The following is a 105,054-nucleotide window of genomic DNA, read 5'->3' as shown; positions in this document are numbered from 1 at the left end:
AAAATAGATGAGAAAAAACATATACAAAATATTTGTTACAAATTCATAGATAATTTACAGTCAATTGTTGGCAATTTATTATCCATTTTTATCAGATTTTTATTTTTCTCATTAAATCTCTGTCCCAATCCTTACATACAGTTATGTGTCTTAAATGTCATAGTGTTTAGCATAGGACTGGTCGGCACAATAGCCGAGTCGTTTCGGGCGCTAAACATCTACTCATGTTTGGTCATAATATTTCCGTTCGGTTTACTATTAATTCAGATGACTATCCGTATCAGCCGAAAGTCGTTCGACTCCATTGACCAGCTGTTGGTCGGTTCTTTGGTAATACTATTTATGCAGATAATTGTGGCCTATCTACTGGCCCGTGAAATTAGACAATTGACAATTTTGAATCGGGGTATTAACTATAAAATGTGTGAGCACTTGGAGGATGGCAGTGATGTCCAACTGTGCGATTCTGTACAGCAACAGCCCACATATGAGGAGTTCATACCAATGGAGAACACATAGACTTTTAGGGACTAACTTATTATATCTATTGGCATACGATGATGGCATCTGTGTTTGATGGGTATTTAACTGAGGGTCGGCCTATAAGTGTGAAGATAATTGGGTGGACACAACCAAAAGACATTATATGAGTGCTGAGAGATTGTGTGATAAGTGTATTGAAGTGTTGGCTAACATCACACACACATACACACAGTACTCACGTATTTGGTTAATATATACTATATCTATACTAGAGTTTATATCACGGGTATGAGTGAGGCCAATAAAAAAAACTCCCTGTCCTTATATCATACAAAAATACACACAAATTCTGTACATTCACTTACACACTCTATGTAACAATCGATAGCTCGATAAAGACATTTATCTATAAGAAACTAATGATTTATCACTAGAGAGATGAAGTGATGACAATTTTTTGATTACTTGTTTATATCTTTATTTACTATATATGTCTATATCTTTGTCTCTTTATCTATCAAACACACACATACAAATACACACACACACATATATATATATATATACACACACATAWACACATACACTTCCAACTTATATATCTTTATAACTCATATTTTTTAAGTTAATATCTGTATAAATATCTATWTCTTTATATATATATATATATATAATGACAACTAATATAAGTAGTTTTTATCTGTATTATATTATCTATGGTCTAAAATTTTTTCACCGAAACTTTTTTTTTGATAATACTTATTATTAGAAAAAATAAGTCAAAAAAAAGTATGAGAAATCTATTACATAGAATGATATGAAATGAATCGAAATTTTTTATTATGATTTTTACTATTATTATTATTTGTATTATTGGTAGGAGTAGTATCACAGTAGTAGAATTGGTAGTATACTGTATAATACAACAGTAGACGTATAGTTGATATTATCGTCTAACATATTGATTGATGATTAATGACTGGCATTTTTCTGCTAAATTGCATCAAAAAACAACTTTTACACCGAAAAGCGCTTTAAATGCCTAAACACTTTCATTTATATTTAAATTACAGCACTATTTTCATTATCTATAGTTAACAACAAAAATATTAACTTTTGCTTAACTTTTTTTCTTATTTTATTTTGTTGAGCTAAATAATATATATTTGTAGAGCCAATGATTTATTGGTTACTTTAAGCTTTATATTTCTCGCCACAATTTATTGAGATTTATATGTTTAAGGTTTTTATACAATTTATAATATTAACACAAAAAGATATAAGCATATTATAAGAAAAATAATATGTATATTTAAATAGAAACTAAAAAAATTATTTAATAAAAGCTACTTATATTTTAATATTTTTAAAAATAAATGCTCATAAATATAATATCATTTTAATTATTAGATAAAAATTTTAATTTACTTTTTTTTAATTGTTTACTTAAATATTTTTCAATTTATTTTATTATATTCTTTGTTTTTGTAATAACAAATTAAATTAATGGTTACATGGATTATATATATATATATTAGAATTAAATTTTATTACAAAAATAAAGTTTTTACTAATGTTACAATTGATTTTTAAAATTTTAACCAAAATATACATGATATTGGTTTTTATATAAAATGTACCTTATATTCAACATAATAGAAATATCTATTTATTTAATGTCGAAATGTATGTATTGACTCCAAAGTTACATTATGTACATAAATTGTGAAGTATTATATAAATATCGTACTATATAAGTGAAAAAATCCAAATTTGTATATAAGATTATAGTTAGGAATAGGAATTGAATTTACAATAAACATATACAGAATATTCTTGAGTCTAATATTACATATTTTTATGGTTCACATAAATGAGACAAAAAATATATCCATTATATACATATATAATATACAGTAAATTTATATATTGTAACATAACATTTGTTTATGCAATTGGATTTTGTATTATTATAAACATTATGTATTTATAAAAATTGTTTTAGTTGTTATTGTAAAATGTATAATATAACTTGTGTATAAATGTTTAAAACTTTTAAATTGTTTGTGACATTAATTGACAAAACTATTTATTTAAATGTTACGCACGTTTGTTAAATTTATTATTTTACACTGTGATGTATGTATATATTTATAGATATATAACTATATATTTTTATTATATTTGTATAATGCAGTATATTGTTAGATTTTGCTGTAAACATATAGTAAAAATAATTAAATTAAAATGTTATTATAATAAAATAATCTATCTGAAAAAATAAATAAAATATTAAAATTAATTTTACAAATGTATCAATTAGTATAAATTTATATAAATTAAACAAATTAACATCATTATGAGTTTAACATAAATATGAACAACTATAAAATATTTTTTATTAAAATTAATAATTGTTAAATTTAAGATAAACAGAAAATAATAATAATAATAATAAATAACAAACAATAGATATAAGAAACATATTAATTATTTTATGAATAATATAAAAATATATTATTGCAAAAAATGATAATTGTTTAAAACATTCCATAATTAATATAATCATTATTAAGCAAAATATATATACATTTTAGTATATGATATTTTACTCTATAATTCAAATAAATTTAATTAAATTGATTTGACAAAATATTTATCGACAAAAAATCTATTGATGAATTACATCCATTTTACAGTACATTTAGTTTTTAGTTTAATTATATGAAACATTTACTCAAAAGTAATACAAGAGTTATCATTTTTATTGTTTTTATATTAACATTCAATTACCAAAGTATTACTTTATAATTTTTTAATGATTACAACAGAAACGATAAAATTTAATATATTATAATAATATAATAATAATAATATATAAAATCTATATATTTACTGTATATATTAAAATGTATTATTTATACTTAAATCCAAATCTGATCTATCAATTAATGATTAATATTGCAATATTATTATCATATCTTCATGTCATGATTATAATTTATTATCGCAATAACATTTCATATATAATTTTAATTGTCATATATGTACAGTATATTCTATGTATATGAATTTCTATTTAATATTTTCTATCTTATTTTGTTTGCAGTAAATAATTATAATAATTTTAGGAATGTTGTATAAAAATTAATTTTATTATAACAGAAATATAGTGACTATTTGAACACAAAAAACAAATATAATAGATAAAACATTATTATTATTATTATATATTGTATATTAATAAATTAAACAAATAAAATATTAGTACTTAAACAGAAAAAAATAAAACATTTGTTAAAATCAATTTATATATATATWTATATTTAAAATCCGATCATTAATGCGACCATTAAAAATGCAAATAAGTTGATCAACATTTGAGAGCATATATGGACAGTTGGGGCCGAATTTTGTTTGGTAGTCGTCTCATTRGAGGCCGGACTTTCCGTCGGGATGATAGTGTCGGTAGTGCTATTGTTGGCCGATGTGGTCACGGAAGTGGCATTACTAATGTTGGTTGTGGTGCTGTTGGTAATGGCGCTGATAATGGTAGTGGTGTTGACTGTGTTGACAGTGTCCGTCTCATTAGTCATAGGATATAATGTCGTCCATTCTGGTGGTGCCGTAAATCCGTTACTTCCAAACACTAATTAATTATTTTAATTTTAAAAATTATAAACAAAAATATTTAATTACAAAATTAATATAAATTACTTACTATCAATATTTTGTGCCGAAATGCAYACAACAGTTAATGAAAAAGCAAATACAATAGAGGACAACATTTTATTCATAATATCGATGATAATAATGATATGCAAATAATGACCAGAAAAATATAATTTTTTTAATTAAAAATATTTTTGTACTCAAATTTACTATTGATAGACAATGTTTTGCTTTCAACGACTATTTTGTAACTAATTATAAAATATGTAAAATATCAATGTTGTCTAGCAAAAAAAAAAATAGAGGGACAAACCAATTGTTTAAATAATCATTATATTAATAACTTTTAACAAATATATTAGATTAGATATGACAAACAGTCCGGTATATTATAGGGATAGTTTGTATGACACACACAAACGAGATAATAAAATGTTAGTCATATATAAATAATTTAATAGATTTTATGTTTATAACACTTAAGTACAGTATAGTAAGGCACACACAAACAGTAAGATTATTATTATTATTCAACGCTAAAAGTTTGTCCTGTTTTTATTAAAGTTTATACAGTATTTAACTGCGGTATTATATTAAACTTTAAGTATACAAAATATCAATATGTTATATATACAATAGTAGATGGATATAAAATTTTGTGTATTTTTCTCACACACACTGTGCAAATGATCCGGTTTATAAGTGATATATTAATATGTTGTAACTTTTATTTTATTTAGCAATATATATATATATATATGAGCAATGAGTTTGTAGAAAAAAATAAAACTATTAAATTAAAAGCCAATAGAGTATTAGATGCCAGCATTATATTTAACACAAGAATATTCTCTGTAATAGTTTGTTTTAATTTACTTCTACATTGAATCTATCGTTGTGTTACTGTAATAGTAGTAGTAATAATAATAGGTTATTATTATTATTATTATTAGTTAATAATATGATCAATTGTTATTAATGAATCATATATTTTTTTGGTTATACACAACATTTCAATGGCATTGGCAAACTTTAATATTCAATTATTAATTACTCATTTGTTTGCTTAATCATAATTAATGCATAAACGCATTGCTTGCTCAACAACTTTACTATAAATTAACTATTAAATACAGTATATAATAAAAATATGTTTTATTTTACATACTTATACGGTAAATACATGTGAATGTAGATATTAAATTGACTATGGTGTATTAATTATGATTGATATTTTATTACTTTTAGTTTTATAAGGTATTTAGTTTCAATTATGAAAAAATATTTTACAATATTAATTTTACAGTAAATAAAAATGAATTGTATTTTCTAAAAATAAAAATAATTTATCTAAATAGCAAATAGTTTTTAATTTTTAAAATTAACAGATGAAAATTATAGATAATRATATAATTATTATTATTATWTTGTAAACTATCTAATGTTAATGTTAATTATTTTAAGTGTTAACATTAAAGTTTCTATTATAATAAATAATTTGTTTGATTACATGAATGTTAAGAAATTGATTAACTCATGATTTTTTATATACTAAGTAAAAATAGTATAACAATTAATATATTAATAATGTTTTTTATAGTAAATATTTAAATAATAGTTTTGCTTATACCTAAAATTATTTGAATATATTATGTTAAAAATACCGTATAGTATATACTCTAGTGTAGATTATTAATTTCTCAATTTTTAACATAAATTTTAAAAATATAGTATACTATACATTACAAATACCGTATAATACAAATATTATGTTTACAAATTTTATTAAAAGTTTTTAATTAAATATTTAATAATATATAATATATAAATACTATAGTTATAGTATAAATTTGAAATTGCTTAAAATTATCTCAAATTTATGTTGACAATAGATTTGATATTTTATTTTTATTAATTTCTATTAAAATAAATAATATAATATTTTTATTGTTGAATTAATCAATTTCAAAATAAATAAGTAATTTCTTATAAAATGTCAAATAAGCATAATTTTTATTTTATATAAATAAGAAACTAAAAACAAGTGATTGCATTATTCGTAGAAATTTATTAATTGAAAATATAAAATACCGTAAAGTATTTTTTTAATATTAAACAATTGATCTTATTTATGATTATAATTATTTAAAATACAGAACAAACTCTTATCTATTGATTTATATATTTACTAATTAAGATTTTATAACATATTTCTATCACCAAAATTATTATCGACACAATATATATAATAAATAGCAAATARAAAATTGATTTGAATTTTGACAAATCAATTGCTGAAATATCATATTTTTTAGCCGATATATCATCAATAAGACCTGCTTTTAGGGCATAATTGTTGGTTATTGTAGTATTGATAATCCATTTGTCCAAAATACCACTTTCGGTTAATCTAGAAATTCTATTATTATAATATAAAGTCAAATATTTATTATAATAATTAGTTAAACTAAATAGATTAAAATAAGTTAAACAAAATTAAAAATATCAATACATACACAACATTTATCATGAAATTAACAATTGGTTTGTTGTTTTTGGACAGTGGCAGAAAAAATGGCATTATAAACTCATTTGACCTGGATCGATGCAAATTAGTATAGTTGACAAGTTTAGTATTATAGTAATAGTCGATAAACGGTTGGTCACTGACCAGTGCGTAAACACCGTTATTGATGCCATCAAATGTTAGTCTTTCCCAATTTTCTTTACCTGAATTGATCCACTTTTCTGTTTGACATCTATTCTGAAACATATGATAATACTGACCACTCGGATCTTTAATATATTCCAGTGATAATTCGTCTTCAAATATACCAAACAGTATATCACTGTTGGCTAAGTCATCAATGGTGTCGATAACCGAATATTTTTGATAAAAAAACAAATAAGTCAACAGATATGTCGAATAGTTAATTGCAATTATCATTGAACCCAATGTCCAGATTAACATAAGACATGATTGTTTTGAATATTTTTTCAGATATTGTGATGACTGACCAAATACTTGACTAAAATATGTTATAAATATTTTATCGTTTGGCTTAATCTTATAAGTAATGATTGAAATGATTGCAAATAAGCTAATATAAACAAACCAACAATTATTGTCTAATATAAGAAGCAAATGTAATAATGATTCTATCGGTTGTTTAGCCGATAATATGCTTAGCAATGGAATTGAACTAATAGATTGTGATAACTGTGCAAATTGTTGACCATTTTCAAGATATCCTGTTATAGGTGTCATTGGTATTAATGCCAAATGAATTTGATTATTATTAAACAACTGATAATGTTGATCCAGATTTTCAAAATTACTTATTACATATAACAAACTAAGTTATTATACATATATAAAACTAATCAATCATTTTGTTTACATAATATTATATATTGTTTTTATATACTTAGCATTTAATTTGTTGGCCATTTCGTAGGCCATTCCCAGAAATGGACCGCAAATTTGTTGTGAACCAGAATCTTGATTAACATCAATGAATGGCTGCCAAAATTCAGCCGAAAACTTGAGATTAAAATCTCGCTTATAATTAACCAATGATTTTGGTATTTTTGGATCAAATACACTACAAAATTTGTCTATCATTTTTATAAATTTTAGAAAATAAAATTATACTTCTATTATAATAGATTTCAATAACTTAAATACTAGTATAAAATCAATAATACTGCATAATTATTAAATATTCTAATATTTATTTATTRAAAGAAATAATATAATAATTATAAAATGTTAAATATTTTWTTAATATATTTATAATAATTGAATAGAAAAAGATTTTAATTAATTTTCTTATATCAATWTATATGTATTAAGTCAGGGTTAAGCAAGGTTTTGGATTTTAATAAAATTTGCAAAATTCTCGAAAAATCTTGGGGGGGGTATTGGGTGGGGTAAGATTTTTATTGCATTTTTAAACGGCAATTTTTTCAAAAATCCAAAATCAAGGGGGGGGGGGGGGGGTCAAGAGAAAATTCCCTAAAAATTCCTTAAGTTCCCGAATATTCCCATGTAAATTCGATAAAATTCCCATAAGTTCCCGTATAAATTCCCAGGAAAATAGGTAAAATTTCCAAAAATATATAAAAAACTTAAAAATTAACAAAAACTTAAATTTTAACAAAAAAATAAATATTTTTTGAAAAAAAATTAAAAAATTAATAAAAACTAAAATTTTTACAAAAAAGTTATTTTTGATTTTAAAATATTTGATAAAAGCATTTATGATACACAATGAGTATTTTTTGTATTTTAATAATTTTTAACTTTTAACAATTAATTTTTTAAATAATACTTAATGTTTATAGTTTATTATATATTTTTATTTTTAATACAAATACTGACTGAATACTACTTATTTAACTCAATTTTCGTTAAAGTTTTAGTTATATTAAGTATAAAATTGAAAATATTTTTAAATTTAAATTTAAAAATTATTAATAAAAAACTTATAATATAAGTATTTATTGTTTTATTAACTTCTAAACTATCTTAAACTTATATTTAAATTGTAATATGATTACTCTTTTCAATAAATAGGTAATTTTTAATTTTTTAGATTATTTTAATTAAAATAATGTTATTTTTGGATGAGTTTTAACGTTATTTTAACTATTTTTAATCAATAATTAGATTCTTATAATTATTAAAAACATAAAAACACTTAATAAAATAGTATCATAAAATTAAAATTTTTATAAATCTCAAAAAAATTTTCGTACGGCGCCGAAATTTTAGGGGGGGGGGGTCATTTCTCATAAGCGACAATTTTTCCAATAAAAAGTCAATCCAAATTTCTCGAGCTTAATACCTTATAGTTAAGTATAAAGTAAATGTATCATTAAAATAAATAGTAATATAWAATTTRGTTTTTATTTTAATGTATTATATTMTACAATATTAATACATAGTTCAATATTAACTACRGTATTAAATGACATTTACACTACTATTTAATTTGAATGTTTAATATATTATATTATGTTTTCTTTAGAACATTAAATAATGTTTTTTATTTATTTATTTAGTACTAAGATATATATATATATAGTAGTTTAAATAATACATATAATAATAAGTTAGAGAAATAGAAAACTATTTTAAACAACAAAAACAATTTCGATCCCCAATTGAAGACATCCCCTATCGAGTCCAACATTACAGAGTCTACTGTAATACAGACAGTATTTTTCCACACCCTTAGGTTGTTTGTTGAATGAGATTGTTTGGGTCAGTCATATTTTATGACCGGCTCATCATATTAGGCAAGACATGGTTTAATCTCATGAAATAATACAAATAAGTTACACTTTTAGGCATTAGGAATTGAGCATGGTGTTTATAAATTATAACTTAGCAATCATTGGTGTTAAACAATAATTTACATATACTTTAGACTTAAAATACCAACAACAACAACAAAATAAATAATATTTTATATACAGTAAATCAATTGTAATTAATATACAGTATTAATAAACTAATAAAAATATATGTTTAGAAATCATTTGAATTTTATGAATAAAACTTTTCTTATGTTGTTTTTAAATAATAAAATTATATTATTTAAATACAATGCAATCTTTTTAACTATTTATATTTTGTCAGACTTTTAAATAAAATCAGATAAAAAAAATTGTCTGCAAATTAAAAAAACTTGTTTAACAACTTTCATTATGTTAGCACTCGGATAAACACATAATTACTGCGGTATTATTGCCCGCGGCTTAACAGCCTTTAAGATCATGTGCACGTGCTTTACGCGTGAAATAACATACAAAAATTGGTTAACCTAGACACTATTGTTTATTTATTTTTTATAAAATGTTTTAACATGAGAAAAATCAGCTAAAATATTAAAAAATAATGTTAATTGTTATTTAAATTGATTTTTTTAATTTTAAAGTAATAAATTAGTAAATATTATATAATATTTTTTATTCATGATATATTCATTTTTAAATTATAAATTTCTAAATCAATAGTTTTTATTATAATTTATTTATATTTGTCAAAACTTTTATTAAAAATTCCCTATAATATTAACATAATAGTTTAAAGACATAAAAAAACAATATCAATGAATTTTCATGTGATTATCTGCTGATAACCATTTGAAAGTCATGTATATTATATGATATTTATGTGATTATGTAATAAATTGAATAATATTTATGAATGTCATATATTAATAATATTATGAAAGTTTCTGATACTAATTGTGTCGACTGATCCAATAGTAGTTATTTTTATCAATGATTCATATATTGCTTGTAATGGGAATAACATTGGGTATAATACTCAAAAAGGTAAGAAATATACATAATTTGTGTAACAATTAATTTTAAATATTTAAATATTAAAAACCCTTTATAAATTTCTTGTATTTTTATATAAATGCTTTTAATTATAAGGAAAATATCATTTTGTGAAATGGTTTTATTATTAAATACTATAATTAATAAATTCAAACGTAAATTTATTTTTATGTATATTGTACTTTATAATGTATTTATAAATTTTAGTTTTTGTACTATATTTTTGATGATTGATGTGTTTTAATCATTAAAATATAGCATTTTTTAAGTCATATAATTGAAAATATAATTAAATTCATAAACTGTAATAAACATTTTTTTATTTCAATACTTTATTTAAGTATTGATTTTAAAAAATATTATATTATTTGTTATGATTAAATAATATACAGTATATGTAATGAAATATTATTATCGTAAATAATAATTTTATAAATATATGTATTCTTTTGAAGATTATAAAATTAAATAGGTTATATAAAAAATATTCTTTTAAAAGTTATTAATTATTTTTTTGCATTTAATTATTTGAAAAAATTTATTTAGATATAAATAATATTTAAAATAATTTTATTGATTGTTTAGTTATTTTTAAACATTTTTATTGTTAAACATTGAATTGATGGCATTTATTGATATATTAATATAAATATATATATATATACTTTATAAATCAATAGTTTATTATACCTGATGTGTCTTAATACAATTTTAAAATTTAATTGAACTAATCATTAAAATGACCTTCATCCATTTAAAATGTTTAATACAAGGATTGTTTGTAATAATAAAAAAAATATTATTACTAAACTTACTCTATGTTATCCAATGTCGTGAACTATATTTTTAATTTAATCAAATTTTAAGGTACATAATAATCAATGGTTAATAAATATTAATAATTATAGTAAATAATTATTAAATGGACATTTGTACAGTAACTATAAAGAATATTTTACTATTTTTGTTAATTTTGTTATTATTACAAGTAATCATTATAAATAYATTGCAGTATTTATATTATAATAATTAATATGAAAATTTAATTTTTAAAAAAAATATTTGTAAAGAATGTTTAATAAATAATTATAAATAAACTAAACTTCTTTACTTGAAAATGTATTTTATAAAAATTATATAATTTTTAAAATAAGTATTATATTTATTTCTTACAAAGAAAATATTTAATAAATAATATAAATGAATATACAGTATTTGATATAATAAAAAAATTAGTTTTTAAAAAGTTATCAGATTTTTAAAATATGTCAAATGTGTTATACTTTAGCATCCTTTGTTTGACCGATACTTTAATCTATCAATTATTTTTACATAAAATTATTGTATCAATATATTATTTTTTTTGTAATTTATTAAAATTTAATCAATAATAAACACTTATTAGTATTCAATGTCATAACAGAAAAATTGGCACTAATTTCAATTTTGATTATATAAATATCGATTATCTGAATCTCATATATATATATAAATTAAATACATTATGTATTAATATAATAATATTTATATATAAATATAATTCATTATATAATATAATATATATTATTGTTTCTTATCATAGAAATGTCGTTCACCTCATCATTGATTATAGCCTTCACTAATATATTATATTTTGAAAAATATGTTATCCATCTTATGTTTTTATATAGTTATCGTTAATGAATAATTACATATAAATGAATATCTTATATAACTGTTTGTTAACACAAAACTATTTTTTATAACAAACAAAAACAGTTTTATGGGAAAAAATATTTTAACCACAAACTTAGATAATAGTGTTTTATATGAACATTATATGAATGATATTCACTAAAATCACATAATTTATAAATTGTATACTTAAATAACATACAGATAAATAACTAAATAAATTACTGAACTTTATTAATCTAAACTTTGCTATTCATAATAGTGAACATCTTATAGTAGTATAAATTTCTTTACTGTCAAAAAATGTTTCACAAAAATTTCCTTAATTTTTACACATTTTTATTCTTATTTTTATTTTCCTCTAAAAACACTCATATAAATCATTATCTATAATGGTAAAATATTAAAATTAAATGCACCTTTTTATGCATGTTTAATTATATATAAATATATATATATATATATTTAAGTTTACAAAAACAACAATAAAAAATACATTAATATATTGAATATATAACTTACTGTAACTAACATTATTTTTAATTAACAATAATGTCTATAACAATTATTTTTGTTTACTATTTATTTGACTAATATTTGTTTACTGTTTTTTCTAATAAATACACAAATTTATCGTTTTCCTTGATATGTAAAAAATATAACTAACATTGAAATAATATATTAAAATATTATTACTGTAGGTTAAAACTTTTGTGTACTAATATTAATTATAAACAATATATGCATTGAATTATATCTATGATTGAGAAGGAGAGCTGAAAGTTGTTTTCAAGACATTGAAGAGAAAGAGAGAGAGAGAGAGAGAGAGAGAGAGAGAGAGAGAGAGAGAGAGAGAGAGAGAGAGAGAGAGAGAGAGAGAGAGAGAGAGAGAGAGAGAGAGAGAGAGAGAGAGAGAGAGAGAGAGAGAGAGAGAGAGAGAGAGARAGAGAGAGAGAGAGAAATGTTTACACATTTAAATGAATGTATAGTTTGTCTCATTGGGTGACAGGAGTGGGCATTCCGTCTCTCCCTTGTCTTTCGCTCCCCTTTTAATAGACTATTAGCTTTGGTATGTTTAACATACTATACTATGATATGTTATTAAGGGAGTCAAGTGTTGTTGTTTTGGGATATTTTTGACTTTTTAATGTATGTCTCACTCTATTTCTCACTATTACTTTCACATCCAGTGATATGCCATTCATTAAAAGATATTTTTTGTGGTCATTGTTTTTGGTGCAGACAATAGTTATTAAATTGTTGATCGCATTATTAATACAATTGAATAGTGCATCAAAAATAGTTATCAATAGTAAAAGTATTATCAGTTTATTCTCATTTAGAGCTAACTATTTGAAGCGTTCATCCAAAATGGCCCAGGTAAACTAATTTTTAATATCATATCAATGTATCAATAATTTATCATGTTAAAAATAATATTTAAAAAAAACTAAATTAAAATTACAACTTATTATATATTAAGTTAAATACGGTAGTAACCAATAATCATAATAAAATAAATAAAATTTATATACTATGATATTAATTTTTATCAATGGTGCATTATCTAATACGGTAAAATATTTTTTGTATGTTTGTGCCAACTAAATTTGTTATCATTTTTGTATTTTTATACTATTGATAATTAAGTTGTGATTTGAATTTTTCAATTACTTTGTAACAAAAATTTTATCACTAACTTGTTGTCAATACCTGTATTTTAAAATTATTTTCTAAAAGAAATATATTTTTTTATTTAATAATATTTTATATTTTATAATAATCCAGAATATGAAAGCTGTAATTATAAACAATAATTAAATAATATATATTATATGTAGTATATCTGAAATTAACTATTATTAGAAACAATAGATGGCAATTATTGTAAACAATTTATTTAAAGTTGACAAATCAACTTTGTTTAAATCATTTTCAATTTTAATGAAAATTTTAGACAATTATCCTTGATAATATAATTGAATATATTATATTTTATATTGTATTATGCAATATACTATATATAGTTATATTCTAATGAATTTAAAGTATATTACATAACTATCAGTCTAATTATGATACTAAAAATAAGTAATTTATAATAACAAAATAAATTTATAGTAACAGAATAAATTTATTTAAATCATAATAAATTATTTTGCAATATTTCATTTGTTTCCTTAAAATAATCCAAATATTTTTTTTTACAAATAACTATTAAAATATTAATAACCATTTGGCATATAATAGTAAAATTTACTCAATAATAACCCTATGTTCATATCAGTGTTGATTTGTACCGATATATACCTTATATACTGTAGTTCATCAATAGTCAGTCATCAATCATCGGTACAAATTGTAGAGATTATTGTATACATCATAACCAATTAAAATTTATAGATACAAAAATTACAATTTATAGTTGTATTAAAGGTATTTATTCAAAATTTTATATATTTTTATAACTATCATATTAAAAATTATTTTAGATATACTTTGTATTTTGATCAAAAAAATATAGTGATCTAATGTAATAATTATATCTTTAATAATTAAGTTTTTATAATTTTTTAAAGTTATTTGTAATATAATTTCGAAAAATACATTTAAAGTATAATATGATTACAAAAAAATATATTCTATTTTATAGTGTATTATACATAAAAAAATTCTAAATCTTATATATTGTATATAAATTATCGTAATATTATTAACAAAAGTTTGTATTGATTAGCTAATAGTCAATGATTAATCATATTTTATTATAATATTTTTATAAACAATATTATTAACACAATAAAAAAATTAAAAATAATAACTAAACTGTTGATAAAATTGATTGATTTCAAATATATACTTTCTAATACACTTATTATTTAAATAATTGATATTGGTAATACAGTATAAACATTATTTGATAAAAAATATTAACATAGAAAATTTCTTATTTAAAAAAATTATCCAATAAAAGTTGATATTTTTATTATGTAAATTTATAATAATAGGTGGTGTAACAAAAAATGTATTTTTAACATTTTATACCTGTATTAATATTTTTAGACCGTATTAAATAATTTTTAGTTAATTGACAATTATTTTTCTATAAATTAGCATTAATTATAAATATAATACTTTGCTTTTATAAATAATTTGTTTCATATTCATATTCAAATTTTATTTTAAATTACAACTTCAATAAAGTCTTTTTTAATGAAAATTATTTAATTATCTTAATATTTATATTTCTAACTTATAATAAATTAATTAAATAAAAAAGTGTCTGCAAAAGTGAAACTTTTTTAATTTATTTAATAATGCAAAACACATACACGGTTTCTATATGTATACAATAACATCGTTTAACCTGGACACTATTATATAAATTATGGATATGTTGTTTTTGATTGATATAAATTTTATATACACTAATAATACAGTATATTGAGTAAAAAATTAACAATGAAATAAAATGTTTTTTTTATTTTTCAAAGCAGACAAACATTACAAAGTTTAGTGATATTTAATTTGATTTTATGGACTTTACAGTTACATTAGTAAATATGATATCATTTTTATTTTTAATGATGTGACTGTCAATAGATTTTATTATACAGTATTTTATATTTATTTAATTTTGTCGCAATTTAATTAAGATTTCCCTATAAAATTAACATTATTGACGAAAACTCATACATAATATCCATGAATTTTCATGTGATTAATTGATGATATTTATCACTTTAAAGTCATGTACATTTATATGTAATGATATTAAATGATTAATTTAATATTTTAAATTTTATACTTATAAATGTAATAAGTTAATAATATTTATAATTAATATAATGAAATTTACTGATACTGTTTTTGGGGATACAACTAATAGTATTAAACAATGTTATTAGCAATGTTTCATACTTGTTGGGAATTTATGGGATTAACAATGGGATTAATATTTAAAAAGGTAAAAACAAATAATTTTTTTATTATTATAAAATTCATATACGGTAATTTTCTTCTATTAAATCTATTGATTAAGTTTAAGTTATACGTATAATTTTTTTTAAAAGTAATAATAAGTTTTATTTTACAATATATATAATTTATWTATATATATATACAGTACTTTATTATTTTTATAATATATTATAATGAAAATAGTATAATTGAAAATAATATAATTATATATTTTTATYGTTTAATTAATGAAGTATTAGTCATTTTTTAATTAATAATTTTGWTAAATAAATCATTTCTTTTTAAATAATTTAAATATAAGCTATTATTTTCAAGTGTATATGCATTTATATATAAATTAAACTTTACATAAAACATTTAACATAATTCCTAAATAATATTATAATTTTTATTGAATTTTAATATCAATCGTTTATCCATGATCAAATATTGAAATATGTTTTGAATTAATAGCAATATATAATAAGTTACAAAATATGTATATAAATTAATATGTACGTGAATTTATTTAGAAATAATCAATTAATATGACCTTCATCATCTATTTAAATGTTTAATGCAAGGATTGTTTATAATCATATAAAATATTTTTTTCCCTAATATTATTTGATTTATTCCAATGTCTTGGTCTATATTTTTATTTTATTTAATCAAATATATATATATATATATATATATAGTTACACAATAATCATTGACTAATTAAAGTTATTACTGTATGTTGTGTCTATATATATATATAGTATATTTAGAAAAATTATTATTTAAATATAATTAGAAATGTACAGGTATACTATTTTTTGTTAGTAAGCTATTTGAACATTGAACATACAGTTATAATAAACAATATTCTGTAAGACATTTGTTAATTTTAATTACTAAATGAATTACTAAATGTATAAATTAAATTTTTAAAGTACTTATCTGATAATATTATAGTTAACATGAAAATTTGTTTACAATAATAATAATAATATAATGAATCTTTTTCTACTAATTTGATAAGTGATTAGTGACTAACTCTAGAGATTTACACTTAATCTATTTGTATAAAAATAATTTTTATAATTTATATTTAATAATAAAATCATATTTGCAATGTTTTACAAATGAGAGCTTAATATACTCAAAAATAATAATTTTTATTTAATATAATTCAAAATAAACTAAAAATAATTAAAATATGTTGCACTTTGGCATCACTTTTATTTGACCGATACCTTAATCTATTAACTATTTTATATAAGCATTATTATGTTTTCTTTATATTTTTTGTTGTTTAAAAAAATTTGATCAATAATAAGCATTTATTATTAGTATTCAATGTCATCAAAGAAAAAAGTTGGCACTAATTTCAATTTTGATTATATAAATATTTTTGAATCTCTCTTAATCTTACATAATATATTTATAAATCATTTTTATTATGTATGTATATATACTGTATAATTATGTATCATAGAAATGTCGTTCAACTCATAATTAATGACAACCTTCACTATTATTTTTAAAAATATTGAACAGTAATATAAATACAGTGTATATATATATATGATATATATATACACACATTATATTATACAATCCCTCTAATGTTTTATTTAGTAATCATTGATCAATAAATTCATGGAAATAATATACGATATATTGTTTTATAATTTATAACTTTATTTTTTTGGTACTTATTATGAGTCAAACTGATTGTTAATATGAAATTATATTTTTTTCCTCACAAAAAAACAGTTTTATGGGAAATATTTTAACAGTAAATTTATATAATATATTTCATATATAAATATTATTGGAATATTAATATAAACTAATAGAGTAAATATAGGGTAAATCTATAACTAAATAAAATATTATATTTTTATTAAATATTTGTAAACTATAAACTTTGCTATTTATAGAAACATTTTTTTACAAATACACAAAAAGTAGATTTGTTTTCTATGAATAGAAATGTTTTTGATAAAAATCAAAGTTTTAGAGAAAATAAAAATTAATGTTTAATTATAAAGTGTTTGAATATGTATTGATGGGATACACATGTTTAATAGTACAGTATTATCAATATTAATAATAGCACTAATATAGTAATACTGTATTAATGACTATTAATATTACTATAGATAATGGTCTACAAAAATATATAAACTTTGAACTCTAATTATAAACACTATTAATAATTGATTATAATTTTTAAGTCGTTTATATAGTAATTTGAATGACCATAAAAGGTGCCAATATTTATATTAAAATATAGACAACAATTTAGACCCATATTTCATATGAATAAATAATTTCACGTGCTTATTTCAATTTAATTTAGTGTAATATCACGTGCAATGAAAATATATTTAATTTCTAAATTATAATCCAATGTTTGAAAATGTTATTTATTTTAAAATCACGTTTACAGTGTACCTGATTTTATTATCGATTTATATTTGATTTAGGATTTTTTTTCTTTGAAATCTAAAATTTTTATATTTTTAATAATAATTAATTAATATTTTTTTTGTCACACAAATTGAATTTCAAATTTTATATAATTATTATACAGTAATAGTTTAGTTAATCCTTTACCTACAAAACGTTACACTATTATCATATAATTTCGATCCCATTATATAAATACTAATGTAAATGTAATGTAAATGTAATGTAAATGTAATGTTTGCACTGATTTACTCTCACTTATAACAGTATATATGAATGATTGATACTTTAGATTATTATATGACTATTTTGAACATTGAAATCAAATAATCAATTACTAGTGTTGCCACATAATCTAGAGGAATAACTTTGAGATAGATTATATGTAAATTAATATACTGTAAATTTATATTGGCAGTTTTAAATGAAAATGTTTGTTTTTATAATTAACATTTTTTACATGTAAAAATATGAAAATAAATATTTTTTGTGTCAAATTATATAAAAATATTATTAAGKTGAGCAATAAATATAAATAATCAATGTATATTTTATTTMATCAATATAGAATTATAATTATTTTGTAATAAGTTTGTTTTTACGTTTATTATTACAATCTGKCAATTATATATATATATATATATATATAACATATAATTTTTATAATTAAATAAATACTATTATCAACAACAAATAACCGGTTAATATTGGTACATGTGGTAACCATTGATGTATTAAAGCAATTTGATTGGCTGTTTGTTGTGCAGACACACACACATAATGTTGTCTAATGTTGACACTGTTTGTGACCATATTTTCGGCAAATAATAAAATCATATAATTATTATTGTAATGAAACTAAATAGACATCAATTGCAGGTCAATGAACACCTGATTGGTACCCGATTGGCACCATTCAAGTCCAGTGCCAACTATTTTGACCCGAAGTTGCCACGAGAGCGGCCAGTGGTCAACACTACGTGTGCCAAATGTACGGCAATTAAGTCCAACAAATTATTATTGAATTTTAATTACCGGTAATTGAAATGTCATTTATTTATCATATGATTAATGTATAGATTGTATAATAATTGACAATAATTTAGATATTATTATACAAATAGTCATCAATTTATTTATAACTAATTGAATGTTAAAACTTTGATTGAATTGAATTAACTATTAATTGTTTTTATCAATTGTTTCATTCAGTAATCGTAATCTAATTTCCCGATCATTTTATTACGCCTCGTATGTAATGTCACGGAAAGTGGACTCTCATTATCCAGAAGTGGCCGGCAAAGTGATCCGTAGCGGTAAAGTACAGACTGCTATCAAAGAGTCGGCTATTGAAGAGTTCAATCAATTACGAGAAGATGAAGCAGGTATTGGTGTGATTAACATCTCTTAACTATTTTTATTTTKAAACGTCTAATGATTTCTATATATCATAGGTCTTGTCGAAGAAGAAGAGCTTAAAACTATTGAACGRAAACAGAGATCGCGTGCAATAGAAATACTTCAGCGAATGAAGTCATGTATYTCATCATCGCTTCTCCGTATCGCTGGTTGGGTGCTCTATAAACTACTGTCCAAAATGTTAACCACAATTCAGTTTCATGAAGGTATTAACTGATCTATTTATTTGTTATTTGATTGATTTGCCAAATGGATCAACATTTAGGTCAAATTGAACGCATCCGCCGCTGCCGTACCTCATCAGCCAATATACCCATCGTTTATCTGCCACTCCATCGGTCACATCTTGACTACATTTTAGTGTCATTTATACTATATATGAATAATATTAAGCCTCCGTTGGTCGCCGCCGGTGATAACCTACTCATACCATTTTTTGGTAATCTAATGCGCGGTTTGGGCGCATTCTTCATCAAGCGTCGACTTGACCACAGCGATGGTAAAAGRGATCACCTCTACAGAGCTGTTCTCCAGACTTATATTAATGAGAACTTGAAATCTGGTAACTCATTGGAGTTTTTCATTGAAGGCGGCCGTTCGCGCACTGGTAAAGTCTTGACTCCTAAGTCAGGCTTACTATCCGTTATCGTTGACTCTGTACTCGATGGTATGTTTGTATGGTATATGTTTGATAAAAAAAGATAATTAATGATTTGCAAATAACAGGTTCACTGCAAGATGTATTCATAGTTCCTATAGCCATATCCTATGAGAAGCTCATGGATGGCACGTTTGTTGCCGAACAACTCGGCAAACCAAAAACACCCGAAAGCTTTACGTTAGCCGCCCGATCCATTTGGTCGACACTTCATACGAAGTTCGGCTCAGTTCGGGTCGACTTTTGTAATCCTTTTTCACTTAAAGATTACTTACATAACTCCTCCTTTAATACAGTCAAAAGTAATAACATATTAAATAAACAACACAATCATCAGGGATTACATTGTGTTGCTTGTAATGGTAATTAAATGAATTTATTTTTTTTAATCAATTTAARACATTTAATGACACTTTGATTGTTGTTAATTAGGTAATACTCAGCAACTGTCGGCTTTTGAGTCTATCTATGGACTTGACGTCATTGCATCTGAAGATAAACGCCACACAATCGAGAAGTTGGCTCAACATGTAGTTTACGATGCGTTCAATGCATTAACATTGATGTCCACCCAAATGGTAGCCTTCCTATTGCTGACTAAACACCGTAAGGGAGCAACACTTCATCAATTAGCTCAAAGTCTCAATTGGTTTCGCGAAGAATGCAATAGACGAAATCGTGACGTTTGTGTTACCGGTGACTCGTTGGACGTCATCCGAAATGCTTGTCTATTATTGGGCAAAGATCTGGTGTCCATCGAAAAGGTATCAATGGCCTGGTCTTCGTCAGACRGTTTGGGAGGACCGCTGACAGAGAACAACAATGTGAAGATAGTGTTCCTCAAACCATCAGTTAAATTGCCGCACGTACTCGAGCTTCAGTATTACGCCAACTCTTGTATATCACTTTTCCAATTGGATTCAGTTATAGGTCAGCTATCAAATTGTTGTCAATACTAATATTTACTAAATTTAATTATCTAATGATTTTTTAATATTAAAATAATTATATAGTCAATGCAATGTTTGCATTAATTAACAATCAATTGGATGGACTGTCTGCATGTGGGGATAACATGGAAAGTCATCTGTGCATTGATTATAACGATTTGATAGACAAATCTATACAACTTTGCGATATACTTCATAACGACTTTCTATTAGCACCGGTATGTCGATTGGGTTTATTATGATTTTGTTTTATTTTAAAATTATTACTTTACAATAGCCCTGTGTCAACATTCGCGACAAAGTTACCGATACGGTTGAAAACATGATAATGTTTGGTATACTTACCGAAGCCCACAAAGATGTGGTGGCSGACTATCAACTCAAACAGCGATTCCGTCATTTCGAGTTTGATGATGACGGAGAAGAGGACGGCTATATTGGCGGACATAGGAATGGCTTTAATATTAAGCGTCGAGAGCTTAGAATTGTGTTGACTGATGAAAACAAAGAGTCATTATTGTTTTACCGATCAGTGTTGGCCGCTTATATTGAATCCTATTGGGTGGCCGCTTCTACATTACCCAAACTAATCGGCAGCGAAGCTATTGATGAGGAAACGTTTTTTAATCAAATGATTGATATTGCAAAAGAAAAGCAACAAAAAGGACTGTTATTTCACGGTAACTATATTTTATAATAATCTATTTGAAATAAATTGTTAATTTAATTAAACATTATTTTTGTTTTCTTTTATACAGAGGAGTGTATAGCTCTCGATCCCTTCAAAAATGCTGTCAAACTATTTGAAAGTTGGAATCTATTGATTATTGAAACGATAAACGGTGTCCGACACCTACGGCTCAGGCCTGAGTTTAATAGTGTACAGGAGCTCAATGATGTTATACTCAGGATTGAAGACTTCAAAATATAGTCATCCAAAAATGGGAACTCATATTTTCAAACAACAATCTCTATAATGAACTAAAGATTTTATCTCTCGTTACATAATTTATGATATTTGTGTTATTTAAAAATATATATTAAATATAAATGATTTTTGGTAAATATGTATTTACATAAATCATTACTTTAATAACCAATTGACACAATAAGTCATGAATTATTTTATTAAAACTTACGTTAGAATTTTAGCAAAATTTTTTTTACGAGTCAGACCATTGACTTTAAAAAATTAGTGATTGAACTGTGGTATGAGTAATATTATTGTTTTATTTTTAAAAACAAATTAATATTAATATAGTTTTTAATTTCTTCTTACAATTTTATAAAGAGAAATATTGATAGAGATTTGAATATAAAATTTTAAATACTTATTTATAATCTCATGATGTACTGTATATTCTCAACTATTTACTCTACAAACTTGTAATCGTTAATAACTTTTTTTCAATTTATAAGTTTATCAATGTTATCACAAGARAGAGAGAGAGATAGACAACTAAATTAGGTTAACTCCTATTTCTGGACTAATATCATAAACTGAGGAACGGGTAGATTTGAGAAAACGGAGTTTTATATAGACTGAATTGAAAACGGTTTTCTAGTAATACCTATATTAGTGAGTTTCATAACAATATGTGCTCAAAAAACCTTTAAAAATTAATTAAAATAATTGATTTAAAGTGGTTTTATTGTAATTAATATTATTTTGTATAGTATTTTCATTATATTATTTATAATGATACGGTTTTGTTATTTTTAATTGATGAATGCGATGAATATAGTAAAATATATATTATATAGTTTAAATATAAATATATTTTATTGAAACATAACAAATAATCTCATTTTTTATTAAAATATTGTTCAATATTTTTGTGAATAATTATATATTTTTATTTTATATATATATAATGTTATATATTAATGTATATGAATCAAGTACTGTATTTTAAATAATTTTTAAAAAAAATTATTATGGTCAATAAATTTATTTTATTGGTAATATTTTATCTAAGTTATAAATTTTAATATAGAAAGATAATTAATATATTTTATTATTGAAAAATAATAAAAATTAACTTTAATTTAATAACTGAATATATATTAATTTAATTTACTTAAAATATGATTCTATGAAAATAAATGCTTATTAATCAATATTAATTTTAATCATATTATTAAATATATTTATAATTAGTTTATTAATAGTTTTTTCAATTAATTTATCAAAAAAATGTTTAGCAATAAATTTGATAAAACAAAATAAATTATTAAACATTAGTAAATGAGACTACAAAGCAAATGTTTATTTCATAAACTTAAATTAGATCATCAAATAAATTGATTTTAATGAATTTAAAATTAGATAAATATGTAGTACATTATGGCATATGTTTATAATTATTATTTTTTAATACATTAATTATCAAAATAAACTAACCAAGGTTGTCTAGACAATTTTGGATGCACTCAAATCAGATATTTGTCATACATTAATAATATATTACTTTTATTTTAAAAATATATAGAAAAACTTAAGATAAGTAATTATTGATTTTGAGTAATAGTTAATAATTAATWAATAAAAATTATTAGTTATATGTTTAAAAAATAAATAACAAAAAATACAAAAAAGGCACCGCCGAGATTCGAACTCGGGATCTCCTGTTTACTAGACAGGCGCTTTAACCAACTAAGCCACGGCGCCTCACATTTACCCTACATATAGATTAACCTATACTAGCATTAGTATTGTTGTACTATTTAGTAGTTTTGATAATACTGTAACAATCAATGCACTGCAATATTATTGTATATTAATGKTTAACTCAATAATATAGTGTTTACCGGTAAATGTGTATATAATGTTYATTTACTGCCATCTATTATCAATTGTGAAATGTTATTACTATATTATATTTATTATTAGGAAATTCCTAATAGGAATCCTAATTTAGGATTTTCAATACAATATATTTATTTTGAAAAGTTGTATATAYACTGTATATTATACAGTATTCAATACTATACTGTAATTATTACAATATTATAAATTATTATAACTATTTTATTTATATAAAATGGTTAAAACTAACTTTAATTTCTCTAATTGATTATGATTTTTCAATTTATAATAATTTATAGACAATTCAAAATTTAGTAAAAATATAGATTTTATTTATAACATGTAATTTAAAATAGATTATAGTTTATTATAATTATCTTTTAAAAATTGTTTTTAATTATTTATTAATTAACTAATTATAAGTTATTTTATAATTATATAAAAAATAATGAGTAATTACTTAATTAAAACTTATATTTAAAAATTAAACAAAATATCATTAATATACAATTAAATCAAAAAATTACATTAAAAATCACTAATCAAATGATAATCCTTTCAATACTCAATGGTAACGGTTTTGGTCTTCAGATATTCGTTGAGCGCCTCCTGACCCAAGTCTTTRCCGAAACCCGATTGTTTGAAACCGCCGAAAGGCGCGGCMACATCGGTCTTGTTGTAACAGTTAACAAAACACGTGCCGGCATTGATCTTCTCGGTCACGTACAGTGCTTTGGAGATGTCGCGCGTGAAGACACCCGAAGCTAATCCAAATTCGGTATTATTGGCCCGACGAAGGACATCGTCGACATCGCCATTTGGGAACTTACTGATGATCATAATCGGTCCGAACGACTCTTCCCGTGCAATGTACATATTGTCGGTGACCTCCGTAAATATGGTCGGCATAAAGTAGAGACCCGGTCTGTCCACTTGTCGGCCACCGTAGACAAGTCGTGCGCCATCTTTAACTCCTATCTGTGCGTATTCAACAAGTTTTTCGAGATGCGACCTATGATTTTGAGGACCGTGCGATGTGGACCTGTCTAAAGGATTGCCAATCTTTATTTTACGGGTTTCCTCGACAACCCTTCGGACAAACTCGTCGTGAATGGACTCCTCGACAAACAATCGACCGGCAGCTATACAGTTCTCACCTAATGGACAGAAAGCCATGATATAGTCTGTATGGCAATAAAATCTTTATAGAAAACAAACCTTTATTGAAGAATACGCCAGACATGGCCTGACGTACAGCGCGTTCGAGATCTGCGTCGTTGAAGATAATAAGCGGCGATTTTCCGCCCAATTCTAGTGACACACGTTTCATGTTTGACTCGGCACAGGATCTCATAATTTGTTGTCCAATCGGTGTTGAACCAGTAAAACCCAGTTTACGTATCAATGGATGATCGGCTATGGCCTGACCGCACACCGAACCAGAACCGGGAAGTATATTAATAACACCGGGAGGAAAACCGGCGTAAACCGATAACTCAGCCAATTTGAGTGCAGTTAGTGGTGAGACCTTAAAAATTTTCAACAAACCTATTATTATTAATGCATTAAAAAGTCAGACACAGTTACGCCTACCTGTGCTGGTTTTAAAACAACAGTATTACCGGCTGCCAGACATGCGGCCATTTTCCATGAGACCATCATTAACGGGTAATTCCAAGGTGTGATTATACCGCACACCCCTATTGGCTCCTTTTTAGTAAATGACAGATTTCTATTGGGTCGGGCGTTGTTGATGGGTATGGTTGAGCCCTGAATTTTGTCGCACCAACCGGCAAAGTACCTCCACGTGTCGATCGACATTCCGATATGTGTTTTGATGGCCAACGTATAGACAGCTCCCGAATCAATGGATTCAATTGTGGCCAACTCTTCCTTGTGTTGCTCCATAAGATCGGCCAATCGGAACATTAGTTTACCGCGATCTCTGGCATTCATTTGTGCCCAATCGCCCGACTCGAATGCCATGGCGGCCGCAGCGACAGCTTTGTCTACATCCTCGCGAGTGGCGCTCTGGACCTCACAAATGATTGATTCGTCGTTTGGATTAATTGTTTTTAAAACTTTTTGCGGATTTGACGAATCGATGAACTGATTGTTTATAAAGAGTTGATTAGCAAACCTGACGGTTCGCTTATTTACGTTCAACTCGACCGGTGTAAACACTAACTGTTGGCCACTGGAGCCGCCGCGCGACTTGAGAACAACCAATTTGGAGAATTCATCAAAAGTTGTGGCCATATAGACGTCTTCATTGGCCAGTTCGACGCCGGCCATCGATTCGATCTCTTTGATCTCCTCGACCAGTCTCGTCACGTCCATAGAACCGGCGCCCGATTTGAAGAAATCTGTGGCCAATTCAATCTCTAAGTTTAATATAGACTCCCAAATGGATTTAATTTGATCTACAATTGCTTGTTCATCAGCTGATAGATCACCAATGTCTGATTGGACATCACTCTGKCCATAATTGGCCGCTGCAATCATTTTCCCGTTTTCCAGAACCAGTTTTTTTACATTAACGGGCTGTCCGTCCCGTCCGAACAGTAGTAAACCCTCGTTGTGCACCAGTGCTGGTCGTTCAGCACCTGTAATATTTTTATTATATAATATAAATTTACATTAATATTACCGGTAGTATAAAATTATTATTAATAACTGTTTGAAAAGCTAATACCTGGCACTTGAACTTCAAGTCCATCTTTGGGAATATCCTTTTTCCAGCGTTGAGAGCCATACAGTTTGACCTCTTGGCCATCAAGTGTGACCCAAGCACCGGGCACTTTGTCGCAGCCGCGGATGAAGTCGTGCAACTGTTGTCCAGTTAATTCACTAATTTTGATTATAGACGACTCTTTCTTGTTAAGCATTGGTTCATAGGAGGCGCCCTCCTCGGACTGGGTAACTCGTGGAGCCTTTCCAACGGCAATCAAGTTAACGGCTTCGGCCATCGCTTTAATACCTTCCGGGAATAGGAATCTGTTATATAACGACTCAACCGTCTCATTGTCGTCCAGTTCCACCTGACGTTGCAATAGTATGGGACCGGTATCTAACCCATCGTCGGCCCAGAAAATTGAGAAACCGCCTAAAAATTGTTGTGTAAATTGTTTTTTATTTATTTAATTAGTATTTTTGTTTTATATTTCTTATGATCAACACGTGATAGAAGGGTTGTTTGTGTGGACTATAAATAGAAATTTATAGCAAAATAAATAAACTATAAATAAATTAATTATCAATATATTTCGCAATTAAATATGTTTATAAATAAATAATTTAGAATTAAAAAAAATAAATTATTAAAATAAAAATATTTGTATCATGGATTGTTATTTCATATTACTATATACCAAACTATACCTGCTATATAGCAATTAACTTCAAAAATAGTTATATCTATTGATTATCTCATAGATAAAAAAATTTAGCACTAATATTTGTGGTTTATATTCAATGACAAAATTATAATTAAGTGTCTTTTAATACGGTAAATTAATTAAATTATTATTATTTTATTATGTTATGTTTACTACTTTACAATTTACATCATAATTAAAATATGTTTGAAAAGTTAAGAAAAATTAATATAAAGTAAATCTTATATTTTATTTATAAAGAAAATTTTATATATATTTTATATAGAATAATTACTGTATTTTAAAAATAAAAAATACAGCATTTAATTTATTATTATTATTATTATTTTTAAAACTATGATTTTAACCTAAAGATGTTTTATTTTGCTGTATGATTGCCAGTAATTTCTATACCAGTTTTGGCCATAAACTTGTTTTGGGCCATAAATTCCTTATATTTATTTTATATAAGGAATAGTTGTTATTTATTAAGAGCACAACTATTATAAGTAAACAAAATTTTCATCGATTCGACTCTCACTCCTAATCTAAGGATAAATATATATTATATTATTGTATATCCAACTAAACAAACCCCTTATCCTTAAAACTCTGGTAACAAAATAAATATTTTTCCGATATTAATATATTGTCATTCAATTTTGTTTCTATAGTTAAAAGTCAATTTAAATGAATATATTTCACAATTAGTAAACTATTTTGTTGTTGAAACAAATAGTAAGTTTTTAATATCCGTTCAAAAATGTTAAGCTATTAATATATTAGCGCCAAATAATTTTGTATATAAAAAAGTGTTTTCCCTTATTATARACGTCRATTTTTTAGTGTTAATGAAATAATATAATAATTTTTGTATTGTATTATCGACTATATTTAGTAACGTTAAAAATTAAGTGACTATTTGTTTTGTTATTTTTATATAAAAGACACATTTTATAATAATAATAATTTCTAATATAAAATTCTGTATTTAATTAAATTAAATATTGTGAAAAAATAGTTTAATGTTAGTGTTTGTGGTTATTTAAACCAAAAAAAGTGTCATTCATTGAAAAGTCATTGTTAAGTAAACCTCAAACTTGAAAATTTTGTTTAAATCTCTATAAAAAACAAGTAAACAATTTTGATGTCAAAACTATGAACAAAATTATAGTTTTGTTGCTTATCATAGCATTTATCATATTATGTATGCCATCACTATATGAATCAAAAAGTAAGTCAGTGTATATAAATTTTTTGTTATTAATAATGATTTTTGTTATTATCAAATCACCTAAATACCAATACACGTTTTGGCGATTTATGTTATTTWTATTTTCGATGAATAAATTATGTGTTATATTTAATATTAATTATTTTTATTATTATTTATAAATAGAGAGCATAAAGGAGTGCAAAGGGGGCCGAGAGTTCTGGGGCTGTGAGTCGCCCACTAAAGAGTGTCAGAGATTATGCGAAAATAAACACTTAAGAAGGTATGACTTGATTTTTGTTGTTAAATAACCCAAATATATATATAATAAATGAGTTTTAATTTTTTTTTAAGTTCATTTTAAGTTCATATTTAGTATTTAATGTGTGATATTGCAATTTTTTCTGCTCATAGTATAATATTTCACAATTGATGTTAAAATATTAGTAAAATTTTATCAACAATTCTAATATCAATTTCATCATTACACAAAATAATAAAAATTTTCCAAAATAGCCCTGATAGTTTTCTCTAATCAATTTTATCAAATTGTTTTTTTACTAATAGGTCAAAAGCCAAGGCCTGCAATAAGACATGTCATTTATCATGTATTTGTGTGCCGGGCTTTCTAAGGGAGGGCGAGAATGGCGAGTGTGTCCCGGAGTCCGAGTGCTCTAATTTCTAATAAAAATGTATTTTTTGGGACATTTATTGTTAATTAATAACATATTTTTTAGTATTTTATAATAGATAATATATACTGTTCTAAAAATATATATATTAAAAATTAAATTTCTGTAATATACAACTTTTATTTTGTAACTTAATTAATTAGCAACATAATAATTTGTCGATTTTTATTTTCAAGCAATTTTTTTTAATTAGGATTTCCTATTATAAAAAGATATCCTATTTATTATTATAAAATAATAACTATATATATATATATATATATATATACCTCGCTTAAACTTTGTTGATAAATAACTTATAAATAAAATAATACTTTTTCAAATTAATATAAGTTTTCTTGTGTTATTAAAACTAAATAAGTTATCGGATAGTAAATTTAATTTTTAAAAATTAAAATACAATATTTTTGCCAAACCTTGTTTAGTACTTAGGAACTATAAAAATGACTATATTTTAAATTGTATGTACTGTATTGTACTGTAGTATACAATTTGTATATCATTATTCAATATTTTTTTTGATAAAATAAATTATACATTTGAGTTCATATCACATATCAATAGATAAAACACATTATGATTTATCAAAAATACATATAAATTTTTGTACTCAAATTGTTTTTCTAACTCTCCATTCATGGGATGTTCACATGATTGCTTTTACTTAATAATAAATACTTATTTACAGTAATGATAATATAAATAACTGATTTTCAAATAAACACCTATTTTTGAAAATAATTTAAAAAACTATTTCCTTAGAAATATGCAATTAATATACTTCATAATAAAATTAGATAATATAAAAAGTGTACATATAAATATGAAATCAATAGATTTTTAATACTATATTTTCAATAATAATTTGTATAATAAATTCAAAAAAATATTTACCTAATTTATCGCCACTGATGAGTGTCCAGTTAATACTAGCAGCACCTCTATGTTTAGGCAACAGAGATGGGTGATAGCAAATGGATTGATGTTTGGGATAATTGATGACCTCCATGGGTATGAATTGGGAACAGTATGGTAGCACATTTAGCTCAGCACCCACCGATTTATACTGTTCCAGTACTTTGGGCAATGGTTGTCCTATGATTTACAAAAAAATATATTATTAAGTATTCTCTAATTGTTTTCAGACATACCTTTTGATCGCCAATTTTTAAACTTAAATACCGGCACTCCATCACTGGCCGCTACCGATGCCAACGGGTCTTCTCTGTTGTTGACATCGGGAATAGTAAATACACCGACAACTTGATGGCCATTCTGTTGCAATAATTGATACACAGAGCTGGCAAACACCGACTGTCCAATTATGGCAATCTTCATATTAGATTGGTTTCTGGTTGTCACAAATGATACAGTTTTTGAAATAATTTTATTTTTCAGCGATAAAAACTTTAGTAACATTCATATAGTTTGCTATTGATATTTATATACTTTTAAATTTGAAATATTTTTAAAGTAAACATTTTTTCCGTTTGGTTACTGATAAGGGACAGTAGGTATGGATTTGTATATTCAATTAATGTTTATAATATTATATATTTATATATATATATATGACACAACACCACTGATAAAATGTGTTTCATTTCAATATGAAAATTATATATAAAATATAATATATATATATATATGTTTCTAATATTGTAAATGAATTTAATTGTTAATTAATTGGTAWWTTCTGATAAATTCATAAAATAAGTGATCAAATATAGYTATATAGTTTGCAAATTATTACTGTAAATTATATGTCGATCTATTGGACACTTTTACACTCAATACTTATAATGTTATATAATATCTTAGATGTTTGTTAATAATTTTGAAATCAAAACTGTTTATAAATGTTATATAATATCTTAAAAAGTACTAAATTAGTACTGGAGTGAAATTTCTCGTTTTTTGACCAAAAATAAATTCAATAAAATAAAAAAGTAAAATCTTTTTTTATTAATTTACTTGATTTCTTGATTTTTGGTATTATTTAGTCTATCTTATAATATACTATAAGTCTGTAACTGTATGTATAAATATGATATAAGTTTATTTGGTTCAAAATACAGGTCCTTATGTGAGGTGATAGCAAATACTGTATTTGAAAAGTTAATGAACTATTTTGAGAACAGTCTATAATATCATTTAAAGTACTGACAATTTTGTACAGTATTAGTTTAAGTTTTAAACGATAAAATTGATAAAACAAGTATACCTTTATTAAAACAATTAATTAATTAATTATTTTCAATTAAMTTAATAATAACAATTAATTTAGTTAAAAACAGAAACCTAACAATAAATTKTTGTTATTATAGTTATATATAGATAATAAAATAATAAAAAGATAATATAGACATTACATATAGATAAGAATATATTGTAAGGTTTCAATTGTTTAGTAGTTAGCATATTAAACGTTTAAATAATTTAATAAATGATTTATTATTATCGAAAAAGAATATATTGATAATAATAAATATGTAATTTTACTATTAATGTACTAAAAAAATAATTTTATTAACCTGAATATTTGTAAATTTTTCAATTTTTGTCCAAAATACTTAACCACTATTTGGATAATGTCCAGCAAAACTTGAACACAATTTAATGACTGTTAATTTAAATAAAAATATTTTATATAAACATTATTAATTTAATTTATTACAATGATACTGTACTTAATATGTAAATAGTTTACTAATTAATTTTTTAAATAACCTTCTTATTATTAGACTTTATAATACAAATTCAAATTATAAATAATACATTAATTATTAAGTATCTGTATATTAATTTAATATTATTAAATCTTTAAGTGTAAATAATAAAAATTGTATTACTGTAGCACATAAAACATTGCATTGTTAATAAATTAATAATAATAATTTTCCAATAAAACATACTTATATCTATTTTTCAACTAATTGTATTGTAAAATTTTAATTACTAAAATTTATATTAAACTTTAAACTAAACTAATCTAATGTATTTAATTATATGCATAGAATTGTCAAACGAGTTTAAATAAMAACAATTATTTGTTAWGTAAATCACAACTTAACTCAAAGTAAAAAGTAATTTCCCAGAAAATAKATAAAATAATATAATTTGACCATGGATGAGTATATAAAATATCTAGAAATTTATTCAAAAAAATGTTGCTTTAAAAATAATACTAATATATTTGTAGACATTTATAGTAAGTATTGACATCTAAAAAAATAAAGCCATTCAACACTAATTAATTATAAATTTASACACTTATAGTATATGTATAAGTATTATATATGCAAGATTGAACCGGTTTATTTGGCAATAGTGATAAAAATATTATTTTTAAAAAAAAGATAATATACAGTAAATGAAAGATCTATTTAAATGATAGCAAGACATACATATACTAGTGACTGATATTTTAATATAAAAGTCATAATAATTGGAAATTTTTTTGATAAATATTGTAAAATGTGAAATCAATAAAGTAAATGATTTTATAAATAATTTTTCCAGCTATAAGTTAGCGGTAAAAAAGAGTTATCATCAGAAATGGGTAAATAGAAATTTCTAATAAATTTCCCAAAGAATATTTCTAGAAGGTTTCTCAAAAATAAATTTCTGTATTGTAGTGTAATACTGAAATATAGATAAATAATTTAAACAACACTATTATACAAATGGGATCTATATATTTAAAATTATTATACTAAAATAATTTTATTATAATTAGTTATAAAATTTATTCATAATTTTATTATTATTTATTAATTCAATAATTCTGTTATTTTGAACAGTAATTAAAATATTTCTAATAATATTTAGCTATTATTAATAATTATAATATACTTTTACAATATAACAAAAAATGATTAAAAACAAAATAAACATGGGTATCCAATTTTTTTAAAGAAAATTTCTAGTAATTTCTCAATTATTTTAGAAATTTCTCTTTTTTCAACTCTAGTTGTTATCAATAAACAAAATAAATCATTCAATTATACATATGCTCCACAAAACGTACATTAATAATAAAGATAATATTATATATTATAAAATTAATATTTTWAWAAAAAATTATTAAAAGTTAAATGTTTTATTTTTAACATATATTTTTTGATAACTTAATTTATATGTTTATCAATTGTAAATTAAATAATCTAATATTGATATATAAATATTTAATTAGATATTTCAGTAGAACATCTTAAGGCATAAATTCAATAATTTTTTTATAAATTAATATTAATAATAATTAAGATGTTTATTCATATAGTGGCCAATAAACTATATAATAATATAACAATGAATACTAAATAATGATTGCATATACTGTAGTTAAATACTGGGCGTTTGACATTTATAACATTGTATACATTATATATATGATAATATTGTATTATATGGTATATTATATTTATATTGTTGTTAGAAAGGATGGCTTTTAACGTGTCGTTGCTTTCATACAAATGTCAAATCTTAGGTTAACTAATAAAAGAAAAAAAATTGAAACAATTGTTTAATAAAAACTGCGTGTTCTTTGTCTACAAAAAATTGTATTTTATAATAAAATTATTGTCATAAAATATTTTATTATAACTAAGATATTGATATCATTTAATTTATAAAATATTAAATTAGTTAAATTATTATATAACTAATATTTCTATTTATAATWCTCTATAAACTGTTATCTAATATTATTAATTCTAAATTAAATATGAGTTTAAATACTATTTTATAGTAAAATATTATCAATAAAAAGATAATATATTYGTTTGGAAATTATTRTGAAATATTAACTTATTTCACACATAATAATMATTTTTAATGTAATATGAGTTTATCATTTATATGTCAAATATATATCAAAATCTTTGCTAAAAATAGTCTCAAAAATATAATTATAAATATATAATATCATATTTATTWTATAATTTTAAAAAATAATTTATACAATATTAATTAGACATAATTCAAACAAAAGTTAAACTTAAAAATATTTAATTATTTATATACAGTAAATAATAAGTTATATATAATAGTATAGATATATATTTAGTAAATAAATTATAGAAATATTTTTATATTTAAAAWCTTTAAAATAGTTTTGTAAATATATTAAGGATTAATAGTATAAATATGTGTGACATCAGGATTAGAGCCGKTAGTAGTAGTTGTTGTCATACGAGTCAATGTATTGGTTAGCGCCGGGTGTCCGACAAAAATCATATTGTCTTTTAACAAGTGGTGTGTGTTTGACAAGTCTAGTGATGAAACTCTAATAGTTTCCAAATGATTAGTCATTACAGGGATGTGACTGAAGCCCAATACTTCGGAATTGGTATTGTCTGTTGAAGTTTTGGATGACCGGCTATTGTGTCCACCGRACCGTTATCATTGACTACACCAGCATTGTTACTATTGTTACTATTGCTACTATTACTACTACCACTGTTACAACTATTATAAGCAATGGTATCRTTAGTCTCGGAAATAGTACTGTAGTGACCAAAGTCTTTCAGATATTTCTGTTCTCGTAACAGACGGTCCTTATGTTTTTGRATTAAATCAATTTTGGCGTAAAGTCCTATTGGTGGCTGTTTTTGCGCTGATGTGGACGGTTGGGTCAATGGACAGGTGTTTTGTTGACTTTGTTTCTTTTCATTAATAACKGCCAACTCGGCTGCAATCAGTGCCGCTCTTCGTATCTTTTCTTCTGTTTCTTCTAATAATAACAAATATTTAGAAATTATTTGTTTTATACAAATTTATCTGWCTTTTTGAAAATGACAGCAAAAAARYCATACCTGTMATAGGATTGGATGAAAAGTTGGCGATCTCTTCGTAAACGTTTTCCAATTTATTTGACATAGATTTGGCCGACGATTGAGTGGTCGCACCGACAATGRCCTGAGATTTGACTGACGAATTGGCCTGAACTCTGAAAGGCTTGCGAAACGGTATGTTTGTTGACCGAAGCGCCTCAATGGCCCACGAGGTTCGGCCGCTGCAGTTCAATGATGGCKGTCTTGTTGACCATTTTAGTTGCAATATATTTCTATACAATATATTATTATTATTTTTATTATAATTTTATTATTAAGTTATGTTTTTTATAAAAATAAATATATTTACTAATTCTACCTTTTAAATAGCAGTGTAATAAGTATTAGTAGTATCAATAGGACGACCACTATTACCGAACTTAATATAATAGATATACTAATATCCGATTTTTTGTCGACCATTTTATCGGATAGAGTAGCCGTATAAAAGTTAACTGTCAATTAAAAAATTATAATTAGATTTTCTAGTATTTTTGGTTTGAAATGTCTTTTGAATACCTCTATCATAAATACATGTAGATTCGAGTCCAGTCCACGAGCCGTCATCCGCGCACCGTATGATTAGACTCAACCGTTTGCCATTAAAGCACATRAGTTCGGCCATWGMTGTGAATCTGGTCGACCCGTTTAACAGTTTGAAACGACCGCCTAAATAATCACTGTTATCGTTAGGCAGACCACAATCAACAGCTTTAATATGAGACAATAAAATTAGTTATTTTTTAAAAATAATAATATTTTATTTCATTGAAAAACATATTTAACTAAAATAACACTTACGATGACATTCGGGTTGTTGGCCAGTCCAGGTACCGTTTTCTTCACAATATTGTGTGTCATTTCCACCCACCAAACTATATCCCGGTGCGCACGAGTAGAATATTTTGCTGCCCAGTGCCGGAATCTCATTGTTGGCCTGACCAACAATCCTAAARTGACCATTTTCAACTGCCAATGGYCGCGAACAATGTATTGGTCTACATATAGGCTGACTCTCAGTCCACTGTCCACTCTTCATACAAGTTCTTATTTTTGATCCGTCCAGTCTATAGCCAGGATGACAGTCATATGTAACTGTATGTCCAGGTGTGTCGTGAGTATACGAGTTGGCCGGCTCTTCTGGTTGTCCACATTCATAGTAATCTATTGACAAATAATTTAGTTGACAATTGTTTTATAAAAATAAAATATTATTTGTTATAATTTTTTAGATCAAACCTTTGAGAACAAASACCTCGACTTCGCAAAGACCGAAATACTCTAAATTATGTGAATTGTCTTCAATGTGTAACAATGAACCGGTTATGCCTTTGATGTTACCGCAGCCCAAAATCATGGCCTGAGATGAGAAGATTCCCCGAAATGAGGCGCACTTATGGTATTTAGTGACCGAATCTTTTACTTCAATCACATAAATAGTGAAGTGATGTTCTGAACCTTTATTTATGTGCAAATAAATCAATAAAAATCTAGTTATTATTTTTTATAGTAATAACTAACTGGCAAACGGAACAGTTATGGACACCGATAGGACAGTCTGTGTAAAACCCATATCCATTCGCCACCACCGAGGCTTACGGCGGTTACTGTAAAAACAAGTCTTTTTGTTGCCATCATTGGCCAAATCGGGCGGATATTGGGAAAGGGATTCCGATGAGGACGTGTAGTGCGATAATGAAGATAATGTTGTATCTGTTGTTTATGTAATTGATATTTAATTTTTAAATATAAGATTATTTAAAATTATTGTCAATGATATTACAAATAATATAATATTTATTAATTTTGTGCACAACTTTATAAATATGTAAATTCAGTTATTTTAGTTTTATTTATAAAATTAYATTAATATCGGTACAAATAAATGATTACAGATATAATTAACAAAAGTACTATATTTTAACTGAAAAATATTTTAAAATAAGAATAACTGTAATAATAATAAAAATAATAACTATTTTTTTATAAAATTATATTCTAAAATAAATATCTAAAATTATTTCAAGCAAATAATTTTGATAACATATCATTTAATTATAATTAACTCTTAAATGTTTACAAAATAAGTTTACGGATCAAAARCATTTGTTTGATAGTTTAATATAATAGTAGTGTTTAACAGTATTTTAAAAATGCTAATTACTTTTATAATTATATATAAAATTAAAAAAAATATTTGTAAACATTTATTTACCGCAAACTGGTATATTTCCTGTCCACGTGCCATTAGGAAGACATCTCCTAACTATTGTGCCAATCATGTAATAGCCGCTATTGCACGTGTATGTCACTGATTCGCCCTCATTATAGCTGTGACCCTCTTGTATGACACGACCGTATGCCGGCCGACCGGGAAGTCCACACTGTATGGCTAATAATAATTAAATATTTATWTATAKTTTTAAATAGTTTTATTTGTATTTTTATATAAAATATGAATAAAATCTCAATTAWTCTATTGTGTTATYATTATTTAGTATGCAAATATGCTAATAAAAAWWTATAAAAATGTTTGTTAAATAAAGTAATAAATAATATTACTAACAYTACAATAAAATGTTATATAGTTAATAAATATAACAAATAAAAGCACTGTATTTTAAAATATATGTAAAAATTAATAACTACTGGCTTACCATTGATAACACATATCGATGACAATGACACCACAAAACACAAYAACAAATACATTGCAATAACTTTTTTTTAAATGTAGAACTCGTTTRCATCAATCAKTAACTAATTTTTGGGACAATAATGTTAAAAATAAAAACTATTTTATTATTATTTATATAATAATTGACAAAAATTAGTGTTTTGCATAATAATTACAAWAGTGTTTTCACTATTTATTTTGCATAAAATTATGAAAAATATTGTAAATATTTAATTTATATATAATCAAAACAATTAATAAACATAAATATTAAATAATTTATTTAGTTTAATATAGCACTTGTATTATTTGTATTAATAAACAGTATTTTCTTAAAATCAAATAAATTAATTTTTATAAAAACTAATCGCTTTAAAGTTAGAAACAATATTAAAAGTATAWAATAATTTTGTAAGTGTTTAAAGTTATGAAAAWTATTTATAATATGATAAATAGAATCTTATATTGTATTACAAGTTTCTATTTTTAGAGTCCTATAAATGATAAATGGCATACATTTTTATATAATATTATAAATACCTGTTTTATAAGTCCTACAAACTAATGAATACAATGTTTCTTGTGATGGCATTATAGTTGAAAAAAATATGTGATATTAAATGTTATATAAAAAACACTTAATTTATTTATTAAATGAGATTATAATATGATATAAACTTTTTTTCATATCACATCACTGTAGCAAATGTGTTTAACATTAACATCAATTGATGCGTTAAATTTTAAATATAAAAATAATTTTTAGTCACATTTTGWATCATTAAACAAATATTGTATATATAGTATGCATATTATTCGCATATCATATTTCATTATCCAATGCACATCAATACTTATCAAAAATTACAAAAATTAAGACATACAGCACTAAAAATGGGTATTTTTAATTCAAAATTAATAAATTATACAATAGTTGTAACACTTTTATATGTAAATAAAATAAATAAATATAGTATACACATTATATTTCAAAATAAATATAAAGTTTAAACATTACACTAACACAAATACACTATTTTTTTGCTTAACTTTTTAGTCTATTAGACTAAAAGCACAGTTAGMTATTAATGCATTTGTTTATGAGGTTGTGAACGGATGGAGTGAACATACAGTGTATAATACAGATGTTTCTATCGGAAGCCAACCTATTGAGGGCCAGTTGTGTTGTGAATCATCTAACTTATGCGTACAATCACTGCATAGTTATGGACTAATAAGATGCCAATTCATAGGACAGGAGGAAAGGCTGTGGTCTTCAAGTAGTTGTTTAGCTTCTGTACGATTGTGAAGCAACTCATATACACCGGGAAGTGCGGTCAACCGTTTACTTTATGCTCCTTCACTCACACTCACCCACTCTATTCATAACAATTCAATAGCTGGAGAAGCACAGGTAGGAAATGCATTATGATTTCAGGCACTATTGTCAATGAGTGGCACAAACAGTTGTGTATATGTTTAGCAGCACTGGAGGTATTACTGGTGTCATGAATAGACAGAAGGTTTGACTCTAAAATCGCCACAAAATTGTTTATAATATTTGATTTTATAATATTAGAGATTTTCTTGTGTCTTATTGAGAGAAAGTAAAAACTTTTGTATATTAAAAAACACAATAATTTTTGTTTATAATTATCTACACTTTTTTACTATACTTTTTGCGCTCAAAAGATAAGTTATTATATTTGTAGTATTATTATTCAAAAAATGTTTGAAACAATTACTACCATTGAAATATTATATTAGATATAAAATATATGTCTATTGTTACACATTATATTTGAATATAAATAATGCTTTTAAATATAAACTATTAATGTTTTAACAATTTATTTGCATAACAATTATTTTAGTGACTGTGTGTCATAAATATTATCAAAAAAGATACTTTAGATTCAAATCTAAATAGCTTACTATTATTACTAGTAAATAACCACAAAAACTGCATAATTAACAATACATTAGTTACGCAATATTTTAGTTTTTATGATTTTAAAAATAATTAAGTTAATAACTGTTTTAACACCTATTTTGAACTACATATCTAATACTGTACACAAAATGATTCAATTGTTATAAATTATGATKAAGTATAATAAATAGTAAACATAGACKCATAGTATTTGTCAATAGTATTAAATCAATTAATGACTTTTTAGTTATGCYTAATTTAAATCATATATATTATCGGGATTAAAAAATRACAAAATCGGGATATAAATCGGGAAATTAAATTTTGTTTTTTCTTATAGTACTAATAATAAATAGTTTATGTCACAAAATYGGTTATATTTATAATTTATTTTAAGTTTTTAATTGATTAAATGATTATAAAATGCATTTAGTTTTTATTTATAAACTATACTTTTTAGTAAACTACAATTGTAAACAAAAAATACATTAATTAATTCAAGTATTACAGTAAATATTTTTACAATACATACAAAACTAAAGTTTTTCTTCTGATACTTATCTTCTCATTCATTGAGTTAATATTGTATTAGTTGTATCGCTAATATTGTAATCAATATATATTTAAGTGTTATATCAATCAATATTTAGCGAATTTCGGGAAAAACACACTTAAATAGTGTTTTTCGGGATTTTGTCAAAAAACACCAAAAATTGGTTTTAATTTMATTCAAAATGGTTGCCATATTTCTATAAATATTAAATTCCAGACAATTTAATAAATAATAAAGTTTCGGGAATTCCCGAAGAAACATAGMTTTAGTTATAATTYAATAGATATAAKYAAACATAAATACTAATTGCTGGTCAACTTAATGGTTAAGTTAACTTAATTATTAATAAAGAAAAAATAATCAAATATTAGGCCACAAACTATTGTTTTTTTTAAAATTGTAATTTAATTAAATAATATTTAATTATACTGTAGTAATAATGATAATAAAATGTATATTTAATAAGTCAAAAAAGCATAAATAAAGTAACAAAAATATTTTGCATTAAAAAATCCTCATTAAATTTACAATCAATTAATCAAATTTACATTTAATTAGTTTTCACAAAACGGTTCGTCTTTAGATACTTGAAGATAGTGTACTCCACGACCAGGTTTTGTAATACTATAGAAACCCATACGAGAATCACCCCTTTTATTACATTTCTTGTGAATGAATTCCTCCCAATTGGGGCACTTGTATGCCGTACACTGGTATTGATCAGCATTGCTAAGCGAGGAGTCGTAATATAGTATAGCCGAGAGATGATTACACCATATATCTGATTGATCTTTACATCGGGGCTGATGTTTACCATTATGTGGATAGAAGTCGATGTGTCCAATGGGTTGAGTGAAACCAAACTCACCCTTTTTCGTATCTTTGCCGGCACTCGTGTGAATAACATCAACAAAATCTGCGTCATCTTTGGTTAGATGAGAACCGGGAAAGCCTTCAAAAAATGGTTGTGCCGGATCGAGGCCTAWTAGACAAAAAAACACATATAATTTTTTCTATACAGACATTAATACAACTACTAACCRGAAATGCGACCATAAGTCCACTGGTATTTTGATTTTGAGTTTTTGCCGGCAAATCCCGAGATTTGTGCCCCTAAACTAAAACCAATCAAATGGACATTTTTCGGTTCAAGTCCTAGTGATTTGATTAGACTATTAACAAAGTAAGTCACTTGATGTCCGACTAGTTGAGTATTGGCTGCCGCCTGTGGGAAATTGGGCGGTTGGGCACCATTTCCCCAGTCAACTATGATTACTGTACCAATTTGTCCGTATTTGAGAAGTGAATCTTTAAGATGAACCAATTCTTTTGTTTTACCCGTATTGTTATAGCCATGAATGACAAAAACCAGAGGTTTTTCAATATTAATAATATCCTGATCTTCCGATAAATCCGGAGTTACCTCCTGTTCCTCTTCAGGTGATTCGGATGTATAGGCTATGAATTTAATGTCGATTTTGTCGCGAGATTCAGGCAATAATTTTGTTTGTTTTAAAGGACCGGTTGTAGTAAAGCATCCGATGTCATCATAACATACTTTCGTTGAATTAATTATATTAATCAATGTTATACTAAATAATATTGTTATAATAATTTTCGGTGACAACATTTTCATAGATATTTTAGTATTTGTGATGTGTATCAATACAATCACAATTATTAAGTAAAATTTTTATAATTATTATATCAAGTTTTATAGTAATTTTATTCAACAAAAACAACAAAAAAATAAGTAATATATCATTTTAATTGCTTAATTAATTTGCTAACATTTGTTTTACTAATATAAGTTAATATACTGTATAATATAATAGACAATTCGAAAATATTTCATAATTATTAATGATATTTATTTTATTTTTAAGTATTAATATAATATTGAAACGGTTGAATATTACGGATAAAGTGACAGTATTTGGTCAATGAGTGGCTAACACTTCAGAAACGATATCCTGGTGTTTATGGTTAAGGTGTCGTTGAGTAACAACTATTTGGTCAGGAGATGACAGGTGTTGTGACGGCTATTATTGACAACCGTATTGTGCAATACCAACGGTGTAGTGCCTAATGTTTTATTTATGTTTATTATATGTTTAGATACTTACGATAGTCTACTATGCATTAAAATTGTGTTAAATATTAATATAAATATATAAAGTATTAATATATAAACTCATATTTGATTATTTATTCAAGTCGTTAATGTATTTTCCTTGAAAAGTTAATTATTATTTATTTTATCAATATTTATACTATACTTAAAGCATATAAACAACAAAGAGATTTTTAATTTTATTTTTTACATATATTTAAATTACACTTTTAAATTATAAAATTATATTTTAATCATTTTATTAATTCATCAAAATTGTATTTTCTATGAAAATGTTCACTATTTATTGATAAAAAAATGTGGTTATACATACTAAGCGTAAAATGTTTAAACATGAATTTAATTAAACATTAAAAGTTTAAATAACAATAGGTTTTCCGTTTCAATATAATATAATAAAATACTATATTATGATTATTATATTGCATAAAATGATTTCTATACAATAGTAAAGCAATCAATTATTAAATGCTTGTGATTAACGTTAAACAGATTTTAAAAATTTATTTTCATTTACTTAATAATTAGTACTAAATAAAAGATAGTAAAATTGACACTGGATTTATAAAATTAATTACACTATAATAAAATTTATGCTTTAATTAAATGATTAATAATATTTTACATTAAAAAACGAGATAATGTAAACAATATTAAAATTAAATATAATATATACTAGATTGTTTTTTAATAATAACAGCAAATTCAAGTAATTTAATTTAAACAAATAATATAAAAATTAGTTTTTAATATAGTTTTTTAGTATTTAGTAAATTTTGGACAAATATTTTATATAGTTTATTAATAAAACTAAAATTTAGTTTATAATATTAAAATTACTTTTTATATATATTACTTAATTTTTTATTGTTATAAAAAATTAAGTTAATAGTTATATAAATAAATTTTGTGCTAAATATATAGTTTTTTAATTTAACTTTTTTAATTTAATTTTATATTATTGTATATTTAATCAAAAAGATTTTTTAATCAAAATAAAAAACAATTTTAAATCTAAACTGAACTAAAATTAGAAAATAATTAATTATTGTAACTCAATATATAAAAATAAAATGAATTTACTATAATCTAAAAAACAAATTTAATTTATTAATTAATTAATACTAATAAATAATTTTATTATATATTTTTTTAAACATTCAAATTAAAATAAATAAATACATACTATTACTTAAATTAAAATTTTAAATACTATAAAAATATATTTTAAATAATTATATTGTTTAATTAACTACCACTATTTTTTCTAGTATAACTTATATTATAGTCTCAAAAGTGTTTCATAATTATTAATGATGACTTATTATAATTTTTAGCAATAATAGATATAATCAATATCAAAACATGAATCATATATTTTAGTAAAAATTAAAATAAAAATCATTGATAATTATGAAACACTTAATATGTGAAACTATCCAATACAAGTATATTATTTACAATATTAACTTATATTCATAAACCAAGTATTAGCAAATTAAATAAGCAATTAAGATTACATATTACTAATTTTATAGCTTTATTAATAAAATAATTTAGATAAAACTTTTTTATAATAATTTTATAGATTTTAGTTTATAATTTGTAGTTGTAATTATGCAGATCATAAAAATTGTAATATCTATGAAAAAATCTTTAAAATTATTATAAAACCAGTTGAAAATGCTAGAAAGCATTATCGAAAACAAATTTGAATTTTATGAATTTATCCAAATACTCGATAAAAACCCCACTTATGAATTAATAACATTATAGTGGGGTAAAATTCAGAGTAGGAGCTGTGTATACCCCCTCTATTGGATTTAGTTTAACTAAAACTACACACTGTGTATGTTATACACTCTATAATATACAGTACATTATAACATATACATGTATATATAGAAAGCAAGCAATAGTAGTCAAGTAATAGTAAATTAGTGTTACCTAACGTTACCTAACCTGGTGTACGCCCCGCAACCTAACCTAAATTTTAATGGTATTACACCATAATTAATAATTTCTAAATAATTACTTATATACACAATCAATAAACTATTAAGTGCTTATTATTGACCAATTAGTGTTTTCACTTAACTGTATGCTATACTGTGGTTGTACTGTATATTTGTATCAATGTGTAGCTTTAGTAGTGCTAAAACATTAGTTACGTTGTAATCTAATAGAGGGTGCAATCACAGCTCCTACTTTAAATTATATCCTTATAGTGAATAAAAATAATATATACTGTATATATGAAATATTAATTGTTTAAACTGTATATATTTATCTCAATAACTAACTCAATATTAGCACTACTGTATTGATCTCATCTATCATCTGAAAAGTCCGCTAAAGACCTATTGTGTCATCTCTATAGTTAAATATCGGATGACTCTCTCTCTCTCTTTCTCTCTTTCTCTCTCTCTCTCTCTCTCTCTCTCTCTTTCTCTCTCTCGTTCTCTCTTTTTTTCTTTCTTTCTTTCTTTCTTTCTTTCTCTCTCTCTCTCTCTCTCTCTCTCTCTCTCTCTCTCTCTCTCTCTCTCTCTCTCTCTCTCTCTCTCTCTCTGTACACCTTATAGTTTAACTAAATCATTATTGTCTTAATTGATTCAAATTAAACCACTCAAACCATAACAACTATGTGTATTCACACAATCCCTATCTACACACTTTTTAAGAAATAAAAAATTATTATAGTTTTATATAATTTTAATTTTTAGAAATAATATATTAAAATATAAAGTATAGAATACATGACTCTTTATGAAATGATTATTTAATAAAAAATATTTGTAATATATGTAAAGTATAAGTGCTTTATACTTAAATAACTTTATTTAGTATAACTAAATTTTAACCAAAACACTAATTTAATTATTGAATTATTATAAGTCATAGCACTGACCATAAATGTCATGCCTTGATATGCCTGTGCTTAACGACTGCAACTATTAAACTAATATTGTATTAAAAAATTCAGATTAAATAAAATAATTAAATGACTAATAATTTTTACATTTTTAAAAACTAAACAAATTACAATAACCAATATTAAAGTTAAATATAATTTATCGTTTTATAATAACTGATAAATATTTTAAACATAAATAATATTAAATATTAGTTTTTATGTATTTTTTATTATTTAGTAACCATTTTGAAGGACAAATATTTTTGCAGCTTTTGAATAAAATTTTTAAAAGTTTATAAAATTTAAATGATTTAAATTAAATATCACCTAATTTTTTGTTATAGTAATAAAAATATAGTATTTGTCAATATAACAAAATTTTGTGCTTCAATATACAGTATAGTATTTTTTGTATTAATTTTCTACTAATATTATTGTATTTTTTATCAAATTAATTTCAACTTCAAATAAATAATTTTCAATTTAAACTGAACTAAAACTGGCAAATATTGTAACTAAATATAAAAAAATAAAATAACAAACACATCAAAGATTTAGATTTTAATATAATTTTATTAATTAATAAATGTTTATAAAAATATTGTTGTAAATATGCAAATAAATAAATAAATACTATTAACCAAATTAAAATTGAAACTAAACTACTATATAAAAATTATACTGTTTAATTAGCTATCACTACTGCAAATCATTATAATTTTTAATTTGCCAACACTTGTTTACATCGTATAACTTATATTTTAAAAAGTTAATATACAGTACATTATAAAGTAAAAGAGTAGTAAGTGTTTCATAATTATTAATGATGACTTTTTTTTAATTTTTAGCAATAATATATGATTATAAAATAAAGCAATAAAATATTGCATAAAATAAATGAATTTCTCAATTATTTTGTAAAAAAATATTTTTTATTATATGATATACAATATCATTGTATAATCAATTAATTATTAAATGCTTTCGATAAACTGACTTTTTCAAAAAATTTTAAAAACTCAAACTAGTATTGAATAAATGATAATCAATAAAGTTGATAAATAAATTAGAAAATTAATATTTTTTAGAAAATTAAAGCTTAAATTTTTGAACCTAGCAATGTTTATAATTTTTAAAACAAAATCACGTAAATCAAGTTGCAAACATGAAACAGTAAATACTGTAAACAATATTAAATTAAAATATATACTGGATCGTTTTTAAAATAACTGAAAATTCTAAACAATTAAATTAAAACATATAATATATTTGTATTTATTCACTTATTTATTATTCGGTAAGCAGTTTGAAGGACAAATATTTTGAAAAGTTTTTGAATAATAGTTTTAAAATAATTTTAATTAAATATAACTTAATTTTTTGTTGCAATAATACTAAAAAATCTTATCATACAGTATAACTAAATTAGAGAGAGAGAGAGAGAGAGAGAGAGAGAGAGAGAGAGAGAGAGAGAGAGAGAGAGAGAGAGAGAGAGAGAGAGAGAGAGAGAGTTTAATAATAAAAATGGCCCCAACAATTTTTTTTTATAATATTTATTTTTATAATAGAGATTTTATTATGTCTTATTAAAAGAAAGTAAAAACTTTTCTATATTAATAAACATTATAATTTTGCTTATAATTATGCAAAAATGTGCTATAATAATATGAATTTTTTAATTATTTTTTATTACATAATCAAAATGTCATAATTTAATAGTAAATTAGTTTTTACAAAACGGATAATTTTGTGATACTTGAAGATAGTATACTCCACGACCAGGTTTTGTAATGCTGTAGAAACCCATACGCGAGGCATCCTTTTTATTGCATTTATTTTTGATGAGTTCATCCCAATTGTTGCACTTGTATGCCGTACACTGGCATTGATCAACACCGCTAAGCGATGCTTCGTAATAAAATATGGATGAGTAGTGATTACACGTGGGATCTAATTGTAGGGCACAGCGTGGCTGATGTTTACCATTGTTAGGATAAAAGTCAATGTCTCCAATCGGTCCAATAAAACCCAGTTCACCCACTGCCTCAAAATGGCCGGAACTCGTGTGAATAACATCAACAAATATAGCGTCATCTTTGGTTAGATGAGAACCGGGATAGCCTTCAAATTTTGGTTGTGCCGGATCGAGGCCTAGTAGTAAAAAACATATAATTGTCTCTATACAGACATACAATACATATTAATACTAACCAGAAATGCGACCGAAAGTCCAATTGTATTGTGATTTTGAGTATTTGGCGGCATATCCTGAGACGTGTGCACCCAAACTGAAACCAATCAGATGAACAGTTTGAGGGTCAAGTCCTCGTGACTTACGTAATGTTTCAACAAAGTAAGCCACTTGGCGTCCGACCACTTGAGTATTAGTGGCCGCTTTGTCGTATGTGATCAGTTCGGCCCCTTTTTCCCAGTCAACCATTACAACTGTTTCAATTTGACCGAAAAATTGAAGCGAGTCTTTAAGCTGAACCAATTCCTTAGACCTACCGCTGTTGCCATAGCCGTGAATAACAAAAACAATTGGTTTATCAACATTGATAACATTCAGACTGTCCAATGAATACGGATCGACCTCCAGTCCAACTTGTGGTGTCTGACTCGTGTAGGCATAGAATTTAGTGTTGATATAGTTAGGAGAGGCCGGCAATAATCCCGTTTGTTTCATAGGACCGTCTTTACTAAAGCATCCGATGTTGTCATAGCATACTTGCATTGAATTATTAATTAATGTTAAACTCGACAATATTGTTATAATAATTTTCGGGGACATTAACAACATTTTCATAATTATTATATATTTTTTAGTACAACTATTATTAACTAAGATCTTTAAAATTATTATAAAAAAGTTTTATCTAATGTTAATTTGTGAACACTTGTTTCACTTATATTAAGTTAATATAAATATAATAGATAGTTATAAAGTGTTTCATAATAATTATTATTAATGATATTTCTATAAATTGTTAGCAATAATACCAGCGTTGCAAAATATTTTCGATCTCAAGGGGGTATAGGGGAAGTAAAATGGCAAAAATATCGAAAAATCTTGGAGGGGGGTAATGAAGGCAATTAGAATGAAGGAATTAAACGACAATTTTTACCATATTTTAGTAAATTCCCAATAAACTTCCTAAAAATTTCCCATAAATTTTCCAAGAGAAAATATTCCTAACTTAATATTCTCTCAAACAAATATTTATTTTTACAAAAGTTAAGAAAATAAAGATAGTTTTGCATTAAAAAACATAAAAGTTAAAAACTACTTTAATAATTATTTGTTTTTAACTTTTAAAAGTATAATAATTAATTAAATAAATTATATAAATTTAGTACTCAAAAATACAATGTTTGTAATTTAAAAATTAATTATATTGTATTAATTTTTAAGTTTTAAAAAATAATAGTAGTTATTATTATATTATATATTATATATTATTATTATCGATATTATTATAAATATATAATAACAGACTAATAACAATTGTCAAAAATAATTATTAATATAAATAAATAATTTGGGATATCTTTATGTACATTAGTATTTTATATTGAACATTAATAATCACATTTTATTATAAAGTTTGAAAAATACACAATTATTAAGTAAGACCCAAATTATTATGATCTCAGGGGTAAAATGGCTTACCCCCTACCCCATCCATTTCGAAACCCTGATTACTACATATATGATAATAAAATAAAGCTATTATATTGCATAAAATAAATGCTAGATAATTTCGCAATTATTTTATAAAATAAAATATTTTTATATTAGTTAATCAATTAATTATTAAATTCATATGATAAATGTCTAACAGCTTATATTTTTTAAAATTTAATAAAATTTAGATTTATGGCCATTAGATAAATAGTAAGAAATAATTTATACTAAATTTAATTAACAACGAATTTATCAAATTACTTATATTTTTGAAACATTTAGGWTTAAATGAAATAACTAATAATTTTGTAAACTTTTTAAACAAAAAAAAACTTTAAACAATATTGAACTTACATATATACTGAATCGTTTTATATAATAACAACAAATGCAAATATTTTAATTTTAAAATAAATAATATTGAATAAAATTTTATAATTGTATTTATTAATCATTTGAAGGCAGATATGAATCGAATATCATTTGAATAAAACATTAAAATTCAGTTTATAATATTAAAATTTTATTTACTTTATATTTATATATTTTCTACATTTATGTTATTATATAAAATTAACTTAATTAACTTGTCATATAAAAAATTTTTGTTTTCAAAAAATATATACATATATATATATTATACTATAGTTTATCACACAATATAGCTTTAAAATCTTAAATTACAAAATAATCTTGTATTATACGGCATAATATTTATATGAATTAATAAATTAAGATTTGATGAGTTTTCTATATTTATATATTTAATGTTATTGATAAAAATTTTATGATTGAATATTAATATAATGTTTTATTTTTATTTTAATGTTTGGCTATAGTTTCAAAAATCCAATCTATATGTTTAGCTACCGGTACCCAAATGGCTCCTTTAACACCAGCCAYACAATGATTGTCTCCTCCATATGARCCCAAATATATACCAATCAATACACCACGAGTTTGATATTTATCTGTGAACTGCACTAAACCTGCACCGACATCACCCTATTTATAGATAATACATAAAAATTATGACATATATTATATATATGACTGACTTGACATCCAAAAGGTCGAAGAAATGATGGTCGCGAACACAATAGGTTTTGAGGACAATCACTGTTTGGACTAATAATAAACTCATTGGTCTGTAGTGACTGAGCCAATTGAGTTGTATATGTTTTGTCACCGGTTTCCTTATTAACATGTTTTGTAGTGAAAATCTCACCCCAACCGGCCATTGTTGCTAACTCTAGCTTCTCATTAAATACTATATGATTGGATGGTAAGCATACAGTATTTATCATAATTGGATAATAAAAACCTTGTCGTGGATCAATCCATCCGTAAAAAATCTCCTCTAATTTATACAATGCTATATCATTGACATTAAAGTCGTAATGTGTCTGAAACTTCTGGTGTCGATACACATTATGCCGACTAATCTTTAGTGCCCTACCTTTCATTCGGTTCTGACTATCGCCTATAAAGACACGTATTTCTGGAAATCGGGTGTCATTTATGTCACTGTTATTTAAAATGCAATTATTAGAAATATGAAATTTATTAGAAACTAAAATATACCCAAAGTTGCACCGGGCGGCAGTCAATATCCATTGTCTATCTATCAAAACTCCTGTACAATAAATGGCAACATTTTGTGTGGAACCATAATATTTAATGAGTACAGTCCAGGGAGATTCGCCCGGTTCAACACCAGTACCTTTAAATATTCTTGGCTCAGTTAGTTTCCAATGTCTATTGCCAAACGCGTCAACATATGGATAGTGCGATATCTTATTTTTAAAACATTTTTGTTGTGGTTTTATATTAAGCCGATATAAACCGTACTGATAGCCGCAAAATTCACTAAAACTTTGATTGAAATTTATGTTTACAAATATAGCTCCTGTAGTTTCTGTCAATATTGTAATAAATAATAATTGGTATAACAATTTCATTGTATAATTTCACTATAACTCTCAAAATTCTGTATGTTTTATTAAATTAATGTTTGAAAAAATATTGTAATACAAAGTCTATGGATAAATCTCGAAATTGTATTGAAGTAATGTTTCAAAAATTATAATCAATACATTTAAATTTCATGCGATAAACAATAACATACAGTAATTTGGATTATAATTTTTTAGTCAAACATTTCAAAATTTTCATATGTATAGTGAAACACTTTATATTTTATTATACTTTAATTACAAATTTTTAAATAAAGACAATGTTTAAACTCATAGGTATTCTATCATTTCTATAATTGAATTTGAATAGTAAATAATGATTTATATTTATCGTCTTTTATATCAGTTATTATATTCACGGGATATATAAATATAATGTCAGTGTTGGCGTCCAATAAATTTTGTGATCAATTAATGTCTGCCAACCGCACCAATACATTTGGTATAAAACAGGTGTCGACCACAAATAAATCGGAAATTTTGTATATATTTGTCAATGGTTTTCGGTGGCAATTAAAATTTGATACAATTAGTAAAAGACTTTTGATGTTAGATAACTATACAACTGTTCACTTGAATGACAATTATATTATTGGGATTTCATTACAAGACTATAGTTACGCCTTTATAAATGTATGTAAAAATAAAATATTTTCTAATATAAAATTACTATTACTTTAATATTAAATGTTTTGTGAAATTTTTTATAATAGAAAAGCTTTAAATATATCGATTATTATAATGTAACAAACGATTTGTTTGATTTTGTTGAACAAAAACTTAATTATTTAGCTGACAAATGGTGGTATATATTGCAAACTAATTATTCATATTTGATTTATAATATAAAGGATCAAAATAACTTCAATAATTCAATTAATTTTGTTGTTCAACAATACAACATAAATGACAATCAATACAAACGATATGTTTATTCGTATGAAAACAAGACAGACATGATTTTGACACAAAATCCTACTTTTAATAATACAATTCAAAGCTTAACCACAGATATCTCATTGTTTGCATTGTATGTACAACAAGACAGACAACAAAATGATGGTATTTTAGCCATATTTGAAGTGAATAATCAACTAAAGTACTGTTGGACCCAATGGTTAGATATGTCAATGTCGACAACGGTATAACCTATCAAAAATATACTGTATTATCAAATGAATTAGCTTTAATCAGTTAATTTTCTCGACATTATTAACTATAGTGTAAATATAATTTGAAAACATTAATTGATTGTCAGACAACAACATCATTTACATATTTAGTGACTTTAATTGTTTTTATAATAATTGTTATTATAGCAATTATTATTATTATTATATTAATTGGCATTTGGTTATACCAAAAAACAAGTGAATCATCCGGTAATCAAATTATATTTTAGTTTATTTTGTAATTTAAAATATTATCCTTTTTTCACTTACAATAAATAGGTTTCAGTTTAAATCGTAAAGCTATTGAAAAAAAGAAATTGGATTTATATTTTGATAGAAAAGAAAACTATTTACCATTTATTAACAAAAATTAAAATATTCATTTGTAATATAGTATTAACATATTAAGTATTGTTTCACACTATTACCGGTACTATAAGTTTATATAAGTAATATTTTTGCTAACAATTTTTATTTATTTTGTAAGTATAAAAAAATAAAAATCTTTAAAAATATAATAGACTATAAAATGATTATCTAAAATATTATATTATATTTTATTATTATTCAATTTACCGGTAATTTAAATTTCTCTAACAATATCTAAAATCCAATCAATATGTTTGGCCACAATAGTCTACATCAGTGATCAAAATTAAGTGTTATCATGATAACTTTGTGATACTTAAATAACATAACTAATTTAACAAATATTTAATAGTAATTTTCATAATTTATAACAAACAATGAGTAAGTTAAACAAACACTTACTCATTTAATATGTACTAGGTTATTTGTACAATTTTGTTTTATAAAGTTTAATTTTGATCACTGGTCTACATATTGTAAAATATGAACTGTTTGTCTAAAACAATTTGCTTGTGGACTGATTGTTACGTTAGTTATACCATAATTGAAACCGCACTGAAAATCGATAATACCCGGATAAAAGATTAAGTTGACTAATAAGCAAACAATGTCTGATATCAAACAAATCAATAAAATAGACTTTAAAATCATATTTTATGATAATTTATTTTTTATAGTCTGTGTTTTAAATATCTCGAGTAATGAAAATAATTTTTTATCAATTTGCTAACATTTTAAAAATCGCTCTATTTTTTTATTATTTAACTAAAATATTATAAATTTTATATAAAATCTATTTAATATTATCGATAATTAGATAAATTTAACTAATAATTTGAAATAATTATACAAAAAATAATAATATTGAATATTTTGAATACTATGAAAATAAAAGCATTAGTTTTTTTTATTTCACAAATTGTAAGAAATAATGAGTTAAATTCTGGACCGAACTGATCGCTCAACTGATCGCTCAACTGATCGCTCAACTGATCTCTTGGGCGACAATTTATTTGACGACTGACGAGAAGGTTTGGATACACTTTCAGTTTTGATATCTGTATTATATATAAAAGTTATTATTAAATTTTAGGATTCATTATTTTTTAATAATTGATAATAATATGCAACATATCATACATCTAAAGACAATGAAAGTCAAGGCAGAGATCAGTACTAATATCAGAAGAATGACGATTAATATCCAAAGAAAACTAAGACTTGAATTGATTTTTTGTGATTTAACTCTCTTTGGAAACGGATTATCGTAAATGTCATTTGCATTGCACGGTATATATTGGTTGCATTGATCGGATTGGGTAGCATTGGGTAAGACCTGTTTATAGCACTTATCATATCCTGTATTAGACAACTTATCGCATAAACCATTGTCCAAAACACGTCTAATTTCATACTGAATGGTAGAATAAAAGTCTTTGTCGGGAATATCGCAACGAATAAGTGCCTGAAAATAATGAACAAAAGTTTTTGGTGTGAAAAACAATAAAATGGTTATCCATTGAATACCGTACCTCACGAATCAAAATGCATTTAGTTTCGACTGATTTGCAACATTCAATGGACGGGTTATTATCAATGTTAGACCATCGAAGTGATGTACAATCCAAGACATTGCCTACAAATTCATAGACATTGATATCACAGTTAATGGGTTCCAAGCGGTCGAAACCAAAGGCTGTTTTTTCATCACTCTCTGACATCACTTGTCTACTGATGATAATCGTAACAAATGTCACAATTATAAGACTCATTAGTGACAAAATAAACATATTATGACTACAAGTAATACAAATGGTTTGTTGTTTGTCTTAAATAAACCGTTAGTTTGATATAACAATACAAATTCAATTGACTTTATTCTTTGAACGTTCATTAAAATTATTGTTGTCTTGAATACAGTTTTTATACATTAGTTTATTGTATCGAAACGAGAATTTGTTTTATTTTAATTACTAGTTTAGCTATTTTTTATGTTTAAATTTGTTTGGTGTTTGATTTGTTAATATCATACCTGTAGTAAAGTTCTCTATAGTTAATTAATATTAAGTTTGGTTTTATTTATTAATATTTCTATTATTTGTTAATTTGTTTGATATAATACAATAACATAATTATTAGTTTAAATATCTAAAGTACATTATGATATATTTTATAATATACCAGATATTAATTATCAAATAACTTGTTAATCTAAAGTAAACCAATAGTGCATATGTTTTTTATGTGAAATTTTGCATTTACTTTATTATAGTTAAAAAGATTATTGCATAAACTAAAACTTAACATACAGTACAGTACAATAATATAATTATAATTTATTGTTAACAAATATTCATTGATATATTGACAAAAAATTTATCTAATTTTTTATACACTAATATTTAAAAAATAACGATTATGTAATAGATGGGAAAATATATAAAGTTTATTATCCAGTTATTTATTTAATAAACACTTGTAAACTATAAAATATATCTTGAGTTTAATTGAGATAATACAAGTACAGTAAATATAAGTGATATTATTTTGTATAAATACTTTTAACTATTTTTGTTTCCATAAGTATAAAGTTAAACACTGTTTTACTAAAGTATTAAACAGTTATACAACTGATTGAACAGAAAAAATATTACACTAAAAGTATTATTTTTGATTATTATGTTAAAATGATTTTACAAATTATATTTTATTTATTAATAACATTAACAGGTAGTCCATTGAATATCAACTTTAATAAATTGTTTTTTTTAGTTTATTATTTTTATTAAAAAATTATTATAACTACTGGTATTCAGTTTCCAGGGCTCGTCGAGAGTGTATTGTAGAGCGGGTGCCAAATGCCGATACAGTGTGTGTCTGTAACGCAACATATTGTGATGACTTCCCGTCTCTTCAGACACCGAAATCAGGATTCGTAAACGTCTTCGAGAGTAATAAAGTCGGCGATCGGTTTAAACAAACACAACTCAAATTTAATAGCAATGGTCTTAAGTTTGGATCACTAAAGGCTGTTAACATTACAATCAACAAAACTATTAAATACCAGTCCATTAATGGGTTCGGTGCGGCTTTTACTGACTCAACGGGACAAATGTTAAAGAGTGTCAACGAATCGTTAGCTAATCTATTAATCGATAGTTATTTTTCTAAAGATGGTATCGAGTATTCAATGGGACGCATACCGATAGCCGGCACTGATTTTTCTGACCGTCCGTATAGTTATGACGATAACGATGGAGATCTGGATCTCAAACATTTTGCACTTCAAAGAGAAGATCTCGAGTGGAAAGTAAAATAATATAAAATATCAATTTGTTTGCCATAATATTTCAATAAGTTTGTTGTAAATGTTTTCATATATTTCAAAGATCCCATACATTAAAAAAGCGCTTTCTGTTAGTCCACATAAAGTCAAATTGTTTGGCAGTCCATGGAGTCCGCCCTCTTGGATGAAAACTAACCATAAATTCAATGAAAGCGGTGCCATAAGGGGTGATATCGGCGGTCAATACTATCAAAGTTGGGCCAACTATTTTGTTAAGTAAGTTGTCATATGAAATGTTTGCCAATTGAGTTATAATTAAAATTATTTATTAATTAAAACATTTTTAAAAAAATAGATTTTTGAATGCATACAAATCTCACGGTATTAGTCTATGGGGTGTGACCGTTGAAAACGAGCCAATTCAGGGCCAGAATCCTCATTACACGTTCAACTGTTTGAATCTAACAGCGCCGATGGAAAGGGATTTTGTAAAACTCAATTTAGGACCAACACTTGAAAAAGCTGGTTATGGAAAGGCCAGTGGTTTTAATTTGATGGTTTACGATGACAATACTGATCGCATTAAAGACTATTTGGTGCCTATATTATCGGACAAAGAAACGGCTAAATATGTTTCGGGTATCGCCTATCACTGGTATGCAAATCATCCGATGGGAGGCTTACCTGACGGTCTTCTAACTGAATTGCATAATACTTATACAAATCATTTCTTGTTGAACACTGAGGCCTGTCATCTGGACGGACCTAATTTGGGTCGATGGGATCATGCAGAAAAATACGCCTACGATATCATCCGAGCACTTAACAACTATGTGACCGGTTGGGTTGAATGGAATATGGCATTGGACATGGATGCGGGACCAAGGTGGAATGATAAACAAGGATTTGGAGGAACTGTAAATATTGATCCGAAAAAAGGGTTGGCCTACAAACAACCATCATTTTACGCAATCGGACACTTTAGTAAATTTGTATCACCCGAATCCATACGCATTGATTATAAAATTGATAAACCTATTGATGGCTTATCTGTGGTAACTTTGGTCAGACCTGACAACCAAAAAGTACTAATAGTTCTCAATGCCGGCAATGAAGACATTGTTTTAAACATTAAAGAGTCGGCTAATGTTGTGTCACATAAAATAGTGGGTCATTCAATTCAATCATATATTTGGTAAACAAATGTAAAACAAWAATAAATATAGATATATATATAATAAATATCACAATTAAATTGCATGCAATTCATTTTACAAWATATTTATTTATAGATATATTTTATTATAAAATATATATTATTTATATATTTATAAATTATTTTGCTTAAATATAAAATTACTAATCAAATTGTTTGATTGTATTAATTATCCAATTGGTATGCTTAGCCACTGATAAAAATAATGCTCCACTAATATGTGAATTACACTGTTTATCTGAACTATTATGTAAAAGTCGTCCCAAATAAATGCCAACTAATACAGCTCGTGAACGATACGAATCGATATATTGAACTAAACCGGCACCAGAATCACCCTAAAACAGTACAAAATATTATTAACAAATCCAAGTTTAATCAATTAGTATATTAAATACTGACACCACAACCCCTGGCTCTCAGAGTCTGTGATTTAAATAATGAGCACAAAAACGGTTGACAATTATGATCCAACAAAAAGTCTCCGATTTGTAAGGTTTGTGGTGTTAATGTAATTTCGCGGGAAGTGTATGTATTGCCCCAACCAAACATTGTTGCAAACTGTTTGTTTGTATTATAGTGGGTTTCATTGGTTGGTAAACATACTGTATTAACCATTGTATCAAATGTTGTATCAGTATTTAAGATGTTATTTAATGGTAAATCTATGTCATTATTTAACTTATATAATGCAATATCGTATTGTCTGAATTTATTTTTTTGAACGATGGGTGTCTATAGATTTTATCAATTGATACTAAATGAATAGTTCTGTCCTCCCTGTGCTCACCATTGCCGACAAATACACGAATTCTCGGATAAACAGGTTTATTACCGGTTCTGAAAAGTCAATATTGCACTATTAGTTTTAACTAAAATTTATTTTGGCTTAAATCTAGTTTATAGACAGTCAGTTAAAAAAAACTATTTATACTGTTATACATATAATATGATAATTTTATTACTTAATTATTACTTAGTTAGGTTAGTTTGTTGTGAGTGAGAGGGTAGGAAGTGTTTGGGTAAGTGATTATGGGTTTGGGTAAAATAATTTTTCTACTGACTGTCTATAATCTAGATTTGTTATAATTAGTTGTAACACACACACACACACACACACACACACACACACACACACACACACACATACCCAGAATTGCAATGTGCGGCCGTTATGATCCACCGTTTGTTGATAATACTACCGGTGCAAAATGAAAAAAGATTAGTATTAAATAGATTGTCATATTTAATGAACACAGTCCAGGGTGACTCTCCCGGCTCAACATTACGACCGCCATATATCCTATAATCGGTGGATAAGTTTGGTTTAAAATACTTGACACCAAACGAGTCAACTATCTGTATGTCTTTTACGTCGTGATTAAAACATCTGAGCTGTGGTTTCAATGTTATCTGTTGTACACCATATGTATAGCCACAGTAATCAGTGGTAACACCCGGATAATCGCCTATTTTTACAAACATTGATTTTACAACATATATAGACATTGATAAACATACATAAATTGACACATAATTTATATAACATTTTAGCATTTTTTCCGTTGGTTTTATAAAATTAATTAAAATTGTTTTTGAAAATGAAAAATGAAAAATGAAAATCAAATCAGTTAACAATGTGAGTCCTTATAAAATACATTTATACCATATTTTTAGTAATATATATTATATATACACATTATTATACATGAGAGTTATCATAATAAGAAAATGCAAACTAAAATTAAAATCATTAAATTAGTTTTATTATTAATATGACAATATACAGTAAATGTATAAAATTTTGTTTGTAAATAACTAAATAGTAAAGTTTTTACTGTAATTACAAAAAAATATAATTACAATAAAATTTGATGCATTAAATGATAATAACAATGAGATGCCATCAATAGTTCAATCAATTTGATGCCTAAGCTTTGGTTAATGACAGATGAAATACCATTTAGTGTTGAGTTTTCTGGATGTACTGTCATTGATGTAACAGTGATATGATTGCCTGTAGATATTGGAGTCGAGTTGTTTGATGGTCTCTTGTTGACTGTAGTAGTGTTAGCAGTATTATCGACATTGCTTTCGGTATCCATCTGACCATCGGCGGGAAGATTGGGTGTTGTATGAGTTGGTATAATCTTAGGGGTAACTCCTTTGACAGGGATGTCATCCGGTTGACATGGCAACCATTGATCACAGACGGCATCCTTCATAGTTTTAGTTTTCAATTCGCGACAAATTTTAATTAATATGTTGTGAACAACACATTCAGTTATAAGCATATTATGAATCTTTTCCTTAATTATTGGGGCATAATCTGTAGGAATGTCCTCACACATGGCTAAAGTCTATTTAAGTGATAATAGATCTGTTAATTATCTAAAATTTTGTTTAACAAATAGTAATTAATACCACTTTGTTGTCAATACACAAGTTTTCAAGTTTCAAACAACAGTTATCCACACTAACGTCACCTGAACTACCTGTCCATCGATCAACTGAACAATTCTTTAATTTAGATTTCAAAGACATAGCATTTCCATCGCATACGGGWTTCCAGAGACTCTCATTTGTCGTTGTTGTTGTTATCGTTATTTGCGACACGACTGTCCCAATTGATGTAAATGCATACAACAACACAAGTGTGACACAAATAAATTGTGGCACTGTTTTGATTGATGTGATAATGTACCACATATTGGCCCACAACTGTCCAATATATTTGTTTAAATAATTTTGGATATTTTGTACTCTAGTTTTCATATAAAATAGATTTAATGGTATTTAAATATGGGCTTCGTTTTGATATTGTATGCGCGTGCAGTACAACAGTGTATTAWATTCATTGATTATATTAAATGCGCGTGAAATAACTTAAATTTATTTATTTATTTTAAGTTATAGACTAATATCTATCATATTTTAGTTTAGTCACCTATATATATATATATATATATAGTATATATTATTCCATCCATACCTTGACTTATCCCTCACAAACCAATCCACGCCACACACAAACCACTTCCTAACCTCACACCCCACCCCCACCACCACCTAAACTAAACCAAATAGGGATATTACAAGGCATTTAGTGCACTATAAAAACGAACCCCATATTCAGGAGATGATCCGATTTAATTTACTTTATTTTATTGACGCGCGACCTAATCTAAACTCACATCAAATATAAAGCGAGACAACAAAAGCAATATTAAAATAAAAACTTATAAAACAAAGTTATCTTCCTTTCAAACTTATAAGTTATAACTTTTAATATCTATCAATAAATCAAAAAAAGTACACAACTTTTACATTATAAAATTGTTAAAAATCATATCATATGAATTATAATAATTACAATAATTATAAATGTTTTTAAAACTTACAATATATATATATATATATATATATATATATATTTATACACAAAACTTATTGTCAAATTACATAATGTCTATTTAACTGCTGTACAATAAAATATAAATTTAATAGTTATATAAGATATAATTTATATAAAATGTATGTTTGAAAATACTATTATACAATATTAATATAAAATTGCAGATTTTAGTTATGAATTTCTTGTAAATATATTTTGTGATTAATCAATTTATTTTGAAAATTAAAATTGTTTATTCTTAAAACTTTGAAATTAATATTCATTTATAAATATTTTGAATAATATAAAAATATTGTTTTTATATACATTTCAGTAACTAATTATTAAATTGACTTTTATAAAATGTTATTGAATTATAACAAATAAATAGCACAAATTATTAACTATTATCTTCAATCGTTTCAATAATCCAATCGATATGTTTTACAACTGACACCCAAAATAAACCCACAATTGATTCATTACAATAGTGTGAACCGGAATGACCGACATATACCCCAATGAGTATAGCACGGGTTCGGTGCCAATCAGTATATTGAACTAAACCGGCACCTGAGTCACCCTATGTTAATAATAATAATATATTTAAACATTATTTTTAATTAATTTGAAATACAAACCGCACAGCCTCTGGTTTTCATAGGGTGTGGCGATTGTAAGCTAAATTGTGTACATAAAAACATGTTTCTACAGTAACGGTTTGACTCGAGTAGAAATTGGCCACTTTGTAGTATATGTGGACTATGTCCCGGTGCATCTATATGTCCCCAACCAAACATTGTTGCAAACTGTCTCTCACTATTAAACTCGGGATCCCATTCATGTGGCAAACAAACAGTATTAACCAAATTTTCAATCATTTTAAACGATTGGCGAATTGATCGATTGATGCGATCACTTATATCATAATTAAGTTTATATAATGCAATATCGTATACACTTAATCTATTTCTTAACCTATATTTTGGGTGTCGGTATATCTGATCGCTAAATACCCGAACAATAGTACCTCTACGATGACTATTGCCGACAAACACACGAATTCTTGTAAAAATATTTTGATTGTGAGAAGACTTTCTGAAAAATATACTCAATATTTATGTTTATGTTTAGTATTAATTAATTAAATAACTAAATAGTTAAAAACAAGTAATAAAACTATAGACTTACCTATAGTTACAATGTGCRGCAGTTATTATCCATTGTTTATTAATTATAGTACCGGTGCAACTCATTTGCCTCCAAGCATCAAAATCATCATAGATAATGGAAACCGTCCATGGTGATTCACCATATTCAACATCCTGTCCCATATGTATCCGATTTTCAGACAACCCAAATGGTTTATAATACTTTATATTACCGATCACATCGACAAACGGTATGACGGGAACAGTATGTTTGAAACATACCTGTTTTGGTCTAATCGATATACTTCTTATACTAAAACTATGTCCACAATTATCATCAGTAATGTTTGGATAGTGACCAATGGTTACAAATGTCGCACAAATATCTAAATTTAAATTATTTCAAAACTAAATATTAATATAAAAATAAATTATATAATTTGAAATGTTTACAATTATGTTTGTAACTTATATTGAAAAATAAATATATGGTAATTTGAATTATTAAAATAAGATACGATATCATTATAAGATTTGCCAATTAAACAATTTATTATTTAGTATCAAATCATTTAGTGTTACTTATAAATAAATTAAAATAGTTTTGTTGGTTTGTAACTTAACAATGATTTTCAATGGGTCACGAGATTTAAGTGTTTTGAAAAATACATTTAAGTTTTTTTTTAAATTATTTGTCTCGAAATTAATTTTAAAAGCTATATAATAAACAATAAAACATTGAACTAAACTAATCAATATAACCTCACATCACACCTCCCACTCTTCATATTAAAAACCCAAACAAACCACTTCTTACTTCACCCGAGACTTTAATATTTGCAAAAACAAAACAATTTATAAATAATTATTTTCTCATTTTTTCGGCCTATGTTTATATCAACATCTTTGTTATTCACTAATAATATGTTAACAAAAATATTTGAACAATTGCTTGTATTATCTGTGCTTTTATCAGTAATTACGGCAATATTTGTAAAAATGGGTGACTATCCCGGTATCACTGACACTGAATATTGTGGTATAAGTCACAGTCCGGTTGTTGTGTCAATTACACCAAAGTCTAAGTGTTATAAACATGAAGTACCGCTTATTAAGTTTGTAGATATGATCGGTAATCGACATTTTAAGCCATCACCTCTACAAACACCATCACAAAGCAGAATATACAATGGACGTAATAGTGAAATAGGTGAATCACCATGGACAGTTATGATTAAATATAACCAGTTTCCAACAAACAATTATATGCGCTGTACAGGTGTGCTAATACATCCCCAATGGATTTTAACGGCCGCTCATTGTAATTATAAGTGAGTATTATATAAGTAGAAAATTATTTAGACATGTATTATATCAACAGTTGGTTTTACCTACAAATGTATATAATTACTCAATAGAAAAGACTCGGATCATAATCACAATTCTATGTCACATATTCGAGCATTCATTGGTGATAACCAGCACCGGGAGGGCGGTCTGATTTCATCGATCAAAGAGAAAAATGTGCACAGACATCCCAATTATTTATCTAATGGTGACCCAGAGTCAGATATAGCTCTATATAAACTGGACACAGGTATGAACGCCTTAATACATGTATCGCTGAAAGAGTCAATGCAAAGGCTGAAGATTGGCACCGTTTGTTTGCCAACAAACGACACTGTTATCAATAAAGACCGACAAAATGCAACTATGTTTGGATGGGGACCTAAATACAGGAAACGAATAGTTACTAGTGATATACATACTGTTAAATTTGATATCAAAGAGTCAATGCAACTACAAAGTGGTGACTTTGTTTTGGACGCATACCCTAATTGTGACAAATTTTTGTGTACTCGATATGAATTACATCCGGAAGCTATGCGAGTCAGTGGATGTATGGTAAGGCATACATTAGTACAGTATTAGCATTATTATTGGAAAATAACTCTTTTATTATTGATATAATTAGGGCGATGAAGGGGCAGGTCTTGTCCACTACAACGACACTTACCGAACCAAAGCTGTATTGATTGGCATATTTGTTGGTTCATCTAATAGTGAATCCGATAAGTTTTTTGGTGTCAATTGTAACGAACAGGTTAAACGACTGTTTTGGGTATCAGTGCCCAAACATATTAAATGGATTATTAACACAATTAAAGACTATCCTTTAAATTGTTAAAATTTGGTTCATTTTATTTTTAAATACAATATAATTGTTTTATTTAATCTATATTCTTATTAATTTATATCAAAACCAATATTTAAAATGTTAATTAAAATAAATAACTAAATGTGTTGTTATATAAGTTTTGAGTTGTTTCTAAAACATTTTTTTTGTTATAACAGTTTGAATACAGTAATACAATTTATTATTTTTTATTTATTTAATCTTATTTTTGTTAATGTTATAAACCTTTATTTTATAATCTATAAGTATTTAAACTCTATTGATATAAATAGTAGTGATAATGTTATTTAATAAATGTCAATAATWTATAATTTTCAAGCATATATAATCTTTAATCTTATCAATTATATTTTAACTAAATCTAGCTTGTTACAATTTCATTTTAAGTTATTGAGAAAACTGGTATTCAAACATATTGTATTTTTAAATAGTTTTATAATTATTATTTGAATGTTATTAATGTAAAAAATATTAATTATAAAAGTGTGATATATTTTGCTAAAAGTTTGATTAATGAAAAAATAAATAAATAATTTTTAAAAAATTACATTATTATAAAAATGTTTGAAAATATACGACAAAAATTAAGTACAATTTTAATTATAATATTTGCAATATTAGGTTTAATTACTAACACTGTGTTTGTTGTTTTTGCATCAATTTATAAAAATGTTCACTGTTTGCCATTTGCATTATTTTCAAGTAAGTAATAATATAAATGACAAAATTAAACTAATAAACAATTATTTTATATTTAATATACAAAAATTTACAATTAATTATCAGAATAATTTTATGTAAACTAATAAACTATTTATATAAAATATATACTGTTATTAAACATTGGTTTAATTTCAATTGAAAACATTTAGTGTTATTATCCTGTTTGGTAATCTACRTATATTATTTTGAATATCGTGATACAATGTGGGATAAAATTAATAAATTATATTTAACAATAACCATAATTGTGTCAATATTTTTGTTGGTTTTTATCATATTTTTTCTAATCGCTTATTTATCTTTAGCCATCAGATATATGAATGGTTTGTTGTTATCTAAAAATATAATTACTAATTAATTTTATTAATTTTAAAAATTTATTTATCAATTATGAAATATAGTTTACGACTTTTCAGTGGTTAACACCAAGGCTTCCGATAATATGATATATGAAAGAAATAACTATTGGCCAGTTGTTACGTGTTTGCTATTTATATTTATTTGGATTATATTAATAATCGATATCTCAAGAAAACAATGTCTTAGATTACCGGTCAGTGATAAACATAATAAATCTATGGGTGCCGATAGAAATCTGTCAATTGTTAGCTATTACGAGGGATAGTTAACTAATAAATACATCAATTTAATGTAATTTTATAAATTATATTTAACAATAACTATAATTGTATAAATATTTTTCTAATTAACTTATTGCTATTTCAGATATATTGTATAAAAAGTTACTTAATAATTATTTGTTAAATATTAAAATGTTGCATTTATTGGATTATATAATTTAATTATTATTAATTATTATTATAATTAGATTATTAATTATTAAAAATATATTAAATATCTAAAAATGTTTTCTAAAAATAATATTAATGATTTCTACTTAATTATTATGATTTATTTTAAAACATCATATATTAATAAAATACATCTTATTTTTAAATGCTAAAAATATTTATTTGAAAACACATTTAAAATACATTTAATTATACAATAATATTGATAAGTGTTTTATATTTAGAAAAGAGTTGGTATTTTAGATGCGCCCACCAATGAACCCAATTTTCCCAATCGACGCAATTCAAGGGTAAACATCTTAAGATTACGGCAGTGTTGGTCATCCGGCAGATCCTGACTTTGGGAACACTGTTTGCCAGAAGAATATAACTCTCCGTAAAGATTCTTCATCTACAAAAAAAAAAATACATTTTAAAAAATAATTAGTCTATTTTAAATACATGATATATACTGTATAATACCTGTGTAATAACCGATGCCATGGGTGGTGAAGCACCCTTCAATAGGCAGCCACCGGCACCCATAACGGTTTCAATGATGGGAAGGCTGACACTGAACTCGGTCAGAGCTAACCCGTTTTTTTCAAGCAAATTGCATTCAACCTCATCATTGATATGCTTTGCCCGATAAGCCTCGTCACACATTATATACTCAGTCATTGTTGCGATCTCTTTAATTGCCGACGTTTTTACCTTTTGGTTTTGAGTAGTGTTTAATACCTTTAGTTCACCAGTTGGTCCCATAATAGCCATAACTCCCTTTCCGTAATCATTATTAAAAGTGTCGTAACAAACTAATCCCTGTGCTTTGGCAGCTGAGGCTCGTTTTGCTACCATTTCTGAGGCATCGACAAGATTTTGTTGAGTTCGTGCAAACAGTTGATCTTCAGACAAATTCGTCAGTTCTTTAACTCTTTGTTTAGCGCATTGTATGAACTCTTTGTCTTCCGACAGATTGGCTGTGACTGACAATCAAATAAAAAATATTAAATTAATGTTAAAATTATTTTGTATATAATTTTATCAAATAAAAAATAATTACCCAAACATATGAATAGACTTAATACAAGAATTTGAATCATTTTCAGTAAAATATTGTTTTTATAAACACTTTTAATTGTTTTAAACAATATATTAAACAAAATTATTCTATACTATCTGAAAAATAGTCAGTATTTATATAAAAAAATAATTTTATTATTGAACATATTTATTACAAAATTTGCTGTCAAAGAAACATATTTTCTAGATTTATTACTTTAAATTTTTATATAAATTATGCAATATTTAAATATACTTACTATAGTAAACTTCACAATATTTATTTATAATTAATAATAATAAATGTTGTATTATTATACTACATACTGTATTTATATAATTAATTGTTTTGACCAAATAAATCAATGAAAGTATTCTTTACCGGTAATTAAATATTACACATATTTGTACAATTAATTGATTATTTCTTTAACCATATTAAACATGTGTTATTCAACGAAATTTTTTATTTCTTGTATTTTGTATTTGTTTAAATCAYTATATTATTACTTTGGCTTAATTTWTAAATAATAATAATTTTAAAACTTCTAATAWATRTTTTATTAATTTTTTAATTAGATTAAGATATAATTAGATAAATAATTAATGCTAGAAAMATTTTGTGGRAACATATAATCAATACTCTAATCGAAAATTCAAATAAATTTTATTTAAATAAATTTTTAATATATTAATTATATGACAAAAATTTATAATTAGAATTATTAAAWGTAAATATTATTATTTATAATTTTAAACTAATATATAAAATAATAAACTGTAATTTATAATTATTTATAATATACTTCAAATTATTTAATATATTTAATATTAYATATCATTATCAACATCAATATTATATTGAGATCTATTATTACTTTTCAATAGTTGTAAAATATTTTCATATAAATGATTATTTTCTAACTGTGCTTTAAGCACCTGATTCAACATAATTGACATATCATTTAACTTATTGTCTACTTTAGACATCCTATAGTTCAAAGCCAATCTGGACTCGTTGTATGTCTTTAACGACTTTTGTGTAATGGACTCAACGGYCGTGATTTTTGTGGTAATTTGTTTGACTTTGATTAGCATCTCGTGGTGACCATTGGTGTACTGTTCCAACACATCCTTCACATCGTATGGCTTTAAGGCCTGTGAGAAGTGCTTCTGTGCGACAAAATATTTGCACCGAAGTATAAATCGGAAACAAATCTTTTCAATTTCATTCAACTCCTTCTGAYGYTTCTTTGTCGGCAAATTTGCGCCGATATGTATGGCTCCAACATTTGTCGSATTTTTGTAAAAATAATATAACCGCCAACAAGATTGTATGAGCTCAGCCCAGTATTAATAYWGTAKTAATAWTGATAAACATTATTGTATAATAAAATTATATTTTTATGTTTCATACGCTGGTATTTTACGTTTGCATTGCTGTCTCACTCGTTGCTGTTCCTGAACCTAATGTACAGTAATAATATAGTTAACAAATTAATAAAAAAAAATTAATTATACATATAAATAATATTATTATCTTTTTATTATCTAATAARAAATAAATTACTAATTTAGTATTAAACAAAAAACAGTARTAAATTTTAAATAAAATAGTAATACTTTAAAAATATATAATTAATAAATTAATTATTATTTATATATTTACATATTAGCTATTAAAATAGTTTAATTATAAGTTTAATATAAAAATAAATAGTTTTAAATYAATAAATTWATRTTATTTAGCTTATGAAAATTAATCARTTGAAATAGTTAGTAGCATTTAAATTGAAAAATAATRTTTACATATTATTACTTTTAAAGTAATTTATGAAAATACCTTTAATGCCAATCCCGTACCTAATATACCGGCGGGTAATGCAAAWACTGCTACACCGATAATGGAGCAAATGCTGGCCAATACCTTTCCCTGAGCTGTAATCGGATATATATCTCCATAACCTATGATAATATTRAAAAARTAGTCAGATTTTATTTTTTTTTTAAATTTGAAATTAAATAAWTTTGTTACCAATAGTGCAAAGTGTTACAACTGAATACCACAATCCTTGGCCTAAATTATTAAACAATGGATTGTAATCTTTTTCCACAAAATATATGAGAAATGATGTGATAAATAATGCTAAAAATGAACAATAAGTAGCTGTAAACAAATTAATTKATTAWTTAATTAATTAATTTTAATATTTAGTCAATTTTTGAATGCAATGTATTTACTAATATAAAGGTGCTCTCTTTGTGACCAAATAACTGATGCCATTACACGCCATGGTCTGAACTGATGCTCCAGACGTATCAATTTGAATGACTGAAAAAACCGAATCCCTTTAAGGGATGGCGTCATATAACCTTCTTTTACATTGAAGCCAACGATAAGAGCCGATGATATGATTACCAAWAGGTCGAGTATACGGAAAGGGTTGATTAGAAARCGTATCTTTCCTCKGAGTCCTCTATAATGAGATATACAATCTGATGCCCAAAAGTGAAGCAARTATTCAATAGATAATATAATCAACAATAGGATGTCCACACCAAACAATATTTGATTTAATATAAATGGTAACTCTAAATTTTAATCATTCAMTTTAGTTATACAGTAAAAAAAAGTTTATATWATGTTTGACTTACCATCAAATGTACAAAGTATTGTTAACAATAAACATAACATAACCAACAATGAAATAATTATATGATATCCTCKACTGACATGTCCTTTAGGGTCGTGAATAAATCTATAGACTTTTGTCTTATATTTCAACCATTTATATGATGTGTGCGATACAGATATTGTCCGTTTTTGGTCSGATTTKATTTGTTTAKTAAGTATCAGTCCTTTTCGTTTGAATGATAAATAATTATTTAAAGCTTCAATCATTGTCTGGTAATACGATAAGGAATGTTGTTTATTAATAGACTCACCATTATTTTTGGTACCATCACCACCACTACTACTACTACTGAGTGAACTTTGAGCACCGGACGATTCTACATCGGCATCAATATGACAATAATGTTTATTTTGTATATTCATTAGTAAATACTTTTGTATAATTTATTATCARTTGACATATAATCAATGTTAATAAAATATTWATTTTTTAATTTATTTCATMTTTTTYAGTTTAATATAGAAATTCAATTTTATTGTTATTTCTTAACATTAAAAACACATTAATTCCTTTTAAAAACAATAAATAAAAATAAATAATTTAAATKTAATTTTAAATTATAATTARATGATGACATTAACACAKCTTTTCACAAATTTTATAAAAATAGTATATTACTAAAAATCTTAATCAAATTAATATAACATTAGTTTATAATTTTAAGGGTAAAAATGTAATTTAAGTATACCTGTATACTGTATACATAATTATATATTTATATATAATTTTCTTAATTATTTATTAGTTTAATTAGATTTTTAAATAAAATAGTCTKTTTTCTTGATAATTTAAATATAAGTTTAAATAAGTAATACATGTACAAACTGTTAATAATCACAAAAAAGTTAYTTTAATTATATTTTTTATTATTGTTATTTACAAATTATACATTAAATTATAATTATAATCTGTATAATTTCTTAAATGTCTGTTTGCAAACATTGAATTAGTTATTTGTTAAAAAATTAAATCATTATCTTTATAATGTTGTCAAAAACTGCCAAAACTAATCTTTAATTTATACTTTATTTTTTACATAATGGGAAATGATGTGCAAATATTTTGTTAGTTTTATTATWGTTGAATATATGATACAGTATAATTATAATTTAATACAATAGTAAACTAATATAGTATTTAACAACTAYTTGCAGTTAGTATTATTTATAGCTATCATAAATGATTAAAATTATTAGAAAATAATTTATCTTTTTATTATAGTATACCAATAAAATTATTATTAGTATACTTTACTAAATAAATACAATTAATTCAGTGAATGATTAAAATATTAGTATTTATATATTTAGRGATTTGGAAAAGTCTTGATTTAAATATATTTATTGCAAGGATTTTCAGATATTATTATTAATACAGTATTTACTGTATTATATAATGTATGTATTGTATTAAAAAAACATAGGAAAAGCCGCTATTATAAATTGTTGCCAATTCATTATGACTAATGAATGATAATATTTTTAAGTATAAAAGACAAATTAATAAATTAATAAATTAAYTATTAATATATAAAATACTGTAATAGTTTAGGCGTTGATTTGCATTTTAAAAAAGTGGTGAAAAGTATTAAWTATTAGAATTTACTGTATTTCTAACAAATAATTGTTTTTATTTTGTTATTTAATATAATATAATTAATATTTAGTCACAAAATAATATTTTTTTTTAAATTTTAATGTTTGAATACATTAACCTAAACTAACGCTAATTCTGAATGATATACTCAAAGTGTTGTTCCCACTCCTCGTTAGTGGTAATGATAAAGAGTAYCCACAAGACAATAGTAGCCACCAGTGTTTCCAAAGCAATGGCCCACTTATACACCATAAAGTCGGTACGCGTCAGAAATGTACGCATCTTTTGCACGTGAAGTTGATTGTAGCGCACGAGATATCTATTGTAGTGATTGATGTCTAATCGATACAACATAAACAGCAACGACATGAGTAGCAGTGACACGACTACAGTACATATAAACTGTGGCAACACTTTGTCTGAGGCCCGGCTGACAAACTGCCAAAAGAAAACCTTTTTCTTAATTATAGTGTTTTTGTAGTATGCCTTACATACGGGACACAATAAATTGTCRCTTGACTCTAGCCATTGCAATAGACACTGTCGGTGAACATACTTTAGACTACCTGAGCAATTGCATGGACTGATTAACTCGTTTTGATCAGTCGACTCCTCTTTACARATACGACATTCTTTAGTTATATTCATTGATAATTTGGAAAWTTTAATCTCTTTYTCTCTTAATTTTTAAGTTTTTATTTTTGTCTGTAAATATATTGTTGTATTTCACGGAATATTATTTTTTTAATCAAAAGAAATAAGAAAATAGTTTTTTTTTTACTAATTATGGTTACAATATTACCAAAGTATTACCAAATATTTGTATTTAATTAATAGTTTTTTAGCTAATTATATATTTTTTATGAATTAATTTAATCGATTTGTTTATTTATTATTTATCATTAAATACATAACAATTTTAATAAATCGTTTAAAATAGTCATAAATTTATTTATAATTGTTATCAGTATTTRTGATAYMATAAATTTATATATGAATAAAGTTTTGTGTATTAAAATAATTAAAAATTACCACAAGTTTGAAACAAATGTAACTTTTAATGTATTTATTTATTTTAAAMCGGTAATGTTTATTTAAATTGGMAAAATATTTTTATATTTAATATTAATRAATTGWTTTTAATCTTAAACAAAAAATATAWACAGTAAGCTCAGTGATACCAATAATAAACAAAATATGTTTTTGTGAAACTTCATATTTTCAAGGTTTCTATTGACAATTAATTAACGATACGTATAGTATTTAATTTTAAATATCTTTTTTAAAATTAAGACTTTCTATTTTATTATAATTGTTTTATTTAAATAATTATATTTATTTTAACTTTATTAGAAATTATTCTATTTTCAGATACTATTAATAATTTAATAAATTAATAAAAGTTATTTTTAAATGCTAAAAATATTTATTTGAAAACACAATTAAACTATATTTAATTATATTACAATAATATTGATAAGTGTTTTATATTTAGAAAAGAGTTGGTATTTTAGATGCGCCCACCAATGAACCCAATTTTCCCAATCGACGCAATTCAAGGGTAAACATCTTAAGATTACGGCAGTGTTGGTCAGCCGGAAGATCCTGACTTTGGGAACACTGTTTGCCAGCAGAATATAATTCTCCGTAAAGATTCTTCATCTACAAAAAAATACATTTTAAAAAATAATTAGTCTATTTTAAATTACATGATATATACTGTATAATACCTGTGTAATAACCGATGCCATGGGTGGTGAAGCACCCTTCAATAGGCAGCCACCGGCACCCATAACGGTTTCAATGATCGGAAGGCTGACACTGAACTCAGTCAGAGCTAACCCCCTTTTTTCAAGCAAATTGCATTCAACCTCATCGTTGATATGTTTTGCCCGATAAGCCTCGTCACACATTATATACTCAGTCATTGTTGCGATCTCTTTAATTGCCGACGATTTTACCTTTTGGTTTTGAGTAGTGTTCAACACCTTTAGTTCACCAGTTGGTCCCATAATAGCCATAACTCCCTTTCCGTAATCATTGTTAAAAATGTCGTAACAAACTAATCCCTGTGCTTTGGCAGCTGAGGCTCGTTTTGCTACCATTTCTGAGGCATCGACAAGATTTTGTTGAGTTCGTGCAAACAGTTGATCTTCAGACAAATTCGTCAGTTCTTTAACTCTTTGTTTAGCGCATTGTATGAACTCTTTGTCTTCCGACAGATTGGCTGTGACTGACAATCAAATAAAAAAATATTAAATTAATGTTAAAATTATTTTGTATATAATTTTGCAAATAAAAWATAATTACCCAAACATATGAATARACTTAATACAAGAATTTGAATCATTTTYAGTAAAATATTGTTTTTATAAACAGTTTTATTTGTTTTAAACAATATATTAAACTAAATTATTGTATTCTATCTGAAAAAATATTCAGTATTTATATAAAAAAATAATTTTATTATTGAGCATATTTATTACAAAATTTGTTATTAAAAACACATTTTCTTGGTTTATTATTTTTACTTTTAATATAAATTGAGTAATATTTAGATATACTTACTATAGTAAACTTCACAGTATTTATTTATAATTAATAATAATAAATGTTGTATTATTATACTACCTGTATTTAGACAATTAATTGTTTTGACCAAATAAATCAATGAAAATATTATTTACCGGTAATTAATTAAATATTAAACATATTTATACAATTAATTTATCATTTCTTTAATCATTTTGAACAGTGTTTGAGTGCAAATGTGTTATTCATTTCTATTTTTATTCTATGCATTAGTTTTGTATATTATTTAATCCCTATATTATTATTTTGACTTAATTTTAAAAATACTAATAATCTAAAAAAATATCTTAATGTCAAAGAAATTTTAAAATTGATAATTAAATTTGTAACAGAATTGTTATATGTAACCCATCGGGGGTTTAATAGTTTAAAGCATTATTAAAACAATACATTTAATTAAAAAAAATTTTTTACAATAATACTAATATTATTTTAATTCACACCATCCCAACCCCAACTCCATACCACTTTTTGCTATCACACACCCACTCACCCATTAAAGACCTGTCAAAGTCTTTACGTGCAATTTTATTTCACGTGCAAATACAGTAGTTTACATTTAATACAGTGTTGTAATGCACGCGCAAGCAATAAAAAAAACGAAACCCTCTCTAAGGTAAGCGTTGCCACTATTTGTTGTGATTTTGTTGAACTGTATAACAATGAGTGAACCGGAAAAAACAGCTTTTATAATATTCGGTGTTTTTGCAGTCATTGCTATACTTATGATTGTCATTAGTAAATGTATTTGTTTTGTAATCATATGGTATGCAATGAGTGGCGGACTCTTACCGATAACCGGTCCCAATCACTATCCACACGCTGGAAGAGTACCGGGAGATCCGTATTATTCAAGAGGCGTTTATCCCATACAACCGGCAAAGTATGGACAACAGCCGTCTTCTCTTAAGTCAAATCAAGTTTTAGTTTAATACAAAAATTAGTAAATAAAATGTTATTCAAATTTAATTATAGTGACAGTTGTTATTAGCTAAACAATGTATTGTAAATTTAAATTGTTTTCTATATTAAACTTTACGATTCATTGTAACTGAAAATTAAAGTCAATTATAAATAAATATGAATTAAACTTATTATGATTTTAAAGTTTTTTATTTTTATTAATTTGATTTCATTGGTTTACTTGATATTTGTCGATTGGGATCCCAATAATGGTGTCAGTGATCGTAATTGTGGATTAAGATATGTTCCGACAATTGTAACTCTAAACTATCCAAACAAATGTTTTAAGAGTAAAATACTGAAACAATTGAATATTGATGACATATTTGGCAACTTTCATGTGTCTAACCATCAAAATTATACGGATAACAGGGTATACCGGGGACATGATGTTCAATATGGTGAAACACCCTGGACTGTCTATATAAAAAGTTATTCATTTTGGAGTTTCCAATATAATTATTGTACCGGMGTTTTGCTAAATAARCGCTGGATATTGACAGCAGGCCATTGTAACTATAAGTAAAATAATTTTCAAACATTATATTTTATAAATTTATTTATAATAAAATTTATTATTTGTGTTTTTTTCAATTCAAAGTAATGAAACCAAACAAATTAGACACAAATGGAGTCGTATAATGGGTGGAAACAATCGTAATATACAGGAAATGGTTTATTGGAAAGACATATATTTGCACCCAAACTTCACATTAGATTACTATAAATCATGGGAAGCAGACATTGCATTATATAAATTACAAAACGATTTAAATATAAATGATTATATCAATGGTATTCACTATGAGATAAACAGTGTATGTTTACCAACAGGTAATCGACAGTTCAATAAATTTGGTGAAGACGTCACAATTTTCGGTTGGGGTAAGACATCAAATACTAATACAATTCCTATATTACAAAAGGGACAATTAATATTAGCACCAAAAAAATGGTGCTCTGATAGTCAAATGCTATGCTCTAGTAATAGGTTTGTTCCCTTAGATACGCGATTATGTGATGTAAGTTTATTTAGTTTTCAACAAAAAAAATATTTTTATTATTTTAATAGATTTACATAACTTTTTTAGGGTGACTCAGGTGCTGGTATTGTGCAATATGTGGACGATTTACGGACGCGAGCTATAGTCGCTGGTATACTATCCTCTACTAACAGTTTATATTGTGATAATACCGTTAAKAGTATGACTTTTGTGTCGATTCCCAAACATATCAATTGGATTTTACAGACTATTCAAAATAATACTAAATAATCTATTTTAAATAAATATATATATTTACAACATTTTCTAATAACTTTACTGTAAATTAATTAAAAATATTTTTTTAAATGAGTTTACTATWTGTATAACAACTAACTATCAATAAATAAATAAAATTCAAAKCATAATCTATTTTCACTGATTTTTACTGATWATTACGAAAATTGTTGTTTTAAAGTTTGTATACCAAATGGTATATTTCATATATGAGACAAAAGTATAACAGTATTCAATATATTTTACAACAATCATTAATTTTTTTTGAAAATCTATTTAAACTAAAATTTTAATGTTAAACACTCGGAACCAATTAAACAAMATAAATGGCATGGGGAGGTCAATTACCAAACATGGGGGACACAGGAGCTCAAAGATCAGGTTCAAGAACTGTAGAAGTTAAAGATGAAGAAAACRARACATTACCAACATTGAGATTAAGAGGTAGACCACAACAACGGACTTATGCACAAGTAGTTGCCGGTGTACCAGCTTATGGTAATATCAGTAGMGGTTACGGTAGTCAACAAAGTGTAAAACAAAGTGGGAGCACTGTGCGACCTAAAAGACGGGCCCCACCACCTCCATCACAGCCACCTTCATTTTCATACAGTCAAAATAGAGAGCCYGGAGTKCAAGCTTATGGCACAATTGGTGGCGGTCCCAGTAATCAACAAAGTTCTCCCACAATGCGACCTAAAAGACGGGCCCCACCACCTCCACCACAGTCTCCTTCATTTTCTGACACTCAAAATATAGAGCCTGGAGTGCAAAGACCTGCTCCAAGTCCAACACTACCGCCTCCACGAAGACGTCCACCGCTTTCCAGAAATGTTGGCATTGATTCTCAAGAAATACAGAATTTAATTCGAAATCAATGGCGAAATGTTGAACGACCGAAAAATATGTGGGAATACCGACCGCGAACCCGATCTGAAGACTCGGAAGACATTGAAGTACCATTGGTTGAGTTGAGGTATAGATTAAAGAAGCAATTAGATGATGAACAAAATCGCGGCGGCGGAAGTCTTATCAAAAAAAGTAACCGAAATGTTCTGGAAATCGGTAGGACTTTCTCTAGACAGGCGCCGTCAGATAGTATTCGAGATAAAGGTTTTCTAGAACATCAGCGCCGGTGGTATCCAACAAGACATCCAACTCCCGGATCCGATGCCACAAAAATGTCTAAAAATAAGTTTGGTCCGCAGGGAAACTTGCAATTTATACCGCRACCACCCGATCGTAACATACAAAGAACACGTAGTGAATCTATGGATCGAGAGAAGTCCTGGAGAGAACTGTTACCCAATCGAAGTGATCGACAAACTCGACAAAYACACCAAAAATCTTTGTATATGTCTCGGGAACAGCAGACAAGTCGGACAAATGAATTACTGCAAAGAAGAAGACAAAACATTGTGACCGGTTTGCCTCGAAATCGCGATATGTATATGACTAACACACAAATGCCACCCATACGGGGTATGTTTCCTCAGGACATTAATACAATAGACGAAATGCCCGGCTATGAGCCCACTGGTGTTGGTCCATATCAGCCGATCAACATTCCTGGCTATGATATATCACGAACTGATATTCAGCCACAAACACAGTCTTCTGCTTTTCAACRACAACAGAGCGCTGACAGCGGACAGTCTGATCTGGAAAATTGGAATCAAGAGATGATCAGGAAATGGAAAGAACAACAAAAGAAACCCAAATCGGATAGAGAGAGATGGGAGGAATGGGAGGGATAATAATGTATAAAAATGACTGAAATGGTGGACCATTAGCTTATAAGGAGTTACATAGTGGCAGCACAAAAGGGTTAGTTATTTATGTCACTAAAGTAAATGTATTAAAGTAATGACAGTATAGTTCACTTTTTTAATCAATACAACTAATGAAAGTTTATTTGTGWTAATTTAATTACATTACATTATAATCATAGGTCCAAAAATTAGCAAAATTATTGACTCAGATCAGTATAAAAAAAGTGTGGATTTAATGTGTGAAATGTTTTTTTTKAAAAATAAATATCATTTATTTTATGATCGTATAATATATCGTAAATTATAAGATAACTAATATATACTATTTATTGGTGTTTAAAATTTTTATTTATAGCCCCGTAAGGTTGATGTGTGTATATTAGCTTTTAATAAAATGTACAAAAAAATGCTATAATAATTATATATTTTTTGTTATTTTTCCAATTGTTGTACGTTATAATTTTTATTAAAAATTAATTATTGTTTTTTACAAAAATAATTTTAGACTAAAAAAAGGAGTCGAGAGTTATAGAAAAGTTTGACAAGAAATGGCATCTGGACGTCATCCATACAGAGGTAGATCTACAACTGTGGTAACTGRTGATAATAGACACCCAACTTTGAGAATAAGTAGCTCAACGCAGAGAGCAACAGGTGGTTCAGCAAGTGGACCAACAGGTGGTCCAAGTGGCGGCCATCAGGTTATCCACGGACTCAGTCCACTAGTAGACGTCTTACATATCCACCACAACTTCCACGTAGAGGTGTTGGCATTGATTCACCAGAAGTTAGAAATTATGTGAACTATCAGTGGAGAAGCGGTTATCCAGAAACAGGCAATTTATGGCAATTCCGACCGCGTACTCGATCTGAGGATTCGGAAGACATTGAGATGCCGTTGGCTGAGCTYAGACTGCGATTGATGGTACAGAAGGCAGAGGAACAACAACGTGGTAATCGAACTCTTCGGCAACAAAGCGATTATAATGTACGGGAAATTCATCGAGAAATGGCACCGAAATCCCGGCGACAATTTGTTAGGGAAATTGGTTTAGAGGAAAGAGACGGAAGATGGCATACACCACCAGAACTACGTCCGGTACCATTTTCTGGTGCCCAGGGATCGCGTGACTATCTATTCACACCGCAAGTAGGCTTTCAACCGCCCGAACCGAATCCTCCCGATGCTAACACTCAAAGAATACGAAACGAATCTGATATTCGAGACGAGGCCTGGAGTGAACTGTTCCCCAATTCGTCTGATCTGCGAAACCGACGGACGCATCAAAGTTCGACTTATATGTCGAGAGAACAACTACTGAGTCGAGTAAGAGATTCGATGAGAAGAAGGAGGCAAAGTATCGGAACAGGTGAACCACTAACACGTGATACATATATGACTAACCCTCAGATGCCAACTGCAGTAGGTATGCAACAGCCGTTTCTTCCGCCTATTGTTGAGATGCCAGCCTATGAACCGCAATCCAATGCTCCGCATCGACCAATCGATATTCCCGGCTTTGATATATCAAGAACACCATCGGCAGCAACTGTACGTCAACAACAACAACGAGGACAGTCTGATTTGGATCAATGGAAGGCCGATATGGAAAGGAATTGGAGTCAATACAGGAAATAGAAACAACAATCCGGAGGACAACAACACAACAAAAGGGTGAATCAATTATTGTAAAGATAACAGTATTTAATATTTTTTAGTAGTTTTATTTGTAAAAATAATATCAAAAAAGTAAATTTCCTTTAATTCAATATTAGTCATTAATTTTTATTTATTTATTAGATGTTAGAAAAATTATTATTTTATTTGAATTTTATATAAATTAATTTAAATCATAATTTTTTTGCTAAGTTTTAAATTTTTCAACAAATTTAACAATACTCTAAACAATGCTTTATTTTTCACAATTTTAAATTATTTGATTTTCCAAATTGTGTGAAGTGTTTACATCAATGGCAACTGGAGGTCACTCTGGCAGAGGAGGTAGTGGTGGATATGGTAGGACTTCAACAGAAGACGAAAAATCTAAGAAAACATTTGCAGAAAAACTTAGATTATTTGGTGGAGTGAGACAACAAACTGATGACACAACCGGATCATCAACTGGTGAAACTAGTGGTGCTGACAGTGGTTTCGGTAATCAGAATACTGAACAAGAGTCCAGCGTAAGACCAAAACCACGACATAACAAAAGACCTGCACCTCCGCCGCCACGGCGTACAACACTTCCATCCGGTGTAACCATTAACTCGCCAGAAGTGGTAGACCTAATTCGTGATCGATGGAAAGGTGTGGATCAACCAAAAAATTTGTGGCAATTCCGTCCGCGAACCAAATCGAATGACTCGGAGGACATCGAGACACCGTTGGCTGAGCTTAGGTATAGACTAAAGAAGGAGATCGACAATGAAAGACAACAACACAGTCGCCAAAGTTTAAGTAACAGAAGTAATCGAAACTTTTTATCAATTCAACAGACATTTATGAATCAATCGCCTAACGATGTACTCAGTGATAGACATTATTCAAGTCAGGGCCGTTGGTTTCCAAGACGTCGACCAGTTCCAGGTTCTGGTGTGACCGATACTCCTCAGCATATATTTGGTTCGCAGAAGAGACAACCAATTTATACCAAACCCTCCCGATCCTTATTGGCGAAAAGTGAGACAAAGATCGGGAAWAAGAGATCAACAGTGGAGAGAGCTATTCCCAAACCGAGAACATCGCAGAGCTCGGCGCACATACCAGACATCACAGTATGAGGTAAGAGATCAACAATTAAGTCGAATCAAACATTTGATGAGTAAAAGGAGAGATAGTATCCGAAGAGGTTTACCCCGGACTAAGGATATGTATATGACTAATCCTCAGTTACCTCCATCTGGATATAGTCTTCCACCAAGACTTCCCATAATTCCCGAATCATCATCAGAGAGTCAGTATATGCCCTATAGTAGCCAAACTAATTATCCAATTAGTTATCCTTCCCGGTAGAGATAGTAACACCGTTTATGGTAATACCAGTGCTAATATAAACATTTCAGATATGGAAAAATATTGGAATCAGAATCAGGAAATGGATCCAGACTCSGAATGGGAAGATGACTAACAATTAGGAGTTAAGTTTTTAGATAAGATATCTATTARTTAAAATTTAAAWGTTAAAAAATTCATTATATATATATATATGGTTTAATGATATAACAAATTACTAAATGCTTTACATTTTGACTAAACTTAGTTTCACAAACGTTTTAATGTATTTTACATATATTAAAAATGGACGAGACATAGAATTTTTGTTATTAAAACCAATAGTTTATATCTATTGTATGYTTTTAGGTTAGGTTGGGTGAGTTAGGAAGGAGTATGTGGAAGGGGAAAGGGAGGGGAGGGTAGTAATATAGCTTTTAATTAACTGCATACTATTTTAATAGCTATTAAAACCATGAATAAACTGATGCGATACAGATACTATTTTRTTCATAAAATTTATTTTAAAATTTAAATATAATTTCAAGTTATAAAATAGTATGAAAAAACAATTGATAATTTATTGTAGTATTAATCCACAAAAAAAGWTAAAACATTATTTCAAARAKTACAACAAGTTTTTAGATAAAGTCAAACATCGATCGGCTAAATATATCAAACAAATCGATTCGTTTTATATATTTTTTTATTATTGTTGTTTTCAATGAAAATATAAAAAAATATATAAATAAATTTCATAAGAGTTTAAGTATTACAATACAATATCAGGARAACTCAAAGGAAAATTATGGGTAAAAAAAGCAGATCCGGCCGATCCCGTGGATCACAATACTCRCAAAGAAGTTCATTGCAGGTTAGRGGACAACAAAGGACTGGTAGGGCAACCCCGCCATCCGGTACCAGACCACTGGRCTCACGCACTGCTTCTATTGGAAGTGAAGCCGGGGCTGGTTTGCCAGTCTCTTCGGAAACTTCGCTGAGAAGACAACAACTACAGCAACAGATTATGGAATCACAAAACTTGTCCAAAAGAATATCGACGTCATCTTCGGTCAGAACAATGAAGACAATGTCTGGATCAGGTYACTCATCCTCTAGTGACCAACCGTCGCAAAATGTCATCGAAGATCTTGACAAACTGCGAGATATTGGCTTCAATATAGACTATCCAAACGGATTATTAGGAGAAGGATATTATGGACAAGTCTATAGAGGAACGTACGGTCCACAGGCCGAAGGTATACAAGGATTGCCAGCCAATCGAAGATTTGCTGTTAAAATCATTGATTTTGGCGACAAATCAGACGACGACACACTYATGGCCAGAGAGACGTTTGAAACGGAAAARTATATCCTCACAGAAGTGAATCATCCGAATGTAGTTGTCGTCCGTATGGCCATCAATATGGGTACAGTCAGACCATTCCCTTTTAGAACCAACAAAAATGCCGAGTATTTATCACCCGAACGGGTCTATCTGTTCATGGATTTTGCTGATAGGGGTGATCTGCAAACATTCATTGACAATCACTGGCAAACTATGACATCTCATTTGAGAATGAATTGGATTATTGAGCTATTTTCAGGTATGCTATATTTGCACAACAATAACATCATTCATGGAGATATACATTGTGGTAATGTATTATTGTATACCTCTGGTAGCACTATAGTCGCCAAATGGACTGACTTCGGACTGGGATATGTGGCACCCAATCGTCAGTATCGTTTTCGGGCTGATGTGACCCAAGATATTAATCGTTTGATTAAAAAAGATGTCGAGAGTATGGGACGGGTGTTTGGTGTCATACTGGATGGCCGATGGAATACTCAAGAGTCACCACAAGAAAAACAAATACTCGACACAATGAAACAGATGAGGTATGATATGAGTACAGCACCGGATATTACCAGTCTTTATAAAAAATACAAACATGTATTGGCAGAGGAATTGACTTTCCAAGAGGACTACTTCGCATAAATAAGTATATAATTTAAGTAGTATTAAAAAATAAAGATATTGTATTAATAGTAAATATTAGTTGATTTTATTATTTATTACAAAGACTTTATTATACTTTTTTAAAACACTTGTTTATTAGACTTAATTTTACAGTTAATACTATTATMTATTATTTTTAAACAAACAAAATACTKAATATACATTTTAGATCAATACAGGTATTAGTATTGTTGTGTTTTTTATTTTAAAAATAAAATTTAAGTGAATATTTTTATTTAAAAAAGAGTAATTGAGAACTAAAATCCTTCTAACATCAGAGCATCAGARATGGGAAGAAAAAGAAGATCCGGTCGATCCCGTGGATCACAATACTCGCAAAGAGGTAGTAACTCATATGGATATACTGGYCAACAATCATCTACTAGTAGACAATACCCTCTATCAGGTCAGCGACAACGGGGAGCTTCTGTTAGAAGCGAAGCCGGAGCTGGTTTACCCGTTTCGGATATCACTTCAGAGAGAAGACAACGCCTTCAACAGCAGATACAAGAAGTGCCACATATTACTAAAGGAATAACACAATTACCGAAGTACCGCACATTATCGACAGCTTCGTCTGCTTCTGCAGGTTCAGCCAAGACATGGTATAACATATCCAGCGGATCGTCCGGTACTGACCAGCCGTCGCAAAATATCATCGAAGATCTTGATAAACTGCGAGACATTGGCTTCAATATAGATTATCCAAACGGATTATTGGGTGAAGGATACTTTGGACAAGTCTATAGAGGAACGTACGGTCCACAGGCCGAAGGAATACAAGGATTGCCAGCCGATCGAAGATTCGCCGTTAAGATCATTGATTTCGGCGATAAATCAGACGACGACACACTCAAAGCCAGAGAAACGTTTGAAACGGAAAAGTATATCCTCACAGAAGTGAATCATCCGAATGTAGTTGTCGTCCGTATGGCCATCAATATGGGTACAGTCAGATCATTCCCTTTTAGAGCCAATAAAGGAGCCGAGTATTTATCACCCGAACGGGTCTATCTGTTCATGGATTTTGCTGATAAGGGTGATCTTCAAACATTCGTTGACAATCACTGGCAAACTATGACACCTAATCTGAGAATCAATTGGATTATTGAACTATTTTCAGGTATGTTATATTTGCACAGTAATGACATCATCCATGGTGACATACATTGTGGTAATGTATTATTGTATAGCTCAGGTGGTACTATAGCAACCAAATGGACTGACTTCGGACTGGGATATGTRGCTCGTAATCGACAGTATCGGTTCCGGGCAGATATAACCCAAGATATTAGACAATTGATGAAAAACGATGTCGAAAACATGGGACGGGTGATTGGTATCATACTGGATGGCCGTTGGAATAGTCGAGAGTCACCACAAGAAACACAAATACTGGACACTATGAAGCAGATGAGGCACGACATGAACTATGAACCGGATCTCAGAAATCTTTTTGAAAAATACAAACATGTGTTGGCAGAAGAGCTAACTTTCCAAGAGGACTACTATTGAGAAATGTGGTCAACATTGCTAACTAAATAAAGATCAGATATTTTATATAAATTGTATTAATTATTTATTTCTTGTTTCAAAGTCATTCTAATAGAGAAAACAATTTTTTTATCGATATAATAATTTTGTGAATTATTATACGTTTCATAACTTATTCAATATAAGATATATACTAATTAATTAAAATTATTCAATAATTTAAATACATTTTTAAATATAATTTTAAAACTAATAAATGTGTTCATTAAAAAAATAGTTTGTTATTCATACAGTAAAGTTAATCATTGATTGTCACTTATTTTTACATACATTTTAACATAATAAAAAAATCAAGTAATTATTGTTTGTAATAAATCATGGACTTAAATTTATATTATAGACAGCMAGTAAAAAGTATTGTCTTTTATACAATAAAATGTTAATTTTATTATTTAAATATTAATCATGAATAATGAGTATAATTTTACCATAAATATAATTTAAATAGAAAGGTATATTTTTTAAAAAAGACACTTTATTACCAATTAAATCAATAAAATTAATCAATTACATATGTGATTATATAAAAATATAATAAATTTTATAAAAATTCATATATATAAAAATATACTTTATAAAAAATAGTATAAATCTTATAAAGAAATGCCATATTATCAATATATTTAATTTTATATATAAAAAATTTGCTATCAAATTAATTTACGCGTACAAACGCGTCAACACACACGTGCACAAGATAACAGATCTGATGCACACTTAAATTTGATGCCTATATATATATATATACAATATAAATGTGTATAACTGTCCTTAAATTACTAATTATTTTTTAGAAAGATATTGATTGATAGCAYCCGACAACCTCTCGACGGCATTCAACGAATGGATGTCTTCACCCGTGCCCTCAACGGTCTCAAAGTTAAGTTTTCCTTCCAATCCCTGAATTAAAAATATATTTTAAAATTGAAAACAGATCTTAATATTTATACAAATATTATGATAAATATTTTAGTCAATTACATACCGAATCGGGCAGAAAATAAGCGTTTCTTATCTTATCGCTGACCACTTCGTCAGCATTTTCTTCAGTAAAATCAAATGGTTTTAATATCAACAGCTTTCCAGTCATTTTCAAGAACTTGGATCCGATGTTATATTTAAGTTTCTTTTGTTTATTCTTCATATTAACCCGATATGTTGTGAACAGTTTTGCGCGTTTGAATGAATTCATCAAAATCTCATCCAAGTCTCGACTCACAAGACTTTTACCRCAAAACTCTTTTAATTCGGACGCCATTTTGTCCAACTTAGAGGGTATGTCTGGTTTAGTGTCAACATCACGCTTGAACTTAGCCTTAATAACGACAGGCATGTCTTTTGTGATAAACTTCAACATCAATTCAATTAAATAATCATTTGTTATCTCTTCATCCAATTTGATTTCCGAAAGCATATCAATGATAACACATTTACCTATCGGTGCTTTCTTTAACATTTTCATAGCAATGAGTGCACCATAAAAGTGGCCCAAAATATCATAATCTCCTTTAGGCTCCAAAACCTTCATCAAATTAGTATAGTATCTACTGATCTCTTTAAGTGAACCCATTTTCTCCATCTCTTTAACCCAATTGAGACCAATGACTGGTCTGTCAATCTTTTCTGCCAAACCTTCGAGCGATGCAAATATGCCCTCCAGTGGTGGCAAAAAGTAAATGGGTTTACCAGTGGTTACACTGTTTAACTTGACGTAAGCGTCGGCGGGGATCACAAACTTAACTTTGCATAGTTTTGTTCGACAATTCTTGATCTCTTCAGCAAAAGTCTTCATTTCATCTACCTTTCCCTTTTCAAACTCCTTCATCATTCCTATTGTAATATTCTTGATATCACTTAATGATACTTTAATGTCGTAATCTCTTTCTAATCCCTGTTGTAGTTCCACTGCAAACATAGACTCCATACCGATCTCACCCAATGTCAAGTGATCGGGTGTAGTCTTAGGGTCGATACCCAGCGCCTGCCAGATCTGGTGCACAATTTTGGCCTCTTTGGTTCCGGCCATTGTTGAACGTTCGGCTCTAACCTAAAATTATAGATAATTAACTCAGAGATGAGTATTAACTATAAAATGAAATTTTAATTCATAATCACTTACAACACACGAAACAACTGCATGTGACGTCTGAAGGAATTTATCCAAAATTTCCAGACAAGAGTTGATTCTCTGTTTGACGATTCCCGACAACGAACTATTTATTTGAGTGTCTGTCATAACTCCTACATCACCAATAGGTCCCCATTGTATAGCCAGACCGTGAAGACCATCGCGACGTCTTTGTTCGCAAATGCGTTCGCATATAGAATTGGCGTAACCATAGTTGGCCTGACCGGCGTTACCTTTACCACAACTGACAGATGAGAAGACCACAAAATAGTCTAAATTGAGTTTCATATCTCTCGACATGCGATCAAAGTTGACAAAACTGGTACTCTTCGAGTCGATTGTTTCCTGGAATTTGTCGAATGTATGGTTTTCGACGAGACAATCGTTAAGAAGAACAGACAAATGGAAAATACCGCCAATTGGTCCCAATTGCTCGGCTTCGGTGAATAGAGCTCGGGTACCATTCATGGTGTTAGTATCGTGAGTGGAGACAACGATTCGTGGCTTAAACATTGCAAACTTGATGCCCAATGACTCCAAGCGATCCAAAATAAACTTTTGGTATTTATTACGGACACCAAATCGTGAGGTGAGCACAAAATTACGAGCGCCGAGGAATATCATCCAATGAAGCATTTCCAGACCGAAACCGCCTAAACCACCGGTTATTATATAAACTTTGTGGCCGTCAAAGTAAGTCTTCGATGTGGCCATCAGTGTCAGAGTTGGATTAAATTCCATGTGTTTGCCCTTAACTTCTTCCTCTTCTCTAACTTTGATGATAATCTTTCCCATGTGTTTACCGGTTGTCATATATCGGAAAGCTTTCTCCGCTTCTTCGGCTTTGAAAACAGTTCTATTGATTGGTTTAATCATACCATTGGTTGAGTTTGCGTGCATCCAATCGAAGAACTGTTGGGCAAAGCCGGGCACCAAAAACAGTCGTCTGTCGACTGACACACCAATGAACGAGATGTCCCTCAAGAATGAAAACATTCCCAACTGTTTGTTCATTTGGAGATCATATTTGCCGATCTCAACAAAACGACCGCAATCGGCAATACACTCGTAACTGGCGTCCAGTTTATCGCCGGCCAGTGAATTAAGTACCAAATCTACACCTTTTCCTTTAGTCAGAGACTTAATTTTGAACTTAAATTGAGTGTCTCGGGAGCTAAATATGCGTTCCTCTGGAATACCATATTCAGACATTAAAAACTTTTTCTTATCTTCGGTACCGACTGTCACATAGATATCTGCTTTATAGTACTGGCAGACAATGATAGCTGCCTGACCCACACCACCAGCAGCTGAATGAATAAGTATACTCTCATCTAATAAAAACAAATTATAAATAATTAATATAACAATTTGAGAAACAGTTATAAAATTAATACATTTCTTCAATTGGGCCCTTTCGATGAGTCCATACCATACGGTACTATATGTACTCAATATAGTAATCGCGTCATCCATTGACCAGTGATCAGGTATGGGCGATATGAAGTCCTCAATAGCGTCCACATATGTGGCAAAACATCGGCTTAAATCAAAGCCGCAAACACGGGTGCCGTCATCAGTGCGACGACCGGCAAACTCAAAGCCCAACAAACAGTCTGTAAAAAGACTTTGAGGACCCGAAACAATACGACCTATTAATAAGTTAATACAAAAATTAATTAATAGTTTTCAGATCCCTATTGTCATTTGAATCATACCTGTAGCCAACATAACGTCCCTAAAGTTGAGACCTGAGCTATAAATATTACATCTGATTTGTTGACACTTTCGGTTATTGATGTCATAATAGGTCTCTTTGGGGACCAAATTCTTAGAGTCGAACCATTGAAGACTTCCGAGATCCCTGTTTTGTCCGATATTCAAGAAATAGTCGTTAGTCTCCACCTTATCATAGTCGCGGGCGAGTGTCAAGTGTCTAAATGTACCCAATTGGCCGTCTTTGAGCACATTTACCACAACATCGTTGGTAAGTATCTCATGGAAAGGCGAGGCCTTGAAATCAATCGGTAACTTCAACTGATTGTCAAAGTCGTAAATAAGTCGAATACTGTCACCACCCGGTTCCAGACGCAGACAATTGACGAGACCAACGATACCATTGTATGCGGTATTACTGGCGATAAGCCATAGATGCTGGTCATCCTTCTCATCGTCGCGTTTGAGCAGAAGTCTCTGTTTGACACTTTCAAACCAATCACTGTGTTTATCGTTAATCTCAAAAACGTTTCTATTTTCGGGAATTGTCGTCAGTTTGGTCACAATACGGCGGAATAGTACGGCCATCGAACCAATATCGTCGGTTTTGCGACCGATGACTACAAAACCGATTTTTTCTGCGGCGGCCATAAAGTTGGCGATGCGCTGTTCCAGTTGTGCATTTGTGAGGCCACCCGTATTGGTCAGACTGTTAAGCGCCAGTTCGGGTTCCGTATACTTGTAACGGAAAACCGATAGCAAGAATCCTTTGCATACGACTGCATCATAGATGTCTTGAACAAAACCTTCAAGATTTAGATCCCATAGATCTGAAGAGTCGTAATGTACGACCAGATTAGGTAGTGTCACATCTGATGGGAAACTTGTCTTCTTGTAATCCCATTCATTGATTTTGAATGCCTTTTGGCTGTATGTGTCGGGTAATGTGGCCGTCGACTTGACCGCAACATTATAGCTGACATCAATTGGGTAGATATGACACGAAGCCAAGTGATTGTCCACTTCTTCGGCTAACAAGCCGTTCGTTAAATTGATTTCCAATACTTTAATCTCTTTTTTGGGAACATTACACTCACTAACAATGTCTAAAAGAGATCGTATTAAATGTTCATTTCGTGAGACTTGATTTATGACATCGAGTGACAGGTCGTACTCCGGTTTATTCTTGAGTTCCGACAAATACTTGCGAACGGAATCCATCTGAAAATCATTTTTTGGATTTTGATTCTCATCGCTTGTGTGTTTCACCAAATCACTGATAGTCTTAAGCAATACGTAGTTGTCTTTCATATCTTTAAGATAGTTGGTAATCAAATCCTCATCTTTCTGGTTCTGTACGTACGGACTGTCCGTTTTGAACAAGTGTTGAGCTTTTGCAGTCATTGTTGAACATACCTATTGATTATTTAAAAAAAATGGTTATATTGTCAATAAAATTATACAATAAGTCATTAAAACCATACCTTCAGATATTCATTAATAAGTGTTTTGTCGCATTCCTCGATGGCATCGCTTTGATTATTAGGAATGAATTGATACGACTCGAGCTTCAAGTCGGCTACATTGGTCTTCCTCGGTATAGGCAATGCCATTAAGTCTTCCACTTCAATACCGGGCGCAACAATCATACGAGAATTCATGTCCACGTGAAACGGCAGAAGAGACTTATATATATAGAAGTCTTGTCCGATAAGTTCTTCAATGTTGTCGATATTGTTGGCGTCAAGAATTTCTTCGACGTCTTCATTTTGTTTTTGCAAAACATCGTCAAACGCTTTTTCTTCGTCCAACTCAAGTCTTTCATCAGACATCTTATAATTGGCTACCGCTTCGTACAGCACTTTGGGATCGCAGCGCAACTGTTTGATCATCACCGGTACCATCATCTTACGGAAAGGCATGGCGGCTGCCATTGTCTGGAGCAGTGAATCCATGAGTGTTACCCAATTGCCCTCCCAGAGTACCTGTCCGTGTAATATCTCAAAGTTATTAGTCTTAATAGACTTCAAGCCTTGGAATTTAGGTCCGTAATCATAGCCGAGAATATGCAGGTCTTTGTAGATGTCTTTGCCCTCTAAGACCACTTCATAGTCGCCTTTGACGTCCTGTTCGAGCAAAACGTTTTGTACGCTTAGTGTGTAGTCGTCGGGCGTACGGATTCGGCCCAAACACGTGACGTTACCGTTCTCTAAGATCACGAATTCGCCTAAAAAACATCAAAACCACAAATATTATCATCTCTTCTTCATTCTCATTGTTATCTAAAAGTTTATATAATAGTTACCCGAATTTTGAAAGTACCGAACTTTCATTCGTGTGACGTCCGTCTCCGACAAGAACACTGGACGCCTGAACTGGACGTCCTCGAAGACTACGGGTATTTGATTCCAGATCTTGCCATGAAAGGCGGCCATTTGGCGCCAGGCCAACATCATGTAACCGGTGGCCGGGAATATCATATTTCCGTCAATACTATGGTCCGGATAAAATGATTTGATAGAGCGCTGCAAATCGATCACTTCATTCATGTCCGAAGCCGTGGCCCGAAAGTGATAGTCGGGAAACTTGCGTACAAAGTATGTTTGTTTGTGATCCCATTGTAGGAGCGAACTAACAGATTGAGTTCCTCTGGCCACTGGCCACTCAACTTTCGGGTAAAGATTTTCGATACTCGGATTGAGGCCGAGTTCATATAGTTTGGCCAATGAAGTCAAATACATTTCCAAATTGGTTTCATTCGCGTCTTTCTTGATGAGCGCCAAACAGGTCGCGCCCTCAAGAGTTTGTGTAATTATCTTCGAGAACAGTGCGTGCGGTCCGATCTCAATCACTATGGCGTCTGTTTGTAAATTCTTTAGCTTATTGTAGAAATATACGGGACTAATGAGGTTATGGACAAAATACTCGGCTGATGCGTAACGCAATGCATCCTCGCATTCAGTGTCCAACAGTGCCGTCGAAATCCATTTTCTCGATCTAAGTCGCGGTTCCGGCAAATATTTCTTGATTTCATCGGTCATTCTCTTAGCCGATGTTATCAGATATTCGCTGTGATAGGGAATGTCGTGACTCTGCAGTTCCCTAACAAATACACCCTTTTTGTTGAGCCCTTCAATCAGTTTTTTCATTTCGTCGTACAAACCTTTTAACAACAAAAAAACAGATGTAAAACAACATTAAATTTAATTATCTGAACTAAAATAGCTATAAAATAGACTATAATTACCAGACATGACAACAGTGTCTTTTGCATTATTGCAGACAACACTAACACCATTTGGACATATCTTTTTCGCTTCATTCCAAGACATACCGACCACAGCCATCAAACCTTTCGGTATCTTTTTGTCGCTTTCAGTGACCACACCTCTAATATATGTGACCATAAGTGCCTCGCTTGCAGTCAAACAGCCGTCCGCATAAGCGCAGGCAATCTCGCCAAACGAGTGGCCAATAATACCGTCGGGCACAACGCCCAGTGAGGTCATCAGATCAAACAGTGCTAACTCGATGGCAGTTGTGGCGCAAAACTTGTTAGTCATTGTTAGCATCGATGACGAGTCGTCAGACAGAAGCAAATATTTGAGGTCAATATCAAAGGGTTTGAGTATTTCGTGGAACTCATCGATTCGTTCGGCAAACAGTTTGATGGGCATCAATGCCCGCGCCATTCCCGCCCATTGGCCGCCGAGACCGGGGAACAGAAACCAAACGGGTCGTTGGGTTTTCAACGCCAACAGTGATGACTGCTTTTTGTACTCATAATGTTTCTCATTGTTATCGCCCTTCACTTCCTTTATTATTATTGAACCTATAATTATGATTACAAAATATAAACAAATTTTTAAAAATTTATTTATTTTTTAATTACTTTTTTTAAATAAATAATTTATTTTTTTATTCATATCCAACTGTGCGATCTAAATAATAGGTGAAAACGTATTGCACAGTATGTTTAACTAACTGTCTTTTTTTGTTATTGTAAGTGTCAAGGAAAATATTTGTTGTCATTAATACTTTGATTTATATTTATTTCAAAGTTAATATTTTTTCTTTGTTTTTTTTTTGATTGATTAATGATATGACAAAAATTTATTTTAAAAATGACCATTTAGTTAGTCATTTATATTGTGTTAAATATTATTTTTTAAAATAAATTTAAACATTTTGTTTTATATAATGTCTTAGTTTGTCAATACAAAACAAACAAAATACTTATGTAATAATTATATAAAATATTATTATAAATTATATAACTGTTATCATAAATTATAAATTTGCTTATATTAAAACTGTGTGTCACAAAAAAGTGATATATTATTAACGGTTTAATTAGTTATTTAAACCGCAAACAAAAACTAATAACTAAATATTAAAATTCATTTATTTTGTTATCAATATCATTATTTATATTTAAGTGTCAATTATATGCAAAAAAATAATAAATAAAATCAAAACAGAAGAAAGTTATATTTATTTTTGCCCATTATATTAATTTTTAATATATTTATTCAATTATAATCCCTAAATATTAAAATTTTTGTTCATTTTTAAATTATTTGTTTTCCCATTTAATTTTCAATCAAAATTCAATGACTGTTTTATGTTTAAATTTTTAATTTAACTACAATTAAGTTATTGTTTTGCTTTTTAAAAACACATTATAACTTAATTATGAATTAAATATCAATATAATATAATTTTTATAAAATATATATGTGTTTAAATTAAAAACTAGTTTTTTAATAATTATAATGTAAATGTGTTTTTATTACACAAAAATATCATATTTTTTACTAAATTTCATTACTGTTTTTCCAATTTACTTTAACATAAAAATGTAAATTTAATTTTCATATCTTTCAATTTTTTGACTTAAAGACAAACATTTTAAGTAAATCTTTAGTCGTTTGGGTTTATCAATACATTTCTACTCTCTTTCATTCTCTCTCTCTCTCTCTCTCTCTCTCTCTCTCTCTCACACACACACACACACACACACACACACACACACACACACACACACACACACACACACACACACACACTCACTCACTGTTGATAAGTTTCATCCCTATCCCTCTATTACTCACAAATACTCCACAATATTGCTGTTAGTGTAAAAGATAACCCAATTGTATACATAAATGTCAAATACTATATATTCAWTACTACAAACTGAAAACCACTTTAGAAATTGAATTTCTCTGTATATATATTCATATAATTAACACACTTTTGATATGAGAAAAAACACAAATCTTTGTCATTTTAAGTACTAAATAATAGTGTGAATGAAAATAACACTAAAATATATTAAAATGTTATTTTTGTAGAAAATAATATATTTTTTCAATTAAAAAAAATATATATATTCATAATGCTTATACTTAGTTAATATAATCAGTAACACAATTGCATGCAATTGATAAGTGATGACAAGCAAGTGATAACAGACCTCTATAGGGAAGTCCGGCTGAGTTTAATGACGGCTTAGTTTTCATTGTGTCGGCAATGAGTGCTAAAAAATCGCGGGTTATTTTGTGCGGATTCTTCTCAAAGAAGTCAAACATTTGGTTTAGCGACTCCTGAGTTCGGGCGCAAACATTGACAATACGGGGAATGATATCCGCAATCTTGAGACTGTCCTCATCAAGTAATTTATAGTTGGGTTCAAGCAATGCATGTGCGTTAACACCACCCACACCAAAGTTATTAACACCAGCGATGCCTGGATTAACATAAATTAAATTAAAATATGGACTTATAGTACTTTAATGGGTCACAACTGGCATACCGGGAGTATATTTAAGATTATCTCCATTTACGGGCACCAATGGCGGACAAAAATCTTTAATATTTTGCTTAATATTATTTAGATGAAGACATGAAGGAATACATTCTTTTTCATAGGCGAGCAATAGTTTTACAATAGATGACACACCGGAGGCGCCCTCCGCGTGACCGATGTTACTCTTTAACAGACCAATAGGTAGAGTTCCCTGACGTTTAGGTTTACCACAGTAGGCATTGTAAATGGCTCGGGCTTCTTGTGGATCACCGACCTATAGGACATAAATATTAATTTTAGTAATATTTATTGAATTGGTTTAAGAGTTTATGGTTTTTAATACAAACCTTAGTACCGGTGGCGTGAGCTTCAAAATAATTAATATCCAATGGATCAATGTTTGCCTCTTTGTAGACCTGAATCATGAGCTCCTCCTGACTCTCGGAGGACGGGAAGAACATTCCCATACGTTTGTTGCCATCAATGTTGACACCACTGTTCAAGACAGTGGCGTATATACGTTTTGAATCAGATTTTCGTTGCAGAAAAAGACACGAAACACACTCTCCTCTGGCAAAGCCATCGGCGGTTTCGTCCCATACTTTTGGTATGCCGTCCTTCGAGTTGAGTCGAGTCGACTGAAAAATATGGTTTGTGAAGGGCTGCAGATCTATATTAGTTCCGCCAACTATTGCCTGACGACACTTGCCTTTCAATGATAAGTAACGGGTAATAAATGATTAACTATTTATAAAATACACAATTGCAGGCTACATACCTAATCGCAAGTCATTCATAGCCACATTGAAAGCCACCATTGATGAGGAACAGGCTGTGTCTATGACCAGTGAGGGTCCTTTAAAGTCGAGTACAAATGAGACCCGATTGGCATACAGGCACTTGGAGTTTCCCGGAACCCACAACAATATCTCGGCCATTGAGTTTTGTGAGTCGGGCTGTGTCTCCTCTGGGATACCGTCGGGCATACCAAAAGATGAGTACCCAATATAGACACCGGTGTCGGAGCCCCGAAGTGTCTGAGGATTTATACCTATAGAAATCAGAGCACATATTGAATATAATAAATTGTAATCAATGTCTGACTAAGTTGTTTGTGAGCCATACCTGCGTCAACAATAGCCTCATATGTGGTCTCCAATAGGATCCTTGACTGCGGGTCTATTGTGTCGCCCATTGTGTTCATAATACCGAAGAAAATGCCATCAAATTTGTCAATTTCTTTGAGTTTTCCCATTCGGCCACACATTCCATATAAATCTATGTTTTATGAAATAATAATTAAAATTATGAAAATTAAATCTAAATATATTATTAATTTCAATAAACAGAATAGAAATAAATATTTTTTAAAATTTAATTAATATTAAGATTTAAATTATAGATAATAATAATAATAATAATCAATTGGACAGTCGTTGTTGGCGCCGCCCGACGACTACCGATGACCCCATCGACGGACCGAAATTCCAAGAGATAAGATTTGACAACAAAAATATACATCTTGAAGATTCAGCCCTTCGATGACAAAGGCCTCACGTTTTTACAATATATGGGCGCCAACTCATCCACACCACACACCTCCACCTCCATCACCACAATAACTCTTATTTTAAAAATTAGTTTTTAGTAAAAGTTTGGTTTTTATAAGTTGTATTAGTTTTACTGTTTTTTTCTTAAGAGTTTACAACAATTATTATATTTTCTATCCAATAGCTATGCAGTGAAGTCTAGTTTTCTGATATTTAAAAGTTAAAAAGTTTTAGTATTGTATTAATTATATGAAAATTGTTGAATTAAAATATAATTAAACTTAGTTATTTATTAATTAATTAATTGAATTAATTAGATTATTTGATATTATATAAACTATAATTAATTTAAATTATAAACTATTATATGATAACTGTTATACTGTATAAATAAATATATATTAATAGATATAAGATATTATAAACTGACCTGGATTCCAGCGTCGGTTATCCAGTGTAATCATATCCACTTTGTTATATAGATTTTCGGCAAATTCATCGGTCGAGTCGGACTCAGGGAACCGGCCGGACATACCACTGATCACTATGTCTTCGTCGACACATTTGAAGTGCTGAAGATGTTTGGCCGACATCTTGACTTCACTGTCAGTGTCGGTCACAAACTCAAAAAAAAACTTTTTAATAAATTATTATTATATATCAGAATTAATATAAGTATTAACTTTAAATATTTATTATTATTAAAATTATTAATTAACTCTACTTTTAACGCTTGTTAATAAACAATATTAATTTTTTAAATATAATTACAATTATTAACACAAAATCATATCATTATTATCCATCAATGAGTAATTAATTGATTTTATCATAAATAAATTTTATGATCAACTCATTTGAATAATTTATTTTTTAAAATAAATAAAGAAAAAAGTTTATGGATGTTGGGTCCAAAAACTTTTCTCTTTTATCGGACACTTATATGGCTACTAATCAATAGATATCACTATAAATTAAACTAAAAAAAATAAAATAAATATTATTTTGTTTGCGATGATAAAGTGATAATTTAGTGAAAAAATTTAAAAAGTGAGCCCAAACTCTACATGTTTTCACTATTTATATATAACCTCAAAGTCAAATGAAAAAGGTAATATTTGTGGGGGTCTCACAAAAAAAAAAAATGAAAGTAATATTATATAAAAAGGGGGCACAGGTATAGTATGTTTGGGGACAGGACTTAACGATAGGGACAGTATCAGACACTCAGGGGGAAGGCGTATCACTTTCACTAGTTATTTGTAAAACTATTACATAAAAACCAGAATTTTTTCTATAAAGCAAAGTTACACATATAATGTAACATTTATTGAATTTTAAAGTAAATTGTATTAAGATTTTTATTAATATTGGTAATCCCTCCCATTAGTATTTACGTATAAAAAATGATTGCATATTATAATTAAACTTTTTTTGGGGATTAACATTTTTTTCAAAAGTTATTAATTTTTATAAAAATTATATTTTATTTTTATATATAACATACTGATTTTACGATAATATTAATTAAGATGATTTAAAATTTTAGTTTTATATGATATATTGATTTAAATCTAATTAAATTGTTTATAAAAAAAACTAAATTTATTAGTTTTGCCGGTAATGACATTGTTTTAAAAATAATAATTAGAAATATAACATTAAGTACAAAATTTGTCAATGAAATTTATATTTATAATTATTTTTTGAATTAACACTTTTGTCAATGATCATTAATTAAACTTTTATATATTGTTTGCTAATAAATTAAATTAAATATAATTTATTAGCTAAAATTTACATTTTTTAATTAAAGTAATATATTTATATACTGTATAAAAACTATACAAAACACTGTATATTAAATATACCAAACATACAAAATTATTGCAAAATTATATAATACAATATAAAACAGTAGTTTCGTTATTGGATTGCGTGTCTCTATTAGTCTAAATGTAAACAATTATATAACTTGTGATACATCTTAATAATAATATACTTTAAGATTGATATTATCCTTATAATACTTTAGGACTTATAGATAGATAGAAAGATAGAGATAAAGAAAAACAAATTTGCTATTTGAATGCATTTTTATAATTSTATGTCACATTAGTCTCTCTCTCTCTCTCTCTCTCTCTCTCTCTCACACACACACACACACACACACACACACACAYACTCACTCATTCACTTAGAAATTAAATAATTTAATTTTCAAAATTAATTGCTCTCAAAATTTGCAATTTATTTAAATAATAGTATTCAAAAATTAATTTAAATAATTTCTATGGGAAAATTTATTTTAGCACTACTTTATAATGTACAGTATTTAAAATTTTTAGTAAAAATCTACAATTTCRGTAATTTTTTATATGTTTTGTTTGTTTATTTGTCTCAATAACACTTATGATTATAAAGTGAATTTTTATTTTTATCATTATTTGTTTTATTAATTTTTTTCAGTGCTGTGCAAGTGATAGATGTATTAGATTTTTAAATAATTAAAAACAGAAAATATATTCAATATATTATAAATTAACGAGATTTGGGTTGTTTTAAGCTATCAGGTAATTGTAATTCATATGTGTTGAAACTCATTCTTCAAATATATAGCAAAAAAATGTAGTTTTTATGGCAAAATTAATTTACAGATTATATATATATAGTATATATTATAAAGTATATATACAGCACTATTGTTTAGCATTTTGTAAGTCCATTATAAATACAATGCTATTTTTTTCAGGCAGTAATTAAAAATCACTATGGGTTTGATTAAAACAAAACAATGGAAATCTATTGATTAACATCTTAGATAACCATCAAATTGTTTGCATTTATGTATGTGGTGTAAGAGAGAGAGAGAGAGAGAGAGAGAGAGAGAGAGAGAGAGAGAGAGAGAGAGAGAGAGAGAGAGAGAGAGAGAGAGAGAGAGAGAGAGATGTTTTATATAGTATTTTATAACTAATGTTATAATCCCTGATCTATTTGTTGTCCAACAGTTTCTCTATTTTTAAAAGAGTCTGTCAATGAAATTAAATATCTATTATATGTAATAAACAGTATTTATTAAATTATAAGCTTTAAGTAAATTTATGATAAGTTAAATAAGTTTTAATATCAAATTATTTTTTAGTTGTTTTTTCAAATATTATAAGTAAATGTTTTTTTTGAACATCTATAAAGTGYGATATACACCAACAATAAGCAAAATTTTGCTACTTATGGAGTTATACTGTATTTTTTGAACAGTTATGTAGTGTGTGTTTGTGTGATGATCTGATAATAGTATAGTTTAGTGGGAAACTTGACCTAATATTTAGCACAGGACTAAAATAAGAGAGTGAAAGTGTGTTTGTTATACATTTTGTTTCATAAAATTTATATAATACTGTATAATATTGCCACAAGCATTGTATTTACTAATGTTTGTATGTAGTACTGTATATACCCTACAATAATTGTATTGCGTGTGTATCCGTATGTTAAATGTTGATTGAAAATCAAGTTTTTATAATGCAAATAAAATGCTTATCTAATAAATTATATTATAAATAACACCTCAAGCGCATTAAAAACCAGAGAGAGAAGAGAGAGAGAGAGAGAGAGAGAGAGAGAGAGAGAGAGAGAGAGAGAGAGAGAGAGAGAGAGAGAGAGAGAGAGAGAGAGAGAGAGAGAGAGAGAGAAGAGAGAGAGAGAGCAATTTTTTCAGAGAGAGAGAGAGAGAGAGAGAGAGAGAGAGAGAGAGAGAAAGAAAGAGAGAGAGAAAAAAAAAGAAAGAGAGAGAGAGAAAGAAAGAGAGAGAGAGAGCAATTTTTTCAAAACGGTATATAATATTTGTGGATTAAATCTGATTATAAAATATTACATTAATTATTGAAATCAATATATTAATCAATTACTTGATTATAAAAGTTATGATTCCCATGATTTTTCATGGCTTATTGTATTTTAGTTATTAAAATTGTAGCATTTATTTCAATTTACAAACTTAGTTATTTTAATTTTAAATATTTAATCTTATTTACATTGTAAAGGTATGCATTTATCTTTTTAAATTTATGTATTTGTATGTATGTATGTATGTGTGTGTATGTGTGTGTATGTGTGTGTATGTGTGTGTATGTGTGTGTATGTGTGTGTATGTGTGTGTATGTGTGTGTATGTGTGTGTATGTGTGTGTATGTGTGTGTATGTGTGTGTATGTGTGTGTATGTGTGTGTATGTGTGTGTATGTGTGTGTATGTGTGTGTATGTGTGTGTATGTGTGTGTATGTGTGTGTATGTGTGTGTATGTGTGTGTATGTGTGTGTATGTGTGTGTATGTGTGTGTATGTGTGTGTATGTGTGTGTGTGTGTATGTGTGTGTATGTGTGTGTATGTGTGTGTATGTGTGTGTATGTGTGTGTATGTGTGTGTATGTGTGTGTATGTGTGTGTGTGTGTGTATGTGTGTGTGTGTGTGTGTATGTGTGTGTATGTGTGTGTATGTGTGTGTATGTGTGTGTATGTGTGTGTATGTGTGTGTTTCAAAGATAAAGAGAGAGAGAGAGAGTTAATTTTTTAAATTTAGAGAAATATCGTAGCAATAGATTTAATACATTTTTATACTGTATACATGTAAGTTAAAATTTGATATAATTTATCAGGAAAATAAAAACAAAAAAATTAATGAATTATTTCTCTCGAAATCATTAATATTTTATTTATTGTTATCTTTTCTTAAAATCATTAGAAAAAATGTTATTTTTTTTGCAAATTTTTTAGTTTTAAAACAAATTACAGTATATGTAATAATTATATTTTTATATACTATGCAGTATATCAAACATACAGTAAATGCAACATTTGTCGTGCATTTGACTGACAACTGGTAATAGTTGTGACAAACGTCATGTCAGCTACTGGTGCGACCATTTCATTCAAAATATAGTATAATCTCATTGCGATTGAGAGATGAGATATGAATTACTTATAATTAATGAAGACCTTATTTTTATTATATATATATTATTATTATTATTGCAAAACCAGAAAATTGTATGAAATTTGTATAAATATTGTAATAACTTTTTTTTAAATAATTGGATACTCATGAATATTTCTATTATATAATAATTAGGATATTTTTATAAGTTTTATAAGTGGTATATACTAGACATCTCTCAAAATCTTTCATAAATAATTTTTCTCACATTAGGAAACCATTCAAAAATCTAGATTTTTTAGATGTCATATTATATTTAGTAAAAATGATATTAATGACAAATAATATGATAAACTTATTATAATACCTATTATTTTAGATTTTGATAACTTAATATAAATATTATAATTTTAATTATCTTATTTAAATTATTATCTATTTGTTTGTCAAATTTATATACATATATGTATAATAGTAGTTTTAAAATTGTCAGTAAATATTGGGTCAATAGTAAAAAATATAGATAATATAAAGTAAACAATGTAAATTTTAAACTTATTTTTTAATAAAAAATATTTTATACTCGAATTTATTATTAATATATTATAATTAAATAATAAGTATTGACTTAATAAAACAATACTAAAATATTATTAAATTTATGAGTTTACATAATTATGAAATTAATATGTTAATTGTGTTTTTAATGTGAATATTTATAATTAATTATCAATTTTCAAAACAATTCAAATTTATAAAATTATAATATATTATAATGGAGTACACAAAAGGACTGTATTTATAATGTTAAAGGAAATAATAGTAAATTTATTTTTCTAAACTTAAAAATTTGATCAGTAAAACGATTTATGACTTTGTTTTGTAAATAAAAAATTTTGGAAATAATTAAAAGTAAATGTATTTTGCATTTAAAGTAAAAAGTAATAATAACATATATGTTATGATATATATATATATATATATATATTTGTATGTACAGTATATGTTTGCATTTATAAWATATATATAAGTTGTGAACAAATGAATGAATGAATAAATGAATGAACAGAAAATGTGTGTCAAAATCATATGATTTATTTCGGTAGAGATACCGATTCCAAGGGCAGGCCAGTAGGTATTAGTATCATAAGGTATATATAGCTAATGTAATGTATCATATATATAGTGGTGGTGTTTATTTGGTGGCAGTTTTAAAATGTAACTGTAAGTGACAATTCTGGTTCATGTTTTCAAAATAAAATTGATTATACAGTATTTGCTTTAATATTTGTAATTTTATTTATTATTATATAATATTTATACCATAGGTTTTGTGTATCATAGTGAGTGTGTGTATGTATGTATGTATGTATGTATGTATGTATGTATGTATGTATGTATGTATGTATGTATGTATGTATGTATGTATGTATGTATGTATGTATGTATGTATGTATGTATGTATGTATGTGTATGTGTGTGTGTGTGTGTGTGTATGTATGTATGTATGTATGTGTGTATGTATGTATGTATGTATGTATGTATGTATGTATGTGTGTGTGTGTGTGTGTGTGTGTGTGTGTGTGTGTGTGTGTGTGTGTGTGTGTGTGTGTGTGTGTGTGTGTGTGTGTGTGTGTGTGTGTGTGTGTGTGTGTGTGTGTGTGTGTGTGTGTGTAACAGGGAGGGAGAGAATTTACTAGTGTTGCAATGATAGACACTAATACATTCAACAAAATACCATAGAGAAAAAAGTAATACATTTTAGTATACCTGTAGATTAACAATTAGATAATCAACAAACAAAATATATTTTTTAAAATAAAGCTAAACTCATTATATTTTGCGAGGCATTCAATTAAACGCAGATTTTTATATAGATATAGATTACATGAAATGTAGGAGAGAGTTGTGTTAATGTATAAAGTATTTAGGGGGAGAAAAATATGTTGTGAATAGTTGTGTGCCTAACAAATATAATATTTGGCAATAGATGATTTAATAATTTAACAGTAAACAAATGTTGAACATAACATAGAAAAAWAAATTTACAAATTTTTATATAAAAAATGTTTTAAACTATATAAYAAAAAATTTTCAATCTAACATTACATAGCTTATAAGTTTACATATATAACATTTACCTATTTAATAAAACTGTTTATATTAATAATTTTTGTTTATTTTTCAATTATTTTTCTATTATTATTATGTATTATTAATAATAATTCAAATTCCAATAATAATTAAGGTCATTAAACATTGAGTTTTTTGTTTACAATTTTTAAAAAATGTGTTTTTATATTTTGCAGAAAAATATTACAAAGTGATTTTTCTGTGACTACTGTTAGCAATAATATTGCTACAAAAAAACAACAAATTTTGATAGTATTTTAGATTTATTTTAGATAACATAAAATATATACAGAATATATATATAWATACGTTACAAAACAKATTTTCACATGACTTTAATATAATACTCTAAATGCATKTTTTTATGAAATCATTTAACAAAATATTTATGATATTTATATWATATTTTTTATATACAATACAATGATTATTATAATTATTATAGTATAATGATGTTTACTATTTTGATATTAATTTATATATAATGCGATTTCCACATTATTTCATTTGATAGTTRKTATTTATATTTAAACACTAATGTTGGAAAGTATTTAATAGAAAACTACATATTTATAATATTTGTGATTTCGACCCACTAATGTCAACCAAATAAGTCCATATTTATAACATTATCTTAAAAGTTTATCAATATATATATATATATCTTATGTCTATATTATAGATTTTATAACGACATTTGTTATATTATTTTTGCAGAAAATAAAATAAATATTACTAATTCGTTGACTAATAAATAAAATTTTACTYATATTATAACTAATCAATAAATTTATATTAAAATTATGAATATGAAAGTGATATCAATATAATTGATGAATACATAGACAAATTTAAATGTCAAATTTATTGTTATATACTTTTTATATTAAAAAAATAGATGTATTAAACTATAGTATATTAATGAAGATTGAGGGGAAATACCAAATAGTTTTTTAAATCATTTATCAGTTGACTGTATGTTATCCGATGTCTGTATGATTAGTGTTACCTGTGTTTCCAAGTATTCAAACACATCCTATTGATAATCTACACACAGTATTAGCACTCATGATATATATATATATATATATATATATAATAGTATGAAATTTGTTGGCATTCCCTCATCCCATCCATTACCAGTTCATACTAGTATATTGTGGAGTAGAGAAGTTACACTATAGTACTGTCGTACTACATAGCGTATCCTATGTTTAGAGTTTGGGAAAYTTCCCAAAGAAGAAAAGTTCCCGAATAAATTCCTTTCGATTTTATTGGAAAATATTTAATTTGACTTCCTTAGCCCTTTAGATAGAAAAATTAATTTTATAATATTATAATAAAAATTTTTAGTTAAGGTTCTTATAGGTGGTGCCACTTGAAAATTGATTTTCTGGGAATTCCCAGGGAGCAGTCAAATATGGAATTTTTGGAATATAAAAAACCAGGGATGAAATTTGCACGAACCCTATGTATGTTACACTAACTTTAGGAAATACATACTATTATTATTGTCAATACATTAAGTTATCATTTAAGTAATGAATTAAAATTATTTCTCAATAGTGTATAGTTGTCTGGGTATACAATCTATATTAATCTTGATTTTGAATTGAAAATATTTATATAATTTGAATTTGGTACACGTTTTAATTAACTAATTTAAATGTAGAACAAATATATTAATATTGAAATTTAAAATTAGCATTAAACTTATGCTGCATATGATTACAGTATAAGTACATGTATATTAAAGTATTAAATATTAATAAGAAAGTAATATTATATTATGGATTATATTTATAGAAACAAAAAAATTAATTATAAACTTATAATTAATAAAATTAAAATTTATCACAAAAATGACGTGGAACATGTTTTAGAAATTTAAAAAATTGTAAATGCATATATTTAAAAATCTATAATTTAAATAACATTTTTAAAAGTATTAGTTTTAGTTTATAAATAAACATAGATCAAATAAATTTTTCTATTAAACTTTATTAACATATTATAAAGTTAAATTATAGTAATATTAACTTTAAAACTTTTATAAAATATTCAATAAATGATTAAAATAATATTGATAATTTTACTATTGCTGTTTATAATACTGTATAAAGGTTCAAATAATTAATTTTCTAACATAGGGTTACTACTACTACTAACATAATATTAATATTTTTAATATACATTAAAAATAAATTAAAACTGTTCAAAAGTATGTTTTAAACAATTAAGACATATACGGTAATTATTAGCCGCATATTTAATAATACAATTTGCGAAATAATACATTTAATATATTTTATATTCAGGATATTTTTCAAACTTATATAAAAATTACATGACTTGTATTACAATTTGCACACACATACACATTGTAAATAATTGATATTCATTATAGGATAATTTCCAATTGGTAAATTAGTAATAACAAAAACCCCCTGAGCAATTGATGAGTTGTATTATATGATAAACTAAATATTTAATGGATTTTATTGCAATAAATTGATTGGAT

At 26.7% G+C, this 105,054-nt stretch overlaps 22 protein-coding genes and 1 non-coding gene across 25 annotated transcripts; 7 read left to right on the top strand and 16 right to left on the bottom strand.

Moving 5' to 3' along the window:
• Positions 1–3,795: 3,795 nt before the first annotated feature.
• Positions 3,796–4,850, bottom strand: LOC128958769 (uncharacterized). Its single transcript, XM_054304697.1, has 2 exons — positions 4,205–4,850; positions 3,796–4,132 (listed from the first exon to the last, which is right to left on the bottom strand). Exons 1-2 carry the CDS (start codon positions 4,278–4,280, stop codon positions 3,810–3,812), a joined length of 399 nt encoding a protein of 132 aa, XP_054160672.1. The 5' UTR covers positions 4,281–4,850; the 3' UTR covers positions 3,796–3,809.
• An 8,444-nt stretch (positions 4,851–13,294) lies between these two features.
• Positions 13,295–22,691, top strand: LOC128961051 (glycerol-3-phosphate acyltransferase 1, mitochondrial-like). Of its 3 annotated transcripts, none has more exons than XM_054307262.1 (10): positions 13,295–13,566; positions 19,489–19,646; positions 19,822–19,994; positions 20,064–20,234; positions 20,294–20,695; positions 20,755–21,048; positions 21,119–21,616; positions 21,700–21,854; positions 21,914–22,316; positions 22,395–22,691. In XM_054307262.1, the coding sequence occupies exons 1-10, from the start codon at positions 13,381–13,383 to the stop codon at positions 22,565–22,567; spliced, it is 2,613 nt and encodes an 870-aa protein (XP_054163237.1). In that variant the 5' UTR covers positions 13,295–13,380; the 3' UTR covers positions 22,568–22,691. The 3 variants fall into 3 exon arrangements, with proteins under 3 accessions (XP_054163237.1, XP_054163244.1, XP_054163252.1); XM_054307269.1 differs by lacking the exon at positions 13,295–13,566 and adding an exon at positions 16,053–16,153; XM_054307277.1 differs by lacking the exon at positions 13,295–13,566 and adding an exon at positions 19,388–19,410.
• A 1,542-nt stretch (positions 22,692–24,233) lies between these two features.
• On the bottom strand, positions 24,234–24,307 carry Trnat-agu (transfer RNA threonine (anticodon AGU)). The gene has a single exon. It is a non-coding gene; the product is annotated as a tRNA-Thr (tRNA).
• A 696-nt stretch (positions 24,308–25,003) lies between these two features.
• On the bottom strand, positions 25,004–32,350 carry LOC128960765 (cytosolic 10-formyltetrahydrofolate dehydrogenase-like). Its single transcript, XM_054306901.1, has 7 exons — positions 32,262–32,350; positions 30,879–31,078; positions 30,622–30,822; positions 27,141–27,551; positions 26,039–27,051; positions 25,664–25,973; positions 25,004–25,602 (listed from the first exon to the last, which is right to left on the bottom strand). The coding sequence occupies exons 2-7, from the start codon at positions 31,063–31,065 to the stop codon at positions 25,004–25,006; spliced, it is 2,721 nt and encodes a 906-aa protein (XP_054162876.1). The 5' UTR covers positions 31,066–31,078; positions 32,262–32,350.
• On the top strand, positions 28,894–29,741 carry LOC128960775 (chymotrypsin inhibitor Ani s 6-like). The gene is made up of 3 exons (XM_054306912.1): positions 28,894–29,056; positions 29,222–29,318; positions 29,603–29,741. Exons 1-3 carry the CDS (start codon positions 28,981–28,983, stop codon positions 29,718–29,720), a joined length of 291 nt encoding a protein of 96 aa, XP_054162887.1. The 5' UTR covers positions 28,894–28,980; the 3' UTR covers positions 29,721–29,741.
• A 3,526-nt stretch (positions 32,351–35,876) lies between the features above and the next one.
• LOC128959563 (CUB and sushi domain-containing protein 1-like) lies at positions 35,877–38,275 on the bottom strand. The gene is made up of 7 exons (XM_054305558.1): positions 38,219–38,275; positions 37,777–37,953; positions 37,083–37,274; positions 36,801–37,019; positions 36,363–36,725; positions 36,081–36,272; positions 35,877–36,016 (listed from the first exon to the last, which is right to left on the bottom strand). Exons 1-7 carry the CDS (start codon positions 38,271–38,273, stop codon positions 35,877–35,879), a joined length of 1,338 nt encoding a protein of 445 aa, XP_054161533.1. The 5' UTR covers positions 38,274–38,275.
• Positions 38,276–41,228: 2,953 nt separating this feature from the next.
• LOC128957749 (pancreatic triacylglycerol lipase-like) lies at positions 41,229–42,357 on the bottom strand. Its single transcript, XM_054303565.1, has 2 exons — positions 41,766–42,357; positions 41,229–41,706 (listed from the first exon to the last, which is right to left on the bottom strand). Exons 1-2 carry the CDS (start codon positions 42,352–42,354, stop codon positions 41,279–41,281), a joined length of 1,017 nt encoding a protein of 338 aa, XP_054159540.1. The 5' UTR covers positions 42,355–42,357; the 3' UTR covers positions 41,229–41,278.
• Positions 42,358–47,495: 5,138 nt separating this feature from the next.
• On the bottom strand, positions 47,496–48,625 carry LOC128959541 (pancreatic lipase-related protein 2-like). Its single transcript, XM_054305520.1, has 2 exons — positions 47,984–48,625; positions 47,496–47,923 (listed from the first exon to the last, which is right to left on the bottom strand). Exons 1-2 carry the CDS (start codon positions 48,576–48,578, stop codon positions 47,496–47,498), a joined length of 1,023 nt encoding a protein of 340 aa, XP_054161495.1. The 5' UTR covers positions 48,579–48,625.
• Positions 48,626–50,279: 1,654 nt separating this feature from the next.
• Positions 50,280–51,476, bottom strand: LOC128959531 (chymotrypsin-like elastase family member 2A). The gene is made up of 4 exons (XM_054305509.1): positions 51,042–51,476; positions 50,782–50,984; positions 50,516–50,727; positions 50,280–50,462 (listed from the first exon to the last, which is right to left on the bottom strand). The coding sequence occupies exons 1-4, from the start codon at positions 51,416–51,418 to the stop codon at positions 50,280–50,282; spliced, it is 975 nt and encodes a 324-aa protein (XP_054161484.1). The 5' UTR covers positions 51,419–51,476.
• Positions 51,477–53,910: 2,434 nt separating this feature from the next.
• Positions 53,911–54,839, bottom strand: LOC128959520 (uncharacterized). Its single transcript, XM_054305498.1, has 3 exons — positions 54,507–54,839; positions 54,115–54,439; positions 53,911–54,032 (listed from the first exon to the last, which is right to left on the bottom strand). The coding sequence occupies exons 1-3, from the start codon at positions 54,762–54,764 to the stop codon at positions 53,911–53,913; spliced, it is 705 nt and encodes a 234-aa protein (XP_054161473.1). The 5' UTR covers positions 54,765–54,839.
• A 722-nt stretch (positions 54,840–55,561) lies between these two features.
• LOC128959514 (putative glucosylceramidase 4) lies at positions 55,562–57,459 on the top strand. Its single transcript, XM_054305485.1, has 4 exons — positions 55,562–55,704; positions 55,791–56,284; positions 56,364–56,536; positions 56,616–57,459. Exons 1-4 carry the CDS (start codon positions 55,662–55,664, stop codon positions 57,457–57,459), a joined length of 1,554 nt encoding a protein of 517 aa, XP_054161460.1. The 5' UTR covers positions 55,562–55,661.
• Positions 57,460–58,153: 694 nt separating this feature from the next.
• On the bottom strand, positions 58,154–59,000 carry LOC128959506 (chymotrypsin-like protease CTRL-1). The gene is made up of 2 exons (XM_054305471.1): positions 58,627–59,000; positions 58,154–58,316 (listed from the first exon to the last, which is right to left on the bottom strand). The coding sequence occupies exons 1-2, from the start codon at positions 58,983–58,985 to the stop codon at positions 58,154–58,156; spliced, it is 522 nt and encodes a 173-aa protein (XP_054161446.1). The 5' UTR covers positions 58,986–59,000.
• Positions 59,001–59,178: 178 nt separating this feature from the next.
• On the bottom strand, positions 59,179–60,235 carry LOC128959496 (uncharacterized). Its single transcript, XM_054305459.1, has 3 exons — positions 59,901–60,235; positions 59,381–59,836; positions 59,179–59,214 (listed from the first exon to the last, which is right to left on the bottom strand). The coding sequence occupies exons 1-3, from the start codon at positions 60,183–60,185 to the stop codon at positions 59,179–59,181; spliced, it is 777 nt and encodes a 258-aa protein (XP_054161434.1). The 5' UTR covers positions 60,186–60,235.
• A 1,035-nt stretch (positions 60,236–61,270) lies between these two features.
• On the bottom strand, positions 61,271–62,313 carry LOC128959486 (chymotrypsin-like elastase family member 2A). The gene is made up of 3 exons (XM_054305448.1): positions 62,062–62,313; positions 61,512–61,968; positions 61,271–61,453 (listed from the first exon to the last, which is right to left on the bottom strand). Exons 1-3 carry the CDS (start codon positions 62,202–62,204, stop codon positions 61,271–61,273), a joined length of 783 nt encoding a protein of 260 aa, XP_054161423.1. The 5' UTR covers positions 62,205–62,313.
• Positions 62,314–62,903: 590 nt separating this feature from the next.
• LOC128959476 (venom serine protease-like) lies at positions 62,904–64,209 on the top strand. The gene is made up of 3 exons (XM_054305438.1): positions 62,904–63,352; positions 63,440–63,926; positions 63,997–64,209. Exons 1-3 carry the CDS (start codon positions 62,910–62,912, stop codon positions 64,207–64,209), a joined length of 1,143 nt encoding a protein of 380 aa, XP_054161413.1. The 5' UTR covers positions 62,904–62,909.
• Positions 64,210–65,963: 1,754 nt separating this feature from the next.
• Positions 65,964–66,898, bottom strand: LOC128958837 (uncharacterized). The gene is made up of 3 exons (XM_054304785.1): positions 66,796–66,898; positions 66,216–66,718; positions 65,964–66,144 (listed from the first exon to the last, which is right to left on the bottom strand). Exons 1-3 carry the CDS (start codon positions 66,833–66,835, stop codon positions 65,974–65,976), a joined length of 714 nt encoding a protein of 237 aa, XP_054160760.1. The 5' UTR covers positions 66,836–66,898; the 3' UTR covers positions 65,964–65,973.
• Positions 66,899–67,625: 727 nt separating this feature from the next.
• On the bottom strand, positions 67,626–69,852 carry LOC128959467 (potassium voltage-gated channel subfamily KQT member 1-like). Its single transcript, XM_054305427.1, has 8 exons — positions 69,741–69,852; positions 69,036–69,386; positions 68,830–68,961; positions 68,638–68,759; positions 68,212–68,261; positions 68,123–68,135; positions 67,720–68,045; positions 67,626–67,662 (listed from the first exon to the last, which is right to left on the bottom strand). Exons 1-8 carry the CDS (start codon positions 69,850–69,852, stop codon positions 67,626–67,628), a joined length of 1,143 nt encoding a protein of 380 aa, XP_054161402.1.
• Positions 69,853–71,215: 1,363 nt separating this feature from the next.
• Positions 71,216–71,757, bottom strand: LOC128958863 (uncharacterized). Its single transcript, XM_054304822.1, has 2 exons — positions 71,582–71,757; positions 71,216–71,524 (listed from the first exon to the last, which is right to left on the bottom strand). Exons 1-2 carry the CDS (start codon positions 71,732–71,734, stop codon positions 71,216–71,218), a joined length of 462 nt encoding a protein of 153 aa, XP_054160797.1. The 5' UTR covers positions 71,735–71,757.
• Positions 71,758–72,524: 767 nt separating this feature from the next.
• LOC128958849 (uncharacterized) lies at positions 72,525–73,504 on the bottom strand. The gene is made up of 3 exons (XM_054304797.1): positions 73,397–73,504; positions 72,817–73,319; positions 72,525–72,748 (listed from the first exon to the last, which is right to left on the bottom strand). The coding sequence occupies exons 1-3, from the start codon at positions 73,434–73,436 to the stop codon at positions 72,578–72,580; spliced, it is 714 nt and encodes a 237-aa protein (XP_054160772.1). The 5' UTR covers positions 73,437–73,504; the 3' UTR covers positions 72,525–72,577.
• Positions 73,505–79,213: 5,709 nt separating this feature from the next.
• LOC128961001 (uncharacterized) lies at positions 79,214–80,891 on the top strand. Its single transcript, XM_054307197.1, has 2 exons — positions 79,214–79,368; positions 79,654–80,891. Exons 1-2 carry the CDS (start codon positions 79,287–79,289, stop codon positions 80,472–80,474), a joined length of 903 nt encoding a protein of 300 aa, XP_054163172.1. The 5' UTR covers positions 79,214–79,286; the 3' UTR covers positions 80,475–80,891.
• Positions 80,892–81,435: 544 nt separating this feature from the next.
• LOC128957472 (uncharacterized) lies at positions 81,436–82,438 on the top strand. Its single transcript, XM_054303241.1, has 2 exons — positions 81,436–82,292; positions 82,372–82,438. The coding sequence occupies exons 1-2, from the start codon at positions 81,494–81,496 to the stop codon at positions 82,377–82,379; spliced, it is 807 nt and encodes a 268-aa protein (XP_054159216.1). The 5' UTR covers positions 81,436–81,493; the 3' UTR covers positions 82,380–82,438.
• A 218-nt stretch (positions 82,439–82,656) lies between these two features.
• LOC128957461 (tyrosine-protein kinase Fyn-like) lies at positions 82,657–84,257 on the top strand. Its single transcript, XM_054303229.1, has 2 exons — positions 82,657–82,691; positions 82,987–84,257. Exon 2 carries the CDS (start codon positions 82,997–82,999, stop codon positions 84,221–84,223), a length of 1,227 nt encoding a protein of 408 aa, XP_054159204.1. The 5' UTR covers positions 82,657–82,691; positions 82,987–82,996; the 3' UTR covers positions 84,224–84,257.
• Positions 84,258–85,045: 788 nt separating this feature from the next.
• On the bottom strand, positions 85,046–96,061 carry LOC128959457 (fatty acid synthase-like). The gene is made up of 14 exons (XM_054305416.1): positions 95,899–96,061; positions 95,044–95,196; positions 94,697–94,969; positions 94,266–94,627; positions 93,925–94,192; positions 93,586–93,858; positions 91,354–91,938; positions 90,412–91,269; positions 89,591–90,333; positions 88,109–89,522; positions 87,788–88,042; positions 86,382–87,724; positions 85,248–86,309; positions 85,046–85,162 (listed from the first exon to the last, which is right to left on the bottom strand). The coding sequence occupies exons 1-14, from the start codon at positions 96,059–96,061 to the stop codon at positions 85,046–85,048; spliced, it is 7,869 nt and encodes a 2,622-aa protein (XP_054161391.1).
• Positions 96,062–105,054: the final 8,993 nt, after the last annotated feature.

The sequence above is a fragment of the Oppia nitens genome, unplaced genomic scaffold (genome assembly GCF_028296485.1).
Source record: "Oppia nitens isolate AA-2021 unplaced genomic scaffold, nextdenovo-longstitch-racon4-pilon3 scaffold13_pilon_pilon_pilon, whole genome shotgun sequence".
NCBI classification, from domain to species: Eukaryota; Metazoa; Arthropoda; class Arachnida; order Sarcoptiformes; family Oppiidae; genus Oppia; species Oppia nitens.
Note: the sequence above shows the minus strand (reverse complement) of the source record. Positions and strands in the feature narration are given on the sequence as shown.

Bases quoted from the DNA above. Each gene is read 5' to 3' on its own strand.
- LOC128960775 (XM_054306912.1), top strand. From the start codon at position 28,981: ATGAACAAAATTATAGTTTTGTTGCTTATCATAGCATTTATCATATTA. The intron at 29,057-29,221 runs GTAAGTCAGTGT...ATTTATAAATAG, and splicing joins ATCACTATATGAATCAAAAA to AGAGCATAAAGGAGTGCAAA. The intron at 29,319-29,602 runs GTATGACTTGAT...TTTTACTAATAG, and splicing joins GAAAATAAACACTTAAGAAG to GTCAAAAGCCAAGGCCTGCA.
- LOC128959541 (XM_054305520.1), bottom strand. From the start codon at position 48,578: ATGAAAATGTTGTTAATGTCCCCGAAAATTATTATAACAATATTGTCG. The intron at 47,924-47,983 runs GTTAGTATTAAT...TTTTACTACTAG, and splicing joins GACTTTCGGTCGCATTTCTG to GCCTCGATCCGGCACAACCA.
- LOC128959520 (XM_054305498.1), bottom strand. From the start codon at position 54,764: ATGTTTATTTTGTCACTAATGAGTCTTATAATTGTGACATTTGTTACG. The intron at 54,440-54,506 runs GTACGGTATTCA...CATTATTTTCAG, and splicing joins AATGCATTTTGATTCGTGAG to GCACTTATTCGTTGCGATAT. The intron at 54,033-54,114 runs GTATGATATGTT...TATATAATACAG, and splicing joins GACTTTCATTGTCTTTAGAT to ATATCAAAACTGAAAGTGTA.
- LOC128959514 (XM_054305485.1), top strand. From the start codon at position 55,662: ATGATTTTACAAATTATATTTTATTTATTAATAACATTAACAG. The intron at 55,705-55,790 runs GTAGTCCATTGA...ACTGGTATTCAG, and splicing joins TTTATTAATAACATTAACAG to TTTCCAGGGCTCGTCGAGAG. The intron at 56,285-56,363 runs GTAAAATAATAT...TATATTTCAAAG, and splicing joins GAGAAGATCTCGAGTGGAAA to ATCCCATACATTAAAAAAGC.
- LOC128959506 (XM_054305471.1), bottom strand. From the start codon at position 58,985: ATGTCTATATATGTTGTAAAATCAATGTTTGTAAAAATAGGCGATTAT. The intron at 58,317-58,626 runs GTATGTGTGTGT...TTGACTTTTCAG, and splicing joins GCCGCACATTGCAATTCTGG to AACCGGTAATAAACCTGTTT.
- LOC128959476 (XM_054305438.1), top strand. From the start codon at position 62,910: ATGTTTATATCAACATCTTTGTTATTCACTAATAATATGTTAACAAAA. The intron at 63,353-63,439 runs GTGAGTATTATA...ATTACTCAATAG, and splicing joins GCCGCTCATTGTAATTATAA to AAAAGACTCGGATCATAATC. The intron at 63,927-63,996 runs GTAAGGCATACA...TGATATAATTAG, and splicing joins TGCGAGTCAGTGGATGTATG to GGCGATGAAGGGGCAGGTCT.
- LOC128958837 (XM_054304785.1), bottom strand. From the start codon at position 66,835: ATGATTCAAATTCTTGTATTAAGTCTATTCATATGTTTGG. The intron at 66,719-66,795 runs GTAATTATTTTT...TTTGATTGTCAG, and splicing joins AAGTCTATTCATATGTTTGG to TCACAGCCAATCTGTCGGAA. The intron at 66,145-66,215 runs GTATTATACAGT...TTTTTTTTGTAG, and splicing joins TGGCATCGGTTATTACACAG to ATGAAGAATCTTTACGGAGA.